This window comes from Phoca vitulina, unplaced genomic scaffold (genome assembly GCF_004348235.1).
Source record: "Phoca vitulina isolate PV1807 unplaced genomic scaffold, GSC_HSeal_1.0 scaffold13, whole genome shotgun sequence".
Lineage (NCBI taxonomy): Eukaryota > Metazoa > Chordata > Mammalia > Carnivora > Phocidae > Phoca > Phoca vitulina.
In genome coordinates, this window is record NW_022589716.1 from 47,454,220 (window position 1) to 47,574,124 (window position 119,905).

A 119,905-nucleotide genomic window follows, 5' to 3' on the forward strand; every position below is an offset into this window, starting at 1 on the left:
ACAGCACAGGGAACGTAGTCAATGGTACTGTAGCAGCGTCATATGGGGACAGATGGCAGCTACACTTGTGGTGAACATAGCATAACATGTAGAGTTAGTCACATCACCATGCTGTACACCTGAAACTAATGTGACATTGGGTGTTCACTACACCCCAGTGAAAAATTAAAGACAAAAAAAACACTGGGTGGCACAGTTGTTTAAGCTCCCTACTCTTGGTTTTGGCTCAGGTCGTGATCTCAGGGTTGTGGGATCAGGCCCTGTGTTGGGCTCCATGCTGAGCACTGAATCTGCAGATTGGGTTTCTCTCTCCCTCTCCTTCTGCCTCTCTCCCTGCTCGCTCACACACTCTCTCTCTCTCAAATAAATAAATAAATCTTAAAAAAAAAAAAAAAAGTTCATGCAGATTAAATAGACTTCTGTATCATGTTTAAAAGATAAATATGAATAAAAATAAATTGTGAAAAACTGAATCTAAAATTTATATGAAGATGTGGTGGATTTCCAGATAGCTAAAACTACATTGGAAAATAGAGGTTTATTTTTTTTTTATTACTTTATTTCTTTACTTACTATAACACTGCAGTAGCCAAAACTGTGGTATTGGCATAAGGATGGATAAATAGATCATTGGAGCAGAAGCACAGTCCAGAAATAGACCCACCTATATTGGTCTGTTGCTTTGACAAATGTACTGAGGTAAATCTATGACAAAATGATAAACTTTTCAACAAAATGAAAGGTGTTGCTGGAACAAGTGGGTATCCATAAGGGGAAAAGATGAACTTTGGCCTTCTCTAATCACAAACAAAAATCAACTAAAATGGATTATAATAAAACCTAAAACTTCTAGAAGAAATCATAGATGAAAACTTCATGATTGTGAGGTAGACAAAGATTTCTTAGTATTCAAAAAGTATGAATCATAAAAGAAAAGAGGGATAAATTGTACTTGATCACTTTTTAAAAATTCAATTAGTCAACACATAGTACATCATTAGTTTCACATGTAGTGGTCAGCAATTCGTCAGTTGCTTATAACACCCAGTGCTCATCACATCACATGCCCTCCTTAATGCCCATCACCCGGTTACCCCATTCCCCCCCACCTCCCCTCCAGCAACCCTCAGTGTGTTTCCCATAGTTAAGTCTCTCATGGTTTGTCTCCCTCTCTGATTAAAACCTCTTTGAAAGACGGCGTTTAAAAAGTGAAATCTGAGCCACCAATTAGGAGAAAAATATTTGCAATGCACATATCCAACAGAGGACTTGTAGTCAGAGTATACAGTTTCCTTACTGGTCAATAAGAAGAGAAACAACCCAATAAAAAATGGGCAAAAGATTTGAGCAGAATTTCTTCACACTTGGCAACAAAAGTACACACTTGACCAAAAAAAGCAACATAAAAACTAGCCCGACATCACTGGGGTAGGGAAATACAAGTGAAAAACACAGCAAGAAACTACTGCACATCCACTAGGATGGCTAAAATTTATACTGACAAAACCAAATGTTGGTGGGGATGTGTAGCAACAGGAACTCTCATACGTTTTTGGTAGGAGTGTGGAATGGTTGAACTACCTTGAAAACAGTTTGGCAGTTCCTAAGTTAGTCACATACTTACCATATGTCCCAGCAAGTCATCTCCTGGGTGTCGCACAAAAACTCATGTGTGAATATTCATAGCAACTTTATTCATAACAGCATAAAATTGTAAAAAACCCAAATGTCCATTGAAAGAGGAATGGATGAACAAATTGTGATATATTCATATAATAAAATATTATTCAACAATAAAAAAATGAATGAACCACTGGCAAATGCAACAGCATATATAACTTTCAAGATCATTATTTTGAGCCAAAGAAGCCAGGCTAAAAAAAAATATACATTACTTGTGTATGTTCATACTTGTGTATGAAATTCTAGAAAAGGCCAATCTACTTTATAGTGATAAAAAGCGATCATTGCTCACCTAGAGGTGAGGGTCAGTGATTGGGAAGGAGGACTTCTTGGATCTTGATTGTGGTGGTGGCTACAGAATTGCATGAATTCATCAACTCATCGATTAATCATAAGTCAAAACGAATACTTAAATGGGTGCAAATTTACAGTATGTAAATTATACTTCAAAATTGATTTTTATTCAATGCTTAAATGTTTATTGAACATTTCCTAAATAGTAGGCCCTGGTTGGGTGAGAAGAATGAATGTAGCAAGAGGAATTGGGGGTGTCTCAAATGTTTGTGGCTGAAGTGGCTGAGAAGAGGATGAATCAAGAGAGATAAGGATCCAGATAGAGGGGTGTGTGTGTGTGTGTGTGTGTCTGTGTCTGTGTCTGTGTCTGTGTGTCTGTGTGTGTGATCCTGAGTTGGCATGTGACTCAGTGCCTCAGAATTTGCCCATTTGTAGACTGGAAATTTCATGAAGCCCCCTGATCAGTAATGTATTCTATTAGCACTGACGGACTGCCCCGAGGTTTGATTATTTGTTCCCCACTGTGACCAGCATCTAGGAAGGGCCATGTGGCATCAGTGCCCAGGTCTAGTGGCATCATTGTTTCTGTTTGCACTACCTGCTTAGAGCTCCTATGGATTGAACCAGGCTACCTCTACCCCAGTTCACCCAGATTTCTTCAGTCCTTCTATGTTCCCCCTAAATTCAAAGATGATACGTGACTGCCACAGGTTGGGGAGCAATGAACTTGGTTTCAATTCTCTTTTGTTAGACCACCTGCCAAGTAAGTGGGGAAAAAACTGAAATTTATTGTGGCTTTCCCGGGAAGAAGTTTCTACCACGGGGATGAATGCAGGATGGCAGTTTTGTACTTGTTTGCTCGGTGATGTAAATCTTTGGGTGAAATCACGGCTGGATGTTGGCAAAGCTGTGCAGACGGAGTGGGCCATGCGAGGGAACGCACTCAGTGCACGCACTCATGGCAGACATGCTGCGACTCTATCCCCCCAAATTGCCTTCTTAAAACACAACTGTTTCCTCAGTATGTTTTCTCTGTGTGATAGTAATGACCACAGACTATTGAATCAGCTCTTCCCTGGAGGCTCTCTGATTATACTAGGTGGGGAATGTTCTCTGCACTGCTTAATTGCCTTCATCCCCTTCTAAAGGCAAAAGCCCCCGTCACAGAAAGCTGTAATGACTTTGTAAGGTGGTGTGCATGACTCCTTCACCTTAAACTGAACGCCGGTGAACTCATTCACTATCACTGAAAGCCATTAGCTCGTCTGGCAGAACTGCCAGGTGAAGTGAGTGGTGTGACTACCGCAGCGCTGGGAAATCATGCTCGCTCCTTCAGCCTGTGGGGGACACACTGTGCCTTAGACCCAGCCTCGCCTGGGAGTTGTATATGGTCTCTGCCCTCCAAGAGTTTACAGTTGAGTGGGAATACCAGACACAGATAAATAGTCAAGTATACAAATTAGTTTTGTCATCTATAGGGAAGCAAATGACTCTTGAATTCTATCATAAGCCAGACCGATGCTTGGGTCACACATTTATCTAACCCAGTCATGTCGATTACAAGCACAGATGAGGAAACCACGTCCACAAGGAGAGTTACCTGTGCAGCCGGGTTTCACACTTAAGCTTGTTGACTCCAAACGCAATCCTTTTGCATTCTATCACAGCAGCAGGGGAGAATGTTACTAAATTCATGGATCAGGGCTCTGTTTTTGTTTAGTGTGACCAGGACATTTTACCGTTGGTGGGGAGGGACATAATTGGTCTGCCATCTTCCACTCGTTAAAATTTCCATAAAAGAGAAACACTTCAGTTTGAGAGGCATGCGCATTTAAAGGCAGAGACCCATCCTCGCTTAGAATCTCTTCTACTGATGGAAATTTGAGCCTCTCAGGGTGATCAGAGACCAGGCTGTGGTTGTTCAAGCGGTTCAGACAAAGTCCTCAGCTGTAATCCCTCAGCCATCCATGCTGCTTGTAGCCATCAACGGGAAGACCCAGGGCTTAGGTTGTTCCCCGGCGAGGATAAATGAGGCTTCTTTGGGACAGGAGGGGTTTGCCTCATCTGCTCTTGAACCATGTCATGCTGCAGGTTGTGTTTGGCTCCATCTGCCTCTCTTGGGAACTCCTGGACCTCAAATTGCTCCCCTGCTCCGCTCCACCTGGCTCCCTGGACCACCTCCCCATCCTCCTTGGGGAAGGCCACACACCTCCAAATTAGGGTCTGGGAATCACATGTACATATTTTGATTTCTAGGAAGTTAAGCCATTTTCCATTTGTCCTGCAAGTGAAAACAAAACAAAACAACTCAGTTTTATCTGTCTTGAGAGCTTGTAGCATTTCTCACAGATCTGCCGGAGACGGATTTCCCCAGCTTTTGTCTCCCTGAAAATGTCTTTATGCCAATATCATTTTTGAGGGATATTTTTGCTGGCCGGAGAAATCGAGTTTCACATCCCCCAAGCCCCACCCTTCAGCACTTGAAGGGATTCCCACCATCTTCCTGTTTCCCTTGGTGCAGACCCTTGATCAAAGGCCCTCCCCCCTTAGACCTGGCCCCTGGTTTGAGGGAGTGGGAGAGGGTGAAGAGGAGGAGGGTTCTTGGTGACCCCCAGAGCCAGAGGCACCATGGGAGCAGACCCACAGGTCTGGGTCTGGCCTGTGAAAGGGTGAGCGGGGGTGCAGAGGGGACTAGGGCCCCCCTCCTGGCTTGGTCCCTTCTCTTGGAAGGGCAGTGTGTATGACACTCGCTGAGACCACAAGAAGGACTCAGAGAAAGCAATCTGGAAACAGGCCTGTGAACACCTGGAGAGGATGGTCAGGGGCTGGAGTCCTTTCTACAGCTCACTTCCTGCCTCCAGCCCCCAAACTGGACCCTCCTGAAGGCACAGGTGCCCCAGGACCTTCCTGAGCACAGTGATGGGAGTTGCTGGGGACTGACGCTCTGAGGCCCAGCGAAGGCAGCCTTCTCCCCTGCTTTGTGGCGCTGAGTGGCTAAGCTGGCAGGCACCCAGCCTGGGAACTGATCTTGTCTGCTTTAACCCCACAACCAGACTGCAAGGCGGTATAGCATATCCCCCATCTCCGTTTGAGGAAACATGTTCTGGGAGATGAAGGACTTGCCCAGGGTCACACAGCTTGTAAGTGGCAGGACAGGAGCAGGCCCAGGCTGGCTAAGCCAGGTCTCGCCCTCCACATGCCCTGTCTGCCGGGGCGCACCCACAGGGAGGCCCAGCTGGCCCTGGGGCTGTAGTTCGTGTTAATTTTTTCTTAACCTTGTTAATAAAGCCTTTTGCCTCTGACCATTCCGGGCAGGGAAGTTGCTCCCAGGGCCTCTGAACGAGATGTGGGTGTGGGCTGCCCTTGTAGAGTGGTACTTCTGGCATGGCTAGGGGGTTGGGGAGCAGGGACTAGAGGGTCCAATCCGAGCACACTAACATGGGAGGGGCTAATGGGCTGGTGCTGCAAAGATTGATTTCTGCACTGAAAGGCTGGTGGGTTCAGCTGCAGTGTCAGGAGAAGTGTGTGCTGGGAGTCTAGGACTGCCTGTGTGTAGTGGGGTGGCCCCCAGGCCTGGAGCAATGTTTCTTGCCCGCGGGGAGGGGGAAGGAGGGGATTTTGCCCCCAGGGGACATTTGGCAATGACTGGAGACATTTTGGTTGTCACAACTGGTGAATGGGGAGCTGCCGCTGACATTTCGTTGACAGAGGACAGGGATGCAGGCAAACAGGGCATTCCCCACAGCAAGGGGTCATGGCCCAAATGTCAGCATTGCCAAGGCTAAAGACCCCCATCCCTCCTGACATCCTCAGTCCTTGCTGCGCCACCCTTCCCGGACCCTCCATCCATGCCACGGCCCCCAGAGCACACCTGCCTCGATCACCAGAGCTGAGCCAAGAGCTCTGGCCTCCCCTAGCACTCATCACCTGGGCCCAGTGGCCTAGACCAATTCTTGTCCTCCCTGTGTCTGATTCTCTCCCAGGACCCCCATCTCAGCCAATGGCACCCCTACCCGGCCCCAAACTCAGATTATCCTAGACATTTCCTTCACCTCCCTCTTCACATCCATCCCTCTTCCACTTCCTAAATCCCTCCTGGCGTGCCCTGCACTCTCTACCTGCCCTCCCTGTGTCCATACACCTGACGGTGGGTGGCACTCTCCTGCTTAAAACCTGACAAAGACACCTGCTTCTCCTGGGCCACATAAGAGCAAGCACCACGTAGCACTTCCTGTGTGCAAGCACGGGGCGGAGGACCTGGACGTGGTCACTTCGCCCTCCCCACAACTGACTATCACCCCCATTTTACGGAGGAGGAAGCCGAGGCACAGAAAGTGTAAGTAGGAAGTCCACAGTCACCGCTAGCCTGTCTGTGCCCGAGGCCAGTAGTCTCTGAGGCCACAGGCCAGTCTCCAGCATGCTGCTGGTTTTCTTTGGCTGATTAAGTTAGGGTGTGTTTTAATTTCTAATATTCTGTATTGTCCAAAAGTTCTGCATTGAGGGTCCCTTGAACAAAGAGTTGTGATGACCCTACTTTGCAGTGTCCCCTTCTGTTGAGGCATGCTGCCACCTGGTGTATCCATGTGCTGTCACCTGCATCTCCCACAGTCTTCCTCCCAACCCCAAGACACCTGCGCAGGAATCGGCCCTGCTTTGTTATCATCAAATAGACCTTTTAACTTAGGCAAGGTCAAATTCAGATCCAAGCTGATGTTTTTGAAGCAAGCAAACATTCCAACAATGTTATTGAGGTATATAATTTACAAGCTGTAAAATTCACCTTGTTTTCAGGGTACAACTCAGTGGTTTTAAATACATTGACAGAGTTGGGCAACCATCAGTACAATCCAGTGTTAGAACATTTCCATCCCAGAAAGATCCCTCGAGCCCATTGGCAGTCAATCCCTGTTCCCACCTCCACCCAGGCAGCCGCTCAGCTGTTTCCTGGCTACAGAGATTGGCCTATTCTGGACATCATGTATAAATGTGATCATACAATAGGTAGTTTTTATGTATTTGCCTTCTTTCCCTGAACATAATGCCCTCAGGTTTCATCCATGTTGTCAGTACTTCATTCCTTTTTATGGCTGAGTAATATTCCATTATCTGGTTAGACCACATTTTATTTATCCACTCATCAGCGAACGGACACTGGGTTGTCTCTACTTTTTGGCTACTATCAATAAGGCTGCTATGAATATTCATGCACTAGTCCTCATGGGCACCTGTGTTTCCATTTCTCTTGAAAGAAATGAGAAAAGGAATTGCTGGTCATATGGTCAGTTTATGTTTAACTTTCTAAGAAACCGCCAGCCTGTTTTTCAAAGTGGCTATACCAATTTACGCTCCTACTAGCAATGTATGACATTTTCGGTTTGTCCACATCCTCGCCAATAATTATTATAGCCACCTAGGGGGTGCAAAGTTGTATCTCATTGAGGTTTTAATTTACAGTCTCCTAATGACTAACAATATTGAGACTCTTTTCCTGTGCTTTTAAGCCAATCATATACCTTCTTTGATGAAATATCTATTCAAATCTTTTGTTCATTTTGTAATTGGGTTGTTTTCCTATTATTGGGTTGTAAGAGGTCTTTCACAAACAATGAATCATGGAACACTACATCAAAAACTAATGATGTAATGTATGGTGATTAACATAACAATAAAAAATTTTTAAAAAAGAGTTCTTTATATATTATGGATACGAGTCACTTAGCATATATGTGATTTGAAAATATTTCCTCCCAGTTTGTGCCTCATCTTTTCCTTTTCATGATGATGTCTTTGGAAGTGCAAACGTGTGATTTGGATGAAGTCTATTATCTATCAGTCATTCCTCTTATGGCTTGTGATTTTGGAATCTTATTTAAGAATTGTGCTTAACCGGGGTGCCTGGGTGGCTCAGTTGGTTAAGCGACTGCCTTCGGCTCAGGTCATGATCCTGGAGTCCTGGGATCGAGTCCCGCATCGGGCTCCCTGCTTGGCAGGGAGTCTGCTTCTCCCTCTGACCCTCCCCCCTCTCATGCTCTGTCTCTCATTCTCTCTCTCTCTCAAATAAATAAATAAAATCTTTAAAAAAAAAAAAAAAGAATTGTGCTTAACCCAGAATAATGAAGATTTTTCTCCTGTTTTTTTTTTCTAGAATTTTTATAGTTTTAGCTCTCATATTTAGGTGTATGATTTTTTTAAATTTTTGTGTACGATGTGAAGTAAGCATCTTTTGGCCTGTAGATATCCAGTTGTTCCAGCACTATGTGTTGAAAAGACTACCTTTTCCCCATTGAATTGCCTGGCACCTTTGCCAAAAATCACTTGGTCGTAAATGTAAGTACAGAGGACTCTCCTTCTATTCTCTTGTTCTGTATATCTCTCCTTATGCCAATACCACACAGTCTGGATTATCGTAGCTTTGTAGGAATTTTGAAAGTAGGAAGAGTGAGTCCTACAACTTTGTTCTTCTTTTTCAAGATTGTTTTGGCTGTTTTGTATCCTTTGCATTTCTATATAAATTTTAGGATCAGCTTATCAGTTTCTGAAAAAAAATTTTTTTAATCCTGCTGTGGGATTTTGATAGGGATGGTATTGAATATATGGATCACTTTGGAGAGTATTTCCATCATAGAAATAGAGTCTTAGGATCCATAAACTTGGGATTTATATAGACCTCTTTAATTTCTCTCCGCAATGTTTTATAGTTTTCAGGGTATAAGTCTTGTACTTCTTTGGTTAAATTTAGTCCCAAATATTTTATTCTTTTTGATGTTATTGTGAATGGCATTGTTTCCTTAATTTCATTTCTGGATTGTTCATTGCTAGTGTATAGAGGTACAATTGATTTTTTTAAATTGATCTTGTATCCTGAAACCTTGCTGAACTGGTTTATTAGTTCTACAGGCTTTTCTGATGGGTTCTTTAGGACTTTCTGCATACAGGATCATGTTGTCAACAGATAAAGATGGTTTTAGTTCTTCTTTTCCAATCTGGATTTCTTTTTTGCTTCCCCATTGCACTGGCTAGAGCCTCTAGTATAATGTTGAATAGGAGTAGTGAGAACAGACATCCTTCCTGGCCTTCAGGGGAAATCATGTAGTCTCTCGCCATAAAGTATTATGTCAACTGTAGGTTTCTCGTAGCTGCCCTTTATTGGGTTGAGGAAATTTCCTTCTATCCCTAGTTCACGGAGAGATTTTACCATTAAGGACTGTTGGGTTTTGTCAAATGCTTTCCTCTGTCTCTTAAAGTGATAGTGTGACTTTTTCAAAGCAACCAAATTTAAAGATTCAGTTAGGTATGTTTTTTACTTTCCTAATCATTAAAAAAAATAATTGAATTTCAGAAATATAAGAAACCCTGAAATTCATTTAGCCATGTGTTTTCTGAATTTCCATAATTCATGACTCATGTCTCTTTTCACTTGTACTATTTACTCAATAACGTCTTCATAAATCAACTCACAGGAGCGCCTGGGTGGCTCAGTCGTTAATCCTCTGCCTTCGGCTCAGGTCATGGTCCCAGGGTCCTGGGATCGAGCCCCGCATCGGGCTCCCTGCTCGGCGGGAAGCCTGCTTCTCCCTCTCCCACTGCCCCTGCTTGTGTTCCCTCTCTGTCAAATAAATAAATAAAATCTTTAAAAAAAAAAAAAACATAAAGCAACTCACATTTAATAAATATGTATTTAAGTATATGTCTTTTAAAAGGAAATTCATATTACCACTACAAATAGAAACCAGTCTTATTTGCCTTAAACAGAAAGTAATTATAATAGTCAAAGCACTAAAGAAAAGATATTAGAGCATAAAAATAAAATGGCTTCCTGGTTAGGATGGTGGGTTGAAAACAAATGTAATAATACTTCCTGTCTCCCTGCTCAAAGCCCTCTCAAGTTGCAGTAAAGGGATGTTTCATTAAAGCTCAGTCTCACCAGGGGTTGGGAGGGGCAGGAGACCCCAGCCCCTGACTGTGGGAGCTGGAGCACCAGAGGACGACTAACTCCGGGACGTGTGGTGGGAGAGGGTTCTCCAGAGTGCCTGGCCAGAGCTGAGAGCTGAGTGACAGAGGCCGTGGTGACTCAAAGCCCAGACCATGCCATGCTGGGACAGGGACCGGGCGTGGAGGGCACTGGGGAAGGCGGGAAGAAGCAGTCACACCCTGGGCTGCCAGCCCCTCTGCCCCCCATCACCGGGAGATTGAGCGCTGGTCCCCATCAGTGCAGACCTGAGCACTCTGGAGAGTGTGGAACAAAGGCTTCTGGACTAGGGTCCAGCCCCTGGGAGGGGCTGAGAGACTAGTCCAGATGTAAGTGATCAAGGCTGACGACAGGCCCTCTTCAGCTGCCCAGCTCCAGGCCTTTACCCTCCAGCTAGGAGACTGGAAGAGGCCTTCCTGGGGGCCTGAGCAGCTGGGAGGAAAGGCCTGGAGAAGTGATTCGGGCCCTGGAGGAAAGGAAAGGATCAGAAAAGATCATACTTGCTCAGGCGTAGAGATGAGGCAATGAGCATTGATTTAACGGAAAGTTGTCACGGGACTACTTTGGGGAGGTGAGAGGGGTGCGGAGGCGGCGTGTCTGGGACAGAGGAGCCCTCATCCCGCGCCACAGACTCAAGAGATGGTCAGTGAAATGGAAGAATCCAGAGATTGCACTGTTCCCAAATGGCTTGCAACGCCCTGAGGTAGATATGCTGGAACGGACAGCTAAAGCAGACAGCAGTGACGGCCTTGGGGGAAAGGGGATGGCTGTCTCCCGAGAAGATGGAGGATGGCACCTGCTGAGAGAGGTCTGGATTTTGGTTTTGAAGGCAGCCAGCGGGGAGAACCCTGCGTCATGTGTGTAAAGGAACAAAGGGCAGGACGTAGCTGCCTCTCCGCTGCTCTGGCAGCCGGTCGAGCCCCGCAAAGCAAGTCCTGCCGCAGAATGATTGTGCTGGGTATTGTGTTTGCCCTTCCAGCCTCTTCTCCACTTGCCCTGTGTCCTGGGAGATGATGGGGGCCTCGTCGGTCGGTAGGACTAGCTCGGTCCAGCCAGTGGGAGGCACTCAGAAGAGACCCGAGGGCCTGGGAGCCCCGCCCCCCCGTGGGCCCTCCCACAGCTGCGGCCACCCCTCCCTTCCCACTGTGGGTGCAAACAGCTCCCCACCGTGACCCTCGGTCCCCATCACCCTACCCCCCTCTTCCGGCACATTCCGCCTGGGACTCTCCCAGCCCCCAGCCCCCGGGAGCAGGCCAGCTAGTGTTTCCTGCAGGAACCTGACGGGTGGGAGGGGAGAGCCTGGGGCTTCGCGGCGTTTTATTTCAAGGAGCCGTCTAGGGCGCGCTCGGGAATCTGCTCCTCCACACACGTCAAGGTCTTCCGTAGTGTTGGCCAAGTGATGCGGAGGGATTCCTTGTCCACTTGCCACTGTCGTCCAGTCCGGGAGGAGACTAAGGAAGCCCTGCCAGCAAACCTCCGGGCTCCCCGCGTCGCCCAGGCCCTGCTCTGGGAGCTCGGCTGAGTCCCGGAGCGCGTCGCGGCGGGCGGCGGGCGGCGGGGGGTCTTTGCTCTCGCGCACTTGGCTCTCAGCCGCGTGCCTTCCTGCCTGAACCGACGCGCCGCAGACCCGAGCGCCGAGGCAGGGAGCGCGAGCCGCCAAGGGAACGGTGTGGCGCGCTGTCAGCCACGGCGGCGCACTGGGCGTCCTCCTCCCCCCAGCCCCGCAGACGCCCCAGCTAGCAGGGCCCCTGGTGCCCCCACTTTGCAGCTGAGGACAGTGCAGGCCCACAGAGCGGGGCCGCGAGCGGCCCGACGGACTGGCGCGTGCTTGGGGCAGGGCGCCGGGGGGCCTCCTCAGCTGCTCGCCGCCGCCCGCGTCACCCCAGACAGCTTGGACGAGCGACCGCGGCTGCGGGCTGGGCTGCTCGGCCACCGCAGCCCCTCTGCGCACCTGCCCCTGCTGCCCGCGCTTCCCGACCGCCGCCGCCACCGCGCGGGGGGCATGGGGAGTGGGGCAAAGGCCGCCCCACGGGAAGCCCTGCGGGCATATGCCTCCGCTTCCAGGGCCACCTGACTGTGGTGTTTGGGGAAAGACGTCAGACTCCTGGCTTCTCCCACAGCTACCCGCGGTGCCAGGGCCCCCGCTCTCATGGCCGCTGTCCTGAGAAGACGCGGTCTCTGGGGCCACCGTCCGCCCCGGGGGGTGCAACTTCCACCACAGGGCCGGGCCACACCAAGCACTCAGGACGAAGACACAAGTTTTGAGGATTTCACCCAAGTGAAATGTCACCAATATCAAATGTCCTTGCTCTGGCAGTAGTCACAAGCCAGACCCCGGTTTGGGAAGGAGCTCACCCTGCAGTTCCCCCACCCCACAAACACAGCACTCTACTGGCAAAGTTGAATTTGGGTCTCTGTGATTAACATTATGCAGTTTGAGTTTTCTTTTTAATGGACTCTTGGGCCCCAGGCTCCAATTTTCAGCAGGATTCAAGGTCCCAAGATTTGGGCGTGTCCAGATGGGAGGTGGGAGGGGGAGGGGAGGGTTGCATTATCCCGGAAGAAACCTCATGGCCCAGGCAAAATCCTCGGTCACAATCATAATGTCAGAAAAAAAAGAATCGAAAGGAAAAGATGTTGAACAGGACAAGGAGGGTTTTGTCCATACTGGGAATATAAACATCCAGAACCTCTTGGCTGGCTGTGAAGCTCCAGAAACTCTGAGGGCAAATGTGGTTTCAGCTCCTGCTCACCCCTCCAGCCCAGACACACCGGTCAGAGAGCGCAGGCTTGCTGGGCTGCTGGGGCTGCTTCTCTCCTCTCCCCTCTAACGGAAGTACCGTTCACATACAATATCATATGTTTCAGGTGCACAGCATAGCGATTCAACAATTATATACAACTGACTCTTGAACAACACGGGGTTAGGGGCGCCCACCACCTGCACAGTTGAAAATGCACAAAAACTCACTTCTGACTCCCCCAAAACTTAACAACTAATAGCCTACTGTTGACCAGAAGCCTTACTGATAACATCAACAGTCGGTTAACACGTATTTTGTATGTTGTACGTATGATAAACTGTATTCTTACAATAAAGTAAGCTGGAGAAAAAAAAATGTTATTAAGAAAATCACAAGGAAGAGAAAATACATTTACAGTAGTATACAGTAAAAATCCGCGTATAAATGGACCCACGCGGTTCAAACCTGTGTTGTCCAAGGAGTCAACTGTACCTTACGTAATGCTCACCGTGGTAAGTGTAGTTGTCATCTGTAATTCCACTGCTGGGTATTTACCCAAAGAAAATGAAAACACAAATTCAGAAAGATATATGCACCCTTATGTTTATTGCCCTCTCTAGATGCTCAAAATCTCTAAGGCCTGCAAAGTCCCAAAGGGAGTTGGTAAATCTCCAAGGAACCACTGCTGCTCTTCCCCCCTGTGCCCACACGATGGCACCAGAGAGCCAGTTTCTACGGCTGCAGGGAAAGGGTTGAGCAAGGCCGGTGCAGGGGTGGGGGTGGGGAGCGGAGGTTCTAGGTGAGGAGTGTGCTCTTCCTGCAGACTCCCACAAGCTGCCCTGGCCTTGGGCTCCCAAGACACAGCTCTCAGTCACTGTGCCGCTTCAGTCCTGTTCTGTCCTGTAGTCCATTTAGGAGGCAGGCAAAATTCTCTTTTAGTCAAGAGTCTCAACCTTGGGTGTCTTCAGGGCCAGGTGCTAAGTCAGAAGATGCCCAGGCACCAGGGCAGGTTCCAGTCTCCCCCCAGCCCGCTACTGTCCCCTGGTAATGTGGGCCTGTTGGGGGAAGGACTCCCCCCCAAAGAGTTCAGAAAAAAGAGGAATTCATGTTTCTAAGTGAATCTCTTTCAAATACAGGCAACTAAGTCCTTTACTATCAGGTTCACTGAGGTTGCCGCCCCTGTGATCATCATTCAGAATAATTCCACAGTCCTAAAAAAGTTCCCTTGTGCCCATCTGAAACCAGTCTACTCCTCCCCAGGGCTGACCCCTGGCAACAACCGGTTTGTTCCCGTCACAACCGTTTTGCAAATGGAATCAGAGGGTACTTAGTCTTCAGCGGCTCACTTTATCAGTTAGCCTGATGCATGTGAGACTCTCCCTATTGTTGTGGCTATCAGCTGTTCACGCCTTTCTATGGCTGAGTCCCATCAGACTAATGAAACACAGTTGTCCCAATTTGACCAGTTCGAACTAGATCTGTGTCATTTTGATGTATCCTCATTCTTTGATCACTTCCTTTCTGGCAAACAAGATGTTCTAGACTTTCGTGTGTGTGTGTGTGTGTGTGTGTGTGTGTGTGTGTGTGTGTGTGTTTTAATATCAAGGTAAATTCACATAACATGAATTAACCATCTTAAAACATACAGTTCAGTGGCATTTCATACATTAAACAGTAACTCCCAACTTCTTGCTCCTCCCTAGCACCTGGAACTCTTTGTTCTACTTTCTGCCTCGCTGCATTTGTCTATTGTAGTTTCCACAAGTGGAACCACACAGAGGCGCCTGGGTGGCTCAGTTGGTTAAGCTTCCAACTCTTGATTTTGGCTCAGCTCACGATCTCAGGGTTGTGAGATTGAGCCCCGCATCAGGCTCTGTGCTGGGAGTGGAGCCTGCTTAAGACTCTCTCCTCCTTCTGCCCCTCCACTACTTGCACACGTGTGCACTCTCACTCTCTCCCTCTCTAAGAAAAAAAAGGTGGAATCACACATATTTTCCCTTTTGTGTCTGGTTTATTTCACTTAGCCTAATGTTTTCAAAGCTTGTGTGGTAGCATGGATCAGAATTTCATTCCTTTTTAAGGCTAAGATTCCATTGTATGGGTATGCCACATTTTGCTTATCCATTCATCTCTTGATGGACACAAGTTGTTTCCACGTTTTGGCTATTGTGAATAACTTTTCAGTGAACCTCCACTGTGAGTATCATTCTAGGTCCCTGTTTTCAATTCTTCGGGGTATCTTAAGAGTGGAATTGCTGGGTCATATGATAACTCTATGTTTAACTTTTTGAGGAGCGGCCAAACTGTTTTCCACAGAGGCTGCCCCATTTTACATTCCCACCAGCAATGCACAAGGGTCCTGATTTTTCCACATCCTCACTAACACTTGTTTGTCTTTCTCTTTTTCTTATAATAGCCATCTGAATGGGCCTGAAATGGTATCTCATGTGGTTTTTGTTTGCATTTCCCTGATGTCTAATGATGTTGAGCATCTTTTTATGTGCTAGTTGCCTACTTGTACTTCTGCTTTGGTGAAGCACCTATTCAAGTCCTTTGCCCATTTTTAAATTAATGGTTTGTCTTGTTGTTGTTGAACTCAACAACCATCATGAGATATGTGTTTTGCAGCTATTTTCTCCCCTTATATGGATTATTTTTTAATTTTTTGATAGTGTCCTTTGAAGAAAAAAGGTCTTAATTTTGATGGGGTCCAATTTATCTGTTTGTTCTTTGACTGCTTATGCTACTGGTGTCATATTTAAGAAGCCCTTGCCTTACCCATGGTGACAAAGAGCAACACCTATGTTTTTTCTCAGAGTTTTATAGTTTAGAAGACTTTTTTAAAAAAAAGATTTTATTTATTTATTTGAGAGATAGAGAGAGAACAAGAGTGGGGTATAGGGGCAGAGGGAGAGGGAGAAGCAGACTCCCCACTGAGCAGGAAGTCTGACTCAGGGCTCGATCCCAGGACCCTGAGATCATGACCTGAGCCAAAGGCAGACGCTTAACCCATTGAGCCACACAGATGCCCCTAGAAGACACTTTATAAGAGTCTTAGATATATTTAGGTTTTGGATTTACTTTGAGTTAATTTTTGTATATCATATGAGGTGAGGGCCCAATTTCATTCCTTTGCATGTGGAACTTCCAGTTGTCCCAGCACCATTTGTTCAAGAGACTATGCTCTTCCCACCAAGTGGTCCTGGCACCCTTGTCAAAATCAATGGACTGTAACTGGGGGTTTGTTTCTGGACTCTCAATTCTATTCCCTTGATCTTTGTCTCTCCCAGGGCCAGTACCACTCTGTTTTGATTACTGTTGCTTTGTAGCAAGTTTTGAAATCAAGAACTATGGGTCTTTCAAGTATGTTTTATTTTCTCAGGATTATTTTGGCTAATTGGGGCCCGTTGAAATTCCATGTGAATTTTAGAATCAGCTTTTTTATTTCTGTACAAATCTGATGGGATTTTGATAGGGGTTGCACTAAGCCTATGGAATATTTTATTGTCATATTAGCAATATTAAATCTTCCATTCCAGGGGCACCTGGGTGGCTCAGTCAGTTAAGCATCTGCCTTCAGCTCAGGTCATGATCCCAGAGTGCTGGGATAGGGCCCCTAATTGGGCTCCCTGCTCAGTGGGGAGCCTGTTTCTCCCTCTCCCTCTGCCACTCCCCCTGCTTGTGCTCTCTCACTCAGTCAAATAAATAAATAAATCTTAAAAAAATATCTTCCAGTCCAGAAACAAGGTTGTCTCCTCATTTACTTAGGTATTATTTAATTTCCCTCAGAATAGCAACAGAGGCAAATAAAAATGAAATTTTGGAAAGAAAAGCACATAGATGGGTTTAAAAAAATTTTATAAGCACATAAGGGAAAAGTCAAGAAACCAGCTTGGCTTCTCATCAAAGTCATCAAAGGTTAGTGACACCATGTATGTCTGGAGGGGCTTTGGGGGCCAGCTGACATCAAGCAGGCCAAAAATCCATTTAAGAAATAATGAGACTTTCACCTCTGGACACTCTACAGAGCACTTTCTACACACTGGCAAATATCTGGAAGGTTATTTTCTGGAAATGTTTAAAACCAAAGGCCTCTTCACTAGGGGCACTGAGATCAAATGAAGGTGTGCTATCCCAGCACAATATTGAAGTGAGAAAATACATACTGAATCCTACACATCTCCCACTGAGCTCCTGGAACTCTGGCAACCAGCCCTTTACCCTTCTCTGGCCAGAGGTTGGTAGAGTCTGATTTCTCAGGGGACTCTGACAGCCCATAGAAAAAGACCTAAAGATACGGAATAAGGGTCCCCAAATGAACTTCCCAGTTAGAAAATTGGACAGTGAAGTCCAAATTCAGTAAGCTGTAAACACAAGCTCAGAGCTTTCAAACTTGAGAAAAAAAATTTTAAATTGAAGCATAATTTACTTACAACAAAGTGAAGTTTTTTTTGTTTTTTTTTTTGGTTCAAACATTCGTAAAACCACCATTGGAATCAGGATAAAGAACAGTTTCCTCATCCCCAAAGTGAAACATCTTTTTAATCTCCAACATTTAACATGAACATACAAATCATACAAAGTACATGGCTTGAAAGAAATGGAGACTGTACATATGCTCAGAGATAATGCATTCCACTCAGGAACAGAGAATAGGACTTTCCTTCAGAAGTAACATTCTGAGAACCATAGGACATTTGTTAGAAATGCAAAATATGATAGCAGAAATTAAAAACCCATTGGATGGGCATTTATCCCAGAGAAACAAAGACTTCTATTCATCTCCATGCGTACATGATTGTTTATAGCAGCTTTATTCATAATAACCCCAAAATGGAAACAACTGAAATGTCCTACAGTGGGTTAATGGTTAAACAAACAGTGATGCATCCTACTCAGCAATAAAGGTAGATGAACAGGAGTGACATTATGGAAATGGTAGAGTAGGACGCTCCAGGAATCCATCCCTCCACTGAAACAATAATTGAGCTGGCAGGAACTGTCTGAAGCAAGTGTTTGGGAACTCTAGAATCTAATCAAATACCTACAGCATCCAGGGGAGAGCTTGGTGAAGAGGTTTGTAAATTTTAGTGAATTTCCATGTTTCCGTGCTTCCAGCGGCTAACACCCTGCATCCTCCAGCACCATAGCAGGCAGCCACAGGCACAGGGGCCTGTGTTCATGGTGGGCCTTACTGGGGCAAAAGGACCCTGTCCTTCAAAACTCAGGTTTGTTTTGTTTTGTTTTGACTGCTGGTTGCTGCTATTGACTGCTGAGGGGCTAGCACAGAGGCTGATCATTCAACCCTCACAATCTGAAGCAACTTCCCTACCACAACAGAATTTAAAGAGACAGTACTTTTTAAATATTTTATTTTATTTTTCCCCCTTTGGAAGCCAGATACTTAAAGAAATCTTTGTCAAGTTACTAGATGACCACAGGAAACAGAAACTTCAGTGACCACACACAATAAGGAATACACACTTTCCAAATTGTTTGGAAAAGTCACAAACAGATGGGTCTAGCCTTCAACAAACAAACATCAGCAGATCCTGAGTATGGGAATATGTATTTTCCAGAGTTATCATATATTTAGAATGTCCAGTTCTCAAGAAAAAACAAAAACAAAAACAAAGATATGTGTTAGTTTGCTAGGGCTGCTGTAATAACGTACCACAGACTGGGTGGCTTACACAACAGACATTTATTATCTCATAGTTCTGGAGGCTAGAAGTCTGAGATCAAGGTGTCATCAAGGTTGGTTCCTTCTGAGGGTACTGAGTGAGAATATGTTCCATCCCTCTCTGTCAGCTTCTGGTGGTTTGCTGGTGATCTCTGGCATTTCTTGGCTTATAAATCTCTGCTTTTATATTCACATGTTATTCTCTCTATGTGTGTGTCTGCATCCAAAATTTTCTCTTTTCATATGGACATAAGTCATGTTGGGTTAGGAGACCACTCTACTCTAGTATGGCCTCATCTTAACTGATTTCATTTGCAATGACCCTATATCACATAAATAAACTCACATTCTGGGGTTTTGGACTTCCACATATGAATTTTGAAGGGACACAGTTTAACCTGTAACTTAGAGGTAAGGCAATCAAAATTATCCAGTTTGAAAAATAAAAAAGAAGAATGAAGAAAAATGCCTCAGGCCAAAACCTGAGGTATCAGTGTGATACCATCAAGAATACCAACAGAGGGATGTCTGGCTGGTTCAGTCCATAGAGCATGCGACTCTTGATCTTGGGGTTGTGAGTTCAAGCCCCATGTTGGGTGTAGAAATTACTCAACAAATAAAATCTTTAAAAGAATACCAACTATCTACCAATAGTAGATAAAGAGAAAGGGACAGAAACTATTTGAAGAAATAATGGCTGACAACTTCCCAAATCTGATGAAAAGCATGATGTGATTCGGAAAAGAATATTCGGGGAAAACAACTTTGTTTTTCTGAGTTGGTGCTTAGGCATTTTACCTAGTATGATAACCCTGCACACACCCATACTCTGGATATTTAGATAAGGAATTGAGTTTAGGATGCCCACCATAAGTTCCTGTTTTACTTTTCCCAGGCACCTTTAAAAGTAATCACTTTATTGTTGAGCCCACAAAAAGTGACCTACACCCCAACCACCTTGTAAGTAATAGGTCCTTGCTACCTGCTCTCTATCTCCTGCTTGCTTATGACCTGGGGAGCTGCCCTCCCTCCACTGGCTCAGTTGCACCTCCTCACATCTGGGATCTCTGAGTAATAATAACTCTGGTAGCTACTTTCTTGTGTGGGTGTATTGAAACTGTGTCTTCAATCAAAATGACCTCATGGGTCTCACTTCCCATCCAGAGGGAACTTGGATGCTGAGGGAGCTACTTGCTGACCCCCATGTGGGTGGCTTGTGCCCTCTCATTCATCAGGTCATAATCTACATATTCTTAATTCAATACTGCAGCTCTGTCTTCCCTACAATATGATAATGCATACCTAATAACCTCAATGAACTCAATGCAGGATAAACTCAAACTGATCCACACCAACACACATGATAGTCTTATTGTCAAAACTCAAAGACAAAGAGAGAATCTTGAAAGCAGCAAGAGAGAGGTTACTCATCACATTCAAGGGATTCTTAATAAGGTTAACAGCTGATTTCTCATCAGAAGCTATGGAAACCAGAAAGCAGAGGGATGATATATTTGTAGACCTGAAAGGAAAAGAAACTCTCAACCAAGATTTCTATATCTGGCGAAAGTATCTTTTGGGAATGAAGGAAAAATTAAGACATTTCCAAATAAACAAAAACAGAGGGAGTTCGTAGACCTGCCCTACAAGAAATGCCAAAGGGGGTCTTTCAGGCGAAATTGAAAGGACATTAGACAGTAACTCAAAGCTATAGGAAGAAATAAGAACAATGCTAATGGCAAGTATATAAGTAAATGTTAAGGTCAATGTGATTGTGTTTTGGGTTTATAACCCCTCCTTTTTTCTATATGAAAAGATAAATGCATGATGCAATAATTGCAAATCTGTGTTAATGGTGTGATGGGTGACAATAACAGTATAAAGAGAGGAGAAGATGTATAGGAGCAGAGTGTTTGTGCACAATTGTAACTCAGTTGCTGTTATTCATACTAAGTTGTTATAAATGTAAGGTTTTCATCATAACCGCCAAAGTAACCACTAAGATAGTAACTGAAAATATATATAGAAAAGGACAGAAAGGAACCAAAATTGTACATTACCAAATTCAATTAAATACAAAATCAAGAGAGTAATAGAGGAATTGAGGAAAAAGACATATAAGACATAAAAAAAGCAAACACTAAATGGCAGAAGAAAGTCCTTCCTTATCAGTAATTATATTAAATGTAAATAGATTAAACTCTCCAATTAGTAGGCAGAGATTATTTTAAAATGTATAAAAATAATCCGTCTATATGTTGTCTACAAGAAACTCATTTTAGATATAAAACACAGAGAAGTTGAAAGCAAAAGGATGAAAGAAGATATTCCATGAAAATAGTAACCTGAAGAGGGCTGGGTAGCTATATTATTGTTAGACAAAGTACACTCTAAGTCAAAAGATTACAAGAGGCAAAGAACATTAAATATTGATAAAAGGGTCAACCCATCCAGAAGATATAACTATTATTTGTGTATTTTTACTTTATTGTTGTTTTTTTTAAGATTTTATTTATTTATTTGACAGAGAGAGAGAGAGGGAACACAAGCAGGGGGAGTGGGAGAGGGAGAAGCAGGCTCTGCACCGAGCAGGGAGCCTGATGTGGGGCTCGATCCCAGGACCCTGGGGTCATGACCTTAGCTGAAGGCAGATGCTTAATGACTGAGCCACCCAGGCACTCCAAGAAGATATAACTATTATAAACATATACACACTTAACAACAGAGCCCAAAAATATATCAAAATTTCACAAAATTGGATAGCAAAGTAGGTCTACTATAATAGAGAAGTCAGTACCCTACCTCAATAATAGATAGAACTAAACAGAAGATCAATAAAGATATGGAGCACTTGAGCAACACTATAAACCAAATGTAGACCTTACAGACATTCAGAAAACTCCACTGAACAATAGCAGAATATACATTTTTCTCAAGTGTATCTGGAATATTCTCCAAGATGCATTAGGCCACAAAACAAGTCTTATTAAATTTAATAAGTTTTAAAAAATTCAAGCCATACAAAATGTATTTTCTGATCACAATGGAATGAAACTAGAAATTGACAGAAAATTGGAAAATTCACAAATAGGTGGCAGCTGAACAGCATTTCTTAAACAATCACTGAATCAAAGGAGAAATCACAAGGGAATTTAAGAAATGCCTTCAGATGAATGAAAACAAAATCAAAACATACCACACTTGTAGGATGCAGTGAAAGCAGTGTAAAGAGGGAAATTTATATATCTTCAAAAAGAAGAAAGATCCCCAATTGATAATCTAATTATGTAACTTAAGGAACTAGAAGATGCAGAGCAAATTAATCCAAAGCTAGCAGAAGAAAGGAGACAATAAAGATTAGAATAAAGATAAATAAAACACAGAGTAGAAAGTTATGTAGAAAATCAACAAAACCAAAAGTCGATTTTTGAAATAATCAACAAGATTGTGAATCCTTTAGTTAGATTGACTAAGAAAAAAAAGTGAAGATTCAAATTACTAAAATCTTTTTTTTTTTAAAGATTTATTTATTTATTTGACACAGAGAGAGAGACAGCTAGAGAGGGAACACAAGCAGGGGGAGTGGGAGAGGGAGAAGCAGGCTCCCGGCCGAGTAGGGAGACCAATGCGGGGCTTGATCCCAGGACCCTGGGATCATGACCCGAGCCGAATGCAGATGCTTAACGACTGAGCCACCCAGGCGCCCCCAAATTACTAAAATCTGAAATGAAAATGGGAACATTACTACTGATTATACAGAATTAAAAGGATTATAAGAGAATACTATGAACAACTGTATGTTAACAAATTGGATAACCTGGATGAAATGGGCAGATTTCCAGAAACACACAACCTACCAAGACTGAATCATGAATAGAAAATCTGAATAGACAAATAAATAGTAAGTAAACCAATTCAGTAATCAAAAACCACCCAACAAAGAAAACCCCTGGAACAGATGGTTTCACTGAATTCTACCAAACATTTAAAGAACTAATATCAATCCTTTCCAAACTTTTCCAAAAAATTGAAGAGGGGGAAACACTTCCTATCTCATTCTATGAAGCCAGCATTTCCCTGATAACAAAGCCAGAGGACACTACAAGAGGAGAAAACTAAGACTGATATCCCTTATGAATATTGATGTAAAAATCTTCAATGAAATACTAGCAAACTGAATTCAGCAGCATATTAAGAGGATTATATGCCATGACCATGCGAGATTTATATCTGGAATGCAAGAATGGTTCAATTTATGAAAGGCAATCAAATATGCCACATTAAAGAAAAATGAAAATAAACCCCACATGATGATCTCAATTGATGCCAAAAAAGCATTTGACAAAATTCAACACACTTTCCTGATTAAAAAAAACACTCAGCAAACTAGTAATAGAAAAAACCTACCTCAACATAATAAAAACCATATATGAAAACTCCACACTTAATGTCCAACTCAACGGTAAAAAGACTGAAAATTTTCCCACTAGGATCAGGAACAAGGCAAGGATGCCTGCTTTTGCCACTTGTATTCAACATAGTACTAGAAGTTCTATCCAGAGCAATTACAAACCCCTAAGAATCACACACACACACACACACACACACACACATACACACACACACACACAAGCAAAGAAAAGGCCAGGACCAGATGGCTTCACTGGTGAATTCTACCAAACATTTACAAAAAATTAACACCAGTCCTCATCAAAGTTCCCAAAAAATTGAAAAGGAGGGAACGCTTCCAAGCTCATTTTATGAGATCATGATTACCCTCATAGCAAAGCCAAAAAAAGACACTACAAGACAAGAAAACTTCAGGTCAATACCCCTTATGAATATAGATTACAAAATCCTTGACAAAATACTATCAAAGTAAATTCGGCAGCATATTAAAAGGATTATGTGTCGTGACTAGGTGGGATTTGTGCCCACAATGCCAGGGTGCTTCTTAATGAGAAACTCAATCAATGTAATGCATCACATTAGTAGAACGAAGGCAGAACAGAGAACGGAGAATGGCTCGGTGAAATAGCCAGACCACCTCCAGTTCAACTCCTTCACCTTCTCATTCCTCGACTCTTTGTAATCTGGCATGCGTTCCTCCACAGAAACAGCTCTGCATAAAACAAAACAGCACTAAAACCTAAAGTTACTTCTTCCTTCTCGCCTGGTCACAACCATCTGCAGCACTGGCACCACTGACCAGTCTGTGCCTCTTGAGCTGGAATCATCCCCTGGCTTCCATGACGCCACTGACTTTGTGCTCTCTGTCCGTGCCTCTGTCTGGGTCACAGGCACTAAATATTTACTTGATCATTAAATACTGAGTATCTTAACAGTCAGGCCAATGCCCTCTTCACTTCTTCCACATCGCCTTCCATTCGGATGATTGTCTTCAATTACCACTGATACATCAGTGACACCCAAACATACTTTGTGCCCAGGCCTCACCCCTCTGGATCTCAGACCCAGATGTAGAAGTGCCTAAGTGGAGGGAGGCCTCAAAGGCATCTCAAACTCAACCTGACCAAGGCTGAACCCATGGTCTCCCTCCAAGGCCTAGTCCAGTCCCATCTAGTGTCAGTAAAAGAAACCCAGAGTCATTGTTGGCCCTCCCACAGCCTCTGTCACCACTCTGTGTTAACTTGGGCACCTGAAATCTCTCAAATCCACCCCCTTCCCTCCATCTCCATCACCACCTCATTCCAAGGCACCACCACCCCTCATCCGTGTTACTGCCTTTGCTGGTCACCTGGTCTACCCACACCTACTCCTGGCCCTGTTCACTTTGTTCTCCACACTGCCACCAGAGCGATTTTTTCAAAACACATATGTAGTCTGGGACACAGGCACAGAGAGACTGAGCTGCTTGCCTGAGGCCACACAGAAGGTAGTGACCCAGACTGGGAGAAAGGGAATTGGCTTTTTGGGCCCCGCCCTAAACTCTCACACTCCCCTGGGCTCAAACCCTCATCCCCATGATTGCTGGGCTGTGGCTAAGGCTCAGGTCAGAGTCAGCCAGGATAACTTTTCTGCAACCAAAGTAAGGTTTTAGCTATTTCTGGGATATCTCTTCTGTTCCCAGAATCTGCATGGGAGAGATCCCTGCTAAGGAATATGTTCAGGTGGATGCTCCACCCAGGGTGCTGAGCGTGGGAATGCCAGCAAGCCCTGACTTACTCGCTGCCATCTCTACAGCCACTCTGGGCTAGAGGGGCTTCAGGCCAGCTTCTGAGCCACATGGTTCAGCAACTGCAGTGTCACTGATTGTGACTTCAAGGGCTTCTGATGTCGCAATGATCCTGTGGGCCTGGCCTGCTGGGGCCCCAGGGCCAGTGCTCCTGTGGCAGCATGGCAGCCAGGGCCATGGCCAGCTTCCACCCTTCTGGCGTCACATAAGTGAGCCCGTGAGTAGCCTGCAGCTTGGATGGTCCACTCACCCACTCCTTTCTGGCTGGAGGCTCTGTGTACCCAGGCCTGTGCCTCTCTATGTCACTGAACCAAGAGAGTGTTGTAGCCAGGGGGAACCAGGCTTGGGGGGTCAAGGGGCATAGCAGCTCTCATACCTGCTGTCTTCCTGACACTGCCAGGGCACCCTGAGCCAAGCTCCCATCATGGTCACTACTAGGATTTAGGGAGGCAGCCTGGGTGGCTGGGAAGGACAGTCCTAGGTCAGCTAGGGAAGCAGGAGCAAGATGGCGCCCGGGACAGATGGCCATGGTGTCAGAGTCCTGCCCTGGCCTCTGCAGTGGCCCTTCTGCCCCTGAGGGAGGCAGATTCAGCTGTGTCAGTTTGCAGGGTCACACTGACAGCTTAGGGGGTCTGTGGGTAGGTATGGGGTGGGCCTGAGGGGCGTCCCTTCCCCTGCCTCCTCCAGACTGCTGGGTTCCTGTAGTGGTGCCACTTCCTCAGGTCAATGGCTGGTATAGTCACCTCTCCCAGCCCCGTTCGGGACTGTTTGAGGCTGTAGAGCTCAGGTGGCCACTCTGGACCCCACCTTGTCCCCTACTCACCAGGTGGGTCGGGATGTAGGCAAAGCACCTAACCTTTCAGAGCCTGTTTCCTTCCCTGGAAAACGGGGGTGACCGTCATCTCTGTCAGGTGGAGAACATTAAATGAGGTCACACATGGAGCTTAGCAGACACTTTGCTGAGCCCAGAGCCTGTGCCTCCCACTGTGACACAGGCGCCCATCCTGGACCAGGGCCCTCACCTGGCTTCTCAGCAGGAGGAGGACTATAGTCTATAGTGACCTGCCTGGGTTTACATGATAGTGGAGGCTGTGGGGCCAGGCCCATGAAAGGGACCCCAGTGTCCTTATAACAGTCACAGTCCAGGGTCAGAGGCCATGGAGGCCCCCACTAGCCAGCACTGGTGTAGAGAGCTGCACTTTGAACAAAGCTCTTTGCCAGGTGGGCAAGTATGTGGAAGGTCGGGAAGACTTCCTGGTGGGTCTGAGGGGCCAGGCCACAAGCCAGAGCTGCTGGCATTTCTGGCAGGACCTACACCCTGACCTACCTGCATCTGCACCAGGTGCTTTAAAAAGACAGTCACTTGTGTACTGCTGGTGGGCATGGAAAATAGTACAGCTCTTCTGGAAGGTCGTTTGGCGGCTCCTTTTAAAACTAAAAATGGACTTATCATAAGCCACAGCAATTCACCGTTATATAGTCCAGAGAAACAAAGACTTGTTTTCATGCACAAACTTGCACATGAATATTCATAGCAGCTTTATTCATAATAGCCCCACACCAGGAACTACCCAGATGTAGATTGAACAAAGCATGGCAACAGTTGAGGATTAAACAAAGCATGGCACATCCATCCCATAGAATACTACTCAGCACTGAAAGAAGAGCCACCTGCTGATATGCACAACTGGGCTGGTTCCTGAGGGAATTATGCTGAGAGAAAGAAGCCAGGCTCTAGAAGATACCTCCTGCGTGGTTCCATTGGTATAACACTTGTAAAGTCACAGCAGTACAGAGACGAACACAGATTCGTGGTTGCCAGAGCTTGGGATGGGCTGTTCAGTTGAGAACCATCCCAGGTGGTAGTTACACAAAGCTGTACACATAAAATTTCACAGACACACAGACACACACACACTTACACGTGAGAGCGTGTATGACTGGTACAGTGTGGCGAGGCCGGGCATGGGTGATGGGCCAGCATGACCCAGCCCTCACTCAGCCCTGGGGGGCAGGCAGGGGCCCCGTCCTCTGTCCCCTTCGCGGTCCCGAGGGGAAGCCGAGTGTCTGGTCCAGGTCCAGCCTGGCTGCTCCCATCCCCTTCCCCACTCTGACGGGCCTCCTCTTGCCTTCCAGCCACGGCTGAAAAGTGTGCCACAGCTTAACCTCCTTCCGTGATGAACTCGAAGAAGCCCAAGAAGTGCCCCCAGTATAAGAAGAGTAGAAACAAGGCCCAGGAAAAATTTGCCAGGAAGTTTCCATACAGGTACTAGACCCCGAGGCCCCTAGGGCCAAGTCCTGCCTCCCCTGAGGCCATGCCAAAGCGCATTCCAGGGGTGTATAGCGTGGACCTGGGATGAGGTTTCTCATCCACAGGGAGTTCCCTGAGCAGCTCTGTGACAGTCTGGGGTTCATCTTCACCCCACCCCCATCCCAATCAGAGCTGAGGGCCTCTAGATAGGTGCCCGGGACCCCTGGGTCCATCCCAGAGCCGTAGCCGGCTCTTTCCCTCTGAGTCAGTGGCCTCGTGGGAACCACCTGAGGAGCACATTCATAAACACCTACCCCTGCCAAAGGTGTGATGGGGTCAGACTGGGGTGGGGTGTAGTTTGTAAAGCCCTAGGGCACTTGGAAATCAGTAGAGACCCCCAGACTGGGCAGCACTGGGGCCTCGGCCAGCGGCAGTTACTAAATGTTCTGTGTGGCCAGGCTGTGTCCTGGATCCCATCATCAATGCACTGATAGGTCCTGACCAAAAAAAAATGTAGCAACTTTGGAGGGCATCCTAGCTGTGTGACCTTGGGCAAGTCACTGACCTCTCTGTGCCTTAATTTCCTCATCTATAAATGGTTGTGAGTTGACATACGGGTTAATGTTGATAAAGCACTTAGAATGATGCCTGGCAAGTAGAAAGTTCCAGATGAGCGAGAACTATTCATATGGCTGGTGGCTGCAGGCTCGCTAAAGATGCCAAGTGCCCATTGCAGGTTCTCTTGGCTGACGGAACCTACTGCAGAGTTCCTGAAGCCCTGGGAGGTCACAAAGATGACCACCTCACTGAGGGATCAGCTGCCCCTGCAGAAGACGTTGGTGCCAACGAGATCCATTCCAGTCAGAGGGTAAGTCACAGGCCCAGGATGCAGACAGCTGCTGTGGCCCACCAACCACACTCAAGCTGCTGGCCTTGCACCCAGCTCTGCACAGACACTCACGTGACTCTCCCAGCAGGCTCCACTTCCAAGCTGAGGAAACCGAGGCCCAGAAAGGAGACACTGAAGTCCAGTGGTCCCTCCCACAGCAAAGCAGTTTGTGGGAGAGGCTGCACAGGACCCTCGGGTGGGCAGGCCCTGGCCTCACCTGAAGAGGGCCCTGTCCACACGTAGGGAAACAGGCCTGAGCAGGTAGCTTAGCCAACACCCTTCCACACAGCAGAGGCAAAACAGAAGAAGAGCCCGCAAGTTTCTGGTCTCCTTGCAGCCTGCTCTGAGGGTGGAGGCACTGACGGGGGACTTCGCACTGGCCACTTCTAGCCTGACCATGTGCTAACAGATGTACCCCCTACACATGGGCACACACACTGAAACACCCAGACACCCTTGGAAAGACCCCCACACACGAACATTTCACATACTCGCCCTAAACTGGAACTCAGATCCGGGCTGTCCCTGGGCCATCACACACCAGCTGTGACATAATGCAGGGCTTCCGTGACCAGTTGGTGGGGAGGGGCATCCACCCCACCTCCCAAGGACCCCAGCTCCACTGTGACTGCCTCAGCCCCTCCCTCCAACTCTAAGGCTGATGTAGCTGTTGGAAAAGACAGACCAGGAGAGGAGCAGTGGCCTCACAGGGGAAGTGGCCATACAATGCTGGTGTACCTGCTGGTGGCCGTCCAGCGACTGGAGGATGACACTCACTCAGTGTCTGTGCAGGCCTGGTGGACCAAGTCCTGGCCATGTCTGAGGCATGGCGCGGGAACCCTGTTGGGGTTCTGACGTGGACATAAGGGGGTGGCGGTTGGGAGGGCAGCAGAGGCTCAGTGTGGGGTCCCAGGGCAGGTCTGGGCTGGGAGCAGTCTTGGTCGTGGCCCCAGCCGACGTCTCTGGACCCGTGGGGTTCTGTGTGGCTGTTCTAGGCTTGGGGCCCCAGATTTTACTTCACTGTCCTGCCTGAGCCCTCCGCCGCCACCGCCTCTACTGAGCCAACTTTGGGAACTCAAGCTAGTGAGCCGCCGCTTCCCTGGGCCAGGTGCTCCCGCTGTCCCCACCCGCACCTGCGCTGCCCACCCCTCCAGAGGCCTCCTCTACAGCCCGGCTCCGAGCGGCCTCCCTCGGGGCCACAGAGCACTCCCTTCCGGACAGAGGTGAACTCAAGGGAGGGGAACCACCCTGACGGGGCTCTTCATCTCCTCAGAACCCACGCCATGTGAATAAACTTCACAGGTTCAAAACCTATTTCCGTTTGGACTGAGTATTTTGCTTTCCGAATGTCCATTTTCTCATCTATAAAATGAAGTGATGGGTGGTGTGAGGTTTAGAGAGAGTAGGAATGTCATTTCCCAAAACTGATCCCAAGGATGCACTCGCACATGTAAGTAAAGATATTTGGACAACAGTATTCATTACAGCGCCATAGCAAAGGATCAGAGACCACCTATACATCCACTACTAGGGGGCTGTTCACTGATATACCACGGCCAGACCCCGAACTACCAGGCAGCCATTGAAATGAGGAACTAGCTCTTTATATACTGGTCTGGGGCAATCTACAATGCATATTCAGATTGTTTTAAAGCACAACAGAAGTGTGTCTGATATACTCCCATCTTGTATACATTAGGAAACAGACTGTACGTGTGTGTACGTGTGTGTGCACGTGTGTGTGTGTGTGTGTGTGTGTGGTAGGTAACAATTAGTACCTCTGGGTAGAAGAACTGGGGAACCTGGGGACAGGCCTACTATTTTCTGAAAAAAAAATTTTTTTTTAAATGTTTTATTTATTTATTCATGAGAGTCAGAGAGAGAGAGAGAGAGAGGCAGAGGCAGAGGGAGAAGCAGGCTTCCCGCCTAGCAGGGAGCCCGATGTGGGACTCGATCCCAGGACCCTAGGATCATGACCTGAGCCGAAGGCAGACGCTTAACCATCTGAGCCACCCAGGCGCCCCTATTTGCTGAAATTTTAATACATGAACTTAATACCACGTTGTTGGTGGATTACAGATTCTTCAAAGAGAAGTAGTATGGAATAAAAATCAGGGACTGTTGTAATTTCTTTGGAATTTGTAATAGCAGCACCCTGTAGGAGGTTGCCTGCAGAAGATGTAAGGGTTTCCCCGCTCTGTTCTACAGAGAGAGGGACCAGAAGGTCATCTTGGAGTCCTTGGCAGGGTAAATAAAATCAGGGACACTAACTATAACCCTCTCGCTAGAAGAGAAGAGTTTGGGGGCCCTGAAGATGACTAAGGTGGCTGCACTGAGCAATGTGGGTAAGTGGCCACATTGTTCTGGAAAGAAGGTGGAATGAGGTCCCCCGTGGAGTGAGAATTGAAAAGGGGCCCTCCCCAAGCCCTAGGGAGGAACCGGATGGTGGTTCCCAGCCTGCAGGAGGCAGAAGTCAATTCTGCTGTGTGCTCCTGGGGTGTCTGGGGCCTGGGGAAAGGGTGCAGAGGACTGCCACGGGTGGGGGGGGACCCTGGGCCTCTGTCCATCCAGGCCCGGGTGGGGAGCAGGCTGGTTGTACCATGCACCAGGCAGCATTGGCCTGGTGGCAGAGGGAAGCAGAGACCCCAGGGTCCCCTCCCGTTGTGGTCGGAGGCAGGCTGATCTCCATTTGGACTGTGTAAGTCTCAGGACTTTTCCTCCCATGTTCACAGCTATATCGTACTTGATATTCGCAAAATATAGCACGGTGTGCCTGTGATGCAGTGTAGTGGTGTGGTGACCGATGTGTCCACCTGCCTGGGGGCTCCTTCTCCAGCCACCCCCACCTCCCCCCGCCCCCGTAACCACAGCTCTCTCCTATCCTCCTAACACTAGTATCTCAAAACAATACATTGTTTGCTTTTTTTTTTGTTAGCGATATAGGATTGTATTATGCTCCATGCAACTCTTTTCCTCAGCAGCAAGTTGCTACGAGTCACCTGATGGTGCATATGGCTCATTTAATCATTTTGTTAGCATGTATAGTACTCCATGGCTTGTCCATCCTCTTTCCGACAGACACTTGGTTTCTAGTTTTTGCTGTTGTGGATGCAGCTGCTCTGAGCATTGCTACCCCGTCCCTGGTGCACACTGTTCCCTAGAGAGGTGTCACTGGCCAGAAGGCTCCCAAACGCCAGCCAACACCACCCTGTTTTCCCCGAGGGGTCCCACTGCCTGTGACCACCAGCAGCTTGTAGAAAGAAGCTCCTCTGGGTCCACCTGTGCGCTACTCTTGCTGTGGCCCCCAAGTGTTTAGGATGTAGGTGGGAGGGCATGCAGGGGCTCTTGGAGCACACGGGGCAGAACCAGTCCTGTAGGTAGAAAAAGCTCATACCAGTCACCCAACCAGAGTGAGTCCTAAAATGTGCATGGTCTCCAGTGGTTTCTCCCCTGTGAGGTGATTCTAAAGAATATTTAGGGAGTAAAGAGTTATCTGTTGGTCCCGCTGTGTCCTGAGTGTTTCTATGTACACGATGCCCTCAAAGAAGAAAACCAACCCTTCAGGAAGCATGCATCGCAGAAGTCCTCACAGGGAAATGGGCAACCCCTGAATGTCTAGCATATCACAGTGGCCCAGACAGCAACCCGGGGCACGCTGCCAGCACTTAAAGTGCGGCCACCTGGGCTCCGACTGTCCTCGTGCCCTGACCACAGTGACAGTAAAACGTACATCAGCAGATGCTTGAAGCCTCCTGTGGACCAGGCACAGTGAACAATGTGGTCAGGAAGTGGATCTGTCTTCTAGGAATGTAGCCTACGATCACACCCTACACAAGCAGGACCGATGTATGCACGGACATTCACAGCACTGTAACGCTAAAGGACACAAATTAATCTAATTGCCTATCATTTAGGGACCAATGAAATAAAAGCAGCAAGTCTGCAATGGAATCATGGGTTCCCCTGGAGATAAAAGTATGGATGCAAGTAGTTTCAATGGGGGGAGATTCCGGGGAGCCCCCCAGAGATGTGGGGAAGGGAAAGGAAGCAAAGCGTGTGCTCTTGAGCTGGCCACCACTTTGGGCACCTGGGGCTGAATCCCGGGAGAGAACTCTGTAGGTCACGCCTCAGTGTTCTCCCACCTGAGGGGCAAAAGCTGCAGTATTTACCGCCCCCCCCCCCCCGCCAGCTTCTGGTGGACATAGGTTGAAGGCTGCTCGGGGACACTGACTCCCTGCACACCCAACATCCCTGTGCTCAGGCCAAGCAGGTCTGGTGGCCAGAGGGAACCTACAGGAGGGCTGCAGATGGAGCAGCTGGGAGACATGGGGAATGCTACCCAGAAGTGCTTACTGCCACAGGGATGTGGGTTGGGGGGTGCGTATCGTGCCCAGCCTCCCTTGAGGCAGGAGCGTTGCAGGAATGGTAGGCTCTGGAATGTATAATCCACGGTCTGTGTCTTCAACATTCTGCTGCCCGGGAAGGGAATGGCTCACTCTCATGGACCACGTGGAGAAGGGCTACATAGAGCCTAGGGCTGGAGGAGCCACAGGACAGAAGGCCTGTACCCCCCGTGGCTTCATGGAGCAGCTGTTTTGACCACCTCCTGCTACACAAGAGAAACCAGCTGATCCAAGTCATCGTTGCTGAGCCTTCGCCACAGACAGCGGCGCCTTCACTCCGGGAAGAGAGCTCCAGCCCCGTGGGGAAGGGCGGCACCCTGACACCTGGCCCACGGACCTCGTGGGGTGCTGTAGCAGCCCAGCAAGCTGAGCTGGTGCCCGCCCCCAGACCATGCAGCCAGGTGCCAAGGCCAGCAGATGCAGCCGGCTGCAATCCCCAAACTGAATAATGCATGAAGCAGTGTTGTGACAAAGAACCAGGGGTTTGTTTTAGCAAAATTTTAAATCATAGAACTCTGCCTCCCAGGAATCTGCCTGGATGACAAAGCCACAACAGAAAACTGAAAAACAAAACAAAACAAAACAAACCAACGCCATAACTACAAAAGTCCGGGAAACATTTTCCTGACAAAGCCCAAAACAACAGAACACTGAAACATTTTAAACAAGTCTTTGTAACCCAATCCACTGGTGTCATTTCCTTGCTGGGGAGGCTGCTGCCAGCACCACTCAGCTCTGAGAGATGGAAAACCATGAAATAGAAGACAGTTGCCAGTAAGCTAAAATGCCAAGTGACCTTCAGTTGGTGTGTTTGATTCCTTCAGGAACTGGGGCAGTCTTTTAACAGAAAAGTCACTGAAGGATGCCAGGTTGAGCCCCCCTCCCCCGGCACCTTCTTGTCTTGTCCAGCTGTTCACGTGAGACCCTGTCTTCCTCGGGCCATCTGATGACCCAGCTGGGACCTTGCTGTTGAGGGGTGGGCAGTCAGCCTCTGATCTGTGAGGACAGACACGTTCTGGCACCAGCCCGGGAGGACGCAGGTCAGAGGACACCAGAGCAGGAGGAACTCCCCAGGGCCCGCACGAGAGGAAGAGGCGCCTCCAGCAAGCGCGGGCCTGGAGTGTGGCCATTGTACTCACAACAGAGGGTGTGACACCAAGTGCCATCAGCGGGGGGGGTTGCGCAGTGGAGTGCCTGCCCGCAGGAGGGAGCGTGCGTGCATGTGACAAGCTTCAGGAGGCAGGAGGCATTGAAGGAGATGACAGCAGGCACTGTGACTGCAGAGCCGGAGGGCGACTTCTAATGGTGACGACCTGGAGCAGGGGGAGGGGGGCATCTGGATGGGGGATAACTTCAACAAACAGGTCGCATCAAAGGCTGTGTGGGCACTGAGGGAGCTTGGAACAAAGGTGTGTGCCATTGAAGCACGTGGGATGACTGACCATGAGGTGGCACGTGACACAGTGTGCGTAGGTATATGAGGGAGCGTGGGGGCAACGGAGGCTGGGAACAAGCCTCCTGGTGTGTCACAGGCCCAGCCCCTCCCCCCCCACCCTGGTAATGGTCCAGGCTCCTGGGCTTTCCACGGCTCTCCAGGGGGGTGAGGCTTCACGGGGAGCCCAGCGGCAGCCCTTTCCCAACTCCACAAGGGTTGGCCGTCACTGACCCCTACTGGCAGGGCCCACAGACAGTGTCCGAGAAGGCCTCAGCAGGCTCCTGAAAAGGAGGAGCCCTAGGACTGGCCTGGAAGGGGAAAGCATCCATCGCAGGCAGGGGAACAACATCAGCAAAGGCCGAGGCATGAATGTGACTGAGCTGCCAGTCCCTGGCCAGCCTGGTCCCCACAGGCCAGCGTGGCCCTGTAACCAGGCTCACGGGCCCTCACCACAGGGTGTGGGGGCACCACAACACAGGTTGGGCCTCTGCCCTGCCAAGCTGCCCTTCCTCGGCTGTGCTCTGATTTCTGTTTCTCAAAACCTCAGGAATACCCTGCCCTGGTCTTCCCAAAGTTCTGGCATTTTGATTTATCATTCAAGGAAACTGAGAAAGGACACCCTATATTCAAACAGTCACTAAGGGGACATTCAGCCCTTCCTAGGGGACTCCCACGGCTGGCTGTCTTCCCAAAGCCAGAAGGGTGGATCCTCATTGCCAAGCATCCTGACACACACTGCAAATACACACCCACACACCCACATAAGGGTGGGAGGCAGCCCAAGGCACAGGGTTTCACTGAGCTGGTTTCAGCTTTAATCTTTAGCCTAGGCAGAATGAAAAGTCAGATTTCCCCCGCCCTGAGTCTTCACTGTTACCTCTCCTGCCAGAATTTAGCACCCCTTGCCATGGTGTACCCACTCCTTACACCACTCCCCATATAGCCCTTCACACCTCTGGGCTGCTGTGAAGGAAACCCAGGCTCTCCATCTCTCTCATCTGATCTTCATGACCACCTGGCATTCTTGTGCCATTTGGCAGCAAAGGAAAACTGAGGCTCAGAGATTTGTTGAGATGCCCAAGATCCGACAGCCCCATGCAGCAGAACAAATGGCAAAATGAAGCAGAGAAACTCCAAAATGTCAGAAGTAAAAAACATTTATTTCAAAAACATAAGCTCCCCGGCTCACGATGGTCCTATAAAACCTGCCACCATATTGCACTCTGGGCTCTGTGGCCAGCCTGAGATCAAAGGTGGGGCCAGCCACGGGGAGAGGCAGCACGGCTCAGTGACAGGCAGAGTGGAAGGCAACTCAGGGTGGGCTCCATGCCATGCCCACTGACAAGGAAGGCCTTAGCCTGAGCCCGATGACGGAGGGCTTTCCTCCTGGACCACGGCTGTCAACACCAGGGCCGAGGCGGCGAAGAGGCCGCAGACTGCACCGAACCGGCATTCTGCTCTGGTTTGGGGTCAAAGTTGACCCCCCAAAATGGCCTCTCACAAACTAAAAAATACTAGTAATTCAACGCTTCCCCACCCAGCGGTCTGGAGAAGTGCCTGCCAGCTGGCGCAGTCAGAGGAAGCAAGCATCAAGTGACAGGCAGGCACACGGGTGTCCAGCCGCCTGAGGTGGGCTGCACCCAAACCTGGCCGGATGGGATGGAGGCCCGGGCGGGCTGGCCAAGCAGGGAAGCGCCGGGGCAGTGGTGCTCAGAGTGGAGTCCCGGGCAGGCAGCACCAGCATCGGGGTGCGGGGGGCCTGGGGGGGGGCGCACCAGAAATGCACACCGTGCGGCCGATGTGACGGGCCCCGCCGCCTAGTGCAGCCGCAGGTAGGACGGGGCAGAGTAGTTGAAGAGCAGGAAGTCCATCCTGTAGAGGTCGAAGAGACGCCGCTGGTAGAAGGGGCTGATGTCCCGGAAGAGGCGCTCGGCCAGGTCGCGGGCGGCGGCCGCCTTGGCCCGGGGCGGGGGCGCAGGGAAGCGCAGGCCGGGCGCGCCCACCAGCCCCAGCACGAAGGCCGCGTCCTCCGCCAGCGTCTCGAACTTGCCCACCACGTCGTAGCGCAGGCGGCACGGGTGGCAGAGGGCGTGTGCGCGCTCCCAGTGCTCGTTGAAGGGCTCCTCGCGGCGCGTGCGCGGGTCCAGCAGGTAGGCCAGGAACTCGGCGAAGCGCACGTCGTGGCCGCGGGCCAGCGCGTCGGGGTGGGGGCGCGGCCGCAGGCGCCGCACGATGCGCGTGCCGTAGCGCCGCTGGAAGGCCGCGCTGTAGGGCCGCGCGAACTTGTTGCGGTAGGCCGACGCCAGGCGCTCGAAGGGCTCGCGCACGAAGAGGAAGGCCAGGTAGGCGCGCAGCCGGCGGTTGATCTCCGCCGGGCTGAAGTCGGCCAGCGAGGGCAGGCGGCCCGGCGCGTGCGCCTCGTGCGCGGGGATGGCGCGCGGGTCGCCGCGGGCGCGGCCGCTCAGCGCCAGCAGCACGCGCTTCCAGTTGGTGCAGGCCACCTTGGGCACGTAGCAGTAGAGCAGGCCGTGCGCGTCGTCCACCAGCACGTGCCGCAGGTCCTCGGGCCCCAGCAGGCGCTGCCGGCGCGTGTGGCGGCTGCAGGCTCGGCGCAGCAGGTCGCGCCGCTGCCGGTGTACCTCGGCCACGGCTGAGCGCGGGCCCTGCGGGCGACAGCGGAGGTGGGAGAGCGGGGCGGGGGGGGGGGGGGGCTGTCGGCGCTGCGGGCCCTGCGCCCACTGGGCCGTGGCAACGGAACAGGGGATTCGAACCCCAGCACTGCCACCGATCACTGTGATTTGGGACCCAGATCCTAGACCAGAATTTGGGGGGAAAATGACTCTAACCTGAGGCAGGTGGAAGGATGTGACAAGTAGGGTTGGGTCCTCGGGACCAAGGAGGTCCTGATGATGAATATGACCGTGTCAGAGTAAGCCTGATGGAATAAGTATGTCATCAGAGTGGTGAGCGTGGGCACAAATTGAATATCAGGATAGTGTATAAGAACAACAGCTTTAATTCCATATAGAGTTGAAAAATGCAGCCACTTGCAGGCTACTGAGATATTTTTTTGTTCAATAATAAAATTTGGGGGGTGATGAAAGTGTTCTGTAGTTAGAGAGTGGTGATGGTCATGCAGCCTTGGTCACTACAGACCATTGAAGGGTACACTGTAAAAGAGTGAATTTTATGGCATGTGAGTTATATCCCAGTTACGAAAAGAGCCTTGTGAGTGTTTCCATTTCAGAGAAGGACAAAGCAGCACCTGAAATGGCAGGACACTGGGTCCAGTGCCTGCATAAGAGTATCTGCCATTGCTGGGTGGGGAGGGGAAGAATGTGTGTGTGGGGGAGGTGCTCATTTGCGCTTCTCATGCCTTTAAAAGTATCCAGAAATCCAAGCAGAAATCCAAAATACTTCAAGTGATAAAAGCTAAAGTACAGAACAGGAGTTAACATGTCACATTTTGGGTGTACAAAGGGTGAGGAAGGAAATAAAAAATGTTTCAGAAAGGATAGGTTGTAGGCAGCTTCTCATATTTTAATTTATTTTTTTAAAGATTTATTTATTTGTTTCAGAGAAAGAGAGTGAGTGAGCATGGGGGGGGGAGGGGCAGAGAGAGAGAGAGAATCCCAAGCAGACAACCCTGCTTAGCTTGGAGCCTGACATGGGGCTCCATCTCACAAACCTGAGATCATGACTTGAGCCAAAATCAAGAGTTGGACACTTAACTGACTGGGCCATCCAGGTGCCCCGGGAGCCTTTCTTTTAGATATATATTGAAATTGTCGCATACTAAACAAGGTTGGAATTTGCTTCCAAATAATCCCAAGTAGGAATGGAGGGAGAGGGGTCTAGATGAAACAGGGCAGAGTTGATCACTGTTCAAACTGGGTGATGGGAATGTGGGGGTTCATTGTACATTTTACTTCTGTATATGTTTGAATTTTTCTCAATTAAAACATAAAGCAGAAAAAAAGGACATATATACCTGTAGGTATGATTCTGGAAAAGTGACCTAAGCACATGACAGAGCATTGGACACTACACACATGCCTAGAACATGCCTGGAAGGGCACACAGGGAACGAACTGGTCGCCTCCAGGGGTAACCAGGGCCAGGGTGGGAAGGAGAGGTACTCTTCACTGCATATACTCGTTTGAAGGGTTGAATGCCCTATCATGTGCTTATCTTACTTTTTCAAAATCTCACAGAAGGGTGGCTGCCAATCTCAGAGCAGTGAGGGGCGTGGGAGCACTGAGAGGATCCCTTTTCCTCTAAGGCAGACTCACAGGACTGGCCTCAGAAGCCTGGCTTCACCCGGGTGCCAGGAGAAGGCTGTATCCAGTGGCCCCACAGCCAAGCTCTGCTTTCAGCTTCCAGACATCCCCACATATTTCTTGGGGCAGGGAATGTTGGCCAGCCACCCACCTGTCAGTCATCCTCCCTCCTTGCCAGCAGACCCCAGTTGTGGTAGGTCATGTGCCAAGCCTTGGGGAAGAACCAGTCATAGCAGCCTCACACAACTTCATGAAAGCTATGGGTCCTGGGGTGAACATCTGGCTTGGTTTGGGCCAAGGAGATGTACAGGGAAGTCTGCTAGATGGCTCCCAGGAAAGACTTTCCTTCAGCACAAAAAGAGAGGGCTCCTGAAGGAAAAAAAATCTTTGCCTCAGCCCCTCCCTTTCTGCTTGGGGTACCATCCTGTGAGATGTCCGGAGCCCTGGCAGTCATCTTGAAGTCATGAGGCAACAAGATGTATCACATGTCAACATTCAGAGTATGTTGATGGGCAACATGTTGTTGCTGTACCAAGGGCTGTTGGTTTCTGAGCATCTTGGGAAGTAAACACCGACTGTCCTAATGGCTTAAAGTCAGCTTTTCTGTTGCTTGGAGCCCCATAAATACCAAGATAGTCAATACTATCTCCACAGAAGTGAGAAAACTGAGGCTCAATAGAAATGAGTTGCCTACAACTCTCAAGTAGGGAAGCTGGGACTCCCAACTCAGGTCCCTTAGGACTCAGAAGCTGGGGCTATGCCCACTGGTCCAGGAACAAATCCTACATTTACAACCATCTCTCCCAGCCTGACTGGACTCGGCTGCCTGGATCCTTAGCCTGGCTCTAGTCCTTATGAGCTCTGTAACCTTCTCTGTGTCCTTGGCCTCCCTGTACCTCAGTTTGCTCATCTGTAAACAGGGATAACAACAGGCCTACCTTATAGGCTTGCCATGAGGACTAAATACGTTCACAGAATTGGAGTGTCTGGTACACAGTTAGCCTTTGTTGGCCAGATTATTTTTATTACTCTTATTTCTCCAGCCACAAGGTGCTAAGCTCCCAGGGCCTTGACACGCAACCGTCAGAGGGACCTCAGTCTGTGAGGGGGCTGAGCCAGCCCCATCTGCCCCTCAGAAGCCTGTGGAACTAGTGGAACCCAGGATCCTGCTGAGAGCCTGGCCTGCCCTCAGCTTGCTGTGTGGCCCAGAGCAAGCCAGTTACCCTCTCTGAACCAAGGCCTCCACACCTGCAACCCAAAGGCATGGGTCAGATAAGCTCCACAGGCCCCTTTGGCTCAGCCCTCAGGGATTCAGTGAACAGCTACCTACCCAACCTGTCTGATCATTCTCCCCAGCTTAAAACCCTCTATGGTTTCCCTATTGCCCTCGCCCCACCTGCCAGGCACCACCCAAGCTGCTGCCCACTCCTGGCTCACCTCGCACACCCTCTTCTGTTGTCTGTCCACCACCAGGCACTTGGCCCTCTACTCTTTGCTTCTTAACTCCTTCTCTGCAGGTCTCAGCTCCAATGTCCCTTTCTCAGAGAGGATCTCTCTTCCCCATCTAAACTAGGACCCTCCCGGTAGATCTCTTGTCGCACCTTGTACTGCCCCTTTCGATGCAAATCAGCTACAGGTTAGTGCAGGTGGCAATGATGGGATGGTATCTTCCTCACCTGGGCATATCAGCTGCCCCAGGTCAGGGATCCAGCTGACCTGCTTGCCACTGGATCAGCAGCAGCCTGAGCACAGCCTGCATACACTGGGTGCTCTACACATGCTGTCTGAATGGGTGCCTCTCCTCGTGCCTGCTGGTGTGTGTGTGAGCCAGGGGCCCGTGGCTCTCGGTGGGGTCTAACTGTGTGTGTGTTTGGGCTGTGCATGGTCCCAGCAGGCCCACAGCGGAAGTGGAGTGCCTGGGCCGGCAAGCCTCCTGGTCCGGGTGCCTAAGAACAGTGTGAGGGCAGGGGCTCCCTGCATGTTTCCCTATTGCAGCAGATACTAAAATCTGGGGGGTCACTTAATTCCTGTCTCCCCACTAGACTGTCAACTTCCTGAGGGTCCTTTGCTCTTTTATATCCTCAACACATGGCAGAGTGCCTGGCACAGTGTGGCTTCAGTCTGTTGTTGGGTGGATGATGGATGGGTAGGTGGGTGGGTGGGTGGAGACCCCAGGTCTCTCAGCTTGTCTGAAGATTTGCCCTTGTCACAGGCATTCTCCTCTCTGCACAGGGCCTTGATTTGCAGAGGAAGCCTCTTCAAGCCCTACTGTGGGCTCTAGTCCCAAGACAGCAGGTCTACACTAGGGTTCTCAGTTTCCCATGGCTGGAGGTAGAGGGAGGGATCACTGGGCAGGGGTCTGTCCACCTACCTGGTCCAAGTCATAAAGCATCTGCAGGGGACTCCTCCTCTTCCCACTGAGCCAGCCAGAGCCCAGGCTGTTTTCAAATGCTATGGGGCATAAGGAAAGAGGCATCAGATGGACTGGCTGTAGCCCTTGGGAGACTTGGCCAACTCCCTTGGGCACATTTGATCTACCTCTGGGACTCAGTTTCCCTCTTGTATCTCATCTGCCTTGGTGGGGTGTGGGGCACTGATAGGCCCCCTAATCCACCAGGGCAGGGTCTTTGGTATCGCTCCTGTCCCCATGTCCTACCCTTCAGAGTTGGAGGATGCCAGACAGGCAGGGATGAGAGGAAAGGTGGTACCCAGCCCACAGCCCTCTGGTAAAGACCTGACCATCCAACCTTATCCATCTCCTCTGCCTTCATTTCATGCCGCGCCCCTACCAGCCCCATGTCCATGGAGCCCTCAGGGGCTCACCAAGCTGGCTGGTGGTCCAGCCTCCCCAGATCCTGGGTGTGGGCAGCCAGAAAGGGCTGGGTAGCAATAGAGGTGGCACAGCCAAGCTGCAGGTTCTCCAGTGGCAGCCCACCAGGTCACGTGACCTCCATGGACTCCTACAGCAGCCTGTACTTCCCTGGCCAATGTGTATGCCGCTTTGTGGTAAATGCAGGTTTCACTGTCTCCTAGACTGGAAGACAGTGTGCAGGGATACAATCCATCTGTCTCAGTGCTGTACTCTTCAATCTTCCTAAAATTACCAAAAACTCTGCTTACTAAATTTATTCTTTTACTCTAAATGTGTTTTAAGGAATATCTTCCTACATATTCAATTAATGTGAATAATATTATTAGTAATGTAGTTGATTTAGGTAAGCATAGGCTCATGATCTTATGCTTCTTGGTCATATTTTTCTAAAGTATGATTATACTTATTAATAAGTGAATAAAGTATAATGCAGTCTTCAAAAAGATCACCAAAATTGGCAAAACTTTAGCTAGACTGACCAAGAAGAATGAAGTCTCAAATTGCTAAAAACAGGAATGAAAGGGAAACCATTAGAATGGAATCTTACAGAAATGAGAAAGGCATGAACAATTGTACAAAAGCAAATTAGATAGCCTATACAAAATGGACAAATTCCTAAAAAGATGCAAATTCCTGAAATTGACCAAAAAGAAATAGAAAACCCCAATGACATATAACAATTATATGTATAATGTATATGTATAACAATGTAATATATAATAATATGTATAATAATGTAATGTGTAATAATATGTATAAATACATTGAAGTAGTAATGTAAAAAAAAAAAAAATGCCACAGAGAAAAGCCCAGAATCAGATGATATTCACTAGTGAATTTTACCAAAATTTAAAGAAGAATTAACACCAATCTCTTCCAAACTCTTTACCCCCTTCAGAAAAACAAAACAGAATTGTGGGGTGAAAAATACCTTCCAACACATTAGATGAGCCCAGTATTACCCTGATGCCAAAACCAGACAGAGACATCACAAGAAAAGAAAACTACAGAACATTATCTCTTATGAACATAGATGCAAAATCCTCAAAAAAAAAAAAAAAATAATACCAGCAAACTGAATATATAAAACATATAAAAATGGTTATATATAACCAAGTAATATATATCCCAGGAGTGCAAGAGTGGTTCAACATACAAAAATCAATCAAGGTAATACACCATATTAATAGAGTAAAAGAAAAAACCCACATAATTATCAATACATGCAGGAAAAGTGTTGCACAATATCCAATACCCTTTCATATTAAAAATACTAAACAAACCAGAACTTGAAGGGAACTTCATCAAATTGATAAAGGCCATCTAGGAGAAAACCCACAGCTAACATATTTAATGGTGAAAAACTGATGCTTTACCTCTAAGATCAGGAACAAAACAAGGGATGCCCACTTTTACCACTTCTATTCAACAATGTACTAGAAGTTCTAGCCAGGGTAATTGGGCAAGAAAAACAAAGAAAAGGCATCCAGAATGGAATGGAAAAAGTAAAATTATTCTATTTGTAGATGACATGAATATATATAGAATATATATAGACTATATATAGTATATATATAGAATCCACCAACTATTAGAGCTAAGAGCTAATAAATGAGTTCAGCAAGGTTGTAGAATAAAAGATCAATATTCAATAGTGAATTGTATTTCTAAGTACTAGTAATGAAAAACCCAAAATTGAAATTACAAAAACATCTCCACTTACAACAGCATAAAAATATTAAGGATTAAATTTAACAAAAGTGCGAGACTTATCACTGAAAACTACAAGACATCATTGAAAGAAATTGAAGACCTGAATGAATGGAAAAATATCCCATGTCCATGGATTGGGAGATTTAATATCATTAAGGTGGCAGTACTCCCCAGATTACACATGCAATGCAATCCCTATAAAAACCCTAGCTGCCTTTTTTGCAGAAATTGAGAGTTGTTGACAGTTGACAGTTGATCCTTAAATTAATCAGAAAATTCAAGGGATTGGGGCACCTGGGTGGCTCAGTCGGTTAAGCGTCTGCCTTCGGCTCAGGTCATGATCCCAGGGTCCTGGGATGGAGCCCTGTATTGGGCTCTCTGCTCAGCGGGGAGTCTGCTTCTCCTTCTCCCTCTGCCTGCCTCTCTGCCTACTTGTGCTCTCTGTCTCTGTCAAATAAATAAACAAAATCTTTTAAAAATTTTTGTTAAAAAAAGAAAATTCAAAGGATTTAGAATGTCTAAAACAATCTTGAAAAGGAACAAACTTGGAGATCTCACACTTCCTAATTTCACTACTTACTACAAAGCCACAGTAATTAAGATGATGTGGTGGTGGGATAGGAGAGACATATTAATTGATGAAATAGAATTCACAGTTCAGAAACAAACCCTTACACTTAAGATCAACTGATTTTTTATTAGGGTTCCAAGACAATTCAATAGGGAAGGAACAGTCTTTATGATAAATTTTGCTGAGAAAATTGGATATCCACATGTAAAAGAATGAAATTGTACCACTACCTCAAACCATATACAAAAACTAACTCAAAATGGATCATAGGCCTAAATGTAAGAGCTAACAAAGACTCATAATGAAAACATAGACGTATATCTCCATGATCTTTGAGTTGGCAGTAATTTCTTAGATATGGCATCAAAAAAACAACAAAAGAAAAAATAGATAAACTAGACTATATCAACAAAAACTTTTCTGCTTCAAAGGACACCATCAAGAAGGTGAAAAGACAACCTACCAACTTGGAGAAAATATTTTCAAACCATATATCTGATAAGGGACTAGTATCCAGAATATATAAAGAATGCCTATAGGGTGCCTGGGTGGCTCAGTTGGTTAAGCGACTGCCTTCGGCTCAGGTCATGATCCCGGAGTCCTGGGATCGAGTCCCACATCTGGCTCCCTGCTCAGCGGGGAGTCTGCTTCTTCCTCTGACCCTCTCTCCTCTCATGCTCTCTCACTCTCTCTCTCTCAAATAAATAAAATCTTTAAAAAAAAAAAAAAAAAGAATGCCTATAACCAAATGATAAAAGACATAACCCAACTTTTCAAGTAGGCAAAGGATATGAATGGACACTTCTCCAATAATATACAAATTGCCAATAACAGATAAAAAGATGCTCAGCATCACTAGCTGTTAGGAAAAGTCAAATCAAAACCTCATTAAGACACAACTTCTCACCCACTAAGATGGCTATAATAAAAAAAGATAAAAACAAGTATTGGTGAGGATGTGAAGAAATTGGAACCCTTATACTTTGATGGTGGGAATGGAAAATAGAGATATTTTGCCACAGAAAACAGTTTGGCAATTCCTTAAAAGCTAAGCCTAGATGATTCTGGAAAGATGACAGACTAGGAACACCAAGAATCTGTCCCTCCACCCAGGCAACAACTGTACTGGCAGAATCTATCGGATACATCAGATAGACCTGGAATTCTGGAGTCCATTGAAGGCTTGCATCTTCCAGGGGAAGGCTTAAATGGTACATGGTGGTAAATTTCAGTCAGTTTCAGCTCTTTCTTAGCTCAGGGCATCCACTCACCCCCCACCCCAGCCACATGGCAGGCAGCTGTGCATCTGTTCTTGGAGCAGCTTACATACAGCATGCAAGAGCCAGAGTGGGCAAAAAGGATCCTATTCTCCAAATATCAGAGATCTGTGCTTTGATCAGTATACCTCCCCACATTGTTGCAAGCCCCTCACACTCCACATAAAGTGACTTCCAGGAGACTTAATGAGCTGGTTCCTTTTCCCCACCTTTCATTTTTCTCTTTTCCCCTTTTTGGAGCCAGACATTAAATACTAAAACATTCAAAACAACTGCATAGGTGGGGAAAATTAGAAACTGACTGTGAATGCCCAGGAAGAGGCTCAGAAAAGACCTAAGAAGACCTTAAATTTATACCTTGGGCTGAACCTCAGCACAGAGACAGGCTACAACAATCAGAAAGACAAAAACAGAAACTAAAAACAGCAATCACTGAGAAAGAGCATCTGCTTTCCAGAGCTACATTATTAGATTCAAATGTCCAGTGTTCAACAAAAAATTAGAAGTCATACAAAGAAACAGGAAAAGTATGGTCCATTCAAATGAAGAAACCTGTATAAATTCAAAATACAATGTATTATTTTAGGATGTTCAATGTAATCCCCATGGTATCCACAAAAGAAATGAGAAAGGAATTTAAACATTTTACTACAAAAAATAAATAGACTAGGCACAAAAGTAGACAGTAATACAGGAAATGATGGATAAAAAAACTATAAGTCACAGAGAAGACAAATAACAAAATGACAGATGTTCTGCTTTATCAGTAATTACTTTAAATGTCAATGGATTAAACTCTCCAGTCAAAATGCAGAAATTCGCAGAATGGATAAAAATATCTGACCCAACTCTATATGCTGTCTACAAGAGACTCACTTGAGATCCAGTGATACAAAGTGGTTGAAAGTGAAAGGATGGAAAAAGATATTCCAAGCAAATAATAACAAAATAGAGCAAAGGTGACTATATTAATATCAGACAAAATAGACTTTGAATCAGAAAAGTTTACAAGAGACAAAGAACTTCATATATAAATAAAAGTTTTAAAACAGGAAGAAGATAGAACAATTACAAACATTAACTTATCATCAAAGTATATGAAACAAAAATTGACAGAATAGGAGGGAGAAATAGACAGCTCTACAATAATAGTGGAGATTTCAATACACCACTCATAATAATGAACTGAGCAACCAGAGAGAAGATGAGGAGGGAAACAGGGGACTTACATATCACAATAAACCAACTAGATCTAATAGACACATACAAAACACTCTATCCAACAACAACAGCATACATATTCTTCTCTAATGCATATGAAACATTTCCCAGGATAGTCTATGTATTAGGCCACATAATAAGTCATGATAGATTTTAAAAGACATATATCATACAAAGTATGTTCTCTGACCACAGCAGGGTGAAGTCAGAAATCAGTAACAGAAGGAAAACTGGAAAAATTCACAAATTTGTAGACATCAAAGAATACACTTCTAAAAAGCCAGTGGATCAAAGAAGTCACAAGGGAAATTAGAAAATACTTGGAGACAAACAGAAATGAAAACAATATACCAAACTTATGGGATGCAGTGAAAGTGCTTAGGAGAAAATTTATAGCTATATATGCTTACATTAAAAAACAAGAAAGATCTCAAATCAGCAACCTAACTTTACAACTTAAGGAACTAGAAAAAGAAAAAATAAACCCAAAGCTGGAAGAAAGAAGGAAATAATAAAGATTAGAGCAGAGATAAATGAAATAGAGAATAGAAAAATAGGGAAAATCAATAAAACCAAACGTTGGTTCTTTGGAAAGATCCACAAATTGACTAACCTTAAGCTAGATGGACCAAGAAAAAAAGAACATACAGCTTACTAAAATCAGAAATGAAAGTGGGACATTACTAGTGACTACAGAAATTAAAAAAAAAAAAAAACACAGGAGAATACTATGAACAATTGTATGCCAAAAAAATTGGATAACCTAGATGAAATAGACACATTTCTAAAAACACAAAATGTATTAAGACTAAATCATGAAGTAGTTAGAAAATTTGAAAAGACCTATAACTAGTAAGGAGATCGAATCAGTAATCAAAAATTTCCTGACAAATAAAAGCCATGGGCCTGATGGCTTCACTGCTGTGGTCTGTCAAACATTTAAAGAACTAATACAAGTCCTTCTCAAACTTTTCCAAAAACTAAGGAAGAGGGAACACTTCTTAACTCATTCTGTGTGGCCAGTATAACTCTGACTGGGGGAAAAAAGCCAGACAAAGGCACTACAAGAAATGAAAGCTACAGACCAATATCCCTTATAAATATTGATGCAAAAATTCTCCACAAAATACTAGAAAACGGAATTCAACAGCACAGTGAAAAGATTATGCACTATAACCAAGTGGGATTTATTCCTAGAATGCAAGGATAGTTCAACATACAAACACCCATCACTGCAATACATCACATTAAGAGAATGAAGGGGGAAAAACACAATCATCTCACTTGGCACAGAGAAAGCATTTGACAAAATTCAACATACTTTCATGATAAAAAAAAAAAAAACACTCAAAAAACAAGGACTAGAAGGAAAGTACTACAACACAATATAAACCATATATGAAAAACCCACAGTGAACATCATACTCAATAGTGAAAGACTAAAAGCTTTTCCTCTACATCAGGAATAAGGCAAGGATGCCCATTTTTGCCACTTCTAATCAATATAATGCTGGAAGTTCTAGTCAGAGCAATTAGACAAGAAAAAGAAAGAAAAGGTATCCAAACTAGAAAGAAGTAATAAAATTATCTCTGTTTGCAGATGATATGTTCTTATACACAGAAAACCTTAAAGATTCCACACACAAAAACTGTTAGAACTAATAAATGAGTTCACCAAAGTAGCAGGATACAAAGTCAACACACAAAAATCAGTTGCATTTCCATACACACACAATGAACAATATGAAAAGGAAAGTACAAAAACAATTCCATTTACAATAGTGTAAAAAAGAAGAAAATACTTAGGAATTACTTAACCAAGGAGGTGAAAGACTTGTACAGTGAAAACTACAAAACACTGCTGAAATAAATAAGACACAAAGAAATGGAAACATGTCCCATGTTCATGGATTGGAAAACTTAATATTGTTAAAATGTCAATACTACCCAAAACAATCTACAGAGTCAATGCAATCTCTGTCAAAATTCCAATGACATTTTTTTTGCAGAGATAGAAAACCCCATCCTAAAATTCATATGGGACCCCAAATATATCTTGAAAAAGAACAACAAAACTGGAGGACTCACTCTTCCTAATTTCAAAACTAACTGCAAAGCTATAGTAACAAAGCAGTGGGTGGTGTAAGGACAGACATATAAATCAATAGAATAGAATAAAGAGCCCAGAAATAAACCCTTACATATATGGTCAAATGATTTTGACCATCCAAAGGGGAAAGGATACTCCTTTCAACAAATGGTGCTGGGAAGACTGGATATTCACATGCAAAAGAATGAAGTTGGACCCTTATCTCACACCATATACAAAATTTGACTCAAAATGGATCAAAGACCTAAACATAAGACCTAAAACAATAATACTCTTAGAAGAAAGCATACAACAAAAGCTTCATGACATTGGATTTGGCAATGATTTCTTGGATATGACCAAAGGCGCAGGTAACAAAAGAAAAAATAGGTAAATTGGACTTGATGGAAGTTTAAAAACTTTGTGCACCCATAGTATACAATATCTATAAAGAACTTATCACACTCAACACCCAAAAAAACAAATAATCCAGTCAAGAAATGGGCAGAAGACACGAACAGACGTTTCTCCAAAGAAGACATAAAATGGCCAGCAGACACATGAAAAAAGGCTCAACATCACTCGGCATCAGGAAAATACAAATCAAAACCACAATGAGATACCACCTCACACCAGTCAGAATGGCTAAAATTAACAAGAAAGGAAACAGCAAATGTTGGCAAGGATGTGGAGAAAGGGGAACCCTCCTACACTGTTGGTGGGAATGTAAACTGGTCCAGCCACTCTGGAAAACAGTATGGAGGTTCCTCAAGAAGTTAAAAATAGAGCTACCCTACGACCCAGCAACTGCACTACTAGGTATTTACCCAAAAGATACAAACATAGTGATCCAAAGGGGCACCTGTACCCCAATGTTTACAGCAGCAATGTCCACAATAGCCAAACTACAGAAAGAGCCCAGATGTCCATTGACAGATAAATGGATAAAGAAGATGTGAGATATATATATGTATATATATATATATCTCATTATTATATGTATGTAAAATGGAATATTACTCAGCCATCAAAAAGAATGAAATCTTGCCATTTGCAATGATGTGGATGGAACCAGAAGGTATTATGCTAAGCGAAATAAGTCAGTCAAAGAAAGACAATTATCATATTGTCTTTAGAATTTAAGAAACAAAACAGAGGATCATAGGGGAAGGGAGGGGAAAATAAAATACGACGAAATCAGAGAGGGAGACAAACCATACGAGACTCTTAACTCTAGGAAACAAACTGAGGATTGCTGGAGAGGAGGTGGGTGGGGGAATTGGAGTAACTGGGTGATGGGCATTAAGGAGGGCACATAATGTAATGAGCATTATACATTATACACAACTGATGAATCACTGAACTCTACCTCTGAAACTAATAATATCCTATATGTGAATTAATTGAATTTAAATAAAATTAAACTAAAAAAATTTTTGTGCACCCAAAGACAACACACAGAATAGGAGAAAATATTTATAAATTAGGTATCTGAAAGGGGATATATAGAGAACTCCTAAAATTCAACAACAACAAAAAATAAAGTCAAAACAGGGCAAAGGACTTGAATAGCATTTCTCCAAAGAAAATATACAAATGACCAATAAGCACATGAAAAGACGCTCAACATCACTAATCACTGGGGAAATGCAAATCAAAATGATAATGAGATACCACCTCACACCCATTATTATGGCTACTATCAAAAAAAAAAAAAAAGAGAGAGAGAGAACAAGTTTTGTTAATGTGGGGAAATTGGAACCCTGTGCAGTGTTGGTGGGGAGATAACATGGGGCAGCTGCTATGAAAACAGCATGGAGCTTCCACAGACAATTAAATTTGGAATTACCATACGACCCAGCAATTCCTCTTCTAGGTACATACCCAAAATACTTGAAAAAGCAAGGCGTCTAAGAGATGTTTGCACACCCATGTTTACAGCAGCATTATTCACAACAGCTAAAACATGGAAGCAACCCAAGAGTCCATGAAGAGATGAACAGATAAGCAAAATGGGGCCCATTCCTACAGTGGGTATTAGCCTGGAAAGGAAAGGAAACTGACACACACTACAACATGGATGAGCCCTGAGGAGATTATGCTGAGTGAAAGAAGCCAGTCACACAAGGACCAATCATGAATGATTCCACTCGCAGAGTACCTGGAATAGTAAAAACCAATGAGCTAGAGAGCAGGTGATGGTCACCGGGGTGCAGAGGGGAGAACGGGGAGTCATTTAATAGGTGCAGAGTTTCAGTTTTACAAGACGAAAGAGCTCTGGAGAGGATGGTCATGCAACACTGTGAACGCATTGATATCACTGAACCGTACACTTAAAAATGATGAAGACAGCAAAATTTATCTTACGTGTATTTTACCACAATAACAAAAATTTGGAAAAAAAAATTAAGCATAGAATTAGCCTATGACCCAGCAATTCCACTCCTAGGTACACACGCAGGAGAAATGAAGACACATTCACACAAACACTTATGCACAAATGCTTCCATCAGCATTATATTTAATAACCAAAACCTCAAATGTCCACCAGCGGATGAATGGATAAATACTGTGGCACATCCATACATATTCATCCATAAAAAGGAAAGGAGTACTGACCCTGGTCTCCACATGGCTGGATCTCGTAACATTGCACTCAGTGAGAGGAACCAGACTCAAAAGGCCACATATTATTTGATGCCATTTACATGAAACATCGCAAATCGACAAATCCCTAGAGACAGAAAACAGTGGTTGCCCAGGCCGGGGGGACACAGCGGGGGATCACTGGGAAAGTGGGGAGTGACTGCTAATGGCTAATATTCTGGAATTATATAGAGGTCATATCGCACAGCTTTTAAATACACTAAAAACCACTGAATTGTGTACTTTAAAAAAGTGAATTTTATGGAATGAGAATTAGATCTCAATGAAAATAAAAATACTGATCATAAAAAAAGAATACATGCAAGGGCATTTTATGTAAATCTAGCTTACAAATTTAGTCAATGGCTATCATAATATATTCCTGAATTCCTAAGAATATTGCTTATTCATAAGAAGAGTATCTTCAAGAATTCAGGATCATATGAGAAAAGAATATATTCGTAAGACGGATGAACGTTCCCATGACCCTTGGCTTTCAACAAAATGAAGAGTCTTCAAAATGCTGCCAAGAATACATTAATCGAAAAGATCCAGGCGTTTTCTTTAAGACATGTTTTTGACGAAGAAATAAACTTGGAAAATTTGATTAACTATTGGCAAATTGACCATGAGTAGTGGTTCTCAAATTTTAGCATGCATAGATGAAAACATAGATTACCTGGCCCCACATCCAGAGGTTCTAGCCCCGTAGGGCTGGAGTGGGGCCCAAGAATCTGCATTTCTAATAGCTCCCAGGTCATGCTAATGCTGCTGGTCCAGGAGCACACTTTGAGAACCGTTCTATTAGAGGCATACCTGGCAGAGGTTGGTTGAAGGAATGAATAAACGACGGCTGGATTGACCTCGCCTTGGCCTCCAGAACCTTCGGTGTGCATCTGAAGCCCACTGTCCCGGGCCTCCTGGCATGCCTCTGGCAGCCTCAAGCTCCCTCCCCACTCCAGTGTCCTGGGAACAAGGCCTGGGCTCTTCTGTAGCCAGGGTGCCGGGACAAGGCGAGGCCCTCAGGGCCTACCTGTATCTTAGGATTTATCAATGGTCCTAGGACTTGAACCTCTGTCTCCTGGCAGCTGGACACATCCCAGCAACACCACTGTCATCGGACAATGAGCTGACCGGAGGTGGCAGCAAAGTTGGCCGGCCCCTCAAAGTGCAGTGGAGGCCCCGGGCTCAGGGCTGGCAGGGTGGCCGCCGCTGCTGGCCTAAGTGTAGCCGTAGCCCCCAGGAGAGGCTGGGTCACATGAGCACAGCACCACCCACAGCCGGGGGAGGAGAGGTACCCTCGTCATCATTCTGCGGTTGTGTTACTTGTGGCTCAAGGTCACCCACTGAGCTCCCTTCAGGGCCATAGCCTGGGCTTGAGGAAGGGCTGGTACCCACTGAGGGGTGTGGGGGGGGAGGTGCCCCTAGGACCAGTGAAACACACCTAGGCCCATTTCTACCCCAAGGCCCCACAACTGGGAGGGAGGCACCCAGCCTTCAGAAACACCAACCCTTGTGTGGGGACTCTCATTTCCTGCTCAGGCTCCAGCCTACAGGAAAGCAGGTCCCATACCAGACCTCAGGGGCGAGTGGGTGAGGGTCAGAGGGAACAGGCACCAGAGTGAGGCCCTATTTATAGAGTAGCTGTGGCCAGTGATTACAGGGCTGGGCTACCCCACCCACTCCACCCCTTCCTGCCACAGAGACCAGAAGAACCTACAGTCTAGTGGGATGGGCAGGCTGGCCATGGAGGGGGACAGATGGGTCTAGGAGGGCCAGAAGGGGATTGCCTTGAAGATCCCTGGATCCAGCCCCCCACTCTGGAAAACTGGGGGCTTGGCTCTGAGGGCAGGGTGGCCCCAAACAGGGTCACACTGAGGCATCCCCCAACCTCTGCTCTGGTTGCCCCAAGCCTCTCTTGGCCTGTGTCCTCCACCCTGCAGCCCCTCCACGAGGCTTCAGGTCCCAGGCTCCCTGCCAAGGAAGGGTACCATGGAGCAGACAAGCCAGGGAAAGCCAGGTCTCACAGCCAGGGAGGGGCCTGGGCCAGCCCAGGGCAGCCACAGGCAAAACCGCGGTGGGGTTCTGCTTTGAAAAAGGAGACAAAAATAGCAGAAGGTTATGGGGGGGGGCAGGGAGGTGGGAGGGACTGGGGGTGCCAAAGATGCAGACAGAGAAAGAGACAGGCTACACACGGTGACAGGGACAGAGGCTGGCAGAAGGAGAAACAGATCACAGTGGGGAAACCGCTGGAGTTTTGAAAGAGCTCAAAGCAAAGCAGCTGGGGTGAAGGGAGGAAGCAATGCGGGGTGAGCTGCCCACAGTCTGGGACAGCCCGGTGCCCATGCCCAGAGGGCTCCAGGCCATGGAAACCATGCAGCCCCAGCCTCAGGAGCAGACCACAGTCCCCGTCCAGTAGACCAGTGCGAAGACCAACCCAACACCCTGCAGTGCCCACTGCGTGTGGCCAGGAAGCCCCTAAGAGAGCACGGCAGTTGGCAAAGGAGGCAGCGCTTTGGCGGGGTCAGGGGAGCCAGGGAAGAAGCACCTGGGGCACAGCCCTGGGGTCAGCCAGCACCTGGCACTCTGCTCGGTGCTTGCACACATGGACACATTTACTCATATCAGGTAGAAACTATTATTATCTGCATTTGACAGGTGGGGAAACTGAGGCTCAAAGAGGAAAAGAAACATGCCTGAGGCCTCAGAGCAAGTAAAGCCCAGAAACGGGATTTGACCCCAGGCCACAGCGCATGTACACATCTGAGGGCACATCTCTTGGGCACCCATTCTGCCCGGCACACAGCCCCGCCCAACCTCACAAAACCTACAGGTAAGTGGGTGAACCGCCATCCAGGCAAACTGAAAGCAGGAACCCAATAAATGGCCCTTCGCACACCCACCCCTAAGGACAGGCTTCCCCTTGGAGTCGGCAGGGCACAAGTTGTTCTGTGGGCCATTTGAAACTTCACCATTTCGGGGGGAAATACTGTTTGGTGATTCCCAGTCCAGCGAGCAAAGATTACATGTGGTTTCTGGTTAATAAGTTCTAGCTGGGCATAGTGTTGCAAGACCAGACAGGCAGGGACAGCCAGGCCCAAACAGCACAGACAGGCCCCAGGGACCTTGCTGGGGGAGGGGGAGGGAGGGTTTCCCCAGCCCTCTCAGTCCCCTGGGTGACCTGGGACTTCAGGGCTGACCTGCATGTCCCCGGGTCAGGGACATTCCCTCTGGTAATCAGGCCCATGGAGGAACACGTTAACAAGCCCTTCACAAATAAAAAACAATGCCACTTTTTTTTTTTTTTTCTGAAGAGAAGTAGAGATCTTTCCACTTGTATTTAAAATTCAAACTCTATTTGCTGAATTCCACAAACCACCTGGAATGGAACCCCTCTTGGGTGTAGTCTCATCACCTCTGCCTGCAGAATGATCAGGAACTGCCCCTGCCCCCTACCTCCCACCTCCTCCATGGTAGTCAGCTCAGGGCAGCAAGCCCCTTTGGCTCTGTCCAGGATAATCACTGGTCTCCTTATCCAGCTTCTTATTTCTCTTCCTTCTACCTTGGTGATCTTAAAACCTACATGGCTTCCTACTGGCTAACAATAAATTCCTGTTTCTTCCCAGAGCCACCTCCTGGTGCACCTCCCACCTTCCCCCCTGCCCCCCCCCCCAGCTCCAGCCACACTGGTCTTTCTGCCAAGCAATAAATACATTAGGTGAATTCCCACCTCAGGGCCTTTGCACTGTTCCTTGGCTGGGATGCTCTTCCAGGAACCCTTATACTTTAGAGTAAATACTTCATGTTCAGATTTCAACTCAGAAGTTCCCTCTGGAAAGAGGGTCTCTCCAATGAGCCACACTCCACACCAGGATCTTTCCCAGTCTCTCCTTTTAATTTATTCATGGCATTTATTACCGCTGAAATAACGTGGTTTGTATATGGGTTGATGTCTGGCTGCCTCTCCGGAAGGTCAGCTCTGTAAGAAGGGGACTGTCTTGTTTTCTTGTAATCCCTGTACCTCACCTAGTGTCAATGAATATTTATTTAAAGACTGATAGCCCCTTATGGCCATAGGGAGAGTACCCCAACTCCTGGCCTGCTATTCAAGGCCACCTATGACCAGCCCAACTTATAGTACTTTTCTGCCTTCCACCCTACCACCTCTTCTCATAAACCCAGAGCTCTGCCCACAGCACAGCCCTTAGCACACCAGGCCTTTCACTCCTCCATGCTTTTGTCTGTGCCATTCCCTCTGCCCCAAATTCCCTTTCTTCATTTTCCCACCTGGTGAACTTCTATGCAGCCTTCAAAGCCCAACCCAAATACCCCTGCAGTGTAGAGTAGAAAGCATAAAGGTTAGGGATTTAGACTAGGATTTAAATCCTGGCCCCCACACTTCCTAGCTGGGTGACCTTGAGCAAATGACTTCCCTTTTCCTGAGCTTAGTCTCTCTGCAAAATGGGATTACTAATGCCTACTCTAGTGAGCCATCCATCTTGCCAGCTAGACTTTTCTCATGGCACTCTCTGGAGGCCTGGAAGGTGCCTCTGTGCCCTGGGCACTCTGGCAGTATCTGAGAATGGACAGCAGGGTGGTGAGCATCTATTTATTTGGTTGCCAGCAGCCACTCCCCCTGCTTTGGCTAGCCCTCTTGATTTCCCTCCAGGAACGAACCTGCTTATGTCCCATGCACGTGGTTCTGATAGGCGTCCTTCTCCCATAGCTGCTGGGATAGGCATGTGACCAGGCCTAGCCAATCAGAGCATTCCATCCCCTTCTGCAACAGCAATTGGCTCAGAGGTGGATACCATGTGACCCAATTCAGGCCAATGAGACACATCCTTGAGACTCTGCCTGGAATTATCAGTAAAAGAGCCCGCCCTTTGGAGTGAGAGAGAAAAGCCGAACCTAGAGCTGGAAACATGGTTTCAGCCCCTGGATCCACGCATTCCTGAAGGCAGCCATATCTGGCTTAAGTTGGCCTGAGTTGAGCTGTCCTCACTGAGACACTGTCCTCTGGGTGGCTCCAGTCTCTGGTTCCTCACTTGCCTGTGAGGGACTAGGGGCCAGGACGGAGAGGAGTCAGAGCATGTAGAGTCGTGCATCGGGGCCCCAGTGTGCAAGGGAGATGAGGGAGAGCCTATAGGGTGGGGTCCTGCAGGGGGCTCAGGGGGAAGCAAGGGACACAGGGCTGCAGGGGGAAGCCGCCTGCTCCAGCCTCCTCTGGCTACCCCTGCAAAGATCCCTGGCTTCTGTGCTGACGGGCCACTGCTGGGTCCTAGGGGGGCCCTGCTCAGCTCCAAGGCCAGGCCTATGTCAGTCCTCACCGACCCACCTCAGCCCTGGCACTCGGGCTCCCCAGTAGTCGTTGGGCATTTATTTCTGTATTTATTCTGCATAGAACCAAAATACTGGTTTTTCATTAAAAGCAATGGCTGCCTCTAGGGCCGCTAGGCTGCATGACTGCAGGGGCACCCTGACTATCAGGCACCCTGCATTCAGTCTGTACAGTTGTCTCTGTGGCCTGAGTCCCCAGGTGCTGTGGTGCCAAAGAAGGAAGGGGATGGAGAGCGAGGAGGAGAGAGAGTCAGGGCCCCCACCTGAGCTTCCCGGGTCCTTCCCCACCTGGAGACCTTCCAGGAAGGATGGTGGGGGAAATCTCTGTTAGCACACATCACCCTTGGACCTCGGACAGGAAGCACTGGACCCCAAGAGAAGGGCTGTGGCCCGGAGGAAAGGAGGGCCACAGTCCAGCCTGCAAGAAAGGGATGGGGTCCCCTGGGGATAAGCCCCCCTCCACCCAACCTCTTCTACACTCTCCCTTCCCTGCCCCCAACCCCAGGTCCCCTAGAAGTGGACAGAGATTCTAACCTCAGGAAAGATGCTCAACCCTTGCAAATCTAGGAAAGGGATCTGGCCCCTCCCAATGCCGCCCCTGTGAACCCCTGTAGCGGATTTAATGTGGTGGCATGGAGACTCTCCCTGAGTGTGCCTCTGGGGATAGAGGATGCAGACTGCAGATTTGGATTTTTAATATTAAAAATGTAAGGTCTGCAAGGGCAGGGATATTAGTAAGTTTTGCTGTCAGCCCTAGAAAGGCACCTCGCATGAGCACGTGCCCAGCAAATATGTGGTCAACAGGGTTACAGCGCCATGCCCAGGCTGGGACACAGAGGAAGCGAAGGGGACAAGAGGTGACAGTGGAGGTGCCACTGGGACCCCGGGGTGAGGGTGGGTGTTGAGGGCAGCAGTATCCTGGGCAGCTGTCCCACCTTGCCCCCAGCATCTTCCTCATCCCCAGGACCCTAGGCACTAGGTCAGCATTGGTGGAATCCTGGGGGCCGAGGGGTGCCAGGGTGGGCTGCTCCAGACTTCCCCGCTAATAAATGGGCAACAGGGGCCCCAGGCCTATAGTGGCAGCCTTTCAGGGGTCCCCTGCCCAATGTGTGGCAACACCTTCTGCTTTGGAGAAGGAGGGGACTGTGCCAGACCTACCTGCCTGGAGTAAGGTGCTGACATTCCTCTTGTGCCCCGGAGCCCTAGCCCCAGGCCAGGGGCCCACCCCCACCGCACCCCCTTCCAACTTGGAACACAGCTTCAGGGACATGCTCAGAGATGCTGAAGGCCCTATTGAGGCCAGTTTCAGAGACCCTGGACAGCAGGGTCCACCTCCAGCTGGATGGTTGGCAGAAGGCCTTTCCACCTAGCTGTTTCCCTTGGGGTCTGCCAGGTGCCTGTGGGCCCAACATTAGCACACCCTCATGGCTCGGGGGCGGGGTGGGGCGGGGAAGAACCAGCAGAGGAGATTGGTAGGTTGGTTTAATTAACCTTCTTTTGTCATGGCCAAGGTATTCACATGGCAGGGAAGCCCAGTGGGACACACAGCCCAGGCAAAGACTAGGAAGGGGGACCACAAGTCCCTCTCTAGCTCCTGCTCTCTTGGGTTTTGCATGAGACGGTCAAAAGGAACAAAGCACAGAGAGTGACCAGTACCTTGGCTCATTTCTCCTCTCAGGCCTGGGTAGAGGAGGAGAGGAGGTAGCAGGAGAGATGCGTCCAGGCAGAGGAGATACGTGCAAGCCCAGAGATACAGACACACAGAAGCCTACCCTAATGTACTGACTCCTCTGTAGATACCCCCCCGACACCCCCCACACCAGGGCCCAGATGCTCTGGCCTTTTCTCTTTCTCACACCCCACCCCAGGGGCTGAGCCCTGGGGCCTGGGAGTCCAGCTCCTGAGTAAACATTTGTCTGTGAATGACTGGGTGGACAGAGACTGTCATGGTCATAGACCATAGGACCACAGCCCACACTGTACTAGGGGACACTCCACTCAGCTAGGACACAGGAGCACCTGCCATGAACCAGGAGCATCACTCCCAGATGGCCTGCCTGCTCACGGAAAGGGGGTGGTGGTAGAAAGACTGACCACATCTCCCTTCCATGGGCTTGGAGAGGTGTCTGGATGGCTGAGTCCAGGCATGGGGGAAACAGTGTGAGTGGCAGGGTGACTGCGTAGAGCTCTGGTGAGCACTAGAGAGGCCCCCTCCAAGCCCTGCTCACCTGGACCCCAGCTAAACCCTGGCCTCCAGCAGTATGGGGGTTTGAGGGAAAGCCAGAGGGGGAAGCCCCTCACCCCAGGATGAAGGTAGCACAGTGAAACCCCTAATCATGACAGCTGGCCCTAATCATGACCAACCACTTTCTGTCTGCTGTCTCATTCTCATCTCCCCAGAAGCCCTGTAAGGAAGAACTTGAGCACTCCATGTGATAGATGGGAGTACTGAGGACCTGGGAGGAGAGGGACTAGGTCATCCAGCAGGTAAGGCTGTGGAATGACCCTTATCCACTAATCTAGACCCAGCCAGGTGGGTGAGTGTCCCCCCAAAAACAGATTCCTCAGCCTCATCTCTTGGGCCACCTTGACCCCGCTGCCCACAGTCCCTGCCTACCCTGGGGCGTGATTATTTACTCCCTGGGACCCTGCCTGGGAGTCACCAAAGATGAGACTCTGAGGATTCTCACAGAGCGCACACAGGGAGAGGGAGGAGAGTGGAGACCTACCCCTTACCCACATATCCCTGCCCCCTACCCCAACACACTCACACCCAGGAAAGGCAAACAGAGCCAGAGATGGGAACACACTGCTGACTGGGCACCTCAACCCCCAGGCGGACTGTGTAGGCTGCAGGCTAGCCATCCACACCTGTCCCTAAATCTCTCTGGCCTTGGTTTCCCACTTTGTGAAATGGGGAGGAGATGAAGTGAATTTAAGACTCAGCACATGCCTGGCCCAGAGCAGCTACTACACACTGCGGAGTCATGGCTAGCTGCCTCAGTTTCCCCAACCAGACCATGCAGTGGGTGCAAAGGAGCCCCAAGTTCTTCCCCATGGGAACTTCAGGCGGAGCAGGGCGGCAGCGCCTGTGCCACAGAGGGCCCGCCTTCAGGACCAGGCGGCCTGAAGCTTCCCCAACCCACCCAAGCTTATGCCAAGGGGCTTCGGGGGCAAGGTAAATGAGGCTGCCTTCCTGGGTGGGCCCAATGCCCTCTAACACCCACAACTGACCCGGATCCCTGGGCACAGGCTGTGAGGCCCAAAACGATCACGTCCCCTGGGCGTCGAGAGACCAACTCCCGAGGGGCGCAACACCCTTGCGGGGAGCTGGGGCATGGGCGCGGGTGCCTAGAGCCTTTCTGCCCCACCCCCACCCCCTACTCCCAGCCCGGGAGGAGGCAGCAGGTGCCCCGTGGAGGGGCCCGACGGGCACTCACCCGGGCGCAGGGCGCGGGGCGCGGCGCCCAGGAGTAGGAGCGCAGCCCCCAGACACGCGGCGGCCAGCGCGCGCCGCCGCCAGCAGCGCCTCCCCATGCTGCGCGGGGCCCGCGGGGTCGCAGTCCGCCTTGTCCGGCGGGGGGCAGCAGTGCCCGGCCCGGGACCCGCCCCGGGACTCGCCCCGCCCGCTCCGGCCCGCCCGGCGGCGCGTACCAAGGCACGGCGCGGGGGTGCGAGGGCCCCGCTGGCGGGCGGCAGGGTGGCGCGGCGGCCGACCGCTGGGGACTGAGGAGGTGGACGACGGCGGGTGGCGAGCCTCGCTCGTCCAGCTTCCACGCCCTACACCCGATCAAGTGGGGCTGCAGTCCAGGGCGCGAAGGGTGGAGACTGGGTGGAAAGAGCCCTGTCGCCGGTGAGGCTCCGCCTCCTTCAGTTTGCCCTGGGGGTACTATCCTCCACCCGAGGCCAAGAAGCCTTGTCATCAAAGTGGCAGATCGGTGGGTCGGAGGTGCACTGTGTCCTCTTGTGTTTTTTTGCTGCCTTGCATGCCAGGGGGCCAAGGGCTGGTATGGGGAGCAGCCCTCTGTACGTAACCCCCTCCCGCATCTTCCATCCCCAGCATCAGGCCTAAGAGCACCTCTTACCTCCCCCCAAGGCCAGCCTGTAGCCTTGTTTTCCACAGGTGTCTCCAGGTCCTGCCTGAATTCTGGCTCATGCAGGTCCTGGCCAGCTCTGGGAGGAGAGGTGGGAGTTCTCAGTTCCTGCCCTGCTGGGCATCAGGGCCGTTGGGCCTCACCTGGTCCTGGCAAGGGATCCACCCTCCAGGTGAGCACTCAGCTTGCGCAGGACTCCTGTGTGTGAGGGGATGAGAGTGAAGTCCCGCCTTTGAAAGAGAAACATCCAGCTAGCCCTGTGGGGTGGGGAGACCAGGAACCAGGCCTGGCCCTTGCGCCTCGCTGCCCAGAAGTCAGGCTCACAGGGAACCAAGGGTGCACTGATGCTGTGTGCAGGTGTGTGCATGTGCACTGGAGTCAACACTTGGCGGTGTGAGGGTGTGGGAAAGGGTCCTGCAGTAAACTACAGTTTTATAGCTGCTCTTGAAAAATCCGTTTCCAAACCCTGCAGGTGCCGCTTAATCACCATGTGAGATTGGGAAATTTGCCTAACCTCTCTGTGCCCCAATTCCCTGTACAACGGATCAGTGAGTGCCATCTAAATCCTAGATGTTAGTGATGAATTGATTTATTTTTACAGTTACTGCCTGTTTCTGGCAAAAGACTGGTTTCTCATACAGCGGTGATACAAAGTTCCTTCCTATTACATTTTTTGAAGTTTTAAAGGTCTATTTGAGGAAACATGTTAAGTAAATAATAGTTCTGTTGGCTTAAGGATATGGCTCCAAATGGTGATGATACATCTCAAATGGCAGAGAAGTGGGAAACGCAGCTCACAGATAAAACCAGAAGCTCATTATTATGGCTTTCCAAAGGACCCGACAGAGAGCCTTGGGATGCGTCCCGCTCAGCCCCAGTCGGGCCCTCAGGCAGGGCTGCCGCTGCTCTGGGCCCAGGGCCCAAGGATTTCCAGCCATGTACGTGCCCATTGGGCCCCAAATCTAATCTACACTTGCATTCCAGATCCTACCACCCTCCCCCCACAGTCTCTGTAAGGGGTCCCAGCCTCTGGGGCCTTCGGGCAGGAGTCTTGGTCTCCTGGGCTGCCACCTGGTGGCCAAAGCTGAGAACAATGTCTCAGCCTATCCCTGTGGAGAAAATTCCTGGAGACCTGATCCCTGGAGGCCCATGGGGGGTGCCTCAGTGTGGGGTCTTGGGATGGGGGGGGGGTTGGATATGCCTTGCCAGAGGCCCAGGGCCTCGGTATCTTCCCTGTGAAGACACTTTCTGCAGCCTCTGTCCTCTCAAAGGGGCTCACATTCATTCCTTCAGCAGATACTGAATTACCCACTCTGCGCGGGGGCTCCAGGGGAGAGAACAAGATAGGCTCTTTGCCCTCATGGAATTTACATTATAGAATGGGGAGGGCATAGAAAACAGGAAAAAATATATAAGATCATGCCAGCTGGTAAATGGTGCAATAAAGAGAATAAAGCAGGATAAGGGATGGGAAGTATGTATACCGCACATAAGGAGCGAGGATGGTAGGGGCAGGCCTCAGGGAGGATGTGACACTTGAGCAGGTATGAGTCAGGTGAGGAGGAGCCACACAGGTATCTGGAGGAGGACATTTCCAGGCAGAGGACCAGCCCTTGCTGAGGCCTTGATACAATGTGCCAGTAGCTATTACCTAACAAATTGCCCTAAAATTTAGCAGCTTAAAACAACCATTTAAATTTTGCTCACAAGAAAGACAATTATCATATGATTTCACTCCTATGTGGAACTGAAGAAACAAAAGAGAGGAACATAGGAAAAGGGAGGGAAAAATAAAATAAGACAAAATCAGAGAGGGAAACAAACCATAAGAGACTCTTAACTCTAGGAAACAAACTGAGGGTTGCTGGAGGGGAGGTCGGTGGGGGGATGGGGTAACTGGGTGATGGACATTAAGGAGGGCACTTGATATCATGAGCACTGGGTGTTCTATGCAACTGAGGAATCACTAAACTCTACCTCTGAAACTAATAATGCACTATGTTAATTGATTTCAAATAAAATAAAAAATTTTTAAAATATATTTTGCTCACCATTTTGTGGGTCAAGATTTGGGGAAGGGGCTGAGTTTGATGCTTCTCCCTGGGGGTCTCATTCTACTGCATCAGATGGCAGCTGGGACTGGCCATCTGGAGGCTGCTGGAGTGGCCATCCCTGATGGCGCTCCCTCATGCGCCAGAACCCAGCTTGGCAGTTGACCTCAGCACCTCCACATGGCACACCCCAGCCTGGGGTCCCGGGGTACTTGGGCTGCTCCACAGAGTCTCAGGCTTCCTTCTGTTGGTTACCCGATAACCATGAAGTTTGGCTCAGACTCAGGCGACAGGACCATACCTTGGCATCACTTGGAGAAGCACCTAAGCAAGGATTTGCTGGCATGTTTTAAAACCACCACTGGTATGAACAAGGGGTCGACGAGAGTGGATGGAGAAGTCAGAGAGGCAGACGGGGAGTCCATATCCCCAGAGTGTCTTGGGCCACAAATGGGTTATTCTAAGCAGTCTGCAGCTGTGTTGCTAATCAACTGGAGGTGGCTGGGAGGAGGTGGGGGACCAGGAGAGAGGCTGGTGCTATCTCTGGGAGAGAAGATGGGCATGGACCAGGGTGGGGTAGTCTCAGGGTCCAGGGTATATTTTCAAGTTAGAAGGGTTGGGTCAGGTGGTTCAGGAGAAGGTGCACTGGGTGGCAGAGCAGATGGAGGAGAAGGAGGGGAAGCTGGGACCAGGCCGATGGTTCAAGAGACAGAAGTCCTGCCTGGCTCAGGAAGGCCAGCTGGATACTGCAGAGATTGGGGTCCAGTGTGGCCTGGACTGGGGGTGACAGGCAGGCAGGGCTGGGCTATGTGGTGCTAGTCACCAAGGGTTGCTAGGACGAGAGTCTGGCTAGGACAGAAGCAGCCACTGGGGGCAACCAGTGGGGAAACTAAGGCAGGCACTTGATGACTGGAGAGAGACCCCATCAAGCACCAGGGAGGCACGTACTGAGCGAAACTGGGTTTGGCTTGCAGTGCCTGCCTGCCTTTCTTTACTCCTTATTAGTTTAAATTTTTTATTTATTTGGTTTGTCCATGGAGCAAAATTCAAAACCACCAGAGGTTTTTTCAATTGAGGTGAAATTTACGTACCATAGAATTAATCATTTAAAGTGTACAGTTCTGGGCGCCTGGGTGGCTCAGTTGGTTAAGCGACTGCCTTCGGCTCAGGTCATGATCCTGGAGTCCCGGGATCGAGTCCCACGTCGGGCTCCCTGCTTAGCAGGGAGTCTGCTTCTCTCTCTGACCCTCCCCCCTCTCATGCTCTCTCTCTCAAATAAATAAATAAAATCTTTAAAAAAAAAAATAAAGTGTACAGTTCTGTGGCATTTAGTGCACTGACAATGTTGAAAGCGCCAGAGTTTTACAGTGAAAAGTCTCCTTCCCTCCCTAGTTCTTTGTAGTGTACACACACACACACACACACACACACACACTTTCTCTTTATTTTCTGTACTACATACATTGCTCTGTTCCTTGCTTTTTGATACGGGCAACAATTGGAAAACTAACAATATCTTAGCAGATGTTTATTCTGTAACAGGCAATAAGACCTTTACATGTGTTCTCATTTAATCCTTGGACACATCCCATGAGGTAGGTACTATTATTACTTTCATTTAACAAATGAGGAAACTGAAGCACAGAAAGGCTGAGTAACTTGTCCAAGGACACACAGCTAGTGAGTGGTAGAGTCAGTCTGGCATATGTAACATCCCTGACCTCCTCATCCTTTTACATAGCTTGTACGATGTTTTAAAAATGAAGTTATTTATTTAGTGATTCTTGTAGATTCATGTTGTAAGAAACAATCCCATGTGCTCAGTTCTCCGATTGGTAACATCTTGCAAAACTGCAGCGCAGGGTCACAACCAGTTCGTTGACGTTGATAAAATCCACCATCTTGTTCGGCACAATGTTTAAAACCATCTTTTAAATGTTGCAAACATTTCAAAATGAGGAGACCGCACAAAAAGATTTCTGGCTTACCTTGAGCCATCAGAAGATGAGGTCTGCCAGGGAGACTGCAAGAGTGGCCGGGAGTGTGTATAGAGCCAGAGCTCTGGGTTCTGAGGGTTCAGATTCTAGCACCGCCAATGACCAGCTGGGTGGCCTGAGACAGTTCCCACCACCTCTCTCCACCTCAGCTTCCACATCCATAGAATGGGACAGTGAACTCCACAGGGCTGATGAGGCGACAAAGTGAACTGGATCACGTGATGTGCTCAGAAGCGTTAGCCCTCAGAAGATGTTTGTTGTTCTTTACCCCTTGCCTTGTGCAGGTACTGCACTGGGTGCTTACGCAACCCATTTGTGCCTCCTGCAGCCTGAGTGGTAAATTACCACCCACTTTTGTAGATTGGGACACAGCCCAAGGCCACAGGGCCAGTCAGCAGCTGAGCTGGATTACCACCCAGATGTGTTGCTTTCCCAGGACCACCAGGATTCTATCGCTGTCGCTTCCTGGCCGTGAGTTAGACCGGGGCCTCAGTTTCCCCATCCGTAGCACAGGACTGATTGGAGCACTTTCTTGCAAAGTTGTTAATGAAATCGAGGATGAGAGCCATCTCCAGGTGGGCCCTTCGCAGAGAGCTTTGGGAAGGGGATGAAGCAGTGTGTACCTCATTGGGAGTCAAGGAAGGTACACCTGCTGCTGGGGGGGCTTCTGCCATGCCCTCCACATGGGTGGGAGGGAGGAGGGGTACAAGGAGCACTACCTGCCTTCTGCACAGACCCTGCATTCTGTCCCAGCTCCAGTATCACATGGCTCCCCATCATCAAGATACCAACCCAACATCGCCTGCCTGGGGTAAGACTGCCAAAGCAAACCCCAACATCAGAGCCCCACCAGCTCTCCAAAGCTGTGTCCTAGAAAACACAACCCCTCAAGGCCAACACCCCACTAACAGGACAAACAGACCCCTATGTAGCAGTCTCCCCTGCATGAAGCCTGCCTCTTCCCAGAGCACTGCCCCCACCTCAGGTCAACACTGCAGGCAGCCAGGCTAGGGGCCAATGACCCAATGACCTATACTTGGCTCCTTCTGCCGGCCCTGGGCCCAATGAGGGGCTGGAGGAGGTGGCTCTGGAGTGGGAGGTCCCTGCCCAGCGGGAGGATGACTGCCCAGTCTCTGCCTGGCCTCCCCACAGAGCTGGCCTCCGTCTCAGTCTCAGCCAGACATGTCCAGCCTCCAGGCACTATGCTCTGGCCTGCCACTGCAGCCCCTCCCGGAGAATCCGGGCCGCTGGGCTGGGGTGCCCCACGCACCGGTCAGGACCCCCGGCCTCAGCCCCGCGGAGGAGCAGGTAAGAAGTCGGGCCCCATTCCCGCGGGGGCCTTTTGCCCTCTGGGTGCCCTCCAGATGGTCCGGGTGGGCATTTCCTATTCCTGCTGTATCTGCGGGAGCTGCAGCTTCTCAACTCAACTTCCCACCCCTGCAGGCCAGGAGCTCCCGAGGGGGTGTCGACGGGACAGGGGGATCCAACGTGTTCCACCCTCCGCCCACCCACTTCCTCATTCTCTCCCCAACGGCCATCCTTGGGTGCAAGATTAGGGTACCCATTACTGATGGGGATCCTGAGGCTCAAGGTCACTCAGCCAGGAAGCAGCGGCTCTGTGGCTGCCTTCAGTCAGAGGAGTGAAGCCGGGGCGAAGTGCCCCAAAAGCATGGCAGCGCGGTGTACCCTCCTGCCCCAGACACGCACACAACTTTGAATCTACGAAGCCAGCTCTTGTCTTCGCCTGTGTCCCTCCCCGCAAATCTTGCAGTGAGTTTGCAGCGGAAGGCTAGAACGGCAGTGAGGGCGCGATGATGCTGGTAGGAACAGGACGGAAGCCAGGTGTCCCCACCGTCGCCCACAGCCCCGAGAGCCCGGCCGGAGACGGCCTGGGACTGGGGGCGCTCCAGCCAGCACCCCGGGCAGGTCTGACCGTCTGGGAGCACACTTGTCTCCCTCGTAAGCTGGGGGGGCGGGGTGGATAATTACACCACGCGGTGGTGGAGGCCCGATGAAATGAAGTAGGTGGCACGGTTATATCAACAGTATTCTCCTTTTTCTTTACTCAGAATTACTAGAGAGTTTCAGGAACAGTGTGTGTTGGGGGGGGATAGAAAATATAAGTAAGCACAAACATTAAAAAAGGAATCACACAACCCCACCCCAGATAAAGACTGCTGCGCTTCAGCGGCTGCCCCTAAACCTTCTGCCCAAAGCTGCTCACGAAGTGGGGGCGGGGCGCTGGGGGGCGCTGGGGGGCGCTGGGGCGGGGAGGGGGCGGGGCTGGGCGAAGCTGGCACAGGAGAAGGGTGGAGGGGGTGCTGGGGATGAGGGGTGTTGCGCTCGGGGGCTCTGGGGCAGGGCTGGGCGGAGCTGGCACAGGAGAAGGGTGGGGCGGGGTGCTGGGGGTGAGGGGTTTTTTGAGGGCGGGGCGCTGGGGCGGGGCTGGGCTGAGCGGGAGTTAGGAGAAGGGTGGGGGCGGGGTACTGGGTGTGAGGGGTGTTGCGTGGGCGGGCTCTGGGGCGGGGCTGGACGGAGCTGGCGCCAGGGAAGGGTGGGGGCGGGGCGCAGGGGAGTGCGGGGTGTTGCTGGGGGCGGGGCGCTGGGTCTGGCTCCACCCCCTTTAGGGGCGGTGCTTATCTCGCACAGCCGAACTACGTCAAGGTAGTCATTAAAGCTTCCTCCCCCTGGGTCACCTCCCCGCTGGGTGCCAAGGCCTCGACTTTTGACCTTGAGGGCCTGGAGGGCTCTGCCAGCTGCCCATCTCAGGTGATACTTTTTTTTTTTAAGATTTTATTTATTTGACAGAGAGAGAGAGAGACAGCCAGAGAGGGAACACAACCAGGGGGAGTGGAGAGGCAGAAGCAGGCTTCCGGCTGAGCAGGGAGCCCGACGCGGGGCTCGATCCCAGGACCCTGGGAACAATACCTGAGCCGAAGGCAGACCCTTAACGACTGAGCCACCCAGGCGCCCCTCAGGTGATACTTTTATGGCTGTGTGATGGCCTCTTGTGCTGGGAGGAGGGCACCCAGGAGCTGAGGAGCTTGGTCACCTCATCTTTGCCCTGGGTATGTCGCCATTTGCTTGAAGGACACAAAACCCCTAGAGTAGGGCCTACTTGCAGGTCTGGGAGTTTGGACTGTTGAAGCCGCTAAATCTTCCCTGGGGTACCAGGGTCAGCCAGCCTTCCATTGGTGCTTGTGAAACAGTAAGAAAGATGTATGTTGACCTCTGCCCTGACCCCTCTTCCTGCTAATACTTGGTCTTTGACCCCAGTTCCTGACACAAAGCTCCTAAATTCTTTGGAATTTCCTGGGTGATAGGAGCCTCTTTTGTTCTAAGGAAACCACTATGGGTGGGCTCCTAGATGGGGGCTGGTCACCAAAAAGACCATTCCATGATTAGAAACTTGGAACTTTGGGCCCCACCCCCCATTCTCTGGAGAGGGGAGAGGGGCGAGAAATCAAGTTAATAATCCATCATGCTTTGTGCTGAAGCCTCCATAAAAATCCCTTAACCACAGGGTTCAGAGAGCTGGGTTGCTGAACACACTGAAGTGCTGGGGCAGGTGTGGTGCCCCAAAAGGGCATGGAAGCTCCACGCCCCTTCCCCAGACCTTGCCTTGTGTACCTCTTTGTCTGGTTGTTCATCTGTATCCTTTCTCATATGCCTTATTATATAATAAACCAGTAGACATGTTTCTCTGAGTTCTGTGAGCTGCTCTAGCAAATTAGGAACCCAAGGAAGGAGGCTGTGGGAGTCCTGATATGTAGCTGGTTGGTCAGAAGTACAGGTGCAAGCCTGGGATGTGTGACCAGCATCTGAAGTGGGAGGGGCAGGTTTTGGGACTCAGTGTGTTAGCTCCCGGTGTGAGCTGACTCCGCGTAGATGGTGTCAGAACTGAATTGAATCTTAGGTCCCCCAGCTGGTGGGGAGAATTGGTCATGTGGGGAAACCCCTCAAACCAGTCACAGAAGCGTCCTGTGTGAGAACACTCCCCTTAGAGAAGAAACACGAGAGGCAGTCCCAAACCCAGTGACTTCATCAGCAGCTCGCTTTATACTTTTCCTTCACCTTGTTTTCAATTCTTTCAAAATTTAATGTGTCTCTTTGATTTTTGACATAACCTTTCCAGGTAATTTTGTAAGATAAGGAAGTCAAGTATTATAATCGTGGAAGTTCCCCACTTCTCCTCCTGAGTCACCATGGCCATTTTTTGGCATATCATCCACACACATTCTGTGTACATACAAAATGTGTGTGTGTCCTTCTTAAGAATATAGACACATTCTATACACGTCAGTTTTTTTTAGGTGTTCATTATTGGTGAGTTTAGAGTTGTCCCATACTTGTAACTGGTGCGCAGTATTTCATTACTTGGGTGCGCTTCACTCTTTGTTCTTCTTTAAGTAGATTTCTCTGTTTAAATATAGAGTATGGTCTGGCTATAATTTTAGTCAGTGTATTCTCAGCACAAACACAGGACAGCTTCTATAGTGCAGAGGGAAATTTTCGTCACGTCATAGGAGCAGTTGCTCTACTAGAAATGTCTTTAGCACCCCCTGGTGCCATACGCAACTACCCTTAGTGACCTTTTCTCCAAATCCTGCCCCACCTGCAGGGGCTATTCTGGACATCAGATACCCAGACCTGAAGACCTCCCACCTGTGTCCGTGTCCCCATCACTAATAACACACTATGTTGAGCTTCTTGAGAGTGGGGATCTGTTGGGTTCATTCCTGGGTCTTCAGTGACACCAGTACTTGTTTGTTGAATGAACAGGCAAGAGTCTATGCTAAGTGCTCCAACCAAATCCTACAAGAGTTTAGTGGGCAGGAGAAACCTAGGAGGGCCTCTTGGAGGAGGTGGTCATGGCAACATGGTCAAGATTCTTAGACTGGGAAATCCAAAAAGGAAGGCCATTTGGAGACAAAGGGGGGCAGTGAGTGAACATGCAGAGAAGGGCCTGTCCAAAGTATCATGGGGGTGAAGGAGGCCCCGTGTAGGTCCAAGCTGGCTATGGAGCTTGGAGAGTCAGGCCTAGCCAAATTATTGAGGACCCTGAAAGCCAAAAGCAGTGGGGACTTTATCAGATGAGTAATGGGTATCCCTTGAGGGTTTCTGAGTAGGGGCATGACCTGCTGCTTAACAGTACTCCCCACAGAGAGTATAAAGGTTTCTACAGATTTCCTAAAAGGGCAGGGTGGGCAAGAGGCCCAACTAGAAGAAAGAATTGGCAGCACGGAGGGCCATGAGTGTGGGAGATGATTATTTTGATGGCTGGCAATCCCATGGTACGTGTATGTGCCAGACTCTGTTCAGTTAGTCGCCAAGACAGCCTATGACGTGTGTGCTGTTATTGTGCTCATTTTCCAGGAGAGGAGACTGAAGTTCAGGGAGGTGAAGGGTGCATGTGCCACATAGCCACCCCTCTGGGATAGACTGAGATCTGAAGAGCCAGAGCACTGTAGCTGCAGCCTGGGCAGAGGCCGCCCCGCCCGCAGCTAGGAAGCACCTGAGCCACAGTTTAGACCCAGGAGGTCCTGCTCCAGTTCAGGCCAGAGCTGGCCTAATGAAGCCTGAGCAAGAGTGGGTGCGAGGACTGGGGTGATTCAAACAAGGCCACGCCAGGTGGATCATGGCCATGATTTTTGACAGAAAGAGTGAAGTCGAAAACTTACAGGTGCCAGTTAGGATGGAAGGAAGGCCTAAGCCGAGTTCTCTCCCTCTCCCTCTCCTCTCTCTCTCCCTGTCTGTCTGTCTCTCTTTCTCTCTCTCTCTCTCTCTCTCTCTCTCACACACACACACACACACACTGTTCTGTGAGCTAACCAATGTCGCAGGCTGGTATCCTTTTAGGTGATCAGCCACGACCCAGGAAAGATTTGCTTATGGCAGAAGTACCACTGTTCCCAAGACAGGATTCTGTCACTGTCTATTATTTTCCTAGGGCTGCTGTAATAAATCTCCATAAACGGAATGGCTTTAAAACAGCACAAATGTAGTCTCTTACAATTGCGCGTGTTAGAAATCTGAAATGGGTTTCCTTGGGCCACAGGCAAGCAACACTAATGTGTATGCAAGGATATTGAAATCATGCTTGTTCTTTTGCTCTCTGATTGAGTTGTGATTCCCATTTTCGGGGCGCAAATATTACACATGAGATTGTCCTGGTTTATGTTTACATGTCTCAAAAGTTCGTGATATATTTTCAGTAGCATTAAATATATTGTAAAATATCAAGTTAAAAAATATATGCAGCAGGGCTGCATTCCTTCTGGAGGCTCTGGGGGGTTGGGGGTGGAGTGGGGGTGGATTTCTTTGTTTGCCTTTTCTAGCTTCTAGAGACTGTCTGCGGGTTTTGGCTTGTGGCCTCATCCTGTCTTCCATCTTCAAAGCCACCAGCATAGCCAATTCAAATCTCTTTTTCTGACTCAGACCCTCCTGCTTCCCTCTTACGAGGACTCTGGTGAATATATAGGGCTGAGCTGGGTAATGCAGGATAATCTCCCATCCTCAAATCCTTAATCACATCTGCAAAAATCACATCTGTTTTGCCTTGTATTTAACGTATTCATAGGTTCCAAGGCATAGAGTGCAGACATCTTTGGGGGCCGTTATTCTGCCCACCACACCATTAGGCATCCAGAATTCTCCAGCCTGATGACTAAACCCGGGACATTCTATGAATTAATCCTCTGGCTCTAAGGGAACAGGCCACTGAGTTTGTTAGATTTTCAGGCCTATTGAGGCCAGGTGGGAGTGGGGAGTTGTCTAGAATATTCTTTCCAATTTATGTGTCTTGAATACATCTGATTTTATCAATAAGAACCCACTTAGAACATGTAGTATATGATTAATGGGCCATAATTTCACCAGTGATAATTCACCTCTGACATTCTTTTTTTTTTTAAGGATTTTATTTATTTATTTGACAGAGAGGGAGAGAGAGAGAGGAAGCATGAGCAGGGCGAGGGGCAAAAGGAGAGGAAGAAGCATGTGGGACTTGATCCCAGGACCCTGGGATCATGACCTGAGCTGAAGACAGACACTTAACCGACTGAGCCCCCCAGGCGTCCCGACCTCTGACATTCTATATGCTGCACAGCAGACCCTCTGATGTAGACTGAGATTTGGAGAACTGAAGTACTCGTGGTCACATCCTGTGATTAGCATGCCAGCTGACCACCCAGGACGTGAGTTGCCAAGTAGGGTGCCTGCTGGCTCTCCCCGTGGGTGTTGTGACATCTTAAAATAAACCAAAGACCTCTAAACAAGGAAGCTACAAAGCCGGGTTAGGGAGGAAGCAAGAAATACTCCTTAGGTTCTGGTTTAGGGGTCTTTAAAAGAGCAGGTGAGTAGAGGCGCTGTGTGCTGGACAGTACGCATTTTCTCCTCTGATCCTTCCGACTACACAGCTGAGTAGACCATGCCAAGAGATGAGGAGACTGAGGCAGGGGTGAGCAACCCAGGGTCACACAGTAGGTGGCAGGGCCAGGGGCAGGCTCAGCTCCGGCTGCTGTTCATGCTTCTCGGGGGGCCGCCGACCCTGTCACTACACCCAGCCTTTCCTCGCTGAGCCTACTCTGCAGAGGTCCCCAAGGTCCCTGGGTGCCTGGGCTCCTCCATAGTCCTGCCTCATGCCTGTGGTGGGATCTTGCGCAGATACAACCTGTCTGAGCACCATTTTCTCATCTTAATGCTGAGAGTTGCTCCCAATAAGAGACTTGGAGCATTGAATCCCGGCCAGCAAACAGATCTGCTGCTTTGTAAATTTTTTCACAAGAAATATTTACTGCATGTCTATTACATAACTCTAGACATAGGGGACGAAGACAATGTTCCTGAACTAAGTAAAAACATGAAATTGTCGATAAAAAGATACAGTTTATCCTGGAAAGAGAAAAAAATGAAAATCTGATGTAGGATAGTTGACATTAAGACATATCTAGACAAATTAGTGAATTTCGGGGATAAAGAGAAATTCAATGGTCATAAAATGGAAATCTTATGCAAGGGGAAAATATGGCACCCAGAGATTTTGTGCTGCATTTAGGATTCAGGAACTTGTCAGAATCCCCTTTATGTGTATGGCATACATGCATTCTTCCTTCAGAACAGGCTGAATTTTTTACAGCGTTTAAAGACATTTTGAAGAATGGCCAAGTTATTTCTATCAATTGATACATTTTAAAAATCATAGAATTTGACAAGTTTGAGTCCAGGACCTCGGTAAGTTCAAGTGAAGCCAGCCCTGCTGTGAGGACATCAGGTTCCCACTGTGCTGCCCCCTCTTAGTGGGTTGTGAAATCTGTTTAGGGGGTTGCAATCAGTATTTATTAGAAAATGAAATAAAAGAAACTAGAACAGGATAGAATACATTAGGAGCTATGTAGTAAGGTCAAGTCTTGTGTAGATTTTGTGTGTGTGTGTTATGTATTGCTTTTGAAACTTCTCTTTAAATGCTCAGTTTCACTTGAAAAGCTCTTATGAGAAGCTCTACACCAGCTAGAAAACAACAGTAATCTTTGTGTTGAGGTGTACACGCACAGAAAGCAGCCAAAACCACGTGTGCACAGATGTGAATGTCACAGGTGCACAGGGAGAGGGGGACAGACCCGGGCCTTGAAGGGGGACCTCTGTCCTGACATCTAATGCGTGGCTTGGCCTATCAACAGAGTTATGCAGTGTGTCCCTTAAGTGTGGGCTTCTTTCACTCAACAGCAGGTTGGGAGAGGCTGCCCGGCCGCTGCATGTCGCTGTGGATGGTTTATCCTCGTTGATACCCTGTAGTGGTTCCCAAAATGGGGTTCCCGGGCCAGCAGTGGCAGCACCAGGGAACTGGTCAGAGACGCAGATCAGAGGCTGCACCAGACCCTCTGGGTGATTCCGACGTCTGTTGGAGTTTGAGACCCTCCTGCTGCAGCATATTCCTAGCCACTCTTCTTGAGGGAGAAACTCCTATTTCTCATCAGTTGTTTTTCCAAGGGAGAAGGGATGATGCGTGTCTGTTCCACATGAAAGTTAACGCCCTGAGCTGGGGTTTTCTTTATGGCCTCTCTTGCCATCTGCTGCCTCCTGATTACCCATCTCCTTTCTTTCCTCCTATCCCACCCAGCCTCTAAGGCCCCAGTGACACCCTCGTCCCTCAGTCCTGGGTGTGTCTTACCCATGCAGCGTTGGACCTCTGGGTGCATCGCACAGGTGGTCCTGCTCCTAGCCCTCTGCCCCAGGCACCTGCGCTCCTGGCTGGGCATCCAGTGTCATCTCCCTGGTAGTACTTCTGTCCCTGCCCAAATGCTGGCATACCTAGTCCTGGGCCCTAGCGTCTTCTCCCGTCACCTGCTGCCTCCCCGTGTCCAAAGCCCACCTATCTTCCTCAAGTATCACACCACCTCTTCCCTCAGCAGATAGGCACTGAGTGGATGAGGGAATAAATTCACCACACCCAGCTCCTCATCTCCCCACCCCCAAAGCGCTTTGTGCCCCAGGGTCAGCTGGTTGAAGAAATGGCCTCCACATCCACCCAGACACCAGGCTGTCACCTTGGTCCCCTCTCGCACTTTGCCTGCCTCCAGGCTCTAGTCCAGGTGTTGGAAGAAAGAGCGCTAAGAAGGGGTCTGCCAGGACTCCCACCCTCCTTGAACTTAGCAAGACAGATTGTAAGCGATAAAACAAGCAACCCCTAGAACATCCAACAGTGAAAAGCTTGGGAAGGAGACAGAGGCAGGGGGAGAGCCTGGGAGTCAAGAGGGGGAGGTCAAGGCAGCCCACTGCAGAGCAGGGGCATCTGGACTGAGGCCTGAGTAGAGGAAGAGACCCTCCAAGAGAAGGCAGGGTGGCAGAGTGGGTTTAGGCAGAGGGAAGGGTAAGTGCCAAGGCCCTGCGCCAGGACCAGGACCCTCAGGGACGTCTGGAGGATTGACAAGAGGGTTTGGGAGTTGGTCTGGATGAGAAGCCCTGGGAATTTTTCTTCTTTCTCTTGGCCTGCTGTCCCTGGCTCCAGGCTCTGCCCCAGGCCTGCCTGGATCTGGAGGGATCTCACTTCCAGAGCTGTAACTGTGCAGTTGTGCATTGTCTGAGGCTGGTTGCCAAGCTGGGCGCTGATGCAGTGTTGCTTCGCTACACTTGCACAAGTTGGCCGTGGGCTCCTGGCAGATCTGCTTTCCCCACCCTTGAGTCTGCATCTCCCACTGTAGCTGCAAGCCTCAGGGCAGGCCCCTCTCTGGTCCTTGACTGGGATAAACAAATGCAGGGACTAGAGATCTGCCTACATGAAGCGGGGAGGACAATCAGGGAAGGCTTCTTGTAGGAGGTGACATTGTAGATGGGCTTGGAGTGAGAACTAGGTAGTCTCTGGGTGGGGGCATAGGTTTCTCAGTGGAGCAGAGGTGAATCTAAGTAGGGAAAGGGGATGGCCTCACAGTGTTTGGCCTGGAGATCCCCCGCCTCCTGCTGCCCCTCCCCCTTCTCCTCCTCCAGTTGGCGCTGAGGAATGCCCTGCGCTACTTCCCCCCGGATGTCCAGGAGCTACTGGCCCCTGAGTTTGCCCAGGAGCTGCGACTGTATGGGCATATCTACATGTACCGGTTCTGCCCTGCCATGAAAATGAGGTCAGTGCTGGGGGGTGCAGCGTCAAAGGGGGCCCAGAGTGGGCAGCTCATGGGAGGGACGGAGCTGGAGGTCAGCCGGGGAGAATCCAGGCTGTCCACACTAGGAGGCCCACAGCTGTGGCAAGCTGAGTGGACAGCCCTCACACAGAGAGGGGGTGGTGGCCGTGTTGTTGTCTGTGGGGGGCTCTGTAGCCTCGAGCTGGCTACAGCCGCCAGCCTGGCCAGAAGATGAGGGAATCCTTTTCAGACAGGTGTCTCTGACCTACCGTCCTGGGGAGTCAATCCTGAGCAATTCTGGAGGCAAATTGTATATGAAATCCCTTTTCTAAACTTCATGCCTTGTCCTACTGAGAGATGAGGAGAGCTTTAAAGGGATGGCTCTGTCAGTGTCCTCAAACAGCTTAGGTTCCCCATTAGGGGGGTCTCAGGCTGAACGGTGCATGGCACTGGAGGCCTTGTAAAAAAAAGGTAGATGGCTGGGCCTCACCCTACATTGTGGATTCAGCAGTTCTGGGGGGTGGGGGCCCGAGGATCTGCCATTCTCATGGTTCCCAGACAATGCTGCCCCCACCCAGAGCTCACACTCTAAGCACCACTGTTTTGGAATATGCTGAGGCCCAGACTTGTCCGGAACTACCCCAGGGAATGTCATTCTCCCCATAAAGTAGGAGCCATGTCCCCTCATTCCTGTCAGGGCCTGTTGGCCTGGCATCTGCTCTAGAATTGATGCCCAGGAGCACTAGTGGCATGAAGGAAAGAAGGGATGAATAAACTCCATCTGGAGTAGAGGCTTCTGGAAGGCAGACATCAGCTTTGCTTCGAAGTCCATTTTCTCCCAGTTGGACCTTGCCAAGTGGGGACAAAGGGTGGTGCAGCTGGGTAGGGACCTAACTCCCCATCAGGGGAGGGGAACAACGTGAGCACCAGAGTGGGCTGGCCTGGATGGTTTGGAACCGCCATCTGCTGGCAACTCCCGGGCGACTTCTGCAGGATGCCGTCTGGCTGTCCGCACCTGCGTGGCCAGGTGCTGGGCTGTGGCCAGCGTGGGCCTGAGTTTTAGCGGGCAGGGAGCCTGGTGCCCTCCCATCGTCGCACCTGGTGGCTGGACTCCCCTTGCAGGGCCTACCCGATCGGGCAGTACCCCTGCCGGACGAGAGCTGCTGCAGCCATCATGCACATGATCATGAACAACCTGGACCCTGCCGTGGCCCAGGTAACAACCGGGGGAAACTGAGGCCTGGGGCCAGCACTGCCCAATAGAAATGTAACTCAAGACATACGTATAATGCTTTTAAGCTTTTGATTTAGAAACAAAGATAGATTCCTAGGAAGTTGTAAAGGTAGTGGAGAGGGGACCACTGAACCTGCTCCCAGCTTCCCCCAGTGGCTGTATCTTCTGTGACTACCACACAGCATCAACATTGCTATAATGGACACACATGTCATTTTAAATTTTCTAAAAGCCTCATGAAAAAGTAAAAAACAAACAAACAGATTTACTATTGTATTTTGTTTATCCCAATGTATCAGAAATATTATCATTTTAACCTGTAGTATAAACATTATTGAAATATTTTACAACCTTTTTTCCTACTAAGTCTTTGAAGTCAGGGTGTATTTTACATTCAGAGCATGTCAGAACAGCTATGGTTCAAGTGTTCGATAGCCACACGTGGATGACCCAGTCTGGCCATGCGTGTCCGGCACGGGCGTCCTTGGGGGCCAGGCTGTACGTCAGACGCCCATTTTGAGAAAGGATAGCCTTTGCAGGGGTGTGTCCAAGTATTAAACTTGAGGGCAATATGGTCCTAGAATTCGAATGTTCCACCTCGAGGCGAGAACTTCCTCAGCCCTAGCCCCGGCCTCAGAACCTGGTCACAGACGGACCCCTGACATTGACCCTGGGCTAAGTTCCCAGAGGGACCCCAGATCCAGGTCTGACCCTCACCTCACACTGAGCTCTTACCTGGTCACAGGTGGGCCAATGTTCCCTCGGCCTTGCCCTTTCTGCCTTCTCTCCCTGCCCTTAACACTCCTTCTTCAAGGGCCATCAGCCACCTTGCCCTCTTGAGCACAGTGCCGAGGTGGGGGCCCTCCCAGGCCCCCATCTCAGATGATACCATGTCTTCTCCAGTTTCCCCAGGAGCTCGTGACCTATGGAGGAAATGGGCAGGTGTTCAGCAACTGGGCTCAGGTACGCCGGACTGTATGGCTTCCCCCCACCCCACCCCACGTCTCTGGCCTGGTAGGAGCTTACAACCAGGGCTCAGGACTCCGGTCTCTGCCTCCCTGTTGCCTGAGAGGCCAACACTGGAGATACTCAGCTACTGACAGTTCCAAGGTCATGAATGGCAGTATTGGAGGCACCAGGAGCCACTGGAGAGTAATGAAGGCCTGGAGGGATGGGGCAGTGGCAGCACTTCTAGGGCTGTGGGAGCTCTCTGGGCCTGGGTGGGGACTTGGGATGCGGCGTGCCCCCCCCTTACAGAGCCCTCCATGTTTCCTCTCCCCTGCAGTTCTGGCTGACAATGTCCTACTTGTCGCAAATGACGGAGGAGCAGACCCTGGTCATGTATAGTGGACACCCACTGGGCCTCTTCCCGAGCAGCCCCCAGGCCCCCCGGCTGGTCATCACTAATGGGATGGTGGGTCCTGGGGCAGCTGGGCATTGTCCTGCCTTGGGGTGGGAGAGCCAGGTACCCCCAACACCTGCCTCCTCATCGTTCCCTCTGTGCGCCCCCAGCCCTTGGCTCCCATCCCTCTTTTCCAGGTCATTCCCAACTACTCCTCCAGGACAGAGTATGAGAAGCTCTTTGCCGTGGGAGTTACAATGTAAGTCCTATCTCACTATTTCAGTTTATATGAGGGTGTTTCCACCTCAGCCATGCTTTATTGTAAAACTGTGTAGCAACATCAAAAACAATTTGAAAAACCCTCACAATGGCAGCACCAAAGCACAATTGCCTGTTGACATATTCCCTGGGGGTTTTGTGGATATGCATACTACAGTTTTTATACACTTGCGAGCAAGTGAACAATTTGGATCCTGCTTTTTCCCAACATTTCGTTATGTTATGAACAATTTCAAATAGACAAAACATTGAAAGAATTAACAGTGAACACCGAGATTCTGTGTTTAACACACTACCAAACTCTGTGTCCCATGTCTATCTATCCATCCCTCTATCCATCTGTCTGACCAACTTGGCTTTTGATGCGTCTCAAAGTAAGCTGTAGATATGATGGCCTGGAATTCAGTATTTGTTTACAGGGTTTTTTTTTTTTTTCCTTTTGAAGTAAAATTTACATGAAATGCACACATCCTAGTGCACCATTTGATAAGTTTGACAAATGTGTGCACCTTGCAACCCAAACTCCAAGATACAGAGCACAACCATTTCATCTGTCATAAAATTAATGCATGCTCTGAATTGCAAGCTTTTCCCTCAAACATTATGAAAAGAGCTACAGTGGAAGGGAAATCCCTCTCTCACCCTATACTCCCCATTTCAGGGGAGTAAAGTCTGTGTCTTTCCAAACATTTCTTACGCACATGGTTACAGGTTTAGGTAGACCGTTGCAGGCCCTCTGCACTAGCCTTTCCACCTTTGACGATATCGTTCCGTTTAAGGGAACGTGAGAGTCTAATTGACCCTTATTTTACCTGCAGTGTTCAATTGTAGCATGATTTATTTGACCCCCTTGCCACCTGATTTGGGTTGTTTCCAGTTCTTTGGGCTTATAAAGAATGCTACAGTGAATGTCCCGATCTGTATATTTTTGTGGATCTCTGGGAGTGTTGCTCTGGACTAATAACCATGTGAAGTTGTTACTGGGACCAACAAAGTGGGTCCACTCCTCGGAGAGCTATAGACAGAGATCACGCCAGGTGGCGTTGCCTCACAAAGTGACTTTATTCGCAGAAATAAGGACATCACAGGGAATAACGTGCAAAGCCACTCTCCCAGCAGGGGCAAGCAGGCCCCTTTAAGTAGGGTTTTGGGTGAATATTCAGAGGGTGATTTTAATATTATAATGAGGCTGCGGTAACTGTCAGGCACTTTCTGATTCATCTGCACAGGGGGTTGTTCTCAAATGTTTCTACTCCCATTCCAGCAGTTCCTTCCTTAGTTTCTAAAAGAGGAAATTGACAGGCAGGAGCCTCTAGGCATTTCCTGAGTTCAGGAGTCAGTCCTGAGTTCAGGAGTTTGAGGGGCCTCACCAGTGACCAAGGGTGATCAGGTCTGTCGTATTGGGAGTCAGTTAACCAGGCCTCAGGCTAGTACTTTATAATATAATCATCATAATAGTCACTACCATGTGTCTTAAGATTTATAGATACCTTCACATTTGGTCCTCTACACAAGCCTCAGCACTGGGTGCCCTTCTTAGCCCATTTTGTGCAGGAAGAAACCGAGGCTCAGAAACCCAATTATTTTTCTGGTTAGTCATAAGTAGTTACTGTTATTATTATTTACTAGGAGGCCCCACCGCCTCTTCTGTGTCAGTGGAAGCAGCCGCCGGGTCAGAGGGGCAGGATCTGTGTCCTGGATCCGCTGCCTCCTAAGTGTGACTTTGGACAAGTTGGTGTGCTTCTGTTTCGTAGGTTCAGGATGGAAGTTTAAAGAGAGTGGAACTGCAGAGTCAGACCTGCTCTGCCACACCTGAGGGTTGACCCAGGTGCTGTGGGCAATTGGCTAAATGGATGCAAATTGCCCACAGAGGTGGGAAGAGGTTTGCATGTGTAGGGGATCTGAGAACCTCTAACAGAAGCAAAGCCGGCCTTTTCACTGTCAGGCTGACAAAACAAAGCTACAGAATACAACGAGTACTAGGGAGGATGTGGGAAAACAGGCAGTCACAGATTGTGGGTGGTCTAGGTCAGTACAGCAAGGCTGGGGGTGGCCAGGAGGACTACATCTAGCAGCTGGGGTCAAAGTTCCAAGTGCAGTTAACTTGATCCCACAATTTTACCTCCAGGAGTTATTTTGGGAGCAACATGCAGTGGATAACTTGAGCACAAAGGACCGAATCAGGATTTAAAATCAGTTCCCAGCTCTGCTGCATATCCCTGTATAACCTTGGAACTTGGATCCTATCTATAAAGAGGGGATTTAATAGCTCCTGCCTCAAAGAGTTGTGTGAGAATTCATGAAATGATAGAAGGGACACCCTTTTCCACATGACACAAAGGGAGCCCTTGAGCCCTCTGCTTGAGTTGATGTGGGCCCACTAGGGAGCACACCCTGTGGCAGAGGGTAGGGGGCCCATGCTGCCTTGTGGGCGGTTATGATGGTTTCACCCATCTCCCTGGGTGGGTATTTATTATCTTAGCACTGTTTTTTATGTTGTTTAATAGACAACCTTCCAAGGTAAGGATAATGCCTCCCCCTTTTTTGGAAGAAGATGCAGAGGTTCCACATGGCCTGGTGCCTTATCCAAATTATGGGATAGACTTGGCATCAGGCACAGAGCTGCAAGAATCAGGATCCACCATTGATCCAGGAGAGAGGAGGGGCTGGGGAGAGTTGCTGGGGGACAGGAACCCGGTAGAAAAGAGATAGGGAGTTGAAATTGACGAAGGAGAAAAGCAAGAGTCAGTAAGCCCTGGAGCATCTTACCTCAGTGGTCCTCAGGGAAGAGGAAGGTTAAGGCAACAGAAGAATGCAGTCCTTCCCCCATTGCATTGCCAGAAAATCCAAGTGTTTGATAATTATCAAGTGATGGACACAGGCATGCTCATGCATTGCTGGTGACAGTTACTTTGGCATTTGAGAGTATCTATTCATATTTGAAATGTTTGCGCCCGAGGACCCAGCTCTAGTCCTTCCTGATTTCTTCGCTGGGCCCCGGGAGAGGGGGAGCAGGCAGCTCACTGCCACTTCAGTGTTGGTTGTTTGCATAGTGAGACGGCAGGGGGCAGGGGAACATTCTGTGGCTTCTGATATTGCGTGCTGCGGAGCCATGAATAGGAATGAGCAGGATCTGTGTGTGCCGTGGTGGAAAGGACCGCACCGCTGATGTGCCCTGCCGCGGACACAGTACCGCTACCTACGCAGTGGGACCGTTTATGCAAATAACACTGATACTGATGACAACGGTAACCCACATGCGAACGGTGCTCCCAGGGCCCTTCGCGGCAGTCAGCCTCACCAAGGCACGGCACAGCGGCTCGGTGAGCTCGGATACACGCATGTGCTGTGCCAGCCCCTCTCTGAAGACACCACCCCTCCTCCTGCAGCTCCGTGCCGCCCTCCAGCAGGTAGACTCCCCAGTGGAAGGTCACTGAAGGTCATAGGATGGAATCCCACAGAACATACTCTTTCACGTCTGGCTTCTTCACGGAGCCACTTGACACACAGGAGGACTTTGGTCGTTTTCTTTGCCACGTAGCATTTCGTTGTGTTCATACGCTGCCATCACTTCTCTGTCCTCCGTGATGGGCGATCCAACAGTTTCATGGGGTGGCCGCTGTGAATACAGTTGCTGTGAACAGTGGTGTGCGTGTCTTTACATGGGTGTGAGCCTGGACCGTGGAAGTGCTGGGTCTCGCTCAGCCTCCGCCGATATGGCCCAATAGTCCCCAAAGTGATTTTACCAATTATAGTACAATTTTGAATAAAACAAAATCTGTTATAAAAGATCCAGGAGGTCAGAGGGGACCAGAATTGGGGGACTGTAGCTTTATCTCTGTTTACTTTTTTTTGAAGGAAAATGTATTAATGCATTTGGGGGTAATTAAAAAGGAATTTTAAGCCATGTAGTGTGGAAGCTGTGCCTGGCTCTGGGCTCACCCCTGGCCTTGCCTTGTCTGTGGTCAGGTACGGCCAGATGACCGCAGGCAGCTACTGCTACATCGGTCCCCAGGGAATCGTCCACGGCACAGTGGTGAGAAACAGGGCTGCGCCTGGCTGCAGGGGTGGGAGGCTGATGTGCTGGAGGGGACAGCAAGCGCCTACCTCCTCTCCCGGCAGCTCACCGTGTTGAATGCGGGCCGACGGTACCTGGGTGTCAAGGACCTCACTGGTAAGGTCTTTGTCACCTCCGGGCTGGGCGGAATGAGTGGTGCTCAGGCCAAAGCCGCAGTCATCGTGGGGTGCATCGGTGTGATAGCAGAGGTGAGCCCGGCAGGAGCCCGGTCCCTGCCCACGGGCTTCCTCCCTCCATCCAGAACCGCTCACAGCTCTCTCTTCTCTCGCCACCGCCGCCCCAAAGCCTCCCAGTGTGAGTTCCCACAGCAGCGTATGCCCACTGCCTTCAAAGTGCCCATCACCTTCCATGGTCAATGCCTGCTGATGCTCTCCCGCGAAACTGACCTTCTGTGGGCACTGCTTCCTCTATCCCACCGAATCCCGGGAATTCAGCCGGTGGATAATGAATGTGGATAAATGAGCATAGACTTCCCCACTCAGACAGGTCAGAGTCAGGCACCAGTAGAAGTGTGCGCAGGCGGCTCATGCTCAGCGGCTCTCACGGCTTTCTTGGGGAGTGCCAAGGACAAGGGAGGCAGGGAGAGGAGGCGAGGAGCTTTAAGACAAACCTTGGTTGGGGTCGGGGGTACTTTCTCGTGGGAGATGTATTTCCCGCTTTCAGGGGGACAGAGGACGGCCCGAGTGTCCTGGCACAGGTGTCTCTTAAGCAACTTGTATTTAAAATAATCAATATGCCAGAGTGGAACATTTTGGGGAGCCTGCCCTTGGCCCCTACACGGAAAATAAGTTATAGCAACTAATACTAGCTTTCACAGAGCTCATCCCCTGGAATCTGCAGGAAAGCAGCCTATGTTTTTATTTTTGTTTTTTAAAGGTTTTATTTATTTACTTGAGAGAGAGAGCATGAGCAGGGGAGGGGCAGAGGGACAGGGAGAAGCAGACTCCCCGCTGAGCAGGGAGCCTGATGCGGGACTTGATCCCAGGACTCAGAGATCATGACCTGAGCTGAAGGCAGCCGCTTAACCGACTGAGCCACCCAGGTGCCCCCAGCCTATGTTTTTAAAAAGCCTTGACTTCCCCTTGCCTCATCCTCAACGCTCATCCTTATCTACATTCCCCTGTATCTTCAAAAAGTGTTTGCCACAGAGAGAACACTCAGTAAATATGTGTAATAAAATTCCCAAATAGTAAATAAGTAATCCTAAAGAGAGAGAAAGAGAGAGAAGCCTTGGTGATACGCACTTCTGTGATTCACACTTAGTTGATACTAAGCCTGTGTCATACATTCTTGTACTTCTTAGGAACCCACTTGGCTTCAGGTAACAGAAAATCAAACTATAGCAGCTTCCACAAATAGGGTTTTATTTTTCTCACACAGCCAGCAGTGCTGGCATTGGTCCAGCAGCTCAGTGATGTCAAGGCCAACATCTCTAGATTGTCCTGGGTTTCCTTCATGGATACAAAATGGCTGCCCCAGCCCCAGCCTATCCTATCTCCATTTAAGGCAGGAAGGAGGGAGAAGGGAAGTGCCACCTATGACTGAGAAAATAATACTTAAGAAACCCCTTCTTTTACCTCATTGGTCAGTATTGGATCAAATGGAAGTTCTTACCTAAAAGGGAGGCTGGAGACAGTGGACAGAGCAGTTGTGGTTCGCCTGGACTGGGGCTGAGCACAGTGTCCCCCTGAAAATCCGGGTTCTGTTGATAAGGAAGGCAGGAGGGAGAATAAGTATTGGAAAGCAGCTCACAGCCTCTGCCCTGACACTGCGTTATAAAAGTGGGTGACTTACATAGGGGACGGCATCTTCCTAGTGGAGGCTGGCATGCCCAATAACTGGGAGACCCTGTGTCTCATGGTCCCAGGTGGATAAAGCCGCCCTCATGAAACGCCACGAGCAAGGATGGCTGATGGAAGTGACCGACAGCTTGGACCACTGCATTGAAAGACTCAGGTACAGTGCCTGACACGTGAGCGTGGGGAAGTGGGGAGACCCCAAGAAGGGGCCTGGAGGCTGGACTGCTTTACATGGGCCTGTTAAATGCCTGACACCTGGCCTCAGGTGGTGCCTCACCAAGTGACCCCACAGAGGTCGTACTGACCCAACATCACAGGACCCACCATGGGGTTGGAATCACAACCCCGAGATCAAGAGTTGCATGCTCTACTGACCGAGCCAGCCAGGCGCCCCTGCTAATTCCATTAGAATTTCTCACTAGTCCCTAGGGCTAGGGTGCAGGTAACTCTGGAGTTCCCATACCTGGTGGGCAGACACTTGCTGCTAAATGATTTTCTTGATATTGAGCCACCGTTTTGCAAAGACTGCGCCTTGTATTTCTCACTGTTGTGGCCTCAGTGCCCAGCCCAGAGCCTAGCACATAGTAGGTGCTCATCTAATCTGTTGGGGGGAATGAGCCTTTGAAAGTTGGAACTGTTCCTCAGCGTGACTCCAGGTTAGGGGTAAGCTGATCTTCCTCCCCACTCATGCTCTGGTTCTCAGGGTGGGGGACAAGGCGTTGGCAACATTTCCCTCTGGTTTGATGTTTTCTGAGGTATTTTAGCAGGAATGGGGGGAGGACTGCCCTGGGGGCTGCTGATTCAATGCCATTTTGTTTGTTTGTTTTAGAGAGAGAGAACACAAGGGGTCAGGGGAAGGGCACAGGGAGAGAGAATCCCAAGCAGACTCCCTGCTGTGCGCAGAGCCCTACATAGGGCTCGATCTCACGACCCTGAGATCATAACCTGAGCCAAAATCAAGAGTTGGACACTTCACCTACTGATGCCAGTTTTTTGAAGCTTCCTCTTACTTTGCAGAACTGAGCTCTGTTTGGGGAAGACAAACTGCACAGTGGTTCTCCAGCTCTGCTATAATTAGATTTGCCCAGGGCTCTTCAAAAGGGGCTTATAGGAAAATGTTCAAGCATATACTGAATTGAGAAATACTCCCATTACCAGGATTGGATACTATTTGACACTGATCTTTTAAAAATACTAGTTTGACCCCATTGCACACCTGTGTAAAACTCTCGGGTGAGTTTCTATTAAATATAGGAATATAGGAGAAATTCCAGACTTCTAGTGGGACATTGATGGGTCTGGCTCCTAAACCTGTTAATGCTGTTGAGCATTCTGAACACACTCACACACTTGCACACATGTGCATGCACTTGTACACACACACACACACACACACACACACACACACACCACAGAACCAGGTCAAATCTTTTTAACAGAGTGCCTCAAGCAGCCTGTTGGGTTATACTTCTGCTCCCTGAGCTACGGAAGGCACAGATGGGATTGGAGTGAGCCTCTGGGAGTGGAGGCCCAGTCCCCGTGCTGGTCTGCAGCTGGGATCCCATCTTCCTTTTCTGCTGGTCACTGCTTCCACGCTCCTCACTGTTCTAGGACTATATGCCTTTTCCTGCTTCGTTTTCCTTGCGCTCGGGAAAGGGGCGCGTAGGCTCCACTGGCATCTCTGCCAAGCGTGGTGTTCAGTCAAACCGCATCTCTGAGTGGTGCCCAAACTCCCGATGTATTCGTGCTTTCTGACCCCTCTCCTCCCTGTGGGGCTTTATGTATTACATCTTCTGTATTTTTTATCTGTATTAAATATGCTGTCTTTTTTTTTTGTCCTTTTATTTCTCCCAATAATGTTTGGAGTCATCTTTTCTTATTTTAAGATTTTATTTATTTATTTGAGACAGACAGAGAGAGAGAGAGAGAGCATGAGAGATGGGGAGGGGAAGAGGGAGAGGGAGAAGCAGACTCCCCGTTGAGCATGGAGCCCAAGGTGGGACTCAGTCCCAGGGCCCTGAGATCATGACCCGAGCCCAAGTCAGACACTCAATCGACTGAGCCACCCAGGCACCACTCATCTTTTTTTTTAAGGTTTATTTATTTTAGAGAGAAAGAGAGAGAGCATGAGCACATGCAAGCAGGCGGAGGGGCAGAGGGAAGGAATCTCAAGCCGACTCCCCACTGAGCACAGAGCCTGAGGTGGGGCCCCTATGTGGGGCTTGAGATCTCACGTTCCTGAGATCATGACCTGAGCCAAAATCAAGTCCGATGCTTAACCGACTGAATCACCCAGGCGCCTTCTGGAATCACCTTTAGTGATGTCTACAATTTTAGGATCACCTTGCATGAGTTCTAGAACAATCCCAATCAGTGCGCTAATAGCAACAGCCCTGATTCTGTGAATCCCCTCAAGAAGGCTTGTCACTGTTGTCATTTCATTTCTCTCATCTGGGGCATTCAAGTCTGCTGTTACAGGTCTGGGTCCTCAAAAGCCACGCCGCAGAGGTCCCTGCACCTTGGGCCCTGAGCTTGGCACACAGTGCTTGTGGTGACCTCCAGGGTCTTCTGCATTCTTGCCAGCGTGGTGTTGGTGGGGGTGGGCAGCTGCAGGCAGGTGCAATGGGCCATCTGCTCTGCTCTTGTGCCCTTCTAGGGAAGCAAGGAAAAGGAAAGAGGTGCTCAGCCTTGGTTACCATGGCAATGTGGTGGATCTTTGGTAAGTGGGGGATGGGAGTTGGCAGCCTTGGGGACCCTGGGTGAATCTCCCCCTCCAAACAAGTACTGATGGTGGCCTTGTGCTCCCCGGATACAAAGCTTGCAATGTACTCAGCTTAAGGCTCCGATCCCAGTTTTCAAGGCCCAGATCCTGGCCCGACTTCACAGCAGCCTTCCTACAGATGTTCTTGTGAGAGGGGAGGGCAATCCCCACCCAGCTGGGCTGTGAACTCAGGCCCCAGAGGGTGCCTACCCTTGCCCTGGGCAGGTGCCGCCCGGCATTGATCACCCCATGTCTTTCCCAGGGAGCGCCTGGTCCACGAATTGGACACAACAGGGGAGCTCTTGGTGGACCTGGGGTCAGACCAGACGTCCTGTCACAACCCATTCAATGGTGGTTACTACCCTGTGCAGCTGGGCTTCGCAGAGGCCCAGAGCCTCATGGCCTCCAACCCTGCTGCATTCAAGGGCCTGGTCCAGGAAAGGTGATGATGTCCCAGGGCTACTCCGGGTGTGTGGGGGCGGGGCTGCACACAGCTGGCAGGAGCTTTTGGACTGGGTGGCTCTGGCCTCTGCCTGGTTCTCCAGGGGCCAACTGTGTGGCCTTAGGCGAGACCTTTAATCTCTCTGAACCTGTGTCCTCCTCCGTCAGATGGGATGGAAACAGAGCTGGCTGAGCCCCATGGGGTGCAGTTGAGAGGTGACAGGGGTGAGGCACAGAGGGCCTGCTCTCAGAACCTTACGGGTGGGCAGGGCTGACCACGAACCACCCGCCTCTTGCAGCCTGAGAAGGCAAGTCTCCGCCATCAACAGATTGGCCAGGGAGAACTTCTTCTTTTGGGACTATGGCAATGCCTTCCTCTTGGAGGCCCAAAGAGCAGGTGAGACACAACAAAGGCGAGGTGAGGGGGCCCCAGTCTCCGCAGGCTGGGAGGGGCCAAGAGCCTGGCACTGGGCACTCTCCCTTCTCACCAGCCAGGAGTGGGCCTGGCAGGTGCCCGGGGGGAAGTGGGGACACAGCATGCAGCTTTCACCATGTCCCTGCCCAGGCCTTCTGGGAGCTGGTCCTGCCGGGTCCTTGGCCTCCCTGGGCCTCAGTTTTTCCATTTGCCTTAAGAACGTCAAGTGACACAAAGAGAGTTGGTAGGATGCTCGGATACAAGCTCCAGCGGGGGGGGGGGGGGGGGGGGTGGAGAGGGAATGCAGCCTAACTTTTCTGTGAGGGAAACTCTTTTTAAAATTTAAATTCAATTAATTAACATTTGGTGTAGTCTTAGTTTCAGAGGTAGAGGTCAGTGATTCATCAGCCTTCTGTAACACCCAGGGCTCATTCCAGCACATGCCCTCCTTAATGTCTGCGGGAGACTTTTCTGTAGAATAGGTGGCCCGTGCTGGAAGGTAAAGTGCAGAAGGTACAAAACTACACAGAGGAAGGTCGCCCTCCCAGCCCTGCCCCTGGCTCCCCTCCTGGAGTTCAAAGGCTCTGCTGGGCCTGTCGGGGCACCAGTGGACCAGGGGGTAACATGGGTACAACCCCGCCCGGCCCCACACCAACAGCAGCACTTGCTGTCTCCCAGCCCCAGTGGGGCTTCCCTAGGAAAACAGAGCACGTCCACTGTTTTTCCCTGGCCTCTTTGTTTAAATCCCTTCTGGAGAGCGGCATGAGTCCTCGCCTTGGGGCAGGTGGGCCAGCCCTCATACCTTCCACTGATTCTGTGCGGGTGCTCTGCCCACAGGAGCGGATGTGGAGAAGAAAGGCGCCAACAAGATGGAATTCCGCTACCCCTCGTATGTCCAGCACATCATGGGGTAAGTGATGGGGTCACTTCCAGCCTCTGGGTCCTAGACTCTCAGGTTGGGAAAGTCCTCAGGTAGCGAGAAACAGGAGATAACTGGAGGGAGATCCAGCTGAGAGGGGGAGGCCTCAAGGTCAAACCAAGCAACACAGGGGCAGGGGATGGGAGGCCTCAGGATGCTTCTGGAAGGTTTGCCAGCCCATTTGTGCACAAGATGGGACCAGAGAGGGCGGGGAGAAAGGCAATGGTCTCCTTCTCAGGTTCACTGTGGGTGAGGAAGCAGAGGCTCAGGGGCCCGCACTGCCAGGCTACACACGCAGGGGGCTGCTGGGCACTGTCCAGAGAGGAGCGTGGGCCCAGGGGACGGGTGAGGCCAGGGGCCTGGAGGCCACCTAGGAAGGTCGGTTTGCCCAAGGCAAACCTGGCCAAGCCCCCACATTTACTGATTCTCCCAACTACTTCGATGTAGTTCATTGATTTTCAGGTTGTCTTTGTAACAACACTAAAAAGGAATTTCTGCCTGTCTGTGTCCCAGCTCCCTGTTCCTGCAGCAAGAAATGGTGCAGATCTAAGAGGAGGGACAGAGAACCAGAGGGAGGGGCAACACTGAGGGGAGAGGGGGGCTGAGGGGGAAGGGGCAACACTGAAGGGGGAGGGGGGCTGAGGGGGAGGGGGCAACCCGGAGGGGAGAGGGGGGCTGAAGGGGAGGGGGTAATGATGTAGGAAAGACGTTAGGGTTGGAAGCTGAAGGCCAAGAAAGAATTCTTGAGACATCTTTGGTGCAAAAGGTGATTTTATTAAAGCACAGGGACAGGACCCGTGGGTAGGAAGAGCTGCACCCGGGTGATGAGGAACGGCTCATTATATACTTTCAAGTTGGGAAGGGGGGTTAGGGATGGCGTAGGTCTCTAAGGAATTTGGAAGCAAGGTTTCCAGGCCCTTGAGGGGGCTAGCTATTGTTGGGAAAATGTCATTTATTACCGTCTAATAAAACCTTAGTCATGAGACCCGTCAGATGGATATCGGTGGGCCATATGCTTGGGGGATGAGTGCCAACAGGTATCTTGGGGGGTTTAGAGATAAAGGACATTTCTAAAGGAATTTTTGTATGTTAAAGTAGGCTTATAGGATCCTGGGGGGGGAGGGGTGCTGTCAGGCTAGGATTGTCTTTTGCCCTTAGCCAAGTATTAACATGGAGGTAGTTGAGTCCCTAGAGGAGTGTCTCTCTGCCTGTTTCAAGGACTTGTCAACGGGCTGTAGGCAGTAAGGAAATTGAATAATTTTTCTTCTGCCATTGTTTCCCATTATCATAAATACTGAAGGGAAAGGGGGGCTGAGGGGAAGAGGGGAACAGGGGGGAGGGAGGGGGTTGAGGGGGCGGAGGATACGGGGGAGGGAGGAGGCTGAGGGGGGAGGGCTTCTAAACCTGCGGTCCAGTTAGTGGGTTAGGGGCTTCCAGCAATGATTCTGGACACTGAAGCTCTGACTTCACTAAGTGTGCCCACATGCCACGCCCCCAACACACACCCCAACCAGCATACGACCTTCACCCCCCTCTCAGTTCTGGAGCATCTGCAGGCCCTCCCTTCTTGGTTCATGGTAGCCCCGCCCCCGTGAGTGGGTGCAGCCAGGCTGGGGAGCCCCAAGGCCAGGAGGCATTTTGTCTTTGCAGGGACATATTCTCCTTGGGATTTGGGCCTTTCCGCTGGGTATGCACGTCAGGGGACCCCCAGGACCTGGCAGTCACAGATGAGCTGGCCACGTCTGTGCTAGAGGAGGCCATTGCTGACGGAGGTGAGGCTGTGGCATGGGAGATGCTCACAGGCAGGTGGCCCAGCAAAGGCTTGGGTAGCAGCCCACCCCCTGATGCAGCCCCCTTCTCCGCTCATCCCCTGCCTGGCCCCCGCAGGCACGAGAGCATGTGGCCTCGGGTTTATGCCTGTCGACAGTGCTTCCGATTCTTCGCAGCTGTCTGCTGTGCCCCACTCTGCCTTCCCTGTGTCAGAGCTCCTGCCGTGGCCTGTGGTTTCTCCGAGAGAGAGCGTGGCTCTGCCTTCCCACGTGGATGGTGGTGGTTGTCCCCCGACGGACGACCCGCCTCCGCCCCTTGTTTAACCTCAGTCCCTTCCTGTGTAGTGGATTTGACATGTTGCTTATCACGTGGAGAAGAGGAGGCAAGTATTTGATGAAACTTCCTCAGCTGTCCTAGCTCCTGCCCCCACTTCTCCGCAGCTTTTCTGCAGGTCGCGGGTGCCTTCTTTCCAGTTCTCTGTGTGGATCCTTCAGCCTTGGCTGCTTGTTTTCAGTCCCCAGGGGCCATTTCACGCTGCTGCCCACATCCAGGCTCGGTGGGCTGGGGCGGGTCCAGGTTACCCGGATGCAAGGCCGGCAATACCGGGGGAGGGTGGGCGGGCACCTGTGTGGGAGGAGCCAGGCGGGGTGGGGCGGGGCGGGGCGGGGCCGAGGCCTCCTGGGAAGGAGCCTAAATCGCCAGATGCTGTCTGGTGCTAGAGGAGCCGGCAGCATGGGGGTGTTCACCCAAACGTCCCCGGAAGAAGCCCTGAGCTGTTGCACCTGCTGGTGGCCACGGTGTAAATACTCTCCGGGTGGCTGATTTCTAGCGCGGCTCCACGTGGAGCGGCTGCAGAATTTCCCCCAGGCAGGTAATCTCAAGAGCAGAGAACCTAGTAAAAGGTAGTAAAGTATTTAGGCAGTGATGACTTGTGAGCATTGCCTTCAAAATGTTTAAAACTGTGAGTTTATTTAATTGAAATTTTAATGATGTCTGTGTCAACTACTGTGTCACACAATTCCTGAAGATTTAAGTCTGCTCCCATGAGCTGGGAGGAGCAGCTCCCAAGCAACACAGTTACCACCTGACTCTGCACGCCCTCCACACGTTAGCCGACTGGCCAGTCTTACTGGGATAGGCCAAGCTTCTTTCTACCTCAGGGCCTTTGCACTTGCTGTTCTCTCTGCCTAGAGCACTGTTCCCTCAGATCTTTGTGTAGCTAGTTCCTTAGCATTTAGGATGTAGCTTGACCATTACCTCCGCAGAGAGGCCTTTGGTCCCCCGACCCACCTCCCTAGTGACTACCTCACCACACTTTTATTTCCTTCGTGGCGCACAGCAGTCTCTGTTCCCAGTGCCTGGCACAGCACCTGGCATACAGTGAGGACTCAATAGATGTTTGCTGAGGGAATGAGTGTATCAGGCAGTGGGTTGCACACGTCTGTGCATTAATTCATGTGACTATTGGCATTATGGGTCCCAGAAGTCAGATGGCCTGGTGTGGTGCTGGGGATGGGGGCTTCCTGACCCCATGTCTGGGCTCCATGATGGTTGCAAAACAGGTGTCTGTGCTGAGCAGCTGCCAGAGGGAGGGCCTGTGCCTGAGCCCGACAGGACAGGGGTCCCCGGTGCCTGTGACACCCTGCTTTCTCCCTGCAGTGAACCTGGCTGTGAAGCTGCAGTATGTGGACAACATCCGCTGGATCCGGGAGGCCGCCAAGCACCGGCTGGTGAGGGCTTGGCCTGGTGGGAAGCAGGGGTGGGGTGCTGCTTGCCACGCCCAGGCTGGTAGATGTGAGCCCTGAGACGGTGCCATCATACCCCATGAGACTGCTTAGGTGGCAGCCTCCTTGGCCTCATAGGAGGGAGCCGCAGCCACTTCACCCAGCAGGCCACCGGACAGAGAAGCCCAGGGCCTTTCAAAAGGTGCCCTGGGGCCGTAGGGCAGCGACCACCGTCAGTTAGGTTGTTGCTCACCCAGGTACTCCACAGATAGCTCAAGAGAGTCAGGCCTCCTGGCTTCCCAGCCGTGTGACCTGGGGCGAGTGGCGCAGCCTCTCTGAGCCTCCCGTGTCGTCCGCACAACGGAGATGCTGCGGGCGGTCCGCACGCCCGAGCTGTGGTGGCGCGCAGGCTTGGAGCAGGCCCTCTGGGACAGCCTGTGCATGAGGCACGGCCGGGGCCAGGGCTGAGCAGAGGGGCATGCTGCTGCCTCACGTCTGGGGGTGTGCTCACGTGCACTAGGGCTTTGGGGGTGGGGGAGTGGCCATGTGACAGTCAGGGGAGGCAGAGGATCAGCCAAAGCACAGGTCCTGAGGCGGCAGTAGGCTTGGCGTACCGAGGACAAACGAAACACGGGCATTTGGCTTGCACGCCTTTGGCCACAGATCTCGGTGGCCAGACACTGCCTGGTGGACACACGTCCGTCCCTGGCCTGGGGGTCCTAGGGCCAGAGGGGGACTCCCTTGAGCACCGCCCCTGTGTCCTGGGCTTCGGTGGCCCAACACCACCCACCCAAACTCCTCCTGGGCCAGTGGTTTGCACGTGTGTTTCCGCCACAAGCCCCGTGCCAACAGCAGTCTCTGGGACCGCTCGGAATCTGAGAGGACCTCCGGACTGTTGGACTTGAGGATCTGGCCCGCAGGGAGGCTGGGCAGGAGCGGAAATGTGTGGGGCCAGTCCAGAGGTGGCCTGGAGAAGAGAAGGACCCAGCCTCGAGGGAAAGGCTCCCACCGAGCAGGAAGGGGCTGGCGGGAGGATGAGAGGTCAGGGGCGTGGGGAGTGGCCCTCTGGACGCCGCTGCAAGGGTGACGGAGAAGCAGGACTGTCTCTTCTGTGTTTGAGTTGAAGTTTTCTGGAAGTTGTGTTCTCCGTACTTGTTTCACGTTGCTCTTTGCCTTGGGAAAGATGGTGATCGCAGAAGCCCATGCTTTTTAAACATTTTAATTGAGTGTAAGGTATACTCTTGATGGAGCTGGCAATCCAATACCAGTTCCTCCTCAATTTTCTTTTTCTGGATCCAAGACATCTGAAAATCTCTGCAGTGCTGACTTCGACTCTAGTCCTTCCCACAGGGCTTTGAGGCAGCTGGTGGGAGTAGAGTCAGGCTGTGGGTTAGCAAGTCATGTGCAAGGAAGAAGCAGCTCCCCTCACCATGCTGGCCGGCGCCATGGCCCAGATGAGCTCTCTTTTCAGGCTCACGATCACAGGTGCGGCTAGCTCCATTACCCGCTCCTGAACCTTCCACCCCATTCCAGGACGAGGGGCCGGGCAGCTGAGGGAAAACCTACATCCTCTTTGGAGAATCCAGGGTTTCTCAGCCTCAGCACTACTAATATTTGAGGCCAAATCATTTTTTTTTTCAACTATGGCAACATATATATTACCATAAAATTTTCCATTTTAACCATTTTTAAGGTACAGCTCAGTGGCTTTAAGCACACTTACATTGCGTGCAACTGTCACCACCATCTGTCTTCAGACTTCTTCGTCTACCCAAGCTGAAACTCTGTCTCCATTAAAACACGAACTCCTCATTCCCCTCCCCCAGCCCCTGGCAGCCACCATGCTGCTTTCTGTCTCTGTGTAATTGACGGCTCTAGGGACCTCATGTAAGTGGGATCATGCAGTATTTGTCCTTCTGGGACTGGCTTCTTTCACTCACCATGATGTCCTCAAGATTCATCCACGCTGTAGCGTGTGTCAGAATTCCCTTCCCTTTCAAGGCTGCGTAATATTCCATTGTCTGCATAGAATATATCTATTTTGCTTATCTGTTCATCCGTCAATGGATACCTGGGGTGCTTCCACATTTTAGCTATTGTGAGTAATGCCGCTGTGAACATGGGGGTGCAAATATCTGTGCGAATATCTGGGGGCCAGATAAGTTTCTGTTGTGGGGGGCCGTTGTGGGATGTTTAGCAGCACTCCTCCCACGCTGGCAGCACCCAAACGTGTCTCCAGGCATTACCCCATGTCATCCTGGCTGAGAACCACTGTGCCAGACAGGGATTCCTTTTTACTTGCTGCAGTTTCCGTTTCCTGGTGGCACTTGTCTTACCCTCCAGAGGGGCTGCTCCTGGTGTTTCTGTCCACAGGCGCTCGGCCATGCTGCCTACTGCCCAGGTGGTCGTGGCAGGTGGCTCAGCCTCTGCGCCCCGGTTTTCTCATCTGTAAAGTGGAGCCTAGGATGAGAATAATAGCACCTTCCTCATTAACTCACCAGTGAGCGACGTTATGCAGAGTACTCGCGGCTACGTCAGGCACAATCCAAAATTGCATTAGGCGGCGTTAATATTATTTTTATTGAAAGGACTCAAGCAGGGGTATGCTCCTAATAGTTAACATCCCTAGAGATGGGCGGGTCAGGGTCTTGGAGACCCCTCCTGGGGTTAAGCCTTGAGGTGTTGGATCACTGAGGGATGTCTGGGGGCCTCGACTGCATGCAGACATGCAGGGGGTTGGCGTGGTGGCCTGGGGGGCTGGACATGAGGGCCCACCTCAGGCCTGCAGACTGTAGAGCTACCACACACCTTGGGGTCCTCCACGACCTCCCTCGAGGGGACTATCTGGCTGCTGGCAGACCTGTCACCCAAGTCTCCCCCTGCGTATCACTAGGTCACCAAGGTTCCTCTTCTCTCCCTTTTCCCCCCAGGTGGTGGGGTCCCAGGCGAGGATCCTGTACTCAGACCAGAAAGGCCGTGTGGCCATCGCTGTGGCCTTCAACCAAGCCATCGCCCGTGGGAAGATCAAGGTGATGCGTCCTGTGCTGCAGGCAGGAGGCCTCCCCTAGTTCCCTTCCCATCAGTGCCAGCACGGCCCTGAGGCCCCGGGGTCTATGTTTGTGTCATGTGGGTGGCAGATAACTGGGGACCAGGAGTGATGATGCCTGTCCTCAAACCCAGCCTCTGACATGTTCCCTGCTGTGTGACCTTGGGCGAGTCAGGTGCCCTCTCTGAGCCTCAGGTTCCATCTTCTGTGAAAAGAGACTAATGTTAACCTCAAAGCCTAGATGTGAGGATCGAGTGAGTCATCTTTCTTGAATTATCTTCTTTTTTTTTAAAATTATCTTTTTATAAACCATGACAAACTTCCCTGGCTTCCCCCCATTCTCCTCCTAGTCAGCCGGCCCACCATGGAAGACATGGAGCTCTGGGCACACTCATTTGGAGGGCCGTCTTGCTCCCATTCCATAGGCTCATGCGCAGAGTTCTTGCTGGCGTCCTGTGTTTGGGAGTGCCAGTATTAATGATCAGATATGAAAGGGAAATCAGGTTGGATGAACGTGATGCCTGTCCCGGTGCACCCACCGGGCGGCAAGGTTTTGGTGGCGGCAAGGACAGCAGCCCCAGCCCATCTCAGGGAGCACTGCCAGAGCACCCTGCTAGCGTGCTCAGGAGGAGGCCTGGGGCAGCTCCAGCAGGACGTCTCTCTAGGCGCACTCATGTCCAGGCTGCCATCGGCCAGTTGGCACGGAGAGCTGGACATCTTATTCATTCATTCCACACGCATGATTGAGCGCCTCCTCCATGCCAGGCTTGTTCTAAAGGACTGGAGACCACGTGGCAGAGAGCCAAACAGACAGGGTCCCAACCTCATCCATGCACTAGGGAAGGGAAACTGATGATTTAGGATAAAGGCATAAATTCAGAGGGAACTTCAGATGGTGATGAACATGAGAAGAAAATGAATGGGGGTGATGGGGTGAGGGTGATGGGGTACAAGTGGCAGGGAGGGGGTAAGGGGTGGGAATGAGTGGTGACTTTAGACAGGGTGGTGAGAACAGGCCTTCTGAGTGCTGATGTAGAACTGAGACCTGAATATCTGGAAGGTGCTAGAATCCCTGGGGGTTGGCAGTTCAGAGCAAATGTGAAAAGCAAGCTTGGCCTGTTTAAGGAAAGGAGAAAAGGGTTTCTTAATTCAGAGCAATGGGGAGTTCCGCTTTCAGCAAGATACCTCCTCTTACGCAGGGAGCCCGTGAAATCCTATGACCACTGGGGAGGGCTGGGAAGACCAATACTCATGGGGCCAGCCATAGTTCCTTTGTGAGACACTCAAGAAACTTCCCAGTTTTGGTGTGGGAAAAGCTTGCCTGTTGCAGCTGGGCTGCACTGCCTTCCTCCCCCTGAGGACAGCCAAGAGGAAGGTGCAGCTGGGCCAGACTAGCTCTCACCTCATGCTTGTGGGCATGAAACATTCCCCGTTGCCCCAGCCCCTTCACATCTACCATGTAATTGTTCCACTTAGAACTTGTTTTTTATAATGGAAGCACCCTGTGCCTGGCACAAAGGAGCCCGGTTGACCTGTCCTTAGCCATGGCCCCACTCAGCCTTCCCCAGGGCTGCAGTGTATTCTGTCATTGGGGCGGAGAGCTGCAGAGCTGTCTGGCAGCACGTCACAGACCCCCAAGCAGCCTGAGATCTTTGGGAAACAGGAAGAGTTGCCAACACATGCATTTGAAAAATCAAACCCCCTGTGCTTTCACCATGTGAAAAGTCTCTGTCCTCACAGAGAATGGCAGCACAGAAAGGATCCTAGTGATTTCCTTGTCCAGAAAACCAAGGCCCAGAGAGGAAGCGTCCACCCGGCACCCCTGGGCTATCTGTCTGCCTCTTTCGTTAGAGCGCAGGCTCAGGGGAAAGCCCAGACTCTAGTATACTGTGTGTGGATTTAAATCCCAGCCTGTCCACTTACCAGCTCTATGGCATTGGGCAAGTTTCTTCTCCTCGCTGGACCTCAGTTTTCCTGTCTATAAAACAGGCATGGTAACAGGCATACCTATCTGGATAGAGTCGCTGAGACTGCCCAGTGAGCCTACACAGGCAGAGCACCTGGGGGGCCTGTGCGTGTAGAAAGCACCCAATCTGTGGAATCCGTTAGTAGCTACAGGAAAAGCCATCAGAAACATCTATGCTTCCTCTTGTTGAAGAAGGTCTATTCCCAGGGGGAGCGATCCAAAGGGCTTCTGGTGTGTGCCAGGCAGCTATGGTAGACACTGTTGGCTGACATCTCATATCCTTCCCTGCTGCAGGCACCGGTGGTCCTGAGCCGAGACCACCATGATGTGAGTGGCACAGACAGCCCCTTTAGGGAGACCTCCAACATTTATGATGGCTCTGCTTTCTGTGCAGGTGAGGAAGACAAAATTTTTTTTTAATCTTTTTAATGTTGGATTTAATTTTGTTTAAAAATCAGTTGATTCATTCATTCAGTCATAATGCTACAAAAAATGTTTTGGCATCTGAGAGACTTGGCATAGGGTGACCAGCCCAGCACACAGAGGTTTCTGGGATCTGGGATTTCTGGTTTTAAACTGGGCTAGTGTCAGGCAAAATGGGACAGTTGGATGCCCTAGTCTCAGTTGTGCACCTGACCCTGTCACTTGCTAGGTGGCCTTCAGCAAGGCATTTAAAATCTCTGAACCTCAATTTCCTCATCTGTAAAATGGAAATAACAATAGTACCTACTTCAGAGTGTTGTGAAGAATGAGATGAATTAATATGTGTGCAGCATTAGGTCAGTGTCCTGCAGCCAGCGTTCAGTGAAGGTTATCTGCTGCAGCTGCTGCGACTGTTCTGCTTCTAAACCCACTACAATCCTAATCATCACAGAGGCTGGTGGGTTCTAGTCCTGGCATAGCTTGCTCATTCCCAGCACTTGGGGCCTCCTTCCATTATGGATGGGATGCCAAGCAAAGGAGGTGGACACTCAGGAACCCCATCTGTATCACTTTTTTGAAGGAGTTGATATATTTCATGTAAGTTATCAAATTTATAGGTATAGAGTTGTATTCCTTTATCTTTTTAATGTCTGTGGGGTCAGTTGTGATGTCTCCTCTGTCATTCCCGATATTGGTCATTTGTGTCTTCTTTCTTTCTTCTTGATCAGTCTGCTTAGAAATTTATCAACTTTATTGATCATCCCAAAAAAAGAAACTTCTAGTTTTATTCATTTTTTTCTATTGCTTTTCTGCTTCCAAGGTCATTGATTTCTTTTTTTTTTTTTTTAAGATTTTATTTATTTGACAGAGAGAGACACAGTGAGAGAAGGAACACAAGCAGGGGGAGTGGGAGAGGGAGAAGCAGGCTTCCCGCTGAGCAGGGAGCCCGATGGTGGGGCTCGATCCCAGGACCCCGAGATCATGACCTGAGCCGAAGGCAGCCGCTTTGTGACTGAGCCACCCAGGCGCCCCCCAAAGTCATTGATTTCTGCTCTAATCTTTAGTATGTCCTTCCTTCTACTGGCTTTGGGTTTAACTTGCTCTTCTTTCTCTGGCTTCCTAAGGCAGAAACTGAGGTTACTGATTTGAAACCTTTTTTTTTTTTCTAATAGAGGTATTTAATGCTCTAAATTTCCTTCTAAACACTGCTGTAGCTGCATCCTGCAAATTTTTATATATTTTCATTTTCATTCAGTTCAAAATATTTGTTAATTTCCCATAAGACTTCCTCTTGGATCCATTGGTTACTTGAAGTATCTTTTTTAATTAATTAAACATTTTTTAGAGAGAGAGTGTGCAAGTGGGGGAGAAGGACAGAGAGAGAGAGAGAGAGAGAGAGAATCTTAAGCAGGCTCCATGCTCAGTGCAGAGCTCAAAACAGGGCTCAATCTCATGACCCTGAGATCATGACCTGAGCCTAGTAGGACGCTTCACTGACTGAGTCACCCTGGCTCCCCTAGAAGTATCTTTTTAAATTTCCAAGTTTTAGGAGACTTTTCAGATACCTTTGTTACTGACTTCATTATATATACTATATATATATATATAATGAATTCATTATATATACTATATTCATTATATATACTGACTTCCATTATAGTCTGAGAACGTACTTTGTATTTGTTCTGTTCTTTTAAATTTGTTAAGGGTTGTTTGGTGGCCAGAAAATGGTCTATCTTGGTGCACTTGAGAAGAACATATGTTCTGCTGTTATTTGGTGGGTTCTACAGATATCAGTTAGGTCAGGTTGGTTGATAATGCTGTTCTGGTCATCTGGATCCTTACTGATTTTCTGCCTAATTTTCTGTAAATTACTGAGAGAGAGTGGTGAAGTCTCCACCTGTGTTTGCGGATTTGTCTGTTTCTCCTTTCAAGTCTTAACCATCTTTGCTCCAAGTATTTTAAACCTATGCTGTTAGGTGCACACTCATTTCAGTTTCTGATGTCTTCTTGGAGAACTGACATCTTTATCATTATGTAATGTTCTTCTTTGTCCATCATAATATTCCTTGCTCTGAAATTCTGATATTAATATAGTTTATATTCATATCTATGGCCACTCTAACAAGATACCACAAACTTAATGGCTTAAAACAACACAAATGTATTCTCTCACAGTTCTGAAGGTCGGAAGTCTGAAATCAGATTTGGTGAGCGAAAGCCAAGACATGGCTGGGCCGTGGCATCTCAGGAGGCCCTAGAGTTTCCCAGCCTTTCTCATGTTCTAGAGCTGCACTTCTTGCATTTCACAGCCCAGTATAAGGAGGAGGGTGTTGTTAGGATTCTCCCTGATCTTCTCTGGGAGCACCCAGCCAGGTTTTTGGAGGAAGAGCCTGCGAGGACATGCACACCCCCTTATATTTGTGTCCCAGAGGCCTCAAGGTTTCAGGCAAGCTCATGCTTGTCCTTTAGCAATTTGTTAGACACACATGTAAGGTGACCAGCCTGGGTTCTGTTTCTCTGTGCAAGGGCCTCTCTCTCCCCAGACTGTAATTAGTTAGTTGCCCTGGGACCTCAGTTCTCTGATGGGGTCAAGGACAGTCATTAATTTGTAGTTGTCCTCCACCCTTATTTTTTGTTGTTGTTGTTGTTTTGTTTTAAGGGGGGGGGAGTGACTCTCTTTGGCTCTCTGCATCCATGAACTAAAATCAGTACCACCACCCCTTAATTCTTTTGTTCTTTCTGCTTCTGGGGCACTATATCTGGCATTCAGTGCTGGAGAGCATAACCATACAGAAGGATAACAGTGGGTACTTGAGCACTTGTCAGTACTCCAGCTTTTCGTGGCTCTGCAAACATAAATTATTGCTGTTTCTAGAGTCTGTGCCTAGTTCCCTATCTGTCCTTCAGGCCCCACTCAGCCCATTGTCGCCCTGTTCGGAGCTTGACCTGGCCCCCCAGCCCGCCTCATTCAGGGAATGATGGGCGGTGGCCTCTTGTTTCCACAGACATGGCTGTGCAGAACTTCGTGGGAGATGCCTTTCGAGGTGCCACCTGGGTCGCTCTTCACAATGGCGGGGGTGTTGGCTGGTAAGGTTTTTGGAGAACTGGGTGCTGTGGGTTTGGGCTGGTGTAGAGGCCTTGGGAATTCCCTTGAGGGTCCTGGGCCCTGCCTCCCCTGAGCTCGCTCTGCTGACAATGTTGCTGTGATGTGTTCCTCATGTGAACAGGAAATCACAGGACATGGCCGAGCCACTCTACCTTTCAGAGTCTCACCTGTCGCACTGGACACAAAAGCTGTAAAAACCATCCCTACACTTATCGTGTCAGTTTCCCCTTTGTTTTCACAAATGTTTTCTCAGGAATTCTCAGTGCTGTCCTGGCCCGGGCCTTCTCCACTGATGTGCCCTGGGCAGCTGGGCTGGGAGGCGGGAGACCTGGATTCTGGCCTCTCCTGGGTCCCCGGCTCACAGCTCTGCCCTGCCAGGTCTGTTCCCAGTCTGTGCCATGAGGAAATTGGGGTTTGTAGAAGGGTCTTATTCCGGCTGACAGTGGCAGTTCCATCATGAAGAGGTCTGCTATAATTCTGCACCCTAATTCTAGCATGTGGGGGCTTTCCCACACCACTGGGCAGTTCTCCAACACCCCCTGGGTGTCCACAATTCAACTCAATTCTGACACCATCTGCTCAGAGACAAAACCAGATCCCACAGGGTAAGGGCTCAGTCCCACAAGGATGCCACCACCTCAGATGCCGATTGCAAGTCTAGGTTGTCCCCTGTGCATCTGACCGACGGGCTACAAATCAGAGGTTCCCATAGTAGCCTCCCTGGGTTCCATTAATGTGCTCGAGCAGCTCACAGAACTCAGGAAACCAGTTTATTACAAAGGATATCAAAGGGTACAAGTGAATAGCCAGATAAAGAGGTACATAGGGGGAGGTCCCAAACAAAAGAGCTTCTGTCCTTGCAGAGTTTGGGGCCTGGCACTGTGGCACATGGAAGTGTTCTGGTTCCCAGCCTAGAACCTCTCCAAACCTGTCCTTTTAGGTATTAATGGAGGCTTCATTATTTAGGCATGATTGACTAAATCATTGACCCCAGATTCAACCTCCAGCCCCTTTCCCCTCACTGGAAGTCTGGGAGGTGGGACTGAAAGTTCCAATCCCGTAGCAATATGGTTGGTTCCACTAGAAACTAGCACCCCCGCCCCCATTCCTTAGATGCGATCCAAAAGTCACCTCATTCACATAACAAAAGACACTTTACCCGCTCTCAGTGCTTCCAAAATTCCAAGTATTTTAAGAGCTCTGTGCCAGAAATGGGACTAAGACCAAATATATATCTTTTATTATAAATCACAATATCAAATCCACAAAGAATAATGAACAACTAATATTTATTGTACATGGATGGCGTGGCAAGCATTTACTAAACTCTTTGGATCTATGCTCTCACCTAATCGTAGAAGCAAATACATTTTACAGATGAGGAAACTGAGGCACCAGGATGTTAATGAGCTGCAGCTGTCCAGCTGTCCCCTCTTCCCAGACCTGGGAAGCTCTCAGGTCTGGGCTCTCCCGCCAAGTTGGACTCCTGGCTCTCCGGGGCAGCAGGGGGCGCTGCCGCTTCAGAGAGGAAGGCAGCTTTCTGGCCAGCCATCTCTGAACTGGCCTCTGAGCCCGTTCTGGCCAGACTGAGCCTGGCCTTGCCCTCCACGGCCAAGTCCTTCAGCACTGGAGCTTCCCAGAGCATTCCGATCGGCTGGCTTCGAGGCCAGAATTCCGAGCTGTAGCCCAGTCAGGCGGCTCTAATTAATGGAAAATGTGACGGGAGTATGTGTTTTTTCCGATACACAGGCTAGAGAAAACCAGAACGGAGAGTGCCTGGTTGTGGGGTACCTCGCATTTTGTCACTGGATTTGCTGAATTGGTGCTGGAGGTGAAGAGAATGAGGTTGAGTAACATGAGCTAGTGGTGGAGTCAGGATCTGAACCCAGATCTGTCACCTCCCAGGATCCACCTGTCATTGCCAACTGAGCCACAGGGGGCAGGAGGGATCAGAGCAGAACTGGCCTGAGAAAGCATCCATGACATGAGGGTCTCATGGCAGGACCCCCTGAAGGGGGAGCTCCCAAGAGAGGGAATACTCCCTGCCAATTCCCAAGTTGCTCCCACCCTCCAGCTGCCCCCGAGGCTTTGCAGACAGGACTGCACACACCCACATAATTTAATCCATCAGATGTTCCCGAAAGGCTTACTGCAAAATCAGCAGGGAAAAAAATCTGTACCTCAACCATTCCTGCTCCAGGAGGAAATCACTTTCAACTCGTCAGTTAATTTTTTTCTTTGTTCTACACAAACCCATTTCTAAGTTATAAGCTCCTTCTGCTATTTCGTGATATGCTCTCAGTATTTATTTGTTTATTTATTTATTTGACAGAGAGAGAGAGTGTGCAAGCAGGAGCAGTGGGGAGGGGCAGGGGGAGCAGGAGAAGAAGGCTCCCCACTAAGCAGGGAGCCTGACGATGTAGGACTCGATCCCAGGACCCTGAGATGATGACCTGAGCTGAAGGCAGACGCTCAACCATATGAGCCACCCAGGCACCCCTGCTTTCAGTTTTTATATCATCTACTGTCTCCCTGTTTTGGAGCACTTCCATTTCCAAGACAATCTGCATCATCTGTGTGTCATCTTCCTCTTCCTCTGTCTCCTTGGAGCCCCTCTTTCTGGTTGCTTGCTTGGAGTCTGTGCTCATGCTGTCTGTCCAGTGGTCCTTGCTGTCTGCTTGTGTTTCGAGAGGGCACCCACAGCCCGGTGTGCACAGGGACCTTTGGACCATAGGCTGCAAAGCAGGAGAGGTCAGTGGTCAGTCTCTGGTTTTAGGCTGGTTGGTCTGCTCAGTAAACACAGGTCTCGTTTCCTGTCCTTATAGGGAGGGTGTGGCCATTAGCCATTCACTATCGAATCTTCACTGCCAGCCTATAAAGCAGTAGCACATCTGGCTTTCAGGTGATGCCGCTTCTGCAGTCCTGAGGACCGCTCTGAGTACCAAGGCTTGCAAGGTTCTCGCCCTCTGTGTGCGTAAATCTCCAGTGCAGTGGGGGGTATCTTCGATGTATAGTTCATGGCACAATTGAGAGCATGGATTCTGAAGTTGATTTCTCTGCACAAGTTAAGCTTGTTGAGCTTCGTTTCTCATTGACAAAATGCGCATCACAATAGCAATCGCTATGAACATTAAATAGTGAATGGCTAATGCTCATAGTACTGTGTACAACATGTACAAGGCCTTCTAGATTGACATGCTAGCTCATCTGATCGCCACAACAGTCCCCTGTAAGAAATAGGTGCTACCCAGGTGGAGAAATAACTTTGCCCAGGTTTCAAAATGAGCTACTTTTGCAGGAGGCCTGGCCCGAATGCATGCGCTAACCTTACTCCGCGAGTTACCTGTAAGGGGGCCAGGGCAGGGCCTGGATGTGGCACGCCTCCCATAAATGTTAGCCTTTATCAGGTGCATGCTGTTTGGGACTGCAGGTGAAAACTGTGGGTGTTTTAAACTTTGGTAGCTGTGGTCACATTTCCCTATATAAAAATTCCAGTTTGCATAACGTCAGCACCCTGGGTGTTACCACATGGGATTTGCCAGACTGGTGAGCAAGAAGTGACAAATCCTTGTTGTTTTGATTTGACTTGCTTGCTTCCAGTTTTTGTTTTGAGTTGTGTGATTTTTCTTATTGGTTGGGTGTTCTTAATCCATTCTAGACATTAGATGCATGTCTTGGGTGCACGTCCCTTGTGTTTGAACGTCGTGTATTGTATCTGTGCTGGCTGGGTTTTCCAGGAGGCAGAAGCTGGGGCGGAGGTAGAGTGTGTAAAAGGCTTACTGGAAAGACCACCTGAGAAAGGAAGGGGGGTTAGGATTGAGTGGGGGCACCCTCAGTCTCCATGCACACCTGCCAGTCTTGCCGCCTGCGGGGGCTGGGGTTCTGGGGCCAAGGCCATTGAAGGACCCACTTTGGGTGGGCAGAAATGGGCTGGCCCTCGCCATGGTAGTGCTTAGCCTCTGCCCCAAGAAGGACCCTAAGGAGTTATTGTTAGGGGCTGTGAGCTAACCACCTTCCCTGCAGCCAGGCTTTCTGGTAGGGTCACCCGTGCAGGCCTCCTCTCCTCACAGGGAGCTTTATCTTTATCCAGTAACTTTTCTATTCTGGCTCTTCATTTTTTTTTAAGATTTTATTTATTTTAGAGAGAGAGAGAGAGCGTACGTGTGAGCAGGGAGAGGGGAAAGGGACAGAGTGGGTAGGAGAGGGAAAAGGAAAGGGGAGAGAATCCCAGAATCCCAAGCAGACTCCCCGCTCAGCATGGATGATGTGGGGTCTCCCAACCCTGAGACCATGACCTGAGCGAGTATCAGGAGTCGGATGCTTAACTGACTAAACCACCCAGGCGATTCAAAGGCCCTTCATTTTTTAAATGTTGCTTTAAAAGACATTCCTCCTCCTTCCCAAGTTAAGAAAAAACATGCTCCTAAACTTTATTTATCATATAATTTTGAATTTTTCCTTCTTTAGTACATCTGGCACCAGTTTTTCTTTATGTGGCATAGGGCTCTATTTTTCTGTTTTTCTCAAGGGACAGTTAGTTGTCCCAACTCCATTTGTGAGCAACCGCCCGTGCTCTGCTGATCGTGGTGCTGCCTTTATTGTCTCATCTTCCTGGGCTCAGTGTGCTGAGGTTGCCTCAGTGGGCAGGGTTTGCTGAGGTCACATGGAGCTGAGCAGCTTTGCTCTCTAGCAGTCTGGGCTTCAGGCTCCCAAAACAGAAGATCAAGTTCTCATCTCCAAAAGCCCTCTCTGGTCAAAGGACACGCTGAAGTCCTTGCTTGGCGACACTGGCTGGCATCTGCTTTCCCCTCTGTCACCCAACATCAGCCCCCGACAGGTGACTGATGATGACCTTGAATCCACCCGGAGGCTGGTGGGAGATATGGTGGGAGCCCACTGACAGGCACAGGGCTGCCCAGCTCGGGGACACAGGCTGAGGGCAGGGCAGGGGCAGTTGGCCACTCACAGAGGTGCTCGACTTCCACGCTGGGAGTGGGGAGCTCAGCTGGCTCCTGCAACAGAGGGCTCCTCACCTTCTTGGTGGGAACTGGCTGAAATTGACAGTAGAACCCAAACGGGGCAGAGAAGCAGGTAAGGCCGGAAGGATCTGAGACTAGAGAAGCTAGGTGCACATTTTGGGTGCAAGAAGGAAGAAGAGCAAATTCGCTGGAAGCGGGGACTGAAAGGTTGGAGGCTGTATTGCCAGGTTCGTGTTTGGCAGTAAGGCCCTGGCAAGTGCCGGCAAGAGGGAGGGCATTTCCTACATGTGTAACAGAAGGGGGTATGAGGGGTATAGTGATGCTAATAGCAGGAAGGGCAGCCAGGCCCCGATCATGATGCTAAGGGTGAGGATGGAGATCCAGGGGTGCCAGGAAGGATAGGGTGCTCCTAGCTGATGGCACAGAACCACAGGGCAAACATGTGGAAAGTTGGATAGCATTAACATGCTTCACTAAGATTCCCACGACACCTACTGAAGAAATGAATGAACACATGAACGTATCACGTCTGTGAGGGGAGGTAGTCCAAACAGTGCTCAGAGAAATCTGGTCATTAGAAAATAAGAAATACAGAAAATAAAGAACTCAGCCTTCAAGTTATCAGGACCTCAAAATACACCTACAGCAAGCTGAAAGAAGAGGCAAAGAAAAGTAATAGCATAAAGAGAAATCAGGAAGAATGACAGTTGAATTGAGCATCACAAGAGCCCCCCAAGGAAGCAGGCCTTTATGAGATGCACTCAGAACCACAGAGAAGGAGGTCACCTGTGGGAGGTGACATGGTCAAGAGTCTTGAAGGTGGGTGTGGAGTGCACGGGGTAAAGCATGGAGGTGCAAGTGGGCAGTGCAGAGCCCAGTGATTCCTGCATCCCCTAGGCTGGGGAGAGGGTGCAGACTCCAGGCTGCAGGGGCCAGCCACACTGTCTCCTTGAGCCAGTGCTTCCAAAGGGTTCCCCAAATGTGCGTGCGCTTCTGTCTGCTCCAGGCAGGGGCAGGCCTGGAGAGTGGCCTAGAATCCTCTTTGTCTCTTGCAGGGGTGAGGTCATCAATGGAGGATTTGGCCTCATGCTGGACGGGACCCAGGAGGCTGAGCAAAAGGCCAAGATGATGCTCAGCTGGGATGTCTCCAACGGAGTAAGTCACATCCAGGCCTTTCCACGGGCCTTCTCTCCAATGGGGGTTCTGCCTCTCCAGACTGCAGACCCGAGAGAGTGTTCTTCTCCCTTCTTCCCCAGGAAACAGTCCCACCGCTCTTGCTTACTGGTGTCTCCTCTCCCACTGTTGCTGGGTCTCTCCTTGCATCTTTTGGGGCTGTTTCTGCGTCTCTTTTGTCCCTTCCTGCCTCTGGCCCTACCCCTCCAGTCCAGCCTCGGTCCCCACAGGGGCCCCCAGCCATTCCCTCCCAGTGAGAGTACCCCACTGTTGGTGCTGACGACCTCCTTTCTTTCCAGCCTCTCAGAGGGGGCAGCTCTGTCAGGCCGAGCAGCTCTCACCCTCTCTGGCTGTGCACGTGCATGTGTGGCCCGGCAGGGGCGGGGGGTGCCCTCTTGCCCCGTGACCACATCACAGGCCGAGAGAAGGGGTGGTGAGCACAAACGGGGGGCCAGGTGGTCATGGGGAGGATGCATGCTGGCAGGTGTGAGGGGGAAGCGGAGGGGTTCTGCGTGCAGGGGCCCAGACAGCTGGATGTCAGGTGAGGGGGTGAGCGTAAGAGTGGGGTGGAGGGGTCCCTGGAGGGGTGTTAACCAGTAGAGGGGGTGGTCTTCATCCTGAGGGCCACGAAGCAGTGAGGGGAGGGACGGGGGAGGCAAGCATGGCAGCAGGGAGGGCGGGGAAGCCCCGAGGACTGAGGTGCAGAGAACGAAGCCGATTGGTGAGAGATTCTAAGGCGGAGCTGAGATGGATGTGGATTCCCTGAGGATGGTTCCAGGATACCTGGCCTGGTACCCCTGCGTGAATGCAAGGTCTTTCTTGGACATGGGGTAAGCTGGGTAGAAGGATGGCCAGTTTCAGATCAGAGAGGCGGCTAAATACATAGTCCAGCCAAGAGAGAGGAGGTCTGAGCTAGAGGTGGGGATGGGGCAGACACACAAGACTGCTGGCCCCACACACAGCACAGAGGGGCCCCAAAGTGGGCGAGGGCAGGGATTTGCAGCCCAGCTGCAGTGTGTCCAGAAGGCCCTGTTGGGAAGCTGGTGTTGGCACCAACAGCTGCCCTGCTCTCTCCCCACCCTGCCGCAGGTGGCTCGGCGCTGTTGGTCTGGGAACCGGAAGGCCTACGAGATCATCTGCCAGACGATGCAGGACAACAAGGGCTTGGTGGTGACACTCCCGCATGAGGTGGCTGATGAGCACATGCTCCAGCAGGCCCTGCGGCCATGAGGGGAACCCAAGAGCCGGCCTTGGTTCCCTCATCCCCCCTTGGTCCCTGTCCTCACCCTCACCCTCACAGCGCATCTGTCACTACACACCTTTGTCTCCTGGGTTAGCAGTTTCACACACAAGCCCTCACTTGGCCCTCAATGCCCTGGAGGGCGTGGCACCACCATCCGCAGTTTACAAACGAGCCAGCCCAAGCCAGAAGAGATGGGACCGTTTGTCCGTGACCCCTGGGAACCCTGGGAGGGCAGCAAAAGTCTCGTCCAGGGCCAAATCCTCTAGCCCGCCACAAAGTAGACTCCAGGAACTTTTGGGGGCTGTGCATGCCATGAATACTGGGCGTCAACCAGTCCCTTCAAAGCCCCTGCCATTCTTTCTTCCACCAAGGGAGCAGAGTCTCCTTTGGCCTGGTTTTTATCAATCACTCTGCCTCCTGTCTGCCTCCCATCCATGCATCCAGCTATCTTTCCATCTGCTGGCCTGTCTAGCTGTCCATGACATACTTTCTGTATCTCAGTGCCTCCAGCCATGGGCCCAAAGGAACACGGCCAGGCCCTGGGCTTGAGGGTCCAGGGAGGAAGACAGGGTAATAAAGGATTAGGAAAGAAAGGAAAGAAGCCATGTAAGGTGTCATGGGCAGGATGGCCATGGGTTGGTGGGTTGGCGGCAGGCAGGGTCCTGCCCTAAAGGGTCAACGGTAGTTTGTGGGAAAAAAGGAGAGAAGAGGGGTGCCCCCGATGGCTGGCCCAGTATGAAGTGCAAGAAAATGCAGCACAGTCCCTTTAGAGGGAGGCCCGCTCCAGAACCCTGTTTGCGACCAGGTGTCCTGCAGGAGCCCTGTTTGGCCCGAGGCTGCATTTTCGCACCCCTCCCCCAGATATCTGATCCTGGTAGTGGCTGGACCCATAGCCCAGGCTCAGATGCAAAGCACCCAGGCAAAGGGAGTTAATGTGGCCATGCTTTTCCAGGCCTTCCTTTTGAAGTAGGCACCCTTTTTTTTTAGGGATTCCCCTACTTTTAGGGCTCCTTCCTGCCTCCTCGACTCCCGGTTGCCTATTGCCCCCGTCCTCTGGGGTGCTGCAGGCTTTGGGTATGATTGGCTTTCCCCCTGTGACCACCTAGCCCCTGGAGCTGAGATGAAGGCAGGAGGAGGACACAAGGTAGCAGTGGGGTGGGGGTGGGAGAGAGGGGGGAGAAAGACCCCCAAAGGTGGTAGTACCCTCTGATGACAGAGGAGAGCATGCTGCGGCGAGGACATTTGTCTTGTTTGGTTCACACAGTGGGACCCAGGCCAAACCCTTTGTCTTCCTCAGAACAAGCCCCTTTGGGGAAGGGACTTCTAGCTCCTGCCTCTAATCCAGGGCAGACCATGGCCTCACCCTGCTGTGGGACCAGGCCTGGGAGATGGGGGCCTAGGGGACTGCCTCCCTGTCCTTAGCAACCAATGAGCTATCCCCTTTCCTTTGTTTGAAATTGAAGTCTAGTTGATGCACGATCTGACAGTAGTAGTTTCAGATGCACAACGCAGTGATTGGACAACACTTCCCCTTTCCTTTGTAATTAATTAGCTTTTAGAAATGAAATGCCAAGACTCTGATAAAACTTTGATCTGTTTAATTTATGTTAATTTATTTATTGGAGAAGGATTATAGAGGCCAAAACTTGCTTTCTGGAGTCCCAATGTGTGGGTATGTTTCTTTTATAAAATAAAAATTTCTCCTAAATTAATAGGTGGATGTGGGGGCCTGGGAGTCCTTAGCTTTCTCCTAACCCTGCCTGCCTGCCAGGACCTCAGGGACCTTGGCCTCTCTGAACCTCAGTTTTCTAAGCTGTATAACAGAGTGTAACACCTGCATCTCAGTCGAGGGGTGACTGTGGTTCTGCTTTATTCTCATCCAGGTTATAAAAAGGAGCCAAGTGAAGGGATGAATTTCCTGCCCCTCTTCTTCCACCCTTCCCACCCCACTTACTGACGTTGGGACCTGCTCCCTTCCCTGTAAACATCCAGGGCCATGCAGGGAGTCAGGCCGAGCTGGCCCCACCACACTTGCTGGCTGTCCAGGCCAGAAGACCTCCCCCCTCCCCATGACCTCACTGTGCAAAGCAGGGCACCTTTGACCATGAACCTCCTTCTCATTATTTCCTAGCCTTAGCTCAGCCCCTGGAGCTCACTGACAAATGACCCACCCTACACACAGAATTGAGAAGGCAATTGGGGGATGGGTGTCTAAGGAGCCACAGAGAACCTGACACCCCTCCCTGTTTACACCTGCAAAGAGGAGGCCAGTCTAGCTGGGGTCTGTGTCTTCAACCACTCAACACTGTTTGTCTCCTCCCTAGTGGCCATTTCCTCCTTTTCCCTTACACAGTCCAAATTTTTCTGGACAGTAGTATATACATTACCCCATAGTTGATTTTCAGGACTGCTTTGTCATTAGGAGTGACCATTGGCCTAGTTCTGGCCGTGAGATGAGGTGGAAGTCTACAGGGTAGGACCTCTGGGAAAGCTGTTGCTTTTTAAATAAAAGTGGACTGGATTGCTTTTTGTCCTCACCCCTTCCCCCTGCCAGGACCTCAGGTGTGATGCCTGGAAGCATAGCAACCCTGCTGTGACCACAAGGACCACAGAAGCACATGGAGGATGCTCATGGAAAGGCAGAGGTGCCCGGGTTCCTGGCAGCATACAGAGCTGCTGTACCAGCCCCGCTGGCCCCGCTCCAGCCTCACCTGTTAAAGCCATCCCTGTAGGGCTTCTGTTGCATGCAGCAAGTTCAGTTCTAAATCCTCCCATGGTCCGTCAACAAGTCTCCACGAAAGCACCCTGGTGCCTGTATCTGTGTGAATATTCCCTGTTCCTACGGAGAAACAAAGAGAGTATGTCAATGTTAAGACCAGGACTGCCCTTCTTTTCCCATCCAGCACCTTCCCTTAAGGACAGGCAGGCAGGGTTCAATGGCCAGCTTCAGGCCATGGCTCAGCAGGCAACTAGCCATGTACAAGGGCCTCAGACCCCCTCTTGGCTCCACTCCAAGCCATGCCAGTAAGCAGGCTATGTCCCTGGGCCACAGCGTGTCAGCCTGCTGCCTGCTGCCACCAGGGAGAAGGGATGCCGGACATCCAGAGTGGGGCCCCCATGGGGCTCAGCGGGAGTGGGGACAGCTGACCACAGCCGCGTGGACTGGATGATCAGGATGGCTTGTTCGGTGGTGTCTCAGGCAGACACAGGAACTGGATATTTTTCAAAGGGATTCTGTGTGCAGTTTAGTCTTATTTTTAAGAAAGCAGAGATGTGTAGTCTACTGAGAAATGTTTTCATCAAAATGATTAAAATAGAAACCAGTTGGCCATGACTGGCATTGGCTTCAGTTGCCTTGAAAATTCGATGTTGTGAATGTGTCAGGACCTCTCCCTGGGTAGCCTCTGGCCTCTGTGAACCTGGGGGCTCCCTGGGAATCAGACGCTTTCCTTGCTGGCCAGCCCCGGTCAGTTCAGGAGGGCTCAGCCAAGTGAGGAGCTCTGTTGCCCCAGGTTTTTGAGTAGGTTCCTACAAGGAGGGCAGGGGGCCAGACTTGACCTGCTGCTGCATTTCGTTTGCCCTCTTTAAAAATGTTTGACTTTGTCACCAATTTTTACAAGTTGGGAGATTTCACTTAAATATCCAGATTTTCAGTGTACTTAAACCAAGAGATCAGGTGACACTGTGCCCTTGCCACCTCTGCATCAGCAATCAGCTGGAGGCTCTTTGGGGCTAGCCCCCTCAGGTGTGATGCCTGGAAGCATAGCAACCCTGCTGTGACCACAAGGACCACAGAAGCACATGGAGGATGCTCATGGAAAGGCAGAGGTGCCCGGGTTCCTGGCAGCATACAGAGCTGCTGTACCAGCCCCGCTTCCAAATTCCTTAGAGACCTACGCCATCCCTAACCCCCTCCCAAACTGAAAGTATATAATGGGCCGTTCCTCATCACCCCGGTGCAGCTCTTCCTGCCCACGGGTCCTGTCCCCGTGCTTTAATAAAACCACCTTTTGCACCAAAAATGTCTCAAGAATTCTTTCTTGGCCCTCGGCTTTGAACTCTAACATCTTTCCTACATCACCTACCAGTCGTTACTGCCCTCCAGTGGCGAGGCCAAGTGTGCCTATTGTTCCTTCTTGGGCTTGAGATGCTGGTTTCTTACACTGCCTGCTTCCCACTCTGTCACCCGTAGTCTCTGCTGGGATTCAAATATCTGTGTATTATCATTCTCTAGATAAACAGAACCAGTAGGAGATGTATCTGAACATATATACATATATAATATAGATATCTATAGATGTCTATATATAGATAGATAGATGTTGTTGCTATATATATCATGGCAGTCCCATGGAACCATAAGCTAGAGGACTGGGAAGGCTAGGGGCATAATTCAGTTCAAGTCTGAAGGCCTGAGAACCAGGGAAGAGATGGTGTAAATCCTCGTCTAAGAGCAGGACAAGATGAAATGAGGTGTCCCAGCTCAGTGGGATATTAAACAGGGAATTCCTCTTCCTCTGCCTTTTGTTCTGTTCAGACCCCAACAGACTGAGACCTCAACAGATTGCAGACGCCTACCTACTTGCAGAAGAGCCACCCATTTAAATGCTAATCCTGTCTGGAATCACCCACAGGGACATACCCAGAAACAATGTTTAAAATGGCCCACTGAAATTGATGGGTAAAATTAACATCACAGAAATCCCTGATGGAGAAGTTTCCTTTCACTCTGTGATATTTTGATTTATAATAAAAAATACATATTTGGTCTTCATTCCCATTTCTGGCACAGAGCTCCTAAAACCCTTGGAATTTCCTAACTGGTAAGAGTGATCAAGGTGTTTTGATATTCTGGGCGCCTGGGTGGCTCAGTCGGTTTAAGTATCTGCCCTCGGCTCAGATCATGATCAGAGTCCTCGGATCAAGCCCCACACTGGGCTCCCTGCTCAGTGGGGAGTCTGCTTCTCCCTGTCCTTCCCCCTGCTCATTCTCTCTCCCTCTCTCTCTCTCAAATAAATAAAATCATTTTTAAAAAGGTGTTCTGATATTCATAACAAACTTCTTTCAAGTACACCTGAGTTTATGTTAATGAGGTGACTTTTGGAGAACACCTAAGGATGATGGCTGGTTGCAAGGGGAACCAAGGAGTAATGAGAGGGTTGGAACTTTGAGTCCTACCCCATGTCCTCTGGAAAGGGGAGAGGAGCTAGAGGTTGAATCAATCATCAGTGGCCAATGGTTTGATCAGTTATGCCTGAATATTGAAGCCACCAAAGAAACCCAAAAGGACAGGGCTAGGAGAGCTTCTGTGTTGGGGAACACATGGAGATTTGGGGAGAATGGCATGTTGAGAGGGCATGGAAGCCCTGTGCCCCTTCCCCGTACCTTGTCCTATGTGTCTCTTCTATCTGGCTGTTCCTGAGTTATCTCCTTTTATAATAAACTGGTAAGCTGGTAAGTAAAATGTCCCTCTGAGGGATGCCTGGGTGGCTCAGTTGGTTATGTCTGCCTTCGGCTCAGGTCATGATCCCAGGGTCCTGGGATTGAACCCTGCAGCGGGCTCCCTGCTCAGTGGGGAGTCTGCTTCTCCCTCTCCCTCTGCTCCTCCTTGGATCGTGCTCACTTTCTCTCTCATTCTCTCTCTTTCACTCAAATAGATAATAGATAAATAAAATCTTAAAAAAAAAAGTTCCTCTGAGTTCTGTGAGCCACTCTAGCACATGAATCAAACCCAAGGAGGGGGTCATGGGAACCTCCAATCTACTGCCGGTCAATCAGAAGCACAGCTGACTTGAAACTGATGTGTGTGGGGGGCGGGGGCTGTCTTGTAGGACTGAGCCCATTACCTAGGCAATCTCCAGGTACATAGTGTCAGAATTGGGTTAATTGGTTAGTGGTGATGGAGGCTGGCGAGGTCCGAGGACCCAGAGGGCTTCCTACAGGACCAGCCAAGAAGATCCTTGGCTTTATGCTGGATAGAAATCAAATGCGCGGAGAGGAAGTGAGAGCAGCGTTTATCGCAGACATCGAGAGAGCGCATACAGACAGAGCATCCAGAAGACTCAGAAAGGAAAAAAGAGTGAGTCTCATCATTGCTTGGAGTCTGGGATTTTTATTAAGGGTTGTGGTTCAGCACACGTGTCTTCTCAGGCATCCAGGAACAAAGACAAGTGTTTAGGTGTCCTCCGTAAGTCACTTCTGCCCTGGAGCCAGGGGTCTTGCTGAGTCAGTGGTCTTGGAAAACATTCATAATGACACCACCGGCCACTCCTTAGATGCCACCTATTGTGCTGGAAGCCTCCAAAGAAATCATTAACTCCTTGACCTTTACAAGGAGGACACACATTATCTGTTCGATGAGGTGTGTGTAAGGCAGGCATATAGGTCCCAGCAAGAATAGAAGCAAGAAAAGGAGAAAAAAGCAGTTTTTCATTGGGTCCCTTTAGTTTCCCTGTCTCAGTGGTGTTGGAAAGAACACACACGTTGGAACTCCCAACCGCAGCCCGTCCCTACTCCTTCCAGAACTTGCGATACCCTGCACATGGACAGTGGCAATTCAAAGGCCACAGGGATGCCATCAGAATGCTCAAAGTGGACTTCAGTTCCCTCCATTTTGACCTTAGTCAGTACTTTCTAATTGATTAAATTCTTCTTTTCATTTTGTTTCTTAATTCAGGCAAAAGACCCTTGCGGCCAAGCAACCCCTAATGGGAATGAAACTACCCCCTGAAGCAATAAGGACTGCCCTGAAGCCAGCAAGACCATGCCCAGGATAAAACCTTCACGGCCCACCTGCATGTACCCATCCACCTTTGCCCCACATTTTCCTTATATCAACTGGGACTATTTTCGGAACTTTGGAGACAGTCTATGAGACACTAGTCCGCGGTCTTCCCGGTGGTGGCCTCAGTAAATTAATTCCTTTGTTTCACCGCTGCTCGTTACTGTGCCTTTGGATTTTGTCAGCGGTGAGTGGCCCAACCTGGTCTGTTTGGGACCCCTGGAGTCAGGTATTCTTGCACCCTTTTCCCCCCAGCTATAGTACTGGGCACCCAGCAACATCTGGGCTGGTGGGATTTCTCCCCAGATGCAAACAAGTATGACAAGCACCTTGTGTCTTCTCCCTGACTGCCCCAAACCACTCCTGACACACACATGCTTGGAGAGATCCTCTCTGACTGAGACACCACTGAACAACAACTATTCAAGCCCAGCACATGAGATCTGCTCCTCACTATAAGCTCTATTACTTGCAGTGATGGAGAACCTCAGGCAGTAGGAAGAGTGAGATGAGTCCTTGCCAAATGTTCAATAAAGTTGATTTCACCCATTTTAAAGTGTTATGAAAGATACCAGAGTATCTTTTTTTAAAAGATTTTATTTTTTTGGAAGAGAGAGAGAGTAAGCTGGAGTGGGGGGGAGGGCCAGAGGGAGAGGGAGAAGCAGACTCCCCGCTGAGCAGGGAGCCCAATCCAGGGGTCCATCCGAGGACCCTGAGATCATGACCTGAGCAGAAGGCAGAGGCTTAACTCAGTGAGGCACCCAGGCACCCCTGGAAGTATCTTTTAAAACCTGAAAAATCCAAAAGATGAAACTCACCCATATTCCCACCAAATGTTTTTCATTAAAAATTTTAAAATTTTCTTTTATTATATTGTGGTAAAATATGCATAACATAATATTTACCACTTTAACCATTTCTAAGAGTGCAGTCCAGCAGCATGAAGTACACTCACACCATTGTGCACCCATCCCCACCATCCGTCTCCAGAACTTTTTCATCTTCCCAGATTGAAACTCCATATCCATTAAGCCCTGACTCACCCTCCCTCCACCCCAGCCCTTGTGACCACCATCCTACTTTCTGTCTCTATGAATTTGACAACTCTAGGGACCTCATGTAAATAGAATCGTACCGGGTTTATCCTTTTTGTGACTGGCTTATTTCATGTAGCACAATGTCCTCAAGTTTCATCCATGTTGTCACATGCGTCAAAATTTCCTTCCTTTTGAGGACTGAATGATGTCCCGTTGCATACATAAACCACATTTTGTTTAGCTATTTATCCATCTATGGGCACCTGGATTGCTTCCACCTTCTGGCTACTGTGAATAATGCTGCTGGGTATATGGCTTTGTGAATATCTGACTGAGTCCCTGCTTTCAATTCTTTTCAGTATCTACCCAGAAGTGGAATTGTTGGGTCATATGGTAATTCTATGTTCAGTTTTTGAAGAACCACCATACTATTTTCCATAGTGGAAAAAATTATTTAATTATAAAAATTACTTTAAAAACACTCATGATCTTGAGAACTCTGTAGTTACCAATATCTCTGATGAAAATAGAAAAATCCTCAATAAAATATTAGCAAATTGAATCCAACAATACACTAAAACTATCATTCACCACAATGAAGTAGGATTTATTCTTGAGATGCAAGGGTAATTCAGTATTTGCAAATCAATCAATATGATACATCACATGAATAAGAGAAAGGATAAAAACCATGTGATCATTTCAATAGATGCAGAAAAAGTACTTGACAAAGTCCAATGTCCATTCATGATAAAAACCTTTAACCTTCTCTCTAGAGGGAACATACCTCAACATAATAAAGGCCTTATATGAAAAACATCATACTCAATGGGGAAAAAACAAAGAGCTTTTCCCCTAAGGTCAGGAACAAGACCAGGATGTCCACTCTCACCACTTTTATTCAACATAGTACTGGGAATTCTGGCCACAGCAATCAGACAATAAAAAGAAATAAAAGGTATCCAAATTGGTAAGGAAGAAGTAAAACTGTCACTGTTTGCAGATGAAAGGATATTATGTATAGAAAACCCCAAAAAACTTCTAGAAAAACTATTAGAACTGATAAATGAGTTCAGTGAAGTCGCAGGATACAAACTCAATATATAGAAATTCATTGCATTGCTGTACACTAATAATGAACTAGCTGAAAGACAAATTAAGCCAACAATCCCATTTATAATTGCACCAACAATAATAAAATACCTGGGAATAAACTTAACCAAGGAGGTGAAAGACCTGTACTCTGAAAACTATAAACATTGATGAAAGAAATTGAAGATGACACAGAGAAATGGAAAAACATTCCATGCTCAGGGATTGGGAGGACAAACATAATTTGTATGGAACCACAAAAAAACCTCAAATAGCCAAAGCAATATTGAAAAAGAAGAACAAAACTGGAGGTACCACAATCCTAAATTTCAAGATAGACTACAAAGCTGTAGTCATCAAAACAGTATGGTACTAGCACAAAAATAGACACATAGATCAATGAATGGAACAGAATAGAGAGCCCAGAAATAAACCTATGATTATATGGTCAATTAACTTTGACAAAGGAGGCAGGAATATCCAATGGGAAAAAGACAGTCTCTTCAACAAATGGTGTTGGGAAAACTGGACAGCTACATGCAAAAGAATGAAACTGGACCACTTTCTTACACCACACACAAAAATAAATTCAAATGGATTAAAGATCTAAATGTGAGACTGAAACCATAAAAATCCTCAAAGAGAGCACAGACAATAATTTCTCTGACGTTGACTATAGCAACATTTTTCTAGATATGTCTCCTGAGGCAAGGGGAACAAAAGCAAAATTAAACTATTGGGACTACATCAAAATAAAAAGCTTCTACACAGCCAAGGAAACAATCAAAAAAACTAAAAGGCAACCTATGGAATGGGAGAAGATATTTGCAAATGACATAACTGATAAAGGGTTCGTAGACACAATATATAAAGAACTTATACAACTCGACACCCAAAAACCAAATAATCCAATAAAAGTTGGGCAGAAGACGTGAACAGACATTTCTTCAAAGAAGACGTACAGATGGCTAACAGAGACATAAATAGATGCTCACCACTACTCATTGTCAGGGAAATGCAAATCAAAACTATAATGAGATATCACATCACACTTGTCAGAATGGCTATAATCAACAACACAGGAAACAACAGGTCGTTGGCAAAGATGCGGAGAAAGGGGACCCCTTCTGCACTATTGCTGGAATGCAAGCTGGGGCAGCCACTGTGGAAAACAGTATGGAGGTTCCTCAAAAAGTTAAAAATAGAGCTACCCTATAACCCAGCAATTGCACTACTAGGTATTTACTCAAAGAACATGACAACACTAATCTAAAGGAATACACACACCCCTATGTTTATAGCGGTATTATTTACAATGGCCAAGATAAGGAAACAGTCCAAGTGTCCATCGACAGATGAATGGATAAAGAAGATGTGGTGTATGTATACAATGAAATATTACTCAGCCGTAAAAAAGAATGAAATCTTGCCATTTGCAATGATCTGGATGGAACTAGAGAGTATAATGCTAAGTGAAATAAGTCAGAGAAAGACAAATACCATCTGATTTCACTCATATGTGGAATTTAAGAAACAAATGGACAAAGAAAAAAAGATGAACAAGAAACTAGACTCTTAAATACAGAGAACAAATTGTTGGTTACCAGAGGGGAGCTGGGAGGGGGAGAATAGGTGAAATAGTGAAGGGGATTAAGAGTACACTTATTGTGATGAGCACTGAGTAATGTATAGAATTGTTGAATCACTCACTATGTTGTGCACTGGAAACTAATATAACACTGTATGTTAATTACACTGGAATTAAAATAAAATGACAACAAAAAATAATCCCACTCATGATCTAAAACAAAAGCAAATAGTGCCAACAGGAGAGAAGTATTAAGTGAAGATGCCCTTCCCCACCTCACTTTAGAAGCAGTCACAAGTACTAGCAGTATCTTGTGTATCTTTCTAGAAACTTTCTAAGGATGTGCAAGCATGTGAATATAGGTATAATTTTCCCTCCTTATACAAATGGGATCCTTCTAAACAATGTTCTGCATTGATTTTTCCCAACAATATATTTTTAGCAGAGCCAATCAGAACATGAAAGTCACTATTTTAAAGTGTACAAGTCAGTGGTTTTTAGTATATTCAACTGTGTTGTGTACCCATCACCACTGTCTAATTCCAGAGCATTTCCATCACTCCCAAAAGAAACACTGTAGCTCTTAGCAGTTATTTTCAATTTGCCCTCCTCTTCTATCCCCTGGCAACCACTAATCTACTCTCTGGCTCTATGGATTTACCTTTTTTGGACATATGAGTGGAATCCTATAGTATGTGGTGTCTTGTGTCTGGCTTTTTCCCCCTTGCATGTTTTCAAGTTTCACTCATGTTGTACCCTTTATCAGTACTTCATTCCATTTTATGGCCCAATAATATTCCACTGTGTGGATACGCTGCATTTTGTCTACCCATTTGTCTATTGATAGATACTTGGTTGTTTCCACTTTTTATTATGTAGCATTATGAATAATGAATAATGCTACATAATAAAAAGGATGTGCAAGCATGTGAACATAGGTATAGTTTTCCCTCCTTATACAAATGGGATCCTTCTAAACAATGTTCTGCATTGATTTTGCTACGATGACCATTCACAAACAAGTTTTTGTGTGAATGTGTTTTCATTTCTCTTGGGTATATGCCTAAGAGTGGAATTGCTGGGTCATATGGAAATTCTATATTTAACTTTTTGAGGAACTGCCAAACTTTCTTGCACACTGGCCTCACCGTTTTACATTCCCAGCATAAATGAGGGTTATAGTTTTTCCTTCATCTTCACACTCCTTTTTCATTTTAAAAAGTTATTGCTAATATTAGTGGATAAGGAATGTTATCTTCTTGTGGTTTTGATTTGCATTTCCCTAATGAGTAATGATGTTGAACATCTCCTCATGTGCTTATTGGCCATCTGTACATCTCTGGGGAGATGTTTATTCAAGTCCTTTATTTTTAAATTGGCTTGTGTTTTTGCTGTTGAGTCATGGGTTTTTAAAAATATATTCTAGGTAGTAGTTGCTTAGCAGATATAGGATTTGCAAATATTTCTCCCATTCTGTGGGTTGTCTTTTCATTTTCTTTTTGGTGTTCTTTGTCCTAAGAGAGTTTTCAGTTTTGGCAAAGCCCAATTTGTTTCACTGCTTGTGCTTTTAGTTTCATATCTAGGAAACCATCCCCTAATCCTAGGTCACACAGATATACTGTTTTCTCCTAATAGTTTAAGAGTTTTCCTTCTTACATTTAGGTCCTTGATCCATTTTGAGTTACTTTTTGTGTCTGGTGGGAAGTAGGGGTCCAAATTCATTCTTTCATGTGTGGATATCCAGTTGTCCCAGACCATTTGTTGAAAAGATTATTCTTTCCTGGGAACAATATATTTGGGGCATAAATTCATATTTTATATATATATGTTTCCTATTCTTTTCAATATTATGTATCTTATTTTTAAAGAATTGTTAATAATAAAGCATTCATTAATAAATATTTACTGAGAGTCTCCACTACTAGCTTCTGAGCATACAGCTGTGAATGAGACCGACACAGTTCCTGTCCTAAATGAGTCTACATTCTAGAGGGGTACACAGACAATGAATTATCCAGGAAAGGGGCCAATAAAACAACAGCAATTGAGAACTATACGAGGTAACAAATCGGAGGGTGGGGTGGAGAATAAGGGGCTGGGTGAGGGTGCACCTGATCAGAAGGCCAGTCTTCCCAGAGGAATCAGAGACCAGCTGTGCAGTCTAGCAGAACTAGTTCGGCTTGCTGGAGGAAATGGAAAGAGATAGGGGAGCCCTGGGATTGTAGAGGAAGGGGTGAAGTGGTGAGAAATGCGGGGGAGACCAGCTAGGCAATAAGAGCAATGGAGTGACTGGGGCACAGCTGATTTGCACTTTGGGAAGATCACAAAAGTCGGCTCTATTGAAGACTAGATTGGGGGTTGGGCGTGGTGGAGGCTGCGGATCAGCTGCGGTGTTATT

General features: G+C 49.1%; 3 protein-coding genes across 3 annotated transcripts; 2 read left to right on the plus strand and 1 right to left on the minus strand.

The window, feature by feature from the left end:
• Positions 1-26,746: 26,746 nt before the first annotated feature.
• CUNH3orf22 (chromosome unknown C3orf22 homolog) lies at positions 26,747-29,039 on the plus strand. Its single transcript, XM_032412161.1, has 4 exons — positions 26,747-26,835; positions 27,557-27,688; positions 28,705-28,792; positions 28,983-29,039. Exons 1-4 carry the CDS (start codon positions 26,747-26,749, stop codon positions 29,037-29,039), a joined length of 366 nt encoding a protein of 121 aa, XP_032268052.1.
• A 5,654-nt stretch (positions 29,040-34,693) lies between these two features.
• On the minus strand, positions 34,694-59,093 carry CHST13 (carbohydrate sulfotransferase 13). The gene is made up of 3 exons (XM_032412090.1): positions 58,997-59,093; positions 40,199-40,278; positions 34,694-36,210 (listed from the first exon to the last, which is right to left on the minus strand). Exons 1-3 carry the CDS (start codon positions 59,091-59,093, stop codon positions 35,365-35,367), a joined length of 1,023 nt encoding a protein of 340 aa, XP_032267981.1. The 3' UTR covers positions 34,694-35,364.
• A 5,676-nt stretch (positions 59,094-64,769) lies between these two features.
• UROC1 (urocanate hydratase 1) lies at positions 64,770-108,644 on the plus strand. The gene is made up of 20 exons (XM_032412240.1): positions 64,770-65,006; positions 74,181-74,311; positions 75,431-75,524; positions 76,446-76,505; positions 76,828-76,956; positions 77,082-77,143; positions 81,133-81,199; positions 81,286-81,429; positions 83,109-83,197; positions 85,697-85,759; positions 86,064-86,243; positions 86,542-86,639; positions 87,495-87,567; positions 89,227-89,348; positions 91,006-91,076; positions 94,001-94,099; positions 96,377-96,476; positions 99,514-99,595; positions 105,649-105,748; positions 106,856-108,644. Exons 1-20 carry the CDS (start codon positions 64,881-64,883, stop codon positions 106,994-106,996), a joined length of 2,031 nt encoding a protein of 676 aa, XP_032268131.1. The 5' UTR covers positions 64,770-64,880; the 3' UTR covers positions 106,997-108,644.
• The last annotated feature ends 11,261 nt before the right edge of the window (positions 108,645-119,905 follow it).

What these genes read in the sequence shown, in the direction of transcription:
- CUNH3orf22 (XM_032412161.1), top strand. Translation starts at nt 26,747, where the DNA reads ATGAACTCGAAGAAGCCCAAGAAGTGCCCCCAGTATAAGAAGAGTAGA. An exon ending in GCCAGGAAGTTTCCATACAG is followed by an intron (nt 26,836 to 27,556) that starts GTACTAGACCCC and finishes TGCCCATTGCAG; the next exon opens with GTTCTCTTGGCTGACGGAAC. An exon ending in AGATCCATTCCAGTCAGAGG is followed by an intron (nt 27,689 to 28,704) that starts GTAAGTCACAGG and finishes TGGCTGTTCTAG; the next exon opens with GCTTGGGGCCCCAGATTTTA.
- CHST13 (XM_032412090.1), bottom strand. Translation starts at nt 59,093, where the DNA reads ATGGGGAGGCGCTGCTGGCGGCGGCGCGCGCTGGCCGCCGCGTGTCTG. An exon ending in GCCCCGCGCCCTGCGCCCGG is followed by an intron (nt 40,279 to 58,996) that starts GTGAGTGCCCGT and finishes TATGCCCCATAG; the next exon opens with CATTTGAAAACAGCCTGGGC. An exon ending in TGCTTTATGACTTGGACCAG is followed by an intron (nt 36,211 to 40,198) that starts GTAGGTGGACAG and finishes TGTCGCCCGCAG; the next exon opens with GGCCCGCGCTCAGCCGTGGC.
- UROC1 (XM_032412240.1), top strand. Translation starts at nt 64,881, where the DNA reads ATGTCCAGCCTCCAGGCACTATGCTCTGGCCTGCCACTGCAGCCCCTC. An exon ending in TCAGCCCCGCGGAGGAGCAG is followed by an intron (nt 65,007 to 74,180) that starts GTAAGAAGTCGG and finishes CTCCTCCTCCAG; the next exon opens with TTGGCGCTGAGGAATGCCCT. An exon ending in TGTTCAGCAACTGGGCTCAG is followed by an intron (nt 76,506 to 76,827) that starts GTACGCCGGACT and finishes TCTCCCCTGCAG; the next exon opens with TTCTGGCTGACAATGTCCTA.